Raw genomic sequence first — 144,179 nt, forward strand, 5'->3', positions numbered from 1 at the left:
GACTTAGCTGTTAATTTGTCTGTGTCTCCAGGCTAATGTATCCTATGATTGTAAATTTGTTAATGGTTAACTCTGGTGTTTCAAATTCATTCTCCGAGTTTATCATTTTTAGTCCTGGGCCAGAAGAAAGGCAGTATCAGTCCTCTATTTGAGGGAAAGCATTGTGTATAATTTACTTCCCCTTTCTGTACAGGTTTTGGTTCCAGGTTACTATTTCATTGATACTTTTACTTTCAATTTTAAAACTAGGTTTTTAACAGTTATATTTAGACTTTCATAGCTTGACTAGTTTCAGTGTTCATTGCTGTCCCATTTCTAAAATGTTAGTTTTGCTTAGAGTACCCAAATAATTTTTTTCCAAGAAAAGAATAAAGGAAGTATATTTTCTCAGTTGTTGTAGAAAAATACACACATAAACAGCATCTTAAAGACTAATTTCTTTGCACACAAAATGGTTAAATTATAAATTAATACCAACTGATAATTCTTTAGCCCATCACCATTTTCATGTATTATAATTTTGAATTTTGTGTCTGCTCTATGTTTTTTTTTTCTTGTTTCACTTTAAATCGCATCTTTGTTTTCTATCTTCAAGGAGTTTTGGATTTTTTTTTCATCTAAATCTCTTTGCCCTTTTATCTTAAATTCTAGAAACTGTTTTAAAATTGTCTGTCCACATTACATGCAGTTATCTATTGTCTACAATGTTGAGTTTAACACTGCTACAATACTTTTTTTTAATTGTGAAAATACCGTACACAGGCATTACAATTACATGGGCAAGATAATGAGTACATTTCTTATCAAGCATTGTTGCCTCCTCCTTTGTTTCCCCATCCCATCCCTTCCCATCTCCACCCTCCATCCCCCCTTTTCTCCTCCCCCCCCCAAAGTTGTAAAGTTTGTTTTTTGACATAACGTCTTATACATCTCATTGTTGCAATGGGTTCACCTGTATCCTTATTTAAACAATTTGCTTTTTCCCTTCCTCTCCACAAAGTATACCAACATGAAATACAATGAAAACAGGGGTTATACTGTGGGGGAGGGACATACAAAGCAACAAAGAAATCATCTTATAAATATGTTAGAAACAATCGCAAAAAAGAAAAAAAATTTGAATTCTTATTTTGGGGTTCATTTCGCCTAACATCAACTTATCTGACCGTTTCTGCTTGTCTACTAGTTACTGCGAATAAGGGAAACCATGGGACCTATGTTTCTTTGGGCCTGGCTTACTTCACTTTATATAATTTTTTCCAAGTCTTTCCATTTCCTAAAAATGGGGCAATGCCATTATTTCTGATGGAGGCATAGAATTCCATAGTGTATATATACCACATTTTCTTGATCCATTCATTTACTGAGGGGCATCTGGGTTGGTTCCATATCTTAGCTATGGTAAATAATGCTGCAATAAACATAGTTGTGTTGGTAGCTTTAGTATGGTCTTGTTTGTGATCATTTGGGTAAATGCCCAAAAGTGAGATTGTTGGGTCATAGGGGAGCTCTTTGTGGAGTCTTTTGAGAAACCTCCATACTACTTTCCAAAGTGGTTGAACAAGTTTCCACTTCCACCAACAATGTGGTAAGGTTCCCTTCTGTCCACATCCCCTCCAGCATTTTTTGTTATTAGAGTTCTTAATTATAGCCAATCTAACTGGGGTGAGGTGGTATCTCAAGGTTGTTTTGATTTGCATTTCTTTTATGGCTAGGGAGGTTGAGCATTTCTTCATGTGTCTATTGGCCTTCCTTCTTTGCTCTTCAGAGAAGTTTGTCTTTAAGTCTTTAGCCCACTTATTTATTGGGCAGTTGTTTCTTTGAGGATTTGTTGGGGGATTTAATTTTTTGAGTTCCAGGTATATTTTAGATAAGAGACCCTTGTCTGTTGTATGGCTAGTGAAGATCTTCTCCCAATTTGTGGGCTTTCTATTGATCTTGCTAGCTATGTCCTTTGCCATGCAGAAGCTCTGACTGCTACAATACTTTAACTTTGGGGGCTGGGAAGGTGTCTCAGTGGTAGAGTGCTTGCCTCATATGCATGAGGCCCTGGGTTCAATTCCTCAGCACTACCTAAACAGAAAAAGCTGGAAGTGGTGCTGTGTCTCAAGTGGTAGAGCACTAGCTTTGAGCTGAGGAGCTGAGGGACAGCACCCAGACCGAGAGTTCAAACCCCACAATGGACAAAAAATAAATAAATAAAACTACAATATTTTAACTTTAACTCTACTACAGTATCTTCAATTTCTTTGAAATCTTTTGTATTATTCATCTTCCATTAAATCTTTCTGTTGTCTATTTATCACAATCTTTCCTTAAGGCCTTCTGATTTTGTCTTCAAGTGTTATTATTTTTGGCTTTTTTTTTTTTCTAGAATCTTGACCAGGTTTTGCCATTTTTTCTTCTAAAGTTTGGAGTAGCTTGTTCCTTAAGTTTTCCTCTTTCCAAGTTTCTTATTATTTAGAAGGCATGGCTTTTCTTAGGTAAATTCCCTGTTTTCCCATTTATCTTGTGATGAAATATAAAGAAATTATAACCTGGTGAGTATTTATGTATTACAAAAGTAAGGGTTCACTATCAATGAAGTAAAAGACATTCCTCCTGCTCTTAGTGTATATTTTTAACTACGTTATTAAGTCAGCAAAATAATACTTTCACACTTTTACTCTAGAAATAGCTTTACCTTACTTGGTGTCTCAGGAAGAGAATTTCTGAAAATGATTTGCTCTATTTTGTTACAGAACCTTGCTTTCTAAGAAATAAGCTTTACTAGAATGCTTGCAAACTTAATGAAAAATCGCAAAGATAATATTGAGGCTTGACACATTATTATTATTGGCAAGAGCACCTACTTTATTCCTATTACTTTAACTCTATCTATTTAGTCAAAGTGTCCTTATACTCTCTTTAGCTAAGACAAATCTCTCATGCTTCCCTTTTTTGATATTCTCCTTTGACAATTTTGAATATATTGGATGCACATTCTATAGCATTTTCCTCAGTTGGTGTTGGTCTCATATCTTTCTCATGATAAGATTGGGGTTATGGATTTGGTAGTAGGAAACACCACCATTTCTGTCATATCAGATGTAAGGCTATCAGCAGCAGGCATGACTTATCATGACCAAAATTGGTTTTGATCTCCTGGTTGAGATTGTGATTGTCAGGTTTTTCCATGGTAAAGTTATTTTCTATCTCCTTCCTTTCTTACTGTACTCTCTGGAAACAAGTCGCTCTGTCCAGCCCATGAAGTCTGAGTGTCTATATAAATTATTTAGAGTTTTTCTCTACAGGATATTTGTGCCTTCATACCTGTTCATTTACCCAATAATCCATTGGATAAAAAGTCATCTCTCCTTATCAATTCATAAATATTTATTTTATGTTTTGATGATAAGTGAATGCTACTTAACTTATGTTGTCACAGTGTTGGCCAATGAGAACTTTGTCCATCAGTTCCTTTGATATACCCTCATTATAGCAGACTTATTTTTTATTCATTCCTTATCTTCTGCCCTGAGGTGTTATTCCAGGATCATTTTGTGTATTTTTTGCTCTGGTCCATTGATCTAAGGCGTCCTGATTCCTTTCATTGGATCATGGTACGAGAAAGTAAGATCTCAAGTCAGGCATGGTTGGCTCACACCTGTGATTCTGGCTTCCCAGAAGGCTTAGATCCAAAGGTTTGTGGTGGAAAGCCTGCCCAGACTGGCTTTAAAGTCTGTGAGACTCCATGTCCAAAACTACCAGCGAAAAGCTTGCCTCAAATGTTTGAGTCCCAGCTGAGCAAGGACAAGGTTCTGAGTTCAAACCCTGGTATTGGCAAAAAGTTTTTTTTTTTTAAAAAAAGGAAGATTAAGGAAAGAAATAAAGATTTGGGTGGGAGGGAGTTCAAAAATGCTCCTGGAGTATCGTTACTTCTGTGCACTCCCAGCAGACAGGAAGGGACGTGTTAGATTAACCTATGTATGTTCACACATCCCTACATACTTTTAACATGTATCCACTGTATGTTGACTTAGCTAAATGTGTTCGTATTGATTATCTCCAAATTCAATGCAGGGCCGGCAGATCATTACAGATTTCTCTTATTGCTTCTTTATAGAGAATCTTCTATTTCAGAATCTTATAAATAATGTGCCCCAATTCTATAAATATGTCTATGCTTATAAATGTGTATATTATACGTGTTTGTTGTGGAACATTTGGAAAATTCCACAATGTGGAAGAAAACCCAAATCTTCTAGAGTCAGTAATTGTGAACATGTTTATACACACACACACACACACACACACACATTTGAAAAATGTGGCCAGACTAGACACTGTATTATAATCTGCTTTCTCTGTGCTACAAGATATAATGAGCCTTTCTCTCATATCATTAACTATTTTTCTTAAAGGTCATGGTTTTAATTTCCTTCAGAATATTAGCCTCCAAGTTGCAATGATTTTTTTTGTATTATAAATAAGTTTAAGAAATACTTATAAGCCAAAGATATTATCACAGATTTCATTCTTTTATTTAGACTATTTTGAGGAAGTTACATTACTGGACCCTACATTTCAAACATTTTTGAGTTATATGATAAACAATGCTGAATTTCCTTTTAGAAAAGATAGCAATAATTTAGCCTACCAAAATTGTATTAGATAAATAGTAGGTATTAGGATATTTTGTAAGCAACAGTTTTATTATCCCATGTAAACAGGATCAGATTAAGAAAATGTGGCCACTCTGCTATAGGGAAGCTTTGTAATAACAATAATATGGTCATAAAATAATGCAATGCCAGGCAAATTGATACACCCATATACAGCTTTTGCCCAGAGCTCAGTAACTGTAAAAATAAGAACCTCTGGAATGACATACTGTGGGTTTTCATTTTTAACATTTTTTCTATATAAAGACCAAAAAATCCCAACCATAAAAATAACAGCTGGAGTAATTTTAAAATATAATCAATTGATGAATTAATGTGTCTTCTCCTGTGGTTTTACATTGAATTTCTTTTATTACAAGTGGACTTGAATAGTCTGTTTCCTAATTTTATTGTCTATTTGTATGTCTTTATGACTGTATTGTCTGTTACTGCCTTTCCCTGTTTTTTTTTCCTGGAGTATTTTAAATTTTTATTTGATTTCAAAATAACATTTTCATTTCCAAGTAAGTACATAGCCCATACAGGATACTAAGAAGTGCAGAAAAATTCAAACTAAAAATCATCGCCTGCAACTTCACTTAGATGCCTGCTCCAATCTGACTTCTTGTTCCTCCCAGAATTCATATCTGAAACCTGTCACTTGTGGGAAGAGATTAGAGGCCTGATAAAGAATTCCCAGGTTGCCAGGCATGTTGGTACATACCTGTAATCTGAGCACTTAGGAGGCTGAGGTAAGAGGTTTCTAAATCTGGCTGCTCATGTATAAGACCTACTGGGCATAGAAGAACATATTCCATCACATCACTGACCAATGATCTAGCTTCTTTAACCAATAAAATGCAAGGAAGGAGGAAGAAAAGAGGAAGAAGGGAGGTACTTAAAGGTTAGTAATAAACTGAGTGCTGGTGGTTTACATCTGTCTTCCTATCTACTCAGGAGGCTGAGATCTGAGGATACTGGTCTAAAGCTAGGCCAGGCAGGAAAGTCTGTGAGACTCTTATCTCCAATTAGGAAAGTCTGTGAGACTCTTATCTCCAATTAACCACCAGAAAACCAGAAGTGGCGCTGTGTCTCGTAGTGATAGAGTGCTAGCTTTGAATGAAAAATTTGTGCCCAGGCCCTGAGTTCAAGCCCTACAACCAAAAGAAAGAAAGAGAGAAAAGTAAAAATTTAAAAAATAGACATCAACTGTAATAAGTGTATGTTTATATCCTGATTTACACACTCCAACTATCAAAATGTACTTGAGACAACTGGGGGCTATTTTGGTTATTAACTAAGTGTTAATTTAGGTATTAATTAGGTAATAATGTTAATTTAGGTATGATGGTAGTGTTGAGGTTATATTTAAGAGAATAGGTCTTTGGGCTGGGCATGATGGTACGTGCCTATAATCCCAGCTACTCAGGAGGCAGAGAGAGGAAGATTTGAGGTGCAAAGTCCAGTCCAGGAAAAAGTTATTAAGATCTTATCTTTAAGATAAGATCTGGGATATAGTAGCAAAGGTCTTAATCTGAGCTATTCAGAAGGTGCAAATAGAAGGATGACAGTCCGGAGTTGGCCTGGGAAAAAGCACAACATCATCTCTGAAAACTTAAGCCAAAGGGGCTGGTATTATGGGATCATGTGGTAGAGTGAACCTGAATTCAAACCCAAGTACCACCAAAACACGAAAAAGGAATGGTTCTTCAGTGGAGGTACATATGGACACATTGTCTGGTGATGTGGTGAATATCTGAGTCTTGCTTCAAGATAGTCTAGAGTGTGTGGTGATGGAATGCTGCAGGAGAGATACAGTAAGAAGGTGTTGACCTTGGGGTTCTTGTAGCTGGGTAGTGGGTACAGGTGGGGACACTGTATCTTTCTCTTAACTTTTGCACTAATACCCTTAAGAGCATTCCTTCAGGGTCCCCCTGAAGTTTACACAATTATGTCCACTCTCCCTGGGCTCCTTCAGCTGGGGAGACATTTTGAAGGAGAACATGCACGTTGACCCCCCAAGATGTGCAAACAACAGAAGTCTATTTAGAAGAGAAACAGTTTTAATATAATCTTCAAAGGCACACACAAAGGCCTTTATACATAACAAAGGCAGCCTTGTTGAAGATTCTGTGGGGTTGTGATTCACTGAGATAGGTCTAGGTAACTCTGAGGCTCCTTTGGTCAAAATGATATATCTACTAATGCTAAGATTTTTATTTATTTATTTATTTATTTTGGCCGTTTTACTCACATTTTCTCTGTGAGCAAACAGAGTTTTCTAGAAGCACATGATGGTAGATAACTACCATCACCAGTGAATGGAATATATGTATATTCCTGAACTAAAATTTTCTCAATTTTGTTTCTGATACATTAAATACCACCAGCACATACAACTCATATAAACAAAAGCTCTTTGTTGATCACAGTCATGTGTAAGAATGACACTGGATCCTGAGACCAAAAAGTTGAGAAATTCTGATTGGCTGTTTGGCCATTTGGTTGGGAACATCTTGGTTTCATAGTACTGTCACTGATTTACTATGTATAAACAAAAATTACATCTCAATCTTTCTAGACAAGGGAGCATTTGGTTCCCAGACTCCCTTCAGAGAACTCATGACCAAGAAACTGAAAAGCTGGTATTTGCGTCCTAGCATCCATCCACCCATCTTAGGTCCTGAGGACTTAATCACAGCACCTGTTCTTCATTCCTGCTGGGATTTCTTTCTCTCTCTGACAGAGATAACTTTGCCTAAAGAGCATGGCTGGTAAGAAGCCTTTAATGCAACAAAAGCTCCACCAGGGGGTCATGCACATTTCTTCTTGCATATGTAAAATGGGGTGATGTTTCTTTGTTTGGTTAAATGAGGAAATGATGAACTACCACAGTCTGCCCCAAATGACTGAGTTCCAACTACAGTGCTTAGAAAGAAGGTCAAGTTTATTACCAGAAACTACTGGAGTCCATACGCATTTCCTTATTTCCTCCATTAATTAAGGTCAAAGAGCCTCTTGCACGGATAACTGGGAGGTCTTCCTATTTCGCTCTCCTTCTTGCCTTTCTTGTTCTTTCTACTTGTCCTGATAGCTGTGGTGTTTTCTCCTCCCTGTCCCCCATCCTAATTTCTCCCTCGATCCTTCATGTCCATAACTTTCTGAACAGTAGTCCTGTGTCCATCCTCGTGGGCCAGTAGCTGGTCCGTACAGTGTGCTGGGAGGGAAGGAAGCTGGAAAAGCAGAAGTCACACTCAGAAGACATGTGGCTCAGGGCTGTTGCTCTTAAGTAGTGGCCGCCATTATTTATGGAAGAACCACTTCAAAGATGCCACTCTAACAACCATTGTTCCAGTCCATGGATAGACAATTTTGTTCATACCACCTTCACTCCATCCCAGGTTGTCACATCTGTCCTTATCAAGCTTAGGTTTATTCTATCATTTACAAATCATTTTCTTATCAACACTCTACCATCTGACCCCTCTCTTCTACTGAGTCCATATGGCAAACCCCAAACTTGGTGAAATCCAGTGACCCACGTGCTCCGGCCTGTCTATCCCTGAACAACAGTATGACTGGGACAAATTACAACCATGGTTTGACTGCTTCGACTGTTAGCTTATGACCACAAACCTCCAAGGACCCCGAGTAGCTTCTGCAATGCCGTTGCAGATTCCTAGCTCATCCAATCTTCTGACTTTTTGTGCCTCTCATCTGCCCTCACATATCTAATGCTAGTAAAATCCTTTGCGTACTGTCTAAATCTGGATATCTTTGTGAGCAAAAATTGCTATTGATAGTTCTTGGTGAGGATTGGGGGATGGGTCAGAGGAGGAACAAGAGATGAACAACATCACTCCCAGCAAATCACATTCGCCTTTTCTGATATCCCTACTCCATCCTGCCAATTCTCTTTCTTTATGGTCTATGCTAGGTGCTCTTGGTTTTTCCATGGATGATGTATTAGTTTCCTAAGGCCGCCATAACACATGACTACAAATTCAATGGCTTAGACCAATAAAAATGTGTTCTGTCAGAATTTTGGAAACATAAGGCAGGAAACCGCAGTATAGTCAGGGTCATGGTCCCTCTTCAGGCTCTGGGGAAGAGTTCTTTTTCCTCTTCTAAGCTGCTGGTGGCTGCTGCCAGTCTTCCTTGGCTTGTGGATGCATCATTGCCGTCTCTCTGGTCTTCACATGTGGTTCTATGGTTTTTGTCTCTACTAGTGATTGGATTAGTCCCTCTGCCTCTCTGGTCTCACCTTAACTAATGATATCTGTAAATGAGATTCTGGGAAGATGGAAATATTTGGAAAACACAGTTCTAGCCCAATACTTTTGAATTCCCCGCTTCTAAGTACAGTCCATCTGCTGTGGCCTGTGGCATTCCTTTACTGGATTTATCAGTGCTTCTGCTCCTGTAACTTTCCATTCTCTCTAGTGCCCCGCCATTTCCCCACATTTATTATAACATCTGTAAGACTGTACAATCGCACCGTAATGACGTTTATATTAAAAATCCCTTCCTGTATCCAGTGGCCCTCTCTACCTCCTGACCCACTTTTCTGCTCTTTGCAGCAAAAGGCCTTGAATGAATCACCTGGGCTTGCCATCTGCACTTCCTCTTTGCCAAGCGTCCTTAACTCACTTCAGCCCAGCTTTCAACTTTCCTGTCCCACGCTGGCAAATCCCACAGTCTTCCTACCCAGCCTCCCACTGACATTTAGCCATCAGCCTTGCTAGGCCTTGCTTGGGTAGGAAGCAGCTGGCTCTCTTGGTTCCCACCTGCCTCGCCCACCCCTTCTTCGGCTCTTGCCCTGCTTCCTCTCCCTCTTCCTGACCAGTCATGCTGCAGTGCTCTCCTGCTCCATCTGAGGCTTTCTCCTCCCGTAGGTCTTTCCTCGCCATCAATATGCTGGCCACACCCTTAGATGTGTCCAGCTTGAGTTCACAGCTCACTCAATGAATGCTTCCTGCCCTCCTCTGCGCGGCTGTTTAACATCCATCAGAAGACTAACACACGCTAAAACAAAACTACTGAGCCTGTCTGCCTCCTATAAATGACGTCCCAGTAATCAGTAAATTATATCTCCATTTACCCAGATGCTCAGACTGAGTTGTAGAACTCTTCTTCCTTCACATCCCAGGTTATCATCCTGTGTCTGGTTCAACCACAGCTCTTCACTATGACCGCTGCCTTCTTTGTGCCCAACCTCAGGGATGCACACCTGGACCTTTGTACCCGTGTCCAGCATCGCCCTTGGTCCTCCTCATTCCATTCTGTACCCCAGAGCCAAAGGGTTAGAGCATCCCATTCTCCCTACTCAGTGTTCCTCCTCCACCCCGATGACCTCTCATAGTATCTGGGAGAATCCAAATTCTTCCTTTTTGCCTACAAGATCTTTGGCGAGCTCTCTGACTGTATCTGGACCTTGAACATGTCAAACCCAGTCTCTGGACTCTGCCCTGACATGTTCTGCCTTTTAGCTTGATTCCTGTCCCCTCACTTTGTTTGCCTTTCTACTGAAATGTTACCACCTTAGTGAGGTCTGGTCGACCTTATCTAAACTAGTAAGCCTTAGTCTCTCCACCCCTATCTTGGTTCCTCTATGTCTTTTATCTAGCTCATTCTCTTCCTGGTTCGTATCTCTACTTGAAATAATAGTATACTATGCACCTCAGTTGTATTCTTGGTGGATGGTACATGTTTAGTTTAATAAGAACAATACCTCACATACTGTAGACGCTGAGTAAGTATGACTTTTTCAGTTATTATCCTCATGGAAGTAAAATTTTAAAAAATCTAGCACTGAAAATGAAGTTCAATTAGAAGAGTTTTTCCATGGCTTGAAAACTATTTTATTTGGAGGTTTTACTTGATTTCATGCCTTTCTAAAGGATATTAGGGCACATTTCAAGTAATAGTAGTTGTTACAGCAATTCTACAGGGTATTGTCCAGCTCTTGGCAGTGTCAGGGGCTCTATGAAAATTGTCTCATTTAATTCTCAAAAGGACTCTGGCCTACCTATCACCTCAATTTGTAGGTGTGGTGTGATTTTTTGAAATCTGTCTGTGAATTCTTGCATAGGTCTATCATTAAAAGGTACCTGTTTCTGCCTCTTGAGTGTCCCTTAGCTTAGTGGCACAGTTGGTGGGCACATCAGAGTTGGCACCTATGATCAGCATCTCCAGCAACACCGTGACTTCCTTGCTGCTCTCTCTAGACTCACCTAACATGGCTGAGTTTTCTCATCTTTAAAGCAAGGGCTGTGGATCAGATGACATCTCTCTCCAGCTGCTCTGCCCAGTGCATCAAGTCACCTCTCCATCTGCATCAAGTGGGCTTCTTAGCATGGGTTGCATCATCAGCTTGGTTACAGCTCCGTGCTGAGAAGAGCTAATGTTTTAACGATGTTGGACGGGTATTGTTTTGTAAGGACACTTAAGCAACTACTGGGAGAGACTGTGGTGCTCCAAGCTAAGGCTGCCTGCTAGCAGTCATGTGAAGGATCACCTTGGAGACAAGTTCTCCCTCCCCAGACAAGTCTTTCATGACCATGGTTCCAGTCAGTGGTTCAGCTGCAATCTCATGAGCAAACTTGAGCCAGAACCACCCAAGTAATTGTCCGTAATTTAGACAGGTTTTTGTTGTTGTTGTTGGTGGGGTCATAGGGCTTGAACTCTGGGCCTGGGCACTGTCCCCTAGCTCTTCAGCTCAAGGCAAGTGCTCTGCCACTGGAGCCACAGAGCCACTTCTGGTTTTCTGAGTGGTTTATTGGAGATAAGAGTCTCTGGACTTTCCTGCCCGGACTGGCTTTCAATCATGATCCTCAGATCTCAGCCTCCTGAGTAGCTAGGATGACAAGCATGAGCCACTGACTCCCAGCTTAGACAAGTCTTTTAAACTATTATTTTGGGAATCATTTATGATACCATAATGGAGAACAAATACATTTGGCAATGGAAGGATGGTGAGATTAAGAGTCTATACCAAATCACCCACAGTGAGGACATAAGAATTAAGACTCCAGTCAGTATGATTCTAGAGCATACATGTTCACCCACCACACAATACAACAGGCGAAGATTACATCTCATGCCAGAAAAAGAATATGACTCCATTTGAGCGTATGCAATCTTTACTTGGGTAGTAGACTGGCCAATCTTAAACTATATATGGCCCATTCTATCTTACATTTATTTAATCACATATTGGGCATCTATCTCTCTGGCATCCCTCTGTCATTCCTTTGAGCTTCTGCTCATCCCCAATTCCAATGATGTAATTTTGATAAAACTATCAGTCATCTTTTTCATTCCCTATAGGTAGGCTATGCCTTAAGCTAGGTAGGCTATGCCTTAAGCTGGCCAATCATAGTGTAGTATCTATGATTGGCTACAGTGATTGGGTCAAAATATGAGCATAGGAGGTAGAAGCAGGTGATGTGAGCTGCTAGGCACCATATTCTCAGCTGCATAGAAGAAACCTGTCTTTAACAGGTTAAGATATCAGCATGTAGGAAGAAATAGTGGGATTAGGCCTTCTTATATTGCTTGAGACCTTTAATACAGACAGTCCTGGAAGCAATTCCTTCCCAAGTTATATGAGCCAATGCATTTTCTAAGTTGGGATGCATTGAATTTTCTGTCTCTTGCCCTTGAGCTAGGATGAATCTGAAGAGTCCTCTATGCCAGTTGGTAGAAGATGAATATCTCCCATTGTCCATGAGCAACGTGGGTTCTCTGTCATCTGAGAGACTCGGGGCAGGGCGCCCAATGGCTGATCTCCACAGGCAGTGAAGACTCTCCCTCTCATTCGGCAGGATGCATCTGTCCTTCCTGGAAGCCAGCAGCAGTCTGGGGGTAAACCCAAAATAAAATAGTGTGACGAGTGGTGGGTCTCTCTGTTGCTGCTTCAACCCTTAGTCATCTGTGTATCCTTTCTTTCCTTAGTTGTCGCCCCTCCCCTGTCCTCAATGCACACACATCCTGTTCGTCACCAAGTCCTGCTGGTCTGAATCAAATGCTGCGTGGAAGTAGGTGGAGTGACAAGGATGAAAGCTGGGTTCTTCCTTCTTCATTTTATTGTTACCATTGGGGACATTGCTATTGGTCTCCCTGCCTGAAACCTTATTTAGTCTCCCTCCACCAATAGTTTATTTCTCACATTTCTTCTAGAATTCGCTTTTAAAAGCCTGCTTTTCATTGTCCTGTGCTCTTGATTCATTCAGTTTTTTCCTGCGGACCTGCTAAATCAAAGACTTCTTAGCTTAGCATTCAAGACTCCATGAACTGACCCACATTCACTATCCAAGGTTCTGTGACCTTCAGAGATCCATCTTCCAGCCCTCTCACACCCTTCCACCGCCAGGCACCTGCTACCTACTCTTACTTCTTACTCCAAACTGAAACACGCTCTCTCCTTTTCTATGGGTCTTACCTCTTCCCCCAAGTATTCAGTAAGCACCCCAACTCTCAGTGAACACCCACTTCTCTGACTTCTGGAAACCATTGCTATTTAGACTAGTTTCCCAAATTTCCTTCCCTGATGGCACCCACCCTTGGCCAACACAAGCTTTTGATGTTTTTTTTTTTAAGCTATGAATTCCATATTTAAATTTGGCTGAACAAATTATTTCCAAATCTAGTTTCTTTCTTGTCTTCTGCATTCAAATTATACCCTCATATGATCCTCAGATTGCTTTTTATTTTATTGCCTTTAAGTAGTTGTATGGAGGGGTTTCAATTCAACATTTCAGTTTATAAGTACAGTTCATCTTGAACAATGTCACCCTTTCATCCTTCTCCTCTTCGAATCATTTGTACAAATTAAGGATCACTATTTTTTTTGCTATTTACAGTTAAAGAACTGCATATTATTATTATTTAAAACCATGTCTATTGGGAAAATATCAGTTATAAAGAGAGAAACCAATTGCTATAACAGTTGAGGTGGAATAAGAAAGGATAACAGATGGGGTGAATTGATAAATGTACAACACATGCATGTATGGGCTAGCACAATGAAACCCCTTTGTACAATCGATTAAAGCTAATAAAATTTTTAAAAAAAATCCAGCTAGGCTCTGGTGGCCTTCAGGAGGCTGAGATCTGAAGATCAAGGTTTGAAGCCCAGTTAGGTAGGTATGTCTGTGACTCAACTTCAATTAACCACCCAAAAGCCAGATGTGGAACTGTGGTTTAAATGGTAGAACACTATCCTTGAGCAGAAAGCTAAAGGACAGCATCCAGGTATTGAGTTCAAGCTCCAATGGGCTTGCACGCAGGTGTGTGCACACACATTCACACACACACAAATATAAATAAAAAGTCCCTTGAGCTTCTAATAATAATAAAAAAAAACTTTTGTATTTGTTTCCACATCTTCATGATCCCTTCCCATCTTTACTATGGGGTTTTAGCTAGACATTGGTATAACATATGGCACTAGCACAGTGTGCATATTCACTGTGCATCCACCTCCATCAGCAATGCACATAGGTGTTGGTGATGTGGATAGAATGGACCCCGGCAGAGGTTTCCAGATGGGTTCTGTGTGTAGAGGGAACAGCACGCGCAAATACATGTGTGGGCCACACAGGAAAACTCCGTGGTCTGGAGTACATTATACTGATTTTTCTTTTTACACTGAACAATTGGGCGACTTCTAAGTTTGACCATCTCTGGATTACGCCACTCTTCTGGGCCCCCTGGTCACCCCGTTCTGTAGAAGGGCATTTTGAAGGTCAGGCATGAGCTCCCCGTTCCTGAGGACCACGGGGATGGCCAGGCCACATCAAGCCCCACAGATCCTGCAACCAACTCCTACGTCACCCACGTCCACAGCCCCACGAGCAGCACACGACCCGGGAACATGTGAGTTATGGCCACATCACATCTGGAGAGACACCAGCTGGACATTCGTGGAGGCTGGGAGGACGCCCTTTGGTCCACTTTCAGAACAGCCTGTCCACTCTGGTTGGAAGACAACGAGTCATAACAAGAAGCCTTTAAGCACCAGGGTGGCCATTTGTCCCTGAAGTTAGCAGGGGAGGAGACCACCTGAGAGCCGGTCTGCGTTTGAAGGGAGCGCCTGGGGGGCCCAGCTCTGGCGTCTGGCGCCCATCAGGCCGCCCGCCCCACGCCCCTGGAAGAGCCACGGCCGTGCCCGCAGGCGCCTCTCCCCTCTGGGGTTCGAAGTCCAACGTGGGCAGGGGCCCCGCGGCCTTCCAGAGACGCGGCCTTGGGTGGACTTTGGGAAATGTTTGTGGACTGAGGGATGAGCCGAGGGTCAGGGGCGGGAGAGGGGTCGAGGTCAGGCCGCACCTCGCCCTTCCGGAGGACCGGCTGCCGCCCCGGCTTTCCGGGGCTCCGTGCCCTCCACTCCCTCACCCCCCGGAGGGTCCACGTCTCCCAAGGTGGCGCCCACTGCCTTCCCCAAAAGGGGGCGGCGAGGGGCGGGGATCCCCAGGCCGGCTCCCCGGGACCCTGGACCGCAGCCCTGGGACCTGGCCTCCGCGGCCGCCCCTTCGCGGCCCCGGGCTGGGGCCTCCCGGGCAGCACCTGGCCGGCCACCCCCCGGGGGGCCCCCCGCGGGCAGCTTCGGGGGCGGCGGGGCGGGCCCGACGCGGGGCTCGGCCCCCCACCCCCGGGGCGCGGCCCGCAGCCGCCCCCGCCTCTCCCCACCCCCCGCCCGGGGGCCGGGCCGGGCTCCCGGGGGGCGGGGACTCGCCCAGTGGCAGCAGCGTCCGGGCCGGCGGCGGGCGCGGGTCGGCTTCCTGCAGGCGGCGCCGGGGCGAGCCGTCGCCCGCTGCAGCCACCGCCGCCAGGTCTCCGGGTCGCGGGGGCCCCCCGCGGCGCTCGGGCCGCGTCCGTGTTCCCGGGCGGGCGCGCTGCGCGGCCGTCGCTGCTGCCCGCGCTCGTGCCGCCGCCGCCGCCGCCGCCGCCGCCGCCGGTTACGCCAGCCCCGCCGCCGCCGCCGCCGCCGCCCGCTCTGATTCTGCGCACAGGCGGCCCCCGAGCCTGTCATCCTGCAAAAACACAGTTTACTCAACACCCCGCGCACACACACACGCACACGCGCACACGCGCGCACACACACATACACACACGCCCGCACGCACCCCGCGCGCGCACACCCCCGCGCGCGCACCGCCCCGCGCGCACTGCCCCGCGCGCACACGCACGGAGGGGCGCGAGCGAGCAGACGCGCACACCCGGCGAGCCAAGTTCCGCAGCCTGGCATGGCTTCTGGGGACCTTTACGAGGTACGGGGGGCCGCGGGGGGGCGCGGGCCGGCCCCGGAGCCCCGCGGGAGGCGGCGGGGCCGGGGCGGCGGGGCCCGGGCGGCGCCGGGCCGGGCGCGAGCGGAGTTCCGAGCCCGCGGTGGCGGCGGCGGCGGCGGCGGTGGCGGCCGGAGGGTGGCGGGGGCCGGGCGCGCCTCCGCCTCCCCCGCCGCCCGCCCGCCTCCCGCGGCGCCCGCGCCCGCTCGCTCTTTCTCTCTCGCTCTCGCTCACTCTCTCGCTCACTCCCTCTACTTTGGGGCCTTGGCGGGGGTGAGGGGAGGGAGCCGGGCGGAGCCGGGCCGCGGAGGTAGCGGTCCCGGGGAGGTGCTTCTCCCCGACGAGCCGCCCCGAGTGCAGAAAGTACAGGTAAAAGTCGGCGCCGGACGCGCCGGGAATGCGGGGCCCGGCGTGCGGGGGGCGGCGGCGCGGGCCGTCGTGGCGCAGCCCGGCCCGGGCGAGGCGGGGTCCTGGAGGGCCTGGTGGAGGGGGCGGCGGGCCGGGGTTCCGGAGACGCCCGCCAAGCCGCGCCCCCCCCCGGGGGTCCCCGCCGGACCCTCCCCTCCCCCCACCTGCTGCCCCCGCCACCCGCTCGGGAGCCCTCGGGCCGGGGCGCGGGGGCCGGGGCGGGGGGGGGGGGGGCACCGCGGCCGTCCATGCGGGTGTCGTGCTCGCCGAGGCCGAGAGGGGGCGCTGTGGAGGGCCCCGTGTGGAAGGGCCGAGAATGTCGTCGGAGGGGCGGCATGGAAGCCCTGATCCCGAGCGCCCCCTCCTCCGCCCTCCCCTCCGCCCGCCTGCCGGGCCCGTGGGCAGGTCCACGCTGGGAAGAGCCGGTGCAGGAGGTTTTGAAATGGTTTCCCAAGCCGAGGAAGACTTGGCGTGCACGTGGCATCTCTCGAACAATGGAGGAAGACCCATGGCCCCTGGGGAGAGCTAGGGCCCAGTTTGCCCCTCGACCACAACCGTTCCTGGTCCCCCGCTTTGAACAAGAGGACAAAGGAGAAATAGCCACCATTCCCTGGGGGTGGGGGTGGGGGGATCCCCTCCAAGAGGTGTCGGTCCCCAAGAGAAGAAGGCTCAAGTGAAGAAGCCCAGAGACCCGCCATGTGCATGTGCAGCCAGAGGCCTGCGGATTCTCCCGGAAGCCAGCGCCAGGGGTCTCTGGGTTAACTCCGCTCCCATCCCAGGGCTTGGGGTCAAGATGAGCGCCTAGAAGGGTGGAATTCGTCTTTGGGGTAAGGGACTGCAGAGGTGATTTACCCGCCATGAGCGTTCTTTCCCCCCCCCCCCCCCCCGTCCCCCCGTCTCTTCCTGGACAGCCCAAGCTTTTCACATAGTGGATCTGCTGTTTAGTGTGGGGAGAGGAGGATGGTGAATAGGACACTCAGCACCTTGGCCTCTGCTGTCCTCATGGTCTTCTGGATGATTTAGGGCCGAGTGAGGCCCAGGCAGGGACCACCAGCTGGCAGGAGTGGGTAGGGTAGGTGTGGAGAAGTTCAGAGCCAACAGAGAAGACAAATTGGGATAGAAAACCGGTGAAGAATTTTGGCAGAGGTGGTCAATGCGCCACAAGCTCATTGGTCTCTTTCAAGATGGCAGAGATGTTTCTGAAACCATGTTGAAATACAGCAAAATGGAAAAATTGGGCCTCCTGAAGTATAACCAGCTGCCACCAGGGCATTACCTGAAAGTTGACGACCTTCTGGGATCATGAAGTTTCCTATCCATTGATGTTCACCTTGCCTGGGTGACAAGTGGTATTGGGAGGACATTAAGAGCACATATCAGGAACCACCAGTACTTCGCCATTTCAAGTTTGGAACTTAGGAACCTTTTGGGGATAATTTCTTACTTAATGTTCATATGAAACTGCCCTCCTTAACATTGATAATTATAGAGCCAGCTGGGTGTGAAGACTGGATGTTCCACAATGGCCTTGAACTATCTTAGCACCTCAAGAGTTCTTATTGAAGTTCAATGAGCAGGACAATAATAATAATTACTTTTGCGGTAGTAGGTAATTGCACTAGATGTAAAATGGTTTTTCCTGTGGCTGGTTATTTGCATAGTCATTACTAAAGGGGCTAAATTGCATTATGAGAATATAACCCATGTCAACATTTTCAGAGCCTGTGTCTACATTACATAACATATACAGAGGGATTTAATTTGTGGTTCAAATTTAACTTTAAAAACAAGAAGTGCTAAGTGTACATTAGCACACATATTTCTAACTATAAAATGGTTGTAGGCATTAAAATTGGAATGTTGATTCAAGGAAAATTCTTGGAATACCCAGTGCAAAGATTGACCTTGGAAGAAGAAAAAGCATCTCATTCTACATTATGGTATTATCTTAATTAAATATTATATTCGAGTGTACAGAAAATGGCCTCTCATAGCCTTTCACCAATAAACCACATTTTGAATGGGCTAAGTGGTTGTGTTTGTAATTGATACATTTCACCTGTGTGTGCTGGCTTTCTCAATGACCTTTTCTGATAAAGATGAGATTTACATTGCAGAGATTCTTTTTTCTGTTGGGCCTCTCAGACAATCTTAACTCTTAGGAGTAAGCCTTCCATAACTAGTATTTTTAAGAAGTTGGTGCTGATTTAAAAGACACAAGACAGTGAAAGTTTCATTTCTGCAGTGACACTCTTCAATCATAATAGAGAAAATATGGAGCCAAGCCCAGGTTCCAACAGCCTTTTCTGTTTTGTTTCTGCTATAGCAGAGTTCCTATCCTCTTCCCATGTATTTAGTACCACCCTTATGAAGGTGATCTGAAGCATTTACTAATGTCTTTGAGTAGGTCTCCATCTGGATAGAAAATGAAATTCCACTTGAGATGCTTTGGGCTATATTCTGTTGACCATAGGAATTGTCAGCCTCTGGGCCAGGTGTAGATTGTGCCTGTAAGTGCATGAATGCGTGCAAGTGAGCATGCTTACCCTGCCTCAATGGTAAATAAGGAAATGGATTTGAATAAATCCAAATGGAGCATATAATCTCTAGACGGTCACTATCCCCAGTGGTCCTTGTAGCCTTGCATGCTCTTTCCTTCGTTGTTGACATTACTAATGGGGCTCCAGTAGACATTAGTGCTTGCAACCCATCAATGCTTGTCAATCATTTGTGAAGATATTTGGGTATTAGGAAGATATTGTCAGTAGAATAAGAAACCTGGTTTTCTTGACTTGACCGTCTTCAGGTCCCAAGATCCTAGCCATTACTCATTGAGTGTATCAGTGACAGAAGACTGGTATAAGTACACATAAAGCCCTTTGGGTGACCTTTATTATTTCTTTTTTGGATGCTGGTACTGAGGCTTGAACTCTCACTTAGGGCTAGTATTCTTCCACTTGAGCCATACTTCTACTTCCAGATTTTTGCTGATTGGGGATATGAGTCCGATGGACTTTCCTCTGGGAGCTAGCTTCAAACCATGATCTTGAGATCACAGTAGTGATCCTGAGTAGCTAGGATTACAGGTGTGAGCCACCAGCACTGGCAGCTTTTGTTGGTGTTATGCTCTGTATCATCTCTTTCCTTCTCTAGTTTTGGCTTCTTGGTAGTAAGGGTGGCTCAGTTCTGTCTCTGGAAGGAAGTATGACTGAGTTGCCGAGTTCTTTACCAGAGAAACAGACTGCTCTTCATTAGAAGAATTTTTAGTTTCAACCATGTGGCTTTCCTTGTTGAGTGGTGTTTTACTGCTTCTACCCTGTGATTAACAGACCTTGTGAAGGAGGACTCCACTTTGTCAGCAAAAAATGGTCCAAGAACATGGATGTTTGTAGAGGAAATATGTAGTGGCCAATTTGAAATGGAGATGAGTTGACAGTTCTTTCTTTGTCAACATTGAGTTTACTCATACTTTCCAAAGTATAAAATTGTTTGGGAAGTTCAAGCTTAACAGTGTGAAGTTATTATTTTTTTTTCCTGGTAGTGACAGTGGGGTTTGAACTCACAGCCTTATACTTGCTATGCAAACATTCTACCTCTTGAGCCACTCTTATAGCCCCTGTTTTCATTGGTTATTTTCTAGGTAAGGCCTTGTTTTATGTCCATGCCGACTTGGACCGTGATCTTCCTATTTGTGTTTTCCTGGGATGATAGGTGTGTGCCACCGGCTCAAGCCATTGTGCTTTCACTCCCCTAGCTTGGGATGATAGGTGCATATGCCTAGCTATTAGTTGAGATGGAGTCTCACAAACTTTTATGCTTGGTTTGGCCTTAGAACTTTGATCCCATCATCCTCCTCCCAAGTAGGTAGGATTACAGGCTGCAGCTGCTGTGCCTGGTCTGTAAGTATGAAATAGTTTTAAGTGTGAGGCTTGTCTTTCTTTTGGGATTGATATCTTGTCTCCCTCCATGTAGATGGAGCTCTATAATATAATAATATAATAAAGAGTATAAGTTACTTGATTTTTTTATTCCAAATAAAAATAAGAGGATGATTTTAGGTTTTGGAAAGAAATTTAGTTAAAAATAGGCTCTGACCAGTGATGAACACAGGCACTTTACCACTACATATGTACCTGTGTTCTACAAAGTCACACACTAAAAATAACAGAGCTTAGGGGAAAACAGCATTGACTCAGACTGCTGAAAAGCCAGAAACTAACAAAAACAACTCTAAGAAAGAAATAGAGTCTGGTTAGGTTCCACTGAAGGATGCTTACCCTTCTCAAATCACTTCATCTTTTATAGCATTCACATTGAGCTTGCATTTCCTTCTTTCTGTAGATGATATGAGGCCTTTTTTTCTGATAAAGACCAATTCCATTGGAATTAAATGTGTGACTTTCTTCATTCTGCTGGGAGGGGGGGGGCGGAGAAATGTCTTCCTAGCTTCTTCATCTGTTCTTAGGGTTTCGCCGTGCAGGCTAGCATAGTGGCAGCCTCATTGGATCTTGAAGCCACTACATCATCCACGTCAGCACTCTCCCAGCTTTGTCCTAAGGTATTTGGTTGTCTATGGCTATTGCAAAATACTGACAAGCTGGCAGAAGTCATATCCTAACCAATGCAGTTTCCTTGTTCTCCCTCTTGCTCATTTACCAATCACATCCAAGGAGATTTCTGTCAAAGACGTGTACTGATGGAATAGATGGGGTGATACAACATCTTGAATTTCTGTACCAGTAGTTGGAGGACACACAACTTCCCAGAAGGATCTGCTGAGTTGGGTTGATTGTTGATCATAGTAATCATGTGATGAAGATGGAATGAGTGTGCGATTCTCCCACCTTTGAAAGTTATTTAAAACCACCTCCAGGGTTCGTAATGGCTTATTTTTGAGTAGCCTTTTAGGTTGAGTCACTCGTTTTTTTCGGGGCCTTCAACTTTCCTTGGAAGAAGTTGATGTGGCTCCTTTAAGCAGTTCAAACCTGGTAACTACTAGTGGTCTGAAATGTTGGAGACATGGCATTTCTAGTGGTATGTCTGCCTCTGTTGGATGGAGAAAAGGGGTCTAGGTTGGCTTAATTCATAGCATCATCATTTATTTGTGGCTTTCACATTTACAGGTTACCAAATATATTCCCGGCCATAGGGAAATGATGAGGTCTTTCAACAGCCCGTGGTCAGGGAGATGACTTAAGAAAGTGGGTAGAGCCAGGTACGAGTGGCTCATGCCTATGATACTAGCTACTTAGGAGGTTAAGATCTGGAGGCTCATGGTCCAAAGCCAACCAAGGCAAAGAGTGAGATATCATCTTAAAAATAACCAGGCTGAAAAAAAAAAAAGAAAAAGGAGGAGGCAACAATGCTTGATAAGAAATGTACTCATTACCTTGCTCATGTAATTGTAACCCCTCTGTACCATATTTTCACAATAAAACAAAACTTATAATAAAAAAAATAACCAGGCTGGGCTGGAGGAATATCTCAAGTGGTAGAACCCCAAATGAGCAAATAAGCCAAGCTGGTGCAAAGTCCTCAGTTCAAGCCATGGTACCACCTAAAACAAAACAAAAAAATCAGGTAGTTCTAGTGCGATACGGGCTCTCCAGGAGCAGGTTGAGGGGGGTGTGTGGCCCAACCTGGGGGGATGGGAATGCTTTCTAGAGGAGGTGATGGTTTTTAGTAACTCAGCAAATGAGCATGATCAGGCTTACAGGATTTATTGAGAACGCTTGTTACCTTTTTAGTTTTGGAAAGCACTTAAATTTGTATCTTTACAAATAAAAGCAAAAGAAAAATATTATGATATACCTATGATAACTTGTTATGTGTTTAGCATATCATGGTATTCAATATGTACTACCGTGGTATCTGAATTAATTACAACATCAGCTTTTTTTGGTGTATATTCAAAGCAAGACTGGAATGGTTCTTCTCACACATCTATGTAATTAAGAAACCCAACCTAGCCGGGCGCTGGTGGCTCATGCCTGTAATCCTAGCTACTCAGGAGGCTGAGATCTGAGGATCGCGGTTCAAAGCCAGCCCGGGCAGGAAAGACCGCGAGACTCCTATCTCCAATAAACCACCAGAAAACCGGAAGTGGTGCTGTAGCTCAAGTGGTAGAGCGCTCGCCTTGAGCTGAAGAGCTGAGGGACAGCGCCCAGGCCCAGAGTTCAAGCCCCATGACCGACCAAAAAAAAAAAAAAAGAAACCCAACCTAGGTATATCTTATTTACAACCTGTTTTACTTTCACATAAATTTGCCATGTTCAGGGGATCAGGGGGAAGAACATGTTTCCTCTTACCCTGACATCTTACTCCATGCCGTGGATTGTAATGGCAATTTAACTTTTCCTCGAATTTATAACTTTGTCCTATTCCCTACTAGACATTTAGATTGCTTCCATTTGTAAACCAATATTGCTGTTTAGAGCACCCACAAACATCATTATTTGTATGAATACCTGAATATCTTACTGTTTCCCTCTTGGTAAATTCTAAGAAATTACTAGAATTTTTAACACTATTGAGACACAACCCAGGTTACCTATCTGAAATGAGTGACCAGATTGGAGGAAGATGTAGGAGCAAGGTGACTGGTTAGTCCTGTATGTTGTCTTAGTAATTGAAATGAGATGATGATGGCCTGAACTAGAGAAGTAGAAATAGGAATGGAGAGAAATAGACATAATTGCAAGACTTAAAAACAACCAGCACATTTGGTATATCAGTCAGAATTAAATACACAATAGCAGTGGCTTAAACACATGAAATGAAATTTAGAGTTAAGCAGTCTAAGATTGGTTTGTTGGTCTATGCTGTTCAGAGCACAGGCTATTATGGCCTCTTCAGCTCTGTCTCCTGTCCTCAGGGTCACTTCATGGTTCAAGGTAACCATGAAGTTCTAGTCATCATTTTCAGAAATAGATGGGAGGGTGAGAATAGATAGCTTGTCTGGAAGTTCTATACAGTCCTGCTTTCATCTTGTTGGTCTGACCAGAGTCATGTGGTCATACCTAGCGGCAAAGAAGCCTGAATGGACTGCAGCTTTTAGCCACAGTTGGACCTCTCCCCCTCAAATAAAAGTTGGCAGGCAGGATGTAGGTAGGAACGGGATGAGGGAAGGCAGGAGTTGAGGGATATCTGGGATTCTAGGTTCGTCATTGGGTCGGGGTAGAATGGGGAAGAAGCGTTGTCTGAAGGAGGCCGTGGAAAGGGCAGAGTGTGGAGTGCTGGGGAACACGTGGGCATACGTTCATGGCAGTAGGTAACAGGCGCCTGAAGCCCAGGAGCTGTTGCTAGAATGGAGAAAAGATTTGGGGCTCATTCACGATTGGAAACATGAGGATGGGACAGTGATGTGACCTTGGACGTCTTAGAGATGGAAAGAGAAAGAAGATGAGATTTACAAGGAGTAGCAAAAAAAGTAGGAGAAAAAAAATAAGGGTCTTTTTTTTTTTTTTTTTTTTGGGTCGGCCTTGGGGCTTGAACTCTGGGCCTGGGCGCTGTCCCTCAGCTCTTCAGCTCAAGGTGCGCGCTCTACCACTTGAGCCACAGCGCCACTTCCATAAGGGTCTTTTCTATGGTGTAAGGCAACAAACGAATCACATTTTAAGAAAGAGGGTGTGGTTAAAGTGTCCTTGGATTGAATAACCAAGAAATCATCAGTAACCCCTTGGAATCCATTCCACTGAGTGTGTTGGTGGTGAGGAAGGGCTTGACGACGTGGAGTGCAGGGATAGAGACATCTTGGGTGTGATAGGTCAACGTCTATCCAGGGTAAAGTCTGATGATGGACCTGCCGGCCCCATTTCCCCTTCTACACATGTACACATGTTCTACTGCTTTGGATGACAGAGGTAACAAAAGCTTTTGATGAAGACATTGGATTACTGGACTTCACATTCTCAGATGTGACTTTTCTATGAGTCTTAAACACCTTTCTCTGGTGACCTATGATATCATGTCTGATGTCTTCCATAGACAGCAGGAGAAAGAAAAGTAGAACATGTACAATGCAGTCAACATGGAACCTTTTTAATGTATAAAATTTTCTCAAGGAAAACAATTCTTGGGCACAAATAGATAAAATTCCTCCTCAAGGGCTTTCTGCAGCAGCTTTTGTCTGAGAGAAGCGGGTTGGGCAGAACACACATCACGGTTGGTGAGTCAGTGTGATGATGGCAGCTTACTCGCTATGTTCTTCAGTTATTTGATCAAACATGGCCTAGGTGTTGCTGTGAAGATCTTTGGTAGATGTGATTGCAGTACATCATCAGTGGACTTTAAGGGAGATTGTCAAAGATAATCTAAGGGGTCTGAATCAGTCAGCTAGAAGGCCTTAAGACTAGAACTAGAAATTCTGCCTGAAGATAGCAGGTTGGTCTGTGCTGGAGAGTTTCCAGCCTTTCTTTTTTTTTTTTTTTTTTGTCGGTCGTGGGGCTTGAACTCTGGGCCTGGGCGCTGTCCCTCAGCTCTTCAGCTCAAGGCGAGTGCTCTACCACTTGAGCTACAGCACCACTTCCGGTTTTCTGGTGGTTTATTGGAGATAGGAGTCTCACGGTCTCTCCTGCCCGGGCTGGCTTTGAACCTTGATCCTCAGATCTCAGCTTCCTGAGTAGCTAGGATTACAGGCATGAGCCACCAGTGCCCGGCTAGTTTCCAGCCTTTCTGATGACCTCTTGCCCCTTGGATTTCCTACTTGTCTGGTGAACCCATAGCAGGCAAGCCAGTTCCTTGCAATGACATAGTGTATATATCCCAGTAATGGGCATCGATGTTGGATGAGAGCTCTTGTATTTTTGGAAACTCCCTGATTGAATCAATTACCTCTTCAAATGAATGCCTTGCTGTCAGTGTGTGTGTGTGTGTGTGTGTGTGTGTGTGTGTGTGTGTGTGTGTGTGTGTGTGTGTGTGTGTGTGTGTGTGTGTGTGTGTGTGTCAGAGAGATGAGGGGGGAGGGAGAGGGAGGGAGAGAAAATGCAAATCTGGAGCATAAGTCTGGAGCTCTGGCTACAGACCTGAGCAGGTAATTCCAAGAACCTGCCAGGCTGGGTGCTCTGTCCCACTGGAGTTGCTCTTGGGGTCAGGTGCCCGATGGCACGCCTGTATGTCTGTGTCATAGTGGCACCTGCTTGAGTCAGCTTCTGGCACTGAGAGGTTAGGCAAAGTGGTTAATGGGAGTTCACTTTTCTTGTCCCGATCTAACTCTTACTGTCCCTTCTGCTAGCCCATTGCCATCTCCTATGTTTATCTGTTAGGCTTACCAGTGGGTAGAGTTTGCTTCCTCCAATGGGCATTCCTGTAGGGCAAGACACATCCTCTAGCAGTAGTTTCTCTGTGGAGGATGGTATAACATTCTCTGTTCCAGTTTCTGTTACAAAGGGTATGGGTGCCCACGTTATTCTTTCTTGACTCCACTTGCCCCATCTCTTTGAGAAACTCCCAGTGGTGACCTGTCACCATGTTGCTTTTTAAGTGGTTTAGGGGAGAACCCATCTGTGGGCTAAGATTGTGGGCCTTTCACTGCCATGCAAGGAATTCTTTTACTGAGGAGCCAACACCCAGTTTTCAGATTCTTGACAAGGGAACCTTCTCCATTAATGTTCATTTCTTTGTCTTCTAGTTCAGTGTTTCAGAGACTGTGTCAAGAGTCTTATTAACCAGGGGTGGAACTATGAAATTGGTGGGTTTGGATTTTATTGAAAGTTGTCATTGGTTCAGTAATCTATCACTCAGATATTTATTGTGTGTTAATTCTGTGCCTAGAACTGTGCTAGCTATGTTAGCTGGGTGCAAGGGTTGCAGCACAGTGTCTTTTAAATTCTCTCTTGGAATGCAGTGTGAAAAAGCCAACACTTACAGACAGTTCTGTGCTTTATTTATTTATTTATTTATTTATTTATTTATTTATTTATTTATTTATTTATTTGGGTCCGGTCGTGGGGCCTGAACTCTGGGCCTGGGCGCTGTCCCTCAGCTCTTCAGCTCAAGGCTAGCGCTCTACCACTTGAGCCACAGCGCCATTTCCGGCTTTTTTCTTTTTGCTTATGTGGTGCTGAGGAATCGAATCCAGGGCCTCGAGCATGCAAGGCAAGCGCTCTACCACTGAGCCACCTTCCCAGCCCCCTGTGCTTTGTTTTTTTTAAAAAACACAATAGAGTTTTCTATGTTGACAGGTACACCCAGGTCAACTCTCTTTTTGTGAGCAGGCCTCACAATACAGTTCCTTTTCCTTGTATTTTGGCAAATATTAAAACTTGTGGTTAGTGTACTTTTATGGTGCTATGGGACTTGAACTCAAGGCCTTGTGCTTAGTTAAGCAGGCATTCTATCACTTGAGGTACACTCTTAAGTCCCATTTTCTTCATAGTTCTGTTTTTATAGTTTCAGACAATCTATTTTAACCGTATTCATCCTTTTTCATTCTCCTTGTTAGCATAACCCCATCTCCCTAGTACCTATTTCTTAACAGAGTCTACTTTTCTATCCCCACCCTCCCATCCCCCATCAGCAGCTCTCATTGAGGTTTTTATTGTCAGGCCCTATTTATTTTTTTTTAAGTTATAGCTTTGTATTATTCTTAAATCATTCCTATCCATTTTTCCTCCTGTAAAATTGTACAAAGAAATGCCCTTTTACAGCAAGTCACAATACTCAGATGCCATTCTAGGTTCAGGTTTGGTGGTAAGCAGAATTCTGGCATGGCATAAGAAATGTGTGATAATAATAGGATGTCCAACACTTTGTATCCTTATGTTGTTGGGGTTTATTATGAGTTCTAGGTCCCTCTGCCCTGACCTTCAAATGTGAGAGAAGGAATGGAAGCAGTTGTTAGGTGTTAATGGCTCAATCATGAAACAGACATTTCCATCTCTTTCCTTCTGTCAGAGTTCATGATTGAATGAATAGGATCAGAAACTAGCAAACTAAACCAAACCAAAGTGGGTACCACATCTAATGGCTTCACATAACAATCCTGAGGCTATTTCCCCCCCCCCTCCCCACTCCCACCTTAGGTACAAGCAAGCCAAATGCAGGAAGATAGGGAATATTGAGGTTGTCAATATTCCAAATTTCCTCAACATTCATTAAAAGTTTTGGCTATTAACAAAAATAGAATTCACTTCTCTGATCAGTTAATTCTGTATTAAGAATATCACAAGCTAAGACATTCTCACACATATCCACTTTGACATGTGGCTGAGATTTGCCATTTTCTCTGCCGGACACTCAGTTCTGTGGGACAGAGATCATCTGGGTTAGTCATGGTATTATCCATAGCTGGTGGCCCGCTACTAGGCATGTAGTAACCTTTTAGTGAGCGCACTCATTGAATGATTGAAAATGTTTGGAGCCTCTGCTTCCAGGGCATGTGGGCTTTCCCTTCAGTGGCCTTCCTTTCCTTGTTCCCTGTGTGCCTTAGTCTCCCCCTATTCTGAGAAGAGTTTTCCAGATTTTTTTTTGAAATTTACTTTTCCATTTTTCTCGCCACTGTGACCAATACAGGATTATTAGGTAGCAAAAGTCCCATAAAAATACCCTGGGACCTTCAAGTTCTTGTTCCTCATTGTGTGTGACTACTGGGTAGAGAGCAGCCATTCTGGGTCAGCCCCTTTCCCATGGAGTGTACACAAAGGCTTCCCTATGGTTTGCAGCTGCCTCAGCCCCCCACCCCCAGCTCTGCCTCTACTCTAGCTTCCGTCATTTGGCCAGTTACACAGACACCATCCATTCTAGATTGTAATGGAGCCTTGTGTCCAGAGAGTTTCTTAAGAGAGTTTCTTGTATCTCATGTCCGTGACGATGTGGGGGAGGTGGGATTGGACAGGTGATAAAGAGCTGGCATGCACTGTTACAGCTGAGTCTCCATGGAACCTGGTGGCCACCTTGGGGCTGTGATGGCCCTTCAGAAACATTCGTCTTGGCTTGCTTAGTTCTGCTCATCATCAGGGTTCACAAAAGCTTCCTTGTTGACAAAGCTTCCTTGATTCATCAGAGTTTTCTGCCCCTTCTTTGGACCCCCCTAGAACCCTGTTCTTGCAGGATAGCACTCACTTGTATTGGTTATAGTGTATTTTGACTCTTATGAGCGTAGTGACTCTGTCTGACTTGTTCAGTCCTTAGTGTGTTACAAGACACAAAGACAAATCGGTTTCATGAAAAGCACTTCATTTATGTAAAGTTGAAATTGCCTTAGATATCTCTATAACCTGTTTGGTGATGATACTGAAAGGAGTTCTTAGTCTGTCAGTTTTCCTTAACTCTTGAGTCGGTTTTCTATGTCTTCATTGATCAGTTAATCAGTGGTCATTATTTTTTTTTAATAAGTGAAACTCACTGAAAGCATCTAGCTTTGTGTTTTAAGTGCATAGGACATCTTCAGAGAATTGCAAAATCTTAGAGCTGATGAGAATCATCAGTTTCCTTTGTCACAAACATCTCCCAACAGATGATAACAAAATGAGTGACACTTACAAAAATGTTAGTGTGCTAAAGGAGACATGCTTTGAGATGTGAAAACTGGCTTCTTTGCCATCACTGATACCTGAGTGTGTCATATATAAGGTACAGGCTATGCCTTTCCTGAGTTTTCTTGAAGGTATTGATGCCATTATTGCTTTCTTTTGCAAGATTGTACAAAAGATAAGTGGGTGTAGATGTCTTACACCTGTAATTCTAGCTATTCAGGAGGCTGAGATCTGAGGATTGAGATTGAAATCAGCCTGGGCAAGAAAAGAAAGTTTGTGGACTCTTATCTCCAACCAGCTACCCCCCCCCCCAAAAAAAGGAAGTGAAGCTGTGTCTCAAGTGGTAGAATGCTAGCTTCTAGCAAAAAAAGCTCAGAGATAGCACCAAGGCCCTGAGTTCAAGCCTTCGGATTGGTACATACACATACACACAAAGGATTATACGAAGGAAGCTGCTGAGGGTTAGTATGGCCTTTAGTCTTGATAGACTAGTTTCTCACCTCCTATCTGACAGCACAGGTCTTGACATTATGAGGAATCCTGATATCTAGACTTTTTCAGGAAATCCAAACTTTTGTGTTAACTGTTGGAAGGCAGGCCAAGTAAGGGAATCCAAAACACAATAATATAAAGAGCAAAGTAAAAAAATGGGAGTGTCTTGACATTTACATTTTTCTGCTTTTTTGGTTTCTGTTGAGACCTAATACCACATCTACTTTGAAGAATCTGGTATAAGTGGAGATTTGTGAAACAGGTTTTGTAGTTAATAGATGAAGGGAGCTGTACAGTGGCTGCTTTTAGGATGCAAAACATGTGGGCCTTGTTAAAACTGCAGACCTAACTTTCTCTGAATTGATGCTGGCAGTGGTTGTTTTCTCACATTCCTTCTCAGACATGGTAGAGATGATATGATGTGTGCAGCTCTCCTTTGTGTTTTCCTATGTGTGGTATTGACCTTTTGGTGTCAGCCTCCTTTATTATTGACCTAATAACTTGCTCTATATCCTTTAGAGAATACCAGTCTGTGATCCAAAATGACACTTGTAGCATTTACTGAAATTACTAGAGGTGATCTCTTCCATTTTGGCGTAGTGCTGGCTATTGAGAAATGCTTTGATTGAATGAACTGAAGTCAGCCCTGTGCATTCTCCATTTGTGGAACAGTGAATTAAGTCACTAAGAAACCATTTTTCTCTTCTCTGCTGCCACCCTAGATCAGCTTTTATTATTGAATAATATGATTTCACTCTTCATCTTGCTAGGAAGTTTTCATTTTACTTGTAGTTTTGCGATTTTGAATTATTAAAGGATGTCAAAGATTTTTCTGTGGAGATGATTATGATTTGTTTTCCTTTATCTTGTTAATGTAGTGTGTTACATTTTTAAAAAAGTTTTATTTTCCTGTAAAGATGCTGTACAGAGGCTACAGTTAGTTACATCAGCAAGGTAATGAGTACATTTTGAACCATCCTTGCATTCCTAGGATAAACTGAGTTGCTCATGGTATTTACCCTTTTCCTTTTAATATACTGCTGAATTTGGTTGGCTGGTATTTGTTGAGTATCTGCTATTGTATTCTCAGGGTTGTTGACCTACAGTTTTCTTTTTGTGTGGTCTCTTTGGTTTTGATATCAACACTAGTGCTGTTCTTATAAAGTAAGTTTGAAAATGTAATCTTCTCTTTAATTTTTTTTGAGAGCTTGAGAGTATTGGTGTTAATTCTCTAAATGTTTAGTAGAATTTGCCAGAGAAGACAACTGGTCCTAGGTTTCTCTTATTGGGAGGTTTTGATTCTTCATTCATTACATTTATATGTTATATGTCTGTTCACATTTTCTATTCATTCTTGTCAATTTTGGGCATTTGTGTGTTTCTAGAAATAATTCCATTTTATGTAGAGTATCTAATTTGTTGTAGAGTTATTCATGGTCATATGATTATTTTTATTTCTGCAAAGTCTCTAGCATTTGACCTTTCATTTCTGAGTTCAGCAGTTTGAATCTTCTCTTTTGTTCTTAATAAATCTAGCTAAGAATTTTCAACTTTTGTTTTATCTTTTTCAAAGAAACCATAGTGTCTGATTTTTCAGTTCTGTATTTTGTTTCCATTTTAATCTTTATTGTTTCTTTCCTTGCACTAGTTATATGTTTAGTTTCTTTCTAAGTACTTAAGGTGTACAATTTGTTCATTGATTTGTAACTGACCTAGATTGCTTCCTTGCTTGCTTGCTTCCTTCTTTTTCCCCTGTCCTTTTTTCCCTTCCTCCCTTCATTGCTTTCTTTTTTTCTTTTCCTTTTTGGTATCACTTTTAGCCCAGGTTGGCCTTGAACTCACCGGTATCTTAGGCAGACCTCAAACTCAGAGTCCTCCTGACTCAGACTTCCAAATGTTGGGATTACATGTCCAACTTTTTGTGTGTGTGTGTGTGTGTTGGTCCTGGGGCTTGAACCCAGGGCATGGGCAATGTCCCTGAGCATTTTTTTTTGCTCAAGGATAGCTTGATTACTAGCCTCCAGAAGTGGGAAATGAATTCTTAATGTCTACAACTCCCTCTTGGTGTTCTGTTATAGAAGCCTGAAGATAAAGGTGTGTGAATACCAGTACATGCAGGTAAGAAACACTTGTGGCAAGTAACATTGGTGAGAGGTCAAATTCAAGATTTATTACATAGCCCTGATGGCCACTGCGCAGGGAGAAGGTTGGGAATGAAGGAAATTCCAAGTTTAAGATATTGTCAGGATCTGGAGCATATTTCTCATCTCTCTCATAGGTCACAGCATGACTGACTTAAGTGCAAGAGACATGAGCTGGGAAGTCTATTTTGGGGTCCTGTCCCCAACTCCGTCCCTCATGGACAGTGTGCCTGGGCTTTTAGCTCTTGAGTCCTGATGGTGTCTTGTGTGGACTGCGAAGAGCAGATATGAGACCAATAGGAAGACTAACTGGGTCAGTCATGTTAGGTGCTGGGTTCTTCTGACACCTGTGGGGGGGTGGTACCTGGGACTCTCCAGAGAAGAGTGCCACTTTTTAGTCTTCACAGAGATCAGCGATGCTGCACCTTGCACATGATGCTATTTGGTGACATTCTCAATTGCAGTTCCTCTTCCTAACCTAGGGAAAGATGGAGAATATTCAATGCCTGTCATGTGTGGGGCCCTGGGTATGCACTGGTGGAATGACTTCTCTGGCCCAAGCCAGCATTTCAGGTGTGCTCTCTGGCATTAGTGGCTATACAGACACAGGCTGACACCGAGAGGCTGCTTGTACTTCCTGTGCTGGTCTATTGCGAGCGTTCTTGAAAAGTATTTGGGGTTGCTTTGGGCATGGACACAAAGTTGTTTGTGGGATTATTTCCCATTAGGTGTTTCGCTTTATGCCCATCTGATAGCCTTTCACGTAGACGGTTCTGTTTTCTATAACTGCAGCTGAGGGGAGGTTCTGTATGCAGCAGGAGTCTTAGCCATTCCAGAAAGCATGGCTGCAAGTATTCTCACAATTGCATTAAACAGCTGTTAAAAGTAATAAGTAAAATCATGCTTTTTCCTGTCCTGAGACTTGTAGCTTAATATTTAATGTCTGCAAAAATGCAGATGGACTGGGTGCTGGTGGGTAATACCTGTAATCTTAGCTACTCAGGAAGCTGAGATCTGAGAATTGCAGTTCAAAGCCAGCCCAGGCAAGAAAGTTGGTGAGACTCTTAGCTCTCTAATTAAGTGCCAAAAAGCTGGAAGTCGGGCTGTGGCTCAAGTGGTAGAGCACTAGCCTTGAGCAAAACAAGCCTCAAGGGACAGCATTCAAACCCTGAGTTCAAGCCTCAAGACTGGCACACGCGCGCACGCACGCGCGCACGCACGCGCGCGCGCACACACACACACATGCACACAAAGAATGCAGTGCTGATGTATGTGGAAACATGGAGGAACTTTGAAAACCCTGTAAAGAAGCGACCAGTCACCCAGGAATCACATATTGTTTGATTCCATTTATATAAAGTGACCTGAATAGACAAATCCATAGGTACAAAGGGATAGAAGGTAGATAATTGGTTGCCAGGGAGACGGGGAGGTTGGCAGGACACAGAGCAGCAGCTAATGGGTACAGGGTCTGAGGGAAGGAGATGATGAAAAATGTTCTAAAATGGATTGTGGTGATGGTTGCACAACTATAAATGTGCTCCAAACTTCTGACCTGCTACTTTAAAGGTTATTTATACAGTAGATGAGTCATAGTTAGTTGTACATGGGTAAGGAAGAGAGCATTCACAAAGGGGATAGTCAAGTGGCCAATGAAACAGGAAATTTTAAGCTCTACTACCAAAACTGAAGTAAAAAAATCTATCCTTTACCTAACATTTTTGGAAGACTTTTTAAATAGTAATAATTGATTTTGACTAATGTTCCGTGAAAATGACGTCACCCAAGAACATCTCTCTTCTTTTATTGTTGTCTAATATTCCATTTTGTGTGGAAAGACCACATTTTGCTTCATTGTTCATGAGTTATTGGGCTTGTGTTGACTCTGTGGCTTCTGTGAGCATGCGTGTGCGGGTTTTGGTGTGGACAGACAGGTGTCTTCATTCCCCTGGGTCTGTTGGTAGGAATGGCTGTCTCGGCAGCACCAGACTCCCTGAGGAGCCGCTCCCCGAACCACTCCCCAAACCACTCCCCCGACAGTAATTATGTGGTTGCCCCTTTTCAGTGCTTGTTTCAATTTGATGGGGAAAGTTGTCAGAATGAAGTTGGACCTCAGAGCATCCTGATAACAATGTCACTGGGTGCTAAGGCCACACCAACAGGTTCCTGGGCTTTGCTCTCCCCTCCCTCCAGAGGCCTGCCCATCTGAAGCACTTGGCATGGGCCCTGGCCTGTGACGTAAGAATCTGGGCCAATTTCTTATCTCACTGCTTAAAACCTCATTTAGAAAGCTGAAGTGTAAATAAGATGGGGATGTGGACTCCATTGCTGAGGGATATCAGAGTCATCTCTGGAATGGCAGAATCTCTGCTTCTTTGCACATTTAAACAAAAGCGTATTTACTACCAGACCCTAAAGATGGACAATTGGTTTCTGTTTTTATGTTGTTGTTGGCCGTGGGGCTTGAACTCAGGGCCTGGGTGCTGTCGCTGAGCTTTGGTCGTGGTGGTAGGCTAGTGCTTTACCACTTTGAGCCGTAGCACCACTTTTGTTTTTTTTTGTGAATAATTGGAAATAAGAGACCCACAGACTTTTCTGGGTCTGGCTTCAAACCATGATCCTCAGATCTCAGCTTCCTGAGTAGCCAGGATTATAGATGTGAGCCACCAGTGCCCAGCTGGTTTCTGTTTTTTAAAATTCTATTTCCAAAGGAAAATGACAACAGTGGTCTGTAGACAGTTCTCTGGTATTAGCCCAACACTTTGCCTTTTCCCTACAGTTAGGTAAAAACCAGGAAGATTTTTTTTCTTTAAAGTGTTGGAGACTGGGCCTTGAGCTCAGAACTGACACTTTCTCTCATTGGCCAGTGCCTACCAGCTGAGCCACGCCCATGCCTCCAACCCCTTACATACAGTGGGAGAATTTTAGCAACCATTTATGCAGGACACATGAATTTTTCTTGGAGTCAAGGGTAATCAGTAGGCGTGAATTCAGGTATACAATACGCCACTTTTATTTACCCTAAGCATTTTAGTGTTGATGGTGGTTATCTCTTAATTACTCTTACATGGAAACACTTTATTTCCTACATCCCTGTGGTAGAAGACTTGTATCCTGGGTCTGAGTCTCTCTCTCTTGTATGAGAGAGGGGCTCCATTTTCGCAGTGTGTGTGTGTGTGTGTACAGACAGACATTTCCCAAGGCCATCTGCACATCTACAAAGCCTCTGAAGTATTGATGTGAGGATGGCATGAACTTCGGGGAGTAGGTGAATTAACCAATGCAGAACTGTATGAACAGTGAGTGTGGACAGCAGTTCCAGCTTGTGTCATGGTGGCCTCTTTTCTGTGAGGTCTACGTGGATTACCCTTTGGTCAGAAATGACTCCATAGACATTCACATTTCAGCAGTTTTGAGTTCCTTTTGGGTCCAGTGTTTTTAGGCTTTGTGGAGCTGTACACTGACTGGGCTCCTGGTATTGACCGCCATTCCCAACGCCGCCCCTCCCACCCCCAGTCTGCTCCCGAGTCTTGAAGCTCAGCCTCCCTCCCTGCAGTCTTACTCCTCCTCTGACACAATTTTTTTTCTCCTTGTTGGAGTCCTCACCCTGACATTGGGACGAGTCCTGGGGACTCTTCACAAATGTATGTGTACCACCTTCTCGTACCTCTCAGTATCCTCAGCCTGCTTTTCTGAAGCTGGGACTCTCAAGGCAGAGACGCTTCCCTAAGTACCCCACCTATCCCAAGACCTTCTTACTGACAACTATGTCAAGGGGTAGATGTATTTAAGAACTTCTGATATGAGTCTAGAACAGCGTCTGTTTCATGTTAATATCTAAAAAAAAACCCCGATGTACAGGGGCAGGGAGAGGAGACACGTGTACAGTGAGATATTTCAACACATATTTATAAATGATTGTAAATTAGGAAGCACCTCCCCCAGACCATAGAAGACTTGGGCTCCGTTTCTTTCTTTCATGTTAATATCATGCACATAGCATGCACATCATTCTACTACATAGCTTTAGATTGCCACCGGTCACTGTCACTAATCCTTGTTCTGTGAATCAAGTCTTCATTTAGATTTATGTACCATGTGTGCATTCTTTCTGTTTTTCCTTGTCTTTCATGTTTGACCTTTCAATGGGGGATCATTTTTTTTTTTTCTTCCTGAAGATTTCTCTAGTTCCATGGGTAACATTTGTATGCTGCATGCGGCCTCTGTGAGCTGACTGTCCGTGCTGGCTCTGTAGTGGGTGATAGAACATTAGTAGCTTACAATCAGCCCGGAAAGGAGTATTTACAACACAGAAATCAGCCAGTACTGACTCGGGTTTTCTTTTCCTTGGTTCAACAAGTACCAACACACCTCTGCTTGGTAATAAATTCTGCTATCGTGCATGTGAGTGTCTTTATTTTAGTCCATTTCAGGATAGTTCCATGAAGAGTTTGAACTGACTTATTTTGTTTCAACATCTCTCTTGGTTTTATTGAGATCTGAGCTGTCACTCTTCCTGCCCCTCCCCTTTAAAAATAATGCAATCCTCCCTCCCTTATCTAGCTTTTGAAGATTTCTTTGTAGGTTTTATTCTGCCTGACATCTTTGTGACTTGATGTTCTCTTTATTAGAACTTCTCTTTGGATACAACTCTTCTAACTTCATTATTCCTTTCTTCCTTTCCTGGGACTTCCATCACACATGTATGAATGCTGTGTTCCTCAGACTCTTAGGTTCCTTTTTTTTGTAATTCTACCTTTTTTCCCCCTCCCTGTTTCTGCTTGTATGTTTTTATTGACCCTAACTTTCACATGACTAATTTCCATTGCTGTTTAACTTTTACTGAATTCTTAATTTCAGTAACTAGTTTGGTTTGTTTTTCTTTGTTAGAGTTATCCACTGACTGTCATCTATTTTGAAAGCTGCAGTAATTGTACCTATGGTCTAATGTTTATTTTGACACTTGGTACTAATTCTTGGTATACCTGGTAAGCTTGGACAGAATGCTGGACATGTATTTAAGTTGCAGACTGTGTTCTTTTCCTGTATAAGGAATCCATCCATCCTGTCTCCTGAAGGGATGTACCTTGCCTTCCAACAAATGGAGAAGAGGCAGATCCATTCAACTCAAGACAGGCTTTGTGTGGAGGTCTCCAGGTTATTCTTTCCTCGAGAACTTTTGAGTGCTTGTATTGGGTCGAGGAAGTGTCCCATCTCCATGGATGAGGGTCTGGTTAGGCAGTCATGCTGCCTGGGTTTGAATACTGGCTTGGCTACATGTATCATTTAAAAGAACAGACTCACAAAAACTCTATACTTTAGTTTCCTTATCTTTAAAAAAATCGACATACCAGGGTTTATATTTATTATTTTTTTCATTTTGATAAATAATATTTTATATGATCAGAGGTACATAGACATTGTGCTTTTTTTTTTTTTTTTTGATCCAGTCATGGGGCCTGAACTCTGGGCCTGGGCGCTGTCCTTCAGCTCTTCAGCTCAAGGCTAGCACTCTACCATTTGAGCCACAGTGCCACTTCCAGCTTTTTTTGCTTATGTGGTGCTGAGGAATGGAACCCAGGGCCTCTGGCATGCAAGGCAAGCACTCTACCACTGAGCCACCTTCCCAGCCCCAACATTGTGCTTTTGCGTTCATCTCCTAAGAGTATCCTCCTTTGGTCTCACTGTGTGTGAATGACTAGAGTCCTGTGTAATTTATCATGGACCTGGTATATTTAAGATCTAGCTTCTGCATCTGAGAGAAAACATGTACTGTTAGTCTTTTTCACTTACCTTATTTAACACAATTTGTTCTAGGTCCATCCATTTTCCTGCAAAAGACATGTTGTTATTCTTTCTGATGGTTGTGTAAAATTCTGTTGTGTTTAGGTACTCATTTTTTGGATCCACTCATCTATTGTTTTATACTTGTTTTTGAAGGGTTAAATTACACAAGCTATTTGAAGCATATAGCTGCGTACACAATAAGAAGTAAGTGCATAAAATGTGACAACAGAGTTGAAACTTTGCAGGTAGACTTGGGTAGGGCCCTAGCTATTTTGTGAAAATGGAATCACTAACAGCTATTTCAACTCTGCTTTGGCCACATGTAAATTAGCCCAGTGGTTATACCTTCCCAGCCGTCGCTATGCATGCTTCTTCTGCCTGAGCATTCGCCTGGAGGCCATTACCTGCAGCTTTGCAGATTTTTAGAAAAGCAACAATCGTTGTAGTTTTTTTTTTTTTTTGGGTCCATTGGTGGGCCTGAACTCTGGGCCTGGGCGCTGTCCCTCAGCTCTTCAGCTCAAGGCTAGCGCTCTACCACTTGAGCCACAGCGCCACTTCCAGCTTTTTTCTTTTTGCTTATGTGGTGCTGAGGAATCGAACCCAGGGCCTCAAGCATGCAAGGCAATCGCTCTACCACTGAGCCACCTTCCCAGCCCTGTTGTAGTTTTTCTTACTGTCGAACCTTTATCTTTCATTTGTTCATTGATCATTTCATGTTTGTTTTTCTCCGCATACTTATTTTTGACATTTTTTTTTTTTTGTCGGTTGTGGGCTTGAACTCTGGGCCTGGGCGCTGTCCCTTAGCTCTTCAGCTCAAGGCGAGCGCTCTACCACTTGAGCTACAGCGCCACTTCCTTATTTTTGACATTTAAAGAAAATTTTGTAAAGGTGATATACAGAAGGGTGACAGTTATGTGTTCATGTGTTGCTTGCCAAGCCCAGGATTCATCTCAGCATTTAACTATCTTTTAGTTAGGTTGCAAACTTGTTCTCATATGTTTTCAAATCTTGATTATGCCACTGCTTGATGTCTAGAAATTCAAAATATTTATTGAATAAAAGCTTTTAACTTTCCCCATAGACTTAGGAATCACATCTCTCTCAGGCACATACATCTGTGCATTTATTAATTTTTACATTTAATTCTTGACTTAAACCAGACTCATATTTGTTGATGGTATGAAGTAGAAATTCCATAAGGTTTTCTTTAGTTAATTAGCTATCGAAACCAACTTCACTGGATCTAGAATCTAAAATGATGTTTTTATGATGTATAAATTCTAGCATGTATATATATATATGTATGTATATACACATAGCACATAGTATGTGTGTGTGTGTGTATATATATATATATATATATATATATATTTGCACATTGTGCTTACATAGGTGTGTTCTTGAGCTTGTATGCAATTCCATTTTTGGGCTTCCGCATTACTCTAATGTAAATGGTAGTGTGAGAGCTAAATGCCATTTTTTCTTTTTTTGGTTGTTAAGTTTTTTTGGGGGGGGACATTTCTGATTCTTACTGATTTAAAGTAATTTTTTCAAGTTTTTAAAAAATCCAAGTGGAATTTTGATTGAAATTGTGTGAAGTTTAAAGTTAATGTTGTGAAAATCAACATGTGAGTGTCTCCAGTTGGGGTAACCATCATTTAAAGATGTATCTATCACTACTTCATGGATTTCTTCATTTAATCCTGCACAGCTTTTTTTGAAGATCTTACACCAAATTTTGTTGATAACAACGGATAGAAACAACCTGTCAAAAATAAAACTGACATTCCTTAGAAATCAAGAAAGCATAGATTGTAGTATTTCTTTTATTGTACATTAGGATAGGTTTGCAAAAGAGAAGTTGTAATCTTGAATGTCATTTGTATACATTTCTTTTTAAAAATTATATTTGTATAGTTGAAATGGGGGGGGTTACAGTTATGTGAATCAGGTATAATAAGTACAATTCTTCCTCAACCATGTCTCCCCTTCTGTGGCGCGGTTCCATTCTTTCCCTCCTGTCTCCACCCATAAGGTATCTATCCAGTTCATTTCCACACAATGTCTGGTGACTATCATATCCTCATTCCACCTTTTATGTGCTCTCCCTTTTCTTTCTTTTATTTTTTTGTGCCAGTTCTGGGGAATTGAATTCAGGGCTTGGACACTGTCCCGAAGCTTTTTTGCTTAATAAGGCTAGTACTCTACTGCTTGAACCGCAACTCTACTTCTGGCTTTTTTGGTAGTTAATTGGAGATAAAAGTCTCATTTACTTTTCTGCTTGGGCTGGCCCTGAACCACAATCCTCAGTTCTCAGCCTCCTGATGAGGTAGGATTACGGGCATGAGCCACCAGTGCCTGGCTTCCCACTTCTTGTTACATTTATTTCCAGGCATTTTGTATTTCTGTCGTGCCTTAAATAGTATTCTTTCTGATTATATTTTCTAACTGCTTATTGCTGTTGGCTCTTTATTTGGTAATCAAGTGTGTTTTTTTAAAAAATTTCCTATTCATTCTAAGATCTTTCACTTTATTCTCTTGGGATGCTGAAGTATATGATTATGTATGCAAGTAATAGTGTTTAGATTCTCTCAGATAAGTGACTTTATCTTTTTGTTTTCTGACTTAGAGATTCTAAGACAACATTAAGAATAATGGCCTGAGTTTTTCCTGGTGAAATTTTAGGCCCTGCAGAGTTGTGGGGTGAACTTCTGCATGAGGCCTTTCCAAATGCTTTCCAATTCTCTGGTGTATTCCTCTGTCTGGCTGATTCTGATTCCACTGTCCACTGTGCAGAACTTGGAGATAGGGAACTGGAGTGTAGGACTGTCAGGCCATACTGGGGAACATGCGGCAAGTGCCATCTCCTAGCTACCTTGGCGATTTACTGGACAGGCCCTTCTGAAGGCTGCACCAAGGTCATCGACAGGGGCATTGCACCAAGATCCATGTCCCTGCCCAGTCCATCTGCCTTTTCCTGAGCTGCTCTCTCTTCTGTAATCACTCCTGGTCCAACCTCCCCACCTCCCACCCTCCACAGCCAGGGACCCCCCTGACAGACGATAGAACTGTGGCCTTTCATCCTGAGTCTGGACGTGGCTCAGCCTTGCTGGCTTCTCTGCATGTTTACAGTTACTAGACACAGGGCCTCTGTGGGTGGAGGTCGCACACAGGTGGGAGGAGGTAAGGGCAAGGCGGGGCCTTGGTGCCTGTTCGGGGCAGAACTCTGTGACTCAGTGACTCACTCTGCTTCCACCTCCCACCCCAGGCGCTGAGCTGGCATTTGTTCCAGGGCATGTGTGGGTGGTGGTGTGGCTGGCAGGAAGTGAGGCGGAGGGAGGGGGCGAGGCTAGCACCACCTGGAAGGTGGTACTGGGGCTGTCCTGAGCCTCTGGTTCTGAGCAGTTCTGATGAGCTACCCTGCTGGAGTTTGATCTAGGTCTTTGTCCTGTGGGGCCCTCTCTGTCTCTCTTCCTTGCCATGCTCCTTTGCTCTGGCAGCCCTCTAGTCTTTGTCTTGACAGTTGTGACAAAGTGAACATAGAACTTACCATCTCAACAACTTGTCCCCACCGTCCATCCAAAGCTCCTCGGCTTGCAAGACTAGGACAGTCCCTGCTAAGCACAGTCTCCCCCCGTCCTCAGCCTCTGGCAGCGGCTGCCCTGCTCTCTCTCTGGCTTTGACAGTTGTAGGTATTTTATGTCAGTGGAGTTGTGCAGGATTTTTGTGATCAGTTCATTTCACTCAGTGTAAAATCCTCATGTTCATTCCCGTGTCACCATTTCTTGTCTTTTCAATTCCAAATGACATTGCATTTCCCCCCCCCCACCTCCCATTTTTATTTATTGACTCATCCATTGATAGCAAAACTGGGCAGATTCTTCTTTTTGGTTATTGTGAATACTCTTTCACTCTTGTATAGCAATTATCAATACAGGGAGCAAGATTCCTCCTACTTGTACTTCCTGTGAGGCTGGGATGACAGGTACATGCCACAGTGCCCAGCTTTCTTTTGGTTGAGATGAGGTCTCACACACTGTTTGCATAGGGTGGCCTCAAACTGTGACCCTTCCAGTGTCTACGCCCATGTAACTAGGTAATAGGAATGAGTCACCATGCCCCAACAGCCAGCACTTTCTCTCTAGATTTTCACAAGTATTTAAAATTTGCTACTACTATTTTTGAGATGTGGAAACAGGCTTGGAGAAATTAAATAATTTGTCTTCCGTTTCTGTGTCAGTAAACAGCTTTCTTGATTTGTGATCCACATGCCTGTAATTCATGCACTTAAAAGTATACAAATCCAGTAAACTTGGTGCATATACTTGCCATTTCAGCACTTTGGAGGCTAAGGAAGGAAGAGGAAGCGTTTAAAGCTGGCCTGGGGTACATAGTCAGAACACACACACACACACACACACACACAGTCAGAACACACACACACACACACACACACACACACACACACACACACACACACACACACACACACACACACACACGCTAGGTGTGGTACCTCATGACTGTAATCCCGTCTATGTAGGAGGCTGAACTTGGGAGGAATTGTGATTCAAAGTCAATCCAAGCAAAAGTTCATGAGATCCTAGTTCAGCAGAAAAAGCTGGATGTGGTATAATAGCATGCATGCCTATCATCTTAGCTATCAAAGATACATACATAGGGGATTATGATACAGTATATCCTGGATTAAAAAATAAAAAGACCCTGTTTCCAAAATAACTACAGTAAAAAGGACTGGAGGCATGGCTCAAGTGGTAGAGCATCTGTCTAGCAAGCATAAAGTCTTGAGTTCAAACTCTAATACTGCCATCTCCGCCCCCCCCCAATATGCAGCTATTACCACAGACAATCGTAGAACATTTTTATCATTCAAAAAGGCACTCTTGTACCTTTTAGCCTCTACCTCTCTATTCTTGCAACCCCCCCTCCTTCAGTCCCAGCACTAGGCAGCCCCCCCCCTCAATCCCTCCTCCAGTCCCAGCACTAGGCAGCCCTCATTCTTTCACTGGCTGTCGCTGTAGAGTTGCCTGTCCTGCACTGTCCCCCAGATGGAGTCATCTGCCCTGTGCAGTTTTTGGGGCTGGCTGCTTTCATGTGACATCCGGTTTCTTGGCTTATCCAGACTCTACCATGTGTCGCAGGTTGTTTCTTTTTCGGGCTGAGAGCCGCTTTCTGAACCCAACACAGGGGCCCGATGTTCCGCCACAGTGCCATCTTGCCGCCCTCATTTCACGAATGGAGTGAGCGGTGCCCCTCTGTTCCTCACTGCCGTGTGGTTCTCAATGAGGACTCAAGTCAGTGACACACCACTAACCCAGACACAAGTGCATCCCTGTGGACTGTCGAATGGGCTGCACATGAGGCTCGTGCGGGCCTCGCTTATCTGTTTTTATCTGAGGTCATGGTTGTAAGTCCAGATTTGTCGAGAAATGCAAACAGACAGGTGGGAAAAGGTTGATGAAGGGTCCTGAATTCTAAACGCACTGATGGTGCCAGCAGAACAGACGAGCAAGTGAGCATTCCATAAGACAGGGCTTTCATCCAGGGCCCCCGGGCCGGGCGTCAGCAGTAACAGCTCTAGGTCCCAGGTCGCAGGGTTGTTGGACTTGGCCATAAGGGGTAGGTGGCCCTCGGTGCAGAGGCCGAGTGGACGTAGGTGTGGAGTGGTGACTGACACTCAGGCTGTGATGGAGAAAGGAGAGTAAGGTAAGTCCAGCGGGCCCCAGCCTTGGTGACAGGTCTCAGTCTGTGTGCTCCCTTCCTCCGAGTCCTGTCCCGCCAGCACTGCCTGTTCTGGATGGCTGGCAGAGGTGAAGAGTGTCTCGGCTAAAAGAGCCACCCGCATGTTCGGGGTGATGGTCCAGCTTTGCAGGGAGTGCATGCTCTGGTCACAGGAGGCAGGGCACTTCAGGGACCGGCATGGGGAGCGCAGTGCTCAGGGGTTGCTGGGAACCCCTGAATGGAGGCCTGTCCCTCATATTCTTGTGGCCCAGGAGGACTGCTGCCTGTCAGTGGTTGGATGATGGTGGCTGGAGGCGCCGTCATGACCTCCTTGGTTTAAGTTGAAGAGAGAGTCACATCAAATTGCACAATTGGGAAACTAGCGCTCCAGGGAAAGGTGTGTGTGTGTGTGGCAAGGATCCAGGCTACACCTCTTTTGCCCAGAATGCAAGCAGGTAAGTCTGCTCTTCCTCCCCCAACCCCTAGTCCATCACCGGAGCTTTTGCAACAGTCCTGGAGAATGGAGCGCAAGCTCAGGCCTTGGATTGCCAAAGAGTCAGCCTCCCTAGGGGCGGGGCTGTGCCCCATCCACCCTCCTGAACCTACTTCCCTCTTCTGCCTTTCTGTACCGTGGCTGTCCTCTGGGCCTGTGCGAATTTGGTTTCTGGATCTTGCTTCACCCCATCAGTCCCAGCGCTCAGCATGCTCTTCCCTCTGTGGCTCACCTTTATTCCAGTTCTGTGCTTCTTACACCCTACGGGACAGGCACTAACCCTACTCCTTGTTGCCTTGGCTACCGTAGCTCCATCTTGAACCTCAAACCTCTCTTCATCCCATCCCGATGTACACATTGGTCAAACAAAGTCTTCATGGAGCTCTTCAAACATTGAGCTTTTCAACAGGATGTTCTGGTAGAGCCCGCTAGAAAATTCAGTGCTAGGACTGTCCATCCGGGCACCTAAAAGAACTGAAGGGGTTGGTACTACCTCCTTCACTGATGATGGCTTTTTTATGTGTTGGCTGTTGTATCTGCCACCTTTATTCCTGGTAAAAAGCCAATGGTGCTGTGAGCCCTAGCATGTCCGCCACCTGGACAGACGTAGCCCCCTAGAGCAATCACTGCAGAGCTGTGAGAAGAGGGTTGGGGAGAACGACTTAGAATTTGGAAGACTCAGCCCGTCCGCTGAGTGGGGCTTCTGGAGGAAGGCTGCCCTGCAGAACAGCTGCTGGAGTCACTGCCATAGGTCGAGAGAAAAGTCATCCGAGGTGCCCAGGATTGGAGAGGGAGCTGCTAAGATTCCCAAAGACTGTGAGGCTGCTTTGCTTTGTCGTCAGAGAATCCTGAGGGTGAATTTCCTCCCATGCTGGGAGCTACTTTACCAGAGCTTCCTGGCAGCCCTGGGGAAAAGTGCCTCCAAAGGACTCGTTCCTCCTGTGCAGGTGGCATTTCTGTTTTCTTTCTTTTTTGATACTTTGAATTTGATTAGTCACAATCCTACTTGCTTTTCCTTCTTGAAATATGGTTTTCTTTAGCTTTGTATTTCAATAGTAATTGTTTTGAGGTCTTTTTCTACTAAGTTCAACAGCTAGACCACCTCAAAGATAGTTTCTGTTTACTTTTTGGGGGGGGGTAAGTTTTTTTATTTTTTTGAGACAGGATCTTAGTAAATAGCTGTCTTCAAACTTGCAATCCTCTTGTTCCAGTCTCCTCAGGGATTGGATTACAGGCATGCCTCACCATTCCTGCTTTCTGTTACCTACTTATCCAGTGCATTCATTGTAAGTTTGCCTTTCCTTTCAAGTCTCATATGTTTTGTTCATAGCCGGACATTTTAGGTAATACAGTGTAGCGTATTTGGATAGTGATTCTCTCCCTCCATCTCTATCCAGAGCTTGCCATTTCTGTTTGGTCATTTATTTATTTATTTTTGATGACTATGCTGAGCCAGTTCTATGAAGTCTTATTTGCCCTGCATTGTAAAGCTCCTTAGGTCCTTCCTTGCTCAGCTTTTTAATTTTGTCTTTTAGTTCGGCTTTCCAGGACTCTCCGAATCAACATAAGGTTTTTGTTTTTGTTCTTGATACTGGTCCTGAGGCTTGAACCCAGGCCCTGGATGCTGTCTCTGAGTTTTTCTGGCTCAAGGCTAGCATCCTACCAATGAGCCACAGAGCCACTTCTGGTTTTTTCTGAGTAGTTTATTGGAGATGAGAGTCTCACAGATTTTCCTGCCTGGGCTGGTTTTGAGATGCGATATTCAGATCTCAGCCTCCAGAATAGTTAGGATTACAGGCATGAGCCACTGATACCTGTCCCAACATAAGGTTCTTCCTCGTGAATGATGCACTTAACATCTCTTTAGCTGGTTAGATCTCTACCATTGGACTTGGTGTGCCTTGGAGCATGGTTTATTACTGAGTATCTGGTGGTGCTAATGAAGCCCCATCTTTTGTTGGTGGCTAGTGGTGGGGTGGCGGTGGGGGTCGTGATTCAAATGTGAAATCATGATGCTGTGATTTCCACATCTGGCTCGAGTGAGTGCGTCCTAGTGGGTGCAGCCTGTATTTATAGGTTTCCCTTGGAACTGCTCAGCCACCGAGGGCTCCTTTGTTTTCAACAGTGTCTTCAAGCCCCATCTTCTCTGTGCCCCATCCCAAATACAGTCAGTTCCCAGAGGCATTGCTTTCTGCTTGCCAGACCTTAGGGCCTTTTTGCATTTGGGTAGAACCTAGATTCCACTACACAGAGAGGACAGAGCTCACATCTTCTGGAGTGGCCTCTCTGTCTTGTTTCGGGGGCCTTGGGAGACAGGATGGTAGCTCCTCTGAGCCTGACCCTCTTTGAAATGCCCATCCCACATGCCATATGGGTTGGGGAGGTGGCTAAAGCCCCAGCCTTCTGTACCCCAGTCTGGCCAGCCGTAGAGCCTGGGTTCTACCGCGGGAGCTGAGTTGTGGCCGGGACTCTGTGGCGCAGGGAGCTGTGTGGGAGGAGATGAGAGCCCCTCCCTGTAGAGTGGAGCCAGCCAGGAGGAAGGAGAAGTCCACAATCCTTGTCGGCATCTCCTGTAGTTGCATGCTGTGAAGAGCTGGGCAGGAGCGTGAGGACAAGCCATGGCGGTGACACAGCTCTCCGCACCTACTGCTGACATTGACTAGATAGCACTTAACAAATGCCTCTCACTTTACTGTCTTCTCTGAGGACAATTTTCAGAGACTGTAAATGCTTTTCCTCCCTTCCCTTCCCTTCCCTTCCCTTCCCTTCCCTTCCCTTCCCTTCCCTTCCCTTCCCTTCCCTTCCCTTCCCTTCCCTTCCCTTCCCTTCGCTTCCCTTCCCTTCCCTTCCCTTCCCTTCCCTTCCCTTCCCTTCCCCTCCCCTTTCTCCCTTCCTCCCTTCCTCCCTCCCTCTCTCCCTCTTTTTTGTTGTTGTTCAGGAGAGCATCCTCTTCTTTTTTTTTTTTTATCATGAAAATACCGTACAGAGGGGTTAGTTACATGAGCAAGGTAATGAGTACATTTCTTATCAAGCATTGTTGCCTCCTCCTTTGTTTCCCCTTCCCATCCCTTCCCATTTCCCCCCTGGCAGGGCGCCGCCCCCCCCCCCCCCCCCATGCTCTCTCAAAGAGAGCATCCTCTTCTGAATCCCTCAAGCAGCCAGCCATTCCAGAAGTCCAACCTTTCCTTCTTATGAATCATTCTTTCAACTTACACAGACTTTCATCTTAGAATCGTTTTAGGTTTAGTGACAGAGATAGCACAGAGCATTTCCTGTGCTCTCCCTTCAGTTTTCCCTGTTAGCACCTTGCTGAACTGTGACGCATTTGGCATCACTAAGGATCCATCATCGTCATCAGCACTGTTATTATTACTGTTAGCCGCTAAACTCCACACTTCATTTTAACGTCATTGGGCTTTTCTCTGACATCCTTTTTCAGTTCCAAGATTTTTGGGGTTCGAGGAATTTCAGGTTGGCCAGAGAAAACGATGACCATGAGGTGTGGCTACACTCACAGGCTGGGTGACTGGTAGGCATGCTCAGGAGACACAGCACGTGGAAAGGGCACACAGAAAGTGCAGCATGCGTCGCGAGCCGGGGCGGAAGGGCGGGCCGTCCAGGGACTGAGAGATGGCAGAAGCCTGTGTGTGTGTAGAGGATGCCACCCCACAGCCCAGTGGGGAGTCTCTGGTTCCCAGAGCTCCAAACATAGCAGCAGCTCACTGGGGAACTCCATTAATGACAGTGTTTATCTTGTCGACGACTATGGGATGTTGGGTGAAGTTTCACAGGGAGCACAAAGCAAGCAGGTGGTGAATGGTCACTGCTCTCTTGGGCTCTGTTGAACATGGAATGTATAAAATTGTGTATTTAGTGCCGTGGGGCTTCAAAACCTAGCACAAAGAAATAGCCCAGGGACCAATATTCAGAAAACATGTCTGGCTTGTTGCTAGAACCCCAGCTTCTCTGCAGAGCAGTGTGCTCCATTTCATGTTGCATGCCCTCCTGGGTCTATGGTAAATTGTTCATTTCTGATATGCTTGACAGCTTCAAGGAATATTGGGCAGATATTTTGTAGACTATTGCTCATTCTTTTTAGTGATATTTATCTCATGGCTTGATTGGGCTAGATTGGACTAGATTGGGCTATGGGTCTTAGAGAGAGAGGTTGGAGGACATGCCTCTTTTTTTTTTTTTTGGCCAGTCCTGGGGCTTGAACTCAGGGCCTGGGCACTGTCCTTGAGCTTCTTCTGCTCAAGGCTAGCACTTCACCACTTGAGTCACAGTGTCACTTCCAGCCTTTTCTGAGTAGTTTATTGGAGATGAGAGGGTCGTGGACTTAACTACTGGGACTGGCTTAAAATGGCTGTTTTCACTGGATCCTATCAAGGGAACTTGCTGTCCGCATGGCTTAAGGCTAATGGTGGAGACTGCCTGGCCTAGGCTGTGTTTTGCCCTGGGAGGTTTTCTCCTCCCCGCTCTTCTGTAGTTCACTAAGCACAAACCATGCTGAAGTGCAGAGAGCTTAAGCTCTACCTTCTGGAGGAGGGGGGCATAGCTATATAAATACTTTGGAACACTTTTGTTTGGAAGATTAGTCTCTTCTCCCTCACATAGGTAATTATGTATATGGTTAAGCTGATGGGACAGTTACCTTAATTTAGGTTATAAACTAGTGGCACACTACTTAGTTTTTACTCTCTATACTCTTCCAGCTTTGGCCACTGGGAACTCTTTCAGGTTGGCTTTTAAGGCTCACTCACATCATTTTGGGTTGATTGTGCTACTTCTAAGATGTTCCAGACTCATTTTGTATGTCTACCAGTCACTGGTGAACATACACCTTTTTCTTTCTCTTTTCTTTTCTTTTCTTGTGTTGGTCATGGAGCTTGAACTTAGGGCCTGGGTGTTATCCCTGAGCTCTTTGGCTCAAGGGTAGCACTCTACCACTTTGAACCACAGTGCCACTCCCAGTTGTCTGGGGGTTCATTGGAGGTAAGACTCTCAGATGTTCCTGCCTGGTCTGGCTTTGAACTGGGACCCTCAGATCTCAGCTTCCTGAATAGCTAGTATTACAGGCATGAGCCACCAGTACCCGGCTCAAGCAGCCACTTTTCTGAAGAGCCACTGCTTCTTTTTAAAGAGGAGAATGGGGAGAACCTAAATCTGAACTCAGCTCATCATTAACACTCCCCACCCCCTCTCTCTCACACACACATCTTTCCTTTTAGCATAAGCTAAAGACCAGTTGCAATTCAATAGAGGAAAATGTCTCAGCTGGTGTTCCATTCAGTAAATATAGATTCAGTGCCAGCCTCAGTACCCACATCATGTTTTCAGTTACTTAAAACTTACTCTAATGAGAATTTCAGCTTTTGAAACATAGTAGTTAGAAATCCATTCATAATTTAATGTTATTTTGGTAAGGTGTTATAGTTAAAATTGGAGCATATCGTACAGCTGTTTGTTTTATTAAAATCAATCTCTATTTTACAAACTCCTTTTCACTGATGGTTTAAAAGCAAATACTTTTAGTTGGGAGAAAAACATATGGACGAATATTGGTTTGAATCACTAAATGCTGATCAAATAATTTCTCAGTGTTTATGTGCAATGTTTCAAACATCCATACAAACAGAGAGAATCTTACGTTGCCTTCTGATGAACACATCACCCTCCTTCAGCAGGTGGAACTCCTAGCTAATCTTCTTTCATCTAAACCACATATATATATATATATATATATATATATATATATATATATATATATATATATATTTCTGGATTAGTAAAATCATTTCTGAATTTGAACTGGATGTCTCTGCTTTTTGGTGACTCAAACATACATAATGGGAAGAACTCAAATTTATCCTAAGCAACATTAACAGTTGCTTAAGAGCAACAGTCCTCTTAAGAGCAAGTCAGTGTCTATTTGAAAAGAGGAAAGATACACCAAGGATATTTGTAACAAATGGGGGGATTCAAAAAAATGGGACTCTATCCATTGGTACCATGGAATTCAGATTCCGCCCTTCTTGAAGAGCAGGGTACATGCTTGTCACTAAAGCATGTCCCTCCTACTGGGCTTTCAGGAGCAAAATATGCCAGGTATTTTTCAATTCAGGGTGGGTTAAACTTCTCACAGTGTTACTTACACATCTTGCCAGAATTTCTTGTGGATCTCTGGTTTTTGGCCTATAGATGAGGCTGCAGGGTCTAAGGGTAGTTCTTAGACATAGAAATGAGCACTTGAAATGTGTACAGTGGGGTCTGCAAGCTGTAGGCTGGGCTTCGGCGGCCCAGCCAGCCAATAAAGGTTTCCTGAGTACCTCCTGGAGATCAGGTACTGTGCAGGGGGCACGGTGCAGTGAAGGGGACAGACAGAAACCCTGGTGCATGGGCTTGTAGTCAAGAGTGAAAATGGACGGTGATCACGAACCATGTAAGTGTTCATATTTTGTGATAAGTGTTACAAAGGGATGGAATTGGTAAGACAGAGCATGTGTGTACATGTGCAGACAGGTGTATGACAGTAAAAAATGCCCAGCCACAGGGAGTATTGCTTACAAAGTCTCTACTGTGGGAAAGAGCTGACCATGACGTATGAAGTGTAGAAGGCAGCTGGACTGGAGCAGGTCTAGGGACAAACAGGTCCAGACTGTGAAGTGGGAATATGCCAACGGGTGTGGTGACAGGGTCTTTTTTCCAGGCTCTATAGGTTGCATTGTTTGGAGGTAAGGTGGAAGCAGGAAGACTAAGCACTACTGCCATTGAGGTCTAGCGGAGGGATTTTGTGACTTGGTGATACAGAGAAGTGGGTTGATTTGAAATCTTTTTTATTTTATTTTATTTTATTTTATTTTATTTTATTTGAGAACATACTGTACAGAGGGGCTACAATTACATGGGCAGGATAATGCATACATTTCTTACCAAGCATTGCAGCCTCCTCCTTTGTTTACCCTTCACCTCCCTTCCCCGCCTCCCCCCTCCCCCCACCCAATTATACCCCCCTCCCCCCCCACACCGACATTGTAAAGCTGGTTTTGACATGAGGTCAGATAATGTGATGTTAGGAAAATGAACCCTTAAATATGTATTTTAATGTTTTCGTTTCTTTCATGCATGTGTTTCTAACGCATTTATAAGATTATCTCTTTGTTGCTTTGTATGTCCCTCCCCCACAGTGTAACCCCCGCTTTCACTATATTTGATGTCAGTATAACATGTGGAGGAGATGGGGACAAACAAGTCGTTTAAGGATTCAGGTGGACCTGTTGCAACAATGAGAAGTACAAAATGTCATGAAATCTTATTCATAGACTTAGGGGTGTGGCTTTCGATGTTTTTGTTTTTGTTTTTGACTGGGACCAATGGAAAGGAAGACATTGATTTGCTGGTAGAGTGATAAAATGTAAGATGCGTGCATTTTGAGATGTGTGGGAAATAGAAATAGTAGACTCTGCCGGATGGTGCACCTGCATGGAAGGGGGGGGTTGCCAGCAGCGCGGCCTGGCAAAGGACGCTGGTGCTTGTGTTTCACTCTCAGAACAAGGAAGGACTTGGGCAGTCAGCACTACCTCCTCGAACAATCACGATACGAAAGACCCCGTTGGGTCACAGTGTTCCTGCTCAGACTTGCTTGGGTCCTGGGAGAGAGCTCAGGCTTGTGAGTTCTGTAATGACTGTGAATCTGGACTCAACCTATTCACCACGTGGCTTCTGGAAACCCCCTTCATTGTTCTGAGACTCAGTTTTCTCTCCTGTCAGATGGCCACTGGGGCAGGTGTGGCCACCCAGCACTGTTGTGAAGACGAAATGAGTAACTACTACCTGGAACTGCATGGCTTTGTGCCCAGTACACAACCCTCAGGCAGTCAGTAGTGGCAGTGGTCTTGGTGCCCTTTTGCCCCTGGTGTCTTAGCTCCATTGCTGTTTATTGAACTGCTTGCCATTTGAGCCAGGTACAGAGGACCCTAGAAAGAGGCTTCTTAACTTGCTAGGAAGAGGCATTTTCCTGGAGTCTCAGAAGAAAGGCATCCCTTGTGCTCAGGGTCTCTTCAGGATGAGCACAACGTTTTCTGCCTGTAGTCACTGCCCTGTAATGATCCGATGTGGGTTCTCTTGGCTTATTTTAGTCTGTGCTCTTATTTAGGATGTTACTCCACTTGTGTCTCTAAAGAAAGCCTCTCAGCAACCACACATGCTCAGTTTCTGAAGCGGCTGGGCACTCAGTTTATTTTTAAACCAGCAATGTTACAAGTGGTAGCCAGGCTTTCAGACGGACCCACTGAGGTCTTCAGTCTCTAGTGCTAAGGATGGAGGTAATGATGAGTGTAGATGAAAGTTGCAGCTAGCTGTAGCCTGCTCCTCCCGTGGATGCACGGGAAATATCAGGACATCTTTCCCCAGCAGGAACATCTCTTTCCAAAGGCTGCTATGAAAGAATGGATGTGATAGACACAGGAGCAATACCCTCAGCTTTCTAAAGAGGTATCAGTAGCCAGTGACCATCTTTGTTCTTACAGAAGATGTTGTGTTTATGGGCAGAGCTTTTTCCTTGTGAGATCAGCTGGAAGAGAGGGGCCAGGTTTGTGTAAGGCATCTCTGGGTGGGGATTGATTTTGCTCTGCCTGATTATCAGGCCCGAGGTGAGCACCGGTCATAGTCGCAGCAAATCTAGTGCCCAGTTTTCTTGCCTTCTTGCTTTATTGGTGTTCTGGCATTTGGAGTTCAGGTGTTGCTTGGTGTTTTCCAGGATCTTCCATGGATTCCAGGCATATCCAAAGAGCTGTTTGCTTTGAGAGGAACTGGGAGAGGGCTCCAGGGGCGTGGAGACTGTACCTCCTGGTCTGGCTGCCCTCCAGCCTCAGGATGAGGTTCCTTCTCTTCCCGTCCTGGAGTTCACTTGCCCTTTTCTGTCTCAGCTCTGTTTGCTCCATCATTAGAGGCTGGTAACCTTGTAAGGTCAAAGCATGGGTGAGGAGCCACAGTTAGGGAATATCAAGGCTTTTTAAACCTTTTCCTCATTTGGGTATACAGGTGCTGAATAGGGATGGGGAGAAGCAGAAGGTTATGGAGCAGACCCAGGCAGTGTCTCTTCCCTTTCCTTCCCCCATTGATTCTGTTGCTTCTCTGTTTCCTCTGCATGGACAGACAGTGAGAAAGGTGCTTCTTGGCCCCAGAACTGCACGGACTAGAGCTTGGTGGGGACAGCCTTCTTGTGTCCTGTTGCTGTGTCTGGGTCCATAGGAGTGGTGGCAACACATAGGGGTTCAGAATTGAGATCCAAGGTGGCCTGGATTTCCCCCAGGTAGCCCAGGATACAGACACCCACCTACCTGTTGGGATTGTTGAGTTGCTGGTCAGTCTCCACATTGGAAGAAGGAACTGCCCACAGAACTGCAGTTATAAACTCAGTTCAGAGCTTCTCAAGTCTCAGGGCATGGAGAAAATGAAGACTTGCTTGAAAGGAGGCTCCATTCCTGCAGCTGATGCAGGACATTAAGATGGCGAAGATCACGGTTATCCTGGTGTGGGTCAACTATGCTGAGAACAGTCTTTTCACACAGCAACCATGAGCCACTCCTGTTCCTGGTCCCATTGATTAAGGCAGAAACAGATTTCAAGAAATTGGAAGGCTTGCTCAAGGCCCCGCTCGTAACCTCTTCCATAGCCTGGGGAAAAATCCCAGAAATGTGCAGTTTCATGGGCACCTATAGAGATTCCCAGACTGCAGTTCGAGAAACATTGCCTTGAACTCTTGAGTGTACAATGTGCAGACCGTGCCGTATTGCATCTCTAGAGCTGAGCCTGGGCCAGGTTTGGAACATGTGCTTAATAGGTAGTTGCTGAAGGAATGATGGAGTATTGTTCTCTGCAGAGTTGAGGCCCTTGGGCATCTCAGGAGCCCTTGCCCAGTTCTGTGGGTGCATTAAGTCTTAAGCCTAGAACACATGGTATAGTTCTGACATCTCTGGTCTTGTCGTCAAGAACAACTCCGTCTGACTTTCTGGTTCTGGGCCCAGGATTACCACATTGTTCTGTGGCCACAAGTTCTTGCCTTCTTCGTTGTCTTATTATTTGTCCACAACACAGTCCCTACGCCTGCTTGCTCCAGTTGGTGACTAAGGTTCTTTTTCTAACAAAGGAGTGGCTGCTGGGCCCTTCATACCTAGGCAGGCTTTCCTGATGCTGCATTGTATCCCATGGTTCTAGTTTCTTCCCACCAAGACCCATATATGTGTTGGCTATCACTTGCCTTTTAGTCCAGAGTGTCAGGTTATACTTGTCAGACTGGCCTTCCTGCTCCTTCCTCTATATTCTTTCCCTTCTGTGGCTAGTTCTAGCTCCTAAGCCTGACCACTGTCCCAGTCTGCCTTGTCTTGGGACACTTAGTCAGCACTGCTCTGACATGGTCAGGTGATACAAGCAGTGGATAGGAATGGGTTTGACTCCTGGCCCTTAGGCAAGTACTTTAATTCTCTGAGCCTTGGTTTTGACATCTGTAAAAACAGGTATAATATCCTAGCCTCTCCTTCTGTTGGTTGAGTGAAGAGATAAGCATAAGGAGGCAAAACTTTGATAAGAATTAAGAGGTTTGTGCACGAGAGATGTTTCATGTCATGGCGACCGTGGCAGGCGATAATTTGGCATCTTTAAGATTAAAGCCATGATTTCATTGGCAGACTACCTTGACAATGAATATTCTACAGTGACATTTTAACTTACTCCTTCAATTTTTTGCCAACAGAAAACAAAACGCATCCAATTACTCCCTGTGAGGCCAGGAGTAGCAGAGTAAGCATGGGTTTGGAGGTTGTCTTGGTTTATTTTTCCTGGCTTCGCCGTGTGAATCTTACCTAGTTCCCTGGGTCTCAGTTGCTGTATCTATAAAGTGGGTGATAACCTCCTCTGGGTTTGGGTGATTTAGTAACTGTGCCCACACATGCCAGACAACACATAGATGTTGACCACAGCTCATCACACTCTTGGCCTTTCAAAGGGAGAAACTGATTAGAACCAGACCTGCTCAATGCTCCCTTTATTGCTTCCACAAATCATGTGGGAAACTTGTTCTAAGACCTGTGCCCTATGTTGTATGTGAGGGAATTTTTAGTATAGAGTGGACCTACTCTGCCTGGATGGACTGTGCCTTGCACACTTGTAATTATTTGTTTACTTCCCGTATGTCTTTACCACATCTGGCTATCTTCTCCAAAGGCAGGTGCCTTTTAACTATCCACTTCCCCATTCTATGTGCCTAGCAAGTCTCAAGAATGCTTGCTATCTTCTATACAGTAGCACCAAACAAAGTATCTGGCTCAGTCTCCGGTTTGACACAGGGATTTTTCTGTTTGTGCCACATAAAGACATAAAGAAGCCTCCTCGGATGCTGCCTTGTGGAATGGCTCAGGTTCCTTCTGTCCTCATTGACATTCTTCCCCTGAGGTGATGGATATGTTTAGTGTGGTATTTGGATTGCCTTACTCCACTGCCACAAGTAAATCTAGCCCTACTGATGTCTTTGTAAGAAGGAGCTCATCAAAACAGTGAGTGGGGGGGAGAGAACTGGTGATGCTCAGTATCATCATAGAATGCACAAGGCAATTCAGTACTTAGGGTAGTAGTTCATAGAGGTAAAACTGGTGAGATTAAAGTTAGACAGTGAGTGTTTCATAGCCACCATATTCTATGATACTCTGTCTCTAGCCATTGATCTTCCATCTGTTTGGTCACCCATTTATCCACTCATCTGTCTAACCATCTACTCATCCATCCATCTATTCATCTAGTCCTCTGTCTATCAACACATCTATCCACCCACCTACCTATCCATCCATTCACCACCCACCCACCCACCCACCCATCCATCCATCCATCCATCCATTTATCCATTCACTCAGTCTCCTACCCACCCATCCATCTAGTCATCCATTTACTCATCCATTCATCTGCCGTCTATCCACCTACTGATCCATCCACTCATCTATCCATCCATCATACAGTTATCTATCCAACCACTTACCTATCTATCCACTCATTCATCTATCCATCCGTCCAGTTATTACCAAACCACTCATCCATCTATCCACACAGCATCTATCCATCTACCCATCTATCCATCCACTTATCTTTTTTACCCATGAGTCCATCCATCTATCCACCTAGTCCTCTATCCATCTATCCACTCATTTGTCTACCCACTAATCCATCCATCTAGTTATCCACTCACTCATCTATCTACCCAGTCTATCCATCCACCCACTCATCCATCCACCCACACAGTCATCTATCCATCTACCCACTCTTCTGTCTATCCACTCACTCATCCACCCACCCACCCAAGCATCCATCCATGCATCCAGTTATCTGTCTACCCATTTTATCTATCATCTACTCATCCATCCACTCATTCATCTATCCAGTCATCCATCCATCCCATCATCTATCTATATACTCATCCATTTATGTAGTTACCCATCCACTCAGTCATCCAGTATATCAGAAGGTGTGGCAGTACTGGCATTGGTATAAGTAAAACTAGATAATACCCTGCTCTTGTAACTAGTGGGTGAGACTCATCCATCAGATAGTCCCATTAAGCTATCTGTAATTATGATGCAATAAGTGCTTTGAATGAAAAGGCATTTGTGAGGAAATCGTAGCTACAGAGGAGGCTCTTTTTTGTTGAAGTGCTATTTGAGCTGAGATGAGGAGGAGCTAACAGATACTGACTGAGTGGTTTCTGTGTGCTGGGCCCTGTTCTGATGATTTCACCTGCTTTATGTTTGTCAGCTCTTCATCCTTAGAAGAGGAAGAAGCAGCTGACATCATGAAGCAGGAATAATTTAATCCCCTCTCATGAGGAATGGAGCCAGAGCTATAGACCTCTACCCAAGGGCACCACAAGTCAGTGGCAGAGCTGGATTTTGAGCTCAAGATGTCTGGTATAGAATCCACTTTTTCCATCCAAGGGGTAGGTAAGAGCTAGTTAGAGGAAGAGAGATGAGGAATGAATGTCTCCCAGAGCACCTGGGCTTCTAAAGAGGGTTGAGAAAGAGGAGGAAGTGGCAGGGTGAGAGGATGGATGCCCAAACTGTGAAGGACCTTAAAGGCTAAGTTAAGATTTTAAAGTTTCTTTTGTGAGCAAAAGGGAGCCACTGAAGAGTTTTAATAGATTTTTAGTGGCAGTGTGAGAATGGAGAAAGGGAGGCCAGAGAGGGCAGGATTGCCGTTTGGAGGCCGTGGAAGAGGCCAGTGTCTAGGCCAGTGGCAATAGAGCACAATAAATGTCCTTAAATGTCTAGAAGGCAATTCAGGAGGTGGGATTGTAGGTCTTGGATATGGGCGGTGAGCATTAGAAGTCTCAGATCTCTGTCAAAATAACTACTTCCCCAGTTGGATGGCTGAATTGGGGTGTTGGGTAGTGGCAGTCATCCAAAGCTTTCAGTCACTGCTAATTGTGGTGAGTTCTTAACTTGGGGCTCATCAGGATTCCTGTATCCTCTTTTGTACTCTGTGGTCCTTCTTTCTTCACAGTCTGAGCCAGACATGTTTCTTCGCTCTTCACCCTCTGATCTCTGCAGGCTTAGTTTCATAGACACATGGCTTGGACTGAAGCCCTGGTTATGTTTGTGCACCCCAGGCACCACAAGGCAGTTACACTTGGTAGATTTCATCTCAGTTGCTCCCCCAGGTAAGTAAGACTCATCTTCTCATTTCCACGGACTTAACTGCTCCTTTGGGGTCTATGGATGCTTCAACTTGGTGATTCTGTCTCTGGATGAGTGGCTTCCCAGCTCTTGGCATGGCTACCTCCTGCTTGCCAGAATGGATTGGAACACCACATTGATTCTGTTCTATGAAATCTGCATAAAAAACTACAAAGCTTGATGCTTCCATTTGATCTGTGAAAATGGAATTTTTTATCCAGATGTAATGATGGCTTATTTGGGTGCTAATGGATTTCACTGCGAAGCCCTAGGTGAGCCTTAGGAGTTAGCTGGGTTGACTATGGAATGAAGTGGTATTTCTGCTCAGGGTTTGCAGGTTGGCATCGTTGTAAAAGTGTGCTGGGGTTCGACAGACTGGACCTGTTGCAAAAGCAGAAAGAGTAGGATAGATGATTTATTTCATTGAAATGGCCAGAACTTGTGGCAAATCGGAGGAAGTCTAATCTAATACATGAGATACAGGAACTGGTGTTGGTCACAAGCCAGGTGTGCAGCAACCTCTTGATCTATTTTTATTATTAAGCTAGCATTCTTTAGAACAACAGGCATGTTGTTATTCTTTTAAACCTTCAGCCTTCAGTGCAGCCATTCCAGAACTTGTCCATTTTGGAGAGAAAAAGGAGGCCTGGCCAGGGAAAAGGAATCTGCTGAGGTTTATACAGCAAGTAGCTTGAGTCAAACCCCAGGGCTGTCAGGAGGTTTTGCCTTCCCACTCTGATATCTAGAGGACAAGAAACCTTTTCATCTTGGGAAAAGCCAGCTCTTTTATTGGCTTGAGATGTTGATAAGAGCAGGACTTCCTCTGAATCATTCCAGTAGACCCATCTTTGCCCTTTCCCAGGTGTGCATGCGTCTGTGCCCGCCTACCTCCTGCCCCAGTGTGAGCTGTCACTGTCTTCTGACACAGTGCTTCATGATCTGAGCTTTGCATTTATCACAGCTCCACTGATAGGTTCCCCCTGCCCTCCCATGGGAACATCCACTTCCTGTTGGCCATTGGCTTTGTCCAGAAGGTTGTCTTCCTGTTGGCGTCACTTTGAGACCAGCGCTCTCACCTAGTTTGCCTCCCATTACCACTGTCAGAGTGCTGGCATTGTCCAGTTTGCCAGTCATTTAACCACACCTTGACTTTCCGAGGCTTGTGGTGTGTTGAGTCCTGTGTATTTGCCTGTTGCAGAGAGGAATTGTTTCCGTATTTACAGCAAGCAGCTTTAGAGACAGACTGAAGATAACCAGCTGCGGTGCAGGATTCAGATATGCACTGTAACAAAAATAGGTATTCATGAAACTAAAATTTGAAATTACTTCCTTCACATCTCAAAATGAATAGTGTGCTGGGCATGTGATACGTGGTGCAAAACTATTTCTGATTTTTAGCAAAACCAAAAATTAGCATATTCAAAATTCTTCTTTGGTGACTTGGCTCTTTACAGAATTTAGAACACCACAGTTATGAATGTGTGTGTGTGTGTGTGTGTGTGTGTGTGTGTGTGTGTGTGTGTGTGTGTGTGAAATGCAGGCACATGTACCTATGGGACGTGGTTGAGATGGTTAGAGCTTTCTGCCTTTACCTGTTGTTTCTAGTGGACAAATCATCCACAAGCAAATGCAAAAGCTCAATTATTCCCTAATATATCAATCATGTTGGAACAAATTTGTGTTTTCAAAACAAGTTAATGGTGGGTACTGACTGTACTTTTCTGTTTTTATTTCCTCTTGTTTGATTGGTGCCTTACACTTCTGTTCAACTTGCAGTTAGGAGCTATGTTGCTAGAAGTATGTTTTTATCTTTATATTTAAAACAGGAATGTGGATAGGTAATTGCCTCATTTTGCTTTATAATAAGCATTTTTTTGTATTTTAAAATATTTTCATAAGAATTGCATCTACATTATTTTATAATATTCCTTCACTGCCAGATTCCTGCATGCTCTGTCTTCATACTTTGGAACTGAGAACAAAACAAATTGAACCACAAAATGAGCTTGTAATACTTTTCACTTATAAGTTATAAAAACTCTATGCCTTTTTTTATTTGCTTATTCATCTTAAAGGGAAATCTGACTACCAGGTAATATTTATTGATTGCTTGTTGGGTATCTTTGTACCCAACAAGGCTCTGGGCAGTGGTGAGTGTCATGTTGAGTTTTCCCTTTGATGAAGATACTGAGTCTTGTCCTTATAATGGGATGATGTTGGTACCTTTACAAGGGAGTGGTAGGGCTGTAGCAAAATAAAGGAGATGGCCGCTCCAGTGCCTGTTGGACACGTGTAAAGCTTCTTTCTTTCTTTCTATCCTAATCCTTATTCTTCCCATTAGCTGAATATTTTCTACATCCTACGCCTCCATGGGGTGGAAGGGAGTGAAGAGCACCATCTTTACCCCAGCCCTGAGAATTTGATCCTCTGGGCTCTTCTGTTGGTATAAAAGCATCCTGTCTTGCTTTCTGGATAACCACACGGTGATCTAGTGTTAAGAGAATTGAAGGCTCTCATTGAAATTTGCCCAGTAAATATTGATGAAATATTCTTCTCATTTATGACAGCCCTTCAAAGTGCCAGCCCTTGACCTGTGAAGGGTCCAGGTAAGCTGAGCCCCAGAGCTCTCTGGGGCTGTCTCTGCTTGCTGGATCTAGCCATTTATTTGCAAACAGAAACTTTTCTTGTAAACACCAAGTCTGATAAAAATTAGGAAGAGGTCATGCCTTCAGCATTGGGTCTGCGCACTCAGAATGACTCCATCTCCTGTCTTGATACAATTAGGATGTCTGGAGTTGGGGTGAGCCAACTGGAAGAGGCCTCATCTTCTGGGCCATTTGAGGCTGCTACCTTGCTTTGGGCATCTAGAGTCATATATCTACAATGTTCATTTCAGCACCAGTCACAACAGCAGGCAGAACCTCTGTGGCTATCTCCAGTCTGGCTGAATGGAGTTAGAATGGGGATTTGCTCTGCCTGTCCCCTGGTCCAGTATGACTTCCTGCCATGCCTCCATCAAATCACAGGACCTCCCAGAACCCAGATGAAATCCCTGCTATACTTCATGCAGGGAGACAAGCTGGTAAATGTGCTTTGTCTGGGACTCTTGGCCAGGTCGTCCAGGAGCCAGATCTTCTAACACCTGCCTTTGACTCCCAAGTGGTGGCTTGTAGAACAGGAAGACTGCCTCTCCAGTCCCGTTTCTCCTTCATTGCTCCTTTCTTCCTTTTGTCATTCTGGGTGCCCCCTCACCTCACCTCATTCTCACTATTTTCCTTACAACACAGTGCATTTTCCGTACTCTTGCTCATTACTTATGTGTAGAAGGAGGGATGTTCCCCTCTGGGGTTGCTTCTAGCATCTAGGTGGCTAATTCATTGTTGGTGAATTGTTACCAGGTTCAGTGGTGAATTCTTTCTAAGTGCCATCTCATTTGATCCTGCAATATGCAAAGCCATGGTCATTATTCCTTCTCCAGATGGGAGAACTGGGGCTCAGAGAGACCCAGATGGATGATTATAGTCCTGTTTGTCTCACTAGAGTAGAGTCTAGATCCAGGTTCAGGTTGTCTCGTTTCTAAGCTGCACTCGCTAACACCAGCCTTGAGTAGGGGTAGATCTAGCCTTGCTTTCTTGGTTTGGAGCTCTTGATCTTTTGTGAGAGTAATTCTTTTGATGTTCTTGGGGGAGTTGATAGACTTGCAGCCAAGAGGAAAGTGTTGGACATACTTGGTTTTGCAGGATTTTTGATAGACTTGATGTAGGCTCTTCAACAGTGGTTTGAGTTTATATCTTTTCCCAAGGGAAAGATACAGAGTGGAGAAGACTGACTCTCCTCACTGGATGCCAAGTTTTGTGAGAACTTAGACCATGTCTGTAGTATAAGATCATATCCCTGTAATGCCCCCACAGGATTGAGCATACAGTAGATGCTCAGTATGCTCGACTTTCCCATGATACCTCTGCATCTACCACAGTCCCTAGCATGTGATATGCACTGTTTGTTGAATGAGTAAATGAATGAATGAGTCTTGTCTTTTGTGTTCTGCAACAGCAGCTGTGGCTGCCTAGAGTGGGAAGTTGAAAATAATAATTGTAAAATGTATTGTAAATTCTGTAAATTCCATGCTGAGTGTTTGGGGGCAACATGGGCTGGTGGTGGGCGGATGTTATATTGACTAGTAACCTCGTCCTGGGTGAGAAAAAGGTGAGGAGGAAAAGAAGGGGGTTGGAGAGTATCTGGAAGACAATTAACTCTAATCCTATTCCCTGGAGATACCATTCCTGTTAGCATGCTGGCCTCTGTGTGTGTGTGTGTGTGTGTGTGTGTGTGTGTGTGTGTGTGTGTGTGTGTGTGTGTGTGTGTGTGTGTGTGTGTGTGTGTGTGTGTGTGTGTGTGTGTGTGTGTGTGTGTGTGTGTTCATTTGTTCTACGTAGTAAATACAATTTTACAAATAAAGTCTTCAATTTTTCCTAGGGTGTGCATATTTAATGTGATTGAAATACAAATTCAATAATACAATTTCAATGGTAATATCATAGATACACCTTGATTCAACTTGGTTGCTTAAGACAAGAGCAGGTGATCATCCCTCAGGATTCTGCAGGGGCCTGGGTGGTTCCTCAGTTTGTTTGGTCTGGTCTTACCCTTGCAGCTAGGATGGAAGACCAAGTGGCCCTAGCCAAGTTCCTAGCATGAGATGCTGGTAGCTGGCTGTGGTGTTTCTTATCCTCTCAACTTCCAATGTGCTAGGCTGGTATGTGGTCAGGACAGCAAACCCAGGAGATGGGAGCAGAAGCCACGGGGCCGCTTAAGGCCCGGTCTTTGAAGTTGCAGAGTCACTTCTGTATTCTGTTGCTTAAAGCAAGTCACAGGGGCAGCCTGGATCCTGCGATTGCGAAATACAGTCCACCCCTGATGGCAGGAGAGATGAGGAGGAATTGGTAGGGGGTTGTGGACACTCATGATTCATTGGCGCTGTGGATTCCCTGAGAAAATGGGAAACACAGTTTTTTTTATTTAGTATTTCAGCACTTTCCCGCATTATTAAAACCTGTTTGTTGATCTAATACTTGGAGCATGCATATTTCATTTTAGCCTGTTGGTGAACAATGTCGCATTTAATCTATTTCCATGGAAACCTACAGTAAACATGCACGGTGCTTTGCCAGTTTTTTTTTTTTTTTTTGAAGAGATATTACTCCCTTACTGAGTTAGAGACATGTTAAGGCCCTTGCTACTTAGTGTGAAAATCTACCACAGAAAGTTGATCACTACGAAACAGTGAGTCAGGAGTGCCTTTCCCATCCCTTGCCAGCGCTCCACACTGCTGATTTTCAAAACACCTTTAAATGGGCAAAATCAGAACCTTATTAGTGAATTTATATTCACATTCCTCGTCATAGTTGTGATAAAGTGTTCTCTATATTAGATAACCATTTGTGTGTTTCATTTGTAAACAGCTTAATCATTTATGTATTTATCTCTAATGGTATTACTGAGATCTTCATATCTTTTTTCCTTTTTAATTTACACTGTTAGAGTATTTTAAAAAGCAGATTATTTTTCCTTTTAAGCTTTTGCTTGGTTGTTAAGTCATTTGAGGAGGGGAGAATTAAGCTGTCTTTCCTAAATGGTAGAGAACCAGTTCCTGTTGGTTAAAATCACCGCAGAAGTTGTATGTGTATGTTGGAGGTTACACATATATCTTGGTTCTTTCTAAAGTTTTATGCACTGATTTTAACATCCATTTGTAGGTCATTTCTGTAGCAGTTATTACCACAGTAATCTAATAATGAGTTGTCTGTTTCTCATTATTATTAACAATTTTCTGAACTTCAAATGGTTGTAGGAGGGGGTTAGAGTTGTTTTTTGTTTTTGTTTTTTGTTTGTTTGCTTTTTTTCCCCCTCCGGTCATGGGGCCTGAACTCTGGGCCTGGGTGCCGTCCCTCAGCTCTTCAGCTCAAGGCGAGCGCTCTACCACTTGAGCCACAGCGCTTTTTCTGCTTATGTGGTGCTGAGGAATCGAACCCAGGGCCTCATGCGTGTGAGGCAAGCACTCTACCACTGAGCCACTTCCCAGCCCCACGGGGGTCAGAGTTTAACATGCCCATCTGCGTTTCCTTTGCTCCTGGATGTCTCACCTTCCGTCTTTCTCTCCCATCCCACCTTCTCATTTCCCTCTCCTTTTATCCCAAATGTACATTTCGTATTCCGGCTGTATGCGTCCCTTCTTTTCTTTTCCATCCTTCTACTCCCCCTTACCTGCCCTCCCCACCACATTTTCTGTAATTTTTTCCCCTTTATTATTTGAGATTATTCTGAAAGGAATATGGGTCTCTTCTTTCCCTTTGCTTATTTCTCCCAGGGTCAACAAACTTGATCTGTAATGGGATAATAAATCCCTTTGATTCTGCAGGCAATAGAGATTTTGTCACACTCTACCCTGGAAGTTGAGGATAGATATTGCATAAAGGAAAAGGATGGTCTTGGGTAGATTCTATTAAAACTGTTTCCAAACATAGGCATCGGGCCGACGTCAGCCCCTAATTTGCCAAGCACTGATGAATTCGTTCATTAATTTTATGTTACATAGACCCCTGGGTATTTATTTATTTTGAGGCTTCAGTGCAGCACTGTCATTGTTTTGTTATTGAAATGATCCCAGCTTTGACCCCTGGCAGCTCCTTCGTCTGGCTCCTGTGCCATCCGTATCCTCTCACTGTGGGTTTGTTCATTTGTTTTCTTAGGAGATGTTTTACTTGTTAGCACTGCAAGACCATTTGGCTTCATCTCGTGGATGAGCTATATCCTGTCAGTTCTAAAATCCAATACTTCTCTAGGGATTCTTGTTCCTTTCATTGGAGAATGGTGTTTAGAAACCAAGTTCTACATGTGAGGTGTGTTCATTGCTACTGAGGGAGGCATTCTTTTTGTGGTCTTCTCAGAGGACAGGTGGAGGAGATACTGGTGTGTACACTAACCGATGGTTTATATAGCTGTACTTCTGTATTTATAGGTATGTGTCTGTGCATGCATGGTTAAAATCAGCCAGTTCATACCACTTCTGTGACTCAAATCTTATCCTGGCATTCATTCTAGTCTTCCCTTTAGTTTCTTTACAACTTCTTCATCTTCTTTGAGATCCTGACTCCTCTTGCCAACAATTGGCTTATTGGCTCAAACAATCTATATGTAAGGTCATGTCTTTATTTTTCATACCTCTGTGAAGAACTAATTTACCAACTATAGTGCAGTATTTTTACATAGTTTTATTTATCTGTGGCCTCTGTTGTATCCACTTTAAACATATTTTTTTCCCTTAAGTAAGAGAATGCCTTTTCCCCCATCGCTTCCCTCGGATTGTGTCCACCTTGGTGATACAGTAAAAGTCAGTTGTCACTGGCAGCATCCCATCCTGGGGGTCCCCAGCATCCTGCCTGATATTTTAAAAAATGCATACAGAGAAGGTTAAGTGTTTGTGGTCTGTAGCTCTGTGGGTTTTGTGGATCCACCTCTGCGGTGCCACACACGGCAGCTTTGTCACCAAAAAGTTCCCTTATGCAGTCACTTTGTCATCATTCCCTCCTCTGCTGGCTCCACTCATCTAAGTCATAAAACATAGAGCCTTTGGGTCTGTCTTTTTTTCCTTGGCAAATGAACTTGAGATTCACTCAGCTGCCTTGCAAGTCAGTGTTTCCCCCCTTTTCTTTCTGAGTAGTGATCCAGTGTTATATGGGTGGACTTCGGTTTGTTTATCTGTGAGCTTGTTGGAAGATATCTTTGCTATTTCCTCTCTTGAACAGTTCTGAGCAAAGCAAGCACGAGAATTCACTTGTGGATTTTGTTTTGAGTAAATATTGTACCTGTTCTTATTTCTGCTTTCATAATTTTATTCTTTTTGGCTCTTATTCTCAAATACTCTTTCATTTTTAAGATACCTCTTGCAGTATAGGTCTTATTTCCATCCTCTTGATTGATTTGAAATGTTTATTTTTGTTTCTATACGTTTCATCTGTGTTTTCCACACAATTTTATTAAGGCATTATTTACCTGCACACCAACCTCACAGACTGTTAAGTGTAAAGTTGATTTTTCACAGATGTCTATGGAGACCACAGTGGTCAAATTATGGCGCATTTCTGCCTCCTGGAAAGCTTATTTGTGGCTTTTGTAGTCATTCTCCTTTCTAGCCCCGCACCAGCATCCTGCAGCCACTGATCTTTGATCTTGTGGATATGCTTTGCCTGCAAGGTGCTTTCCTAGGTCGGGCCTCTTTCTTTCAGCTGATGTTTGTGCAGTTTGCTCGAAGTAGATGTTTATCCATTGTCCTTTCTGTCAACAAGCAGCAGATCGTTGCCTGATTATACTGTAATTTATTTAGCTGCACAAATATTTTATTTCTCTGGTTTCTGGCTACTGTGAATAAAAATGCTATGCTCATTTGTATCATTTTTGTATCATTTGTGCCAATGCTAGGACTTGAACTCAGCACCTCACACTTTACCACTTGAGCCACAGCTCTACTTATGACTTTTTGCTAATTAATTGGAGATAAGATGGACTTTTCCTGCTTGAGCTGGCTTTGAACCATGATCCCCATATCTCAATCTTCTATGCAGATAGGATTATATGCATGAGCCACCAGCACCTGCCTAAGAAACTGTTTTTTTAAAAAAATAATATATACATTTTTTCTCATATTTTTGCTTTCTGTTTTCACATTTAAAGTAAATAATCCTTTGAGAACCACTTTGAATCTGCTTCTGATTTTATCATACTCAGTAATGATTTAGGATTAACTGTAGATATTCAGTTGGTCTTATTGTTTAGTGTTAATCCTCACATGTAACCTCCCTGCACTTTCTTAAGTATGAAGTTCAAAGACAGGTTGAAAAATCAGTTTTTGAAATACCCGTTTGAGTCAATATTTTTAATACTTGGTCTTCTAAGACATGAGATGTCTTCCTTCTTCTCAAACGAGGGACCACAGAATCACTTGAACAAATGTAGAATTCTTGAATTAGAAATATTTATTTCCTCCTCACATATTATGGCATATAATAGTCTCTAAAATTGATCTGATTCTTGTTCTTATCATTTTGGATGGCTCCTGATAGTCGTACATTTGTTATTTTGGAATAAAGATGCTTGTGCCCAGCCTGAAAGTTGACATTTTTTTCAGCCTCTCTTTCTGCCATCACTGAGATATTTTCTTGACCTGCAAACTGAGAATATGAGAGATTTTTTTCTGTTATGTCTTTGGTTAGTATTTCTGTTCCATTTTGATTTTTTTCCCTCTGTTGGACTTACATTGGTTGGATCTGTGTAACCTCTCCCAGATATCTATTCTTACTTTCTTCACTATTTTCTTTAAAATGTGTGGCCTTTTCTCTGCCTTCCTGGAGAACTTTTGTGTATGTAGTCTACATCACTGATTTGATTTCTGCATATTGATTCTATCCTTTCCTGGTTCCAATGGGAATTTTCTTCTTTTGCTTGTAGTTTCCTTTTGGTTTCTTTATGTGCTTTCTTATGTAATGAATCTTCTTTCATTTCAGTTTCCTTTTGAACCTGTTGGTTTCACTTCATCATTTTCCCCTTTTAAATACAGAGGCCATATTTTCTATTATCTTGGAAGACATACCACAGTACTATTAAAAAATGTATAGGCCCTGATCAGAGCAAGGCTCCTCTATCTGTGAGATGTCTCAGCTGTGGTCTGGGCATCTGTCTTAGTCACCTTCATCATGTTGCCCGTGTCTATTGGTTGGACCTCACATTGAGGCTAGTTTGATTGACCTGGTCCTGAGACAGATATCTTGGCCAGGGAGCGATTTCCTTGGGATGGCTCTCCAGGCATGAGCAAGAGAAGCCATTGTGCCTCCTATGTTCCTTTGACCAGATCACTAGAAGCAAGCGCTTCTAGTAACCTCAACAGCTCATGGCAAGTTGCTTCTAGAATGTTCTCTATCTTCTTCCTTCTTGAAGGCTATATATACCAAGTTTAATGATGGGGTTCCTGAATCCTTCTACCCACAAAGGAGTTGTTCTGTGAAGCTAAAGGATTCACAAGGCATGGTCCTCATGGATGTGGGGTTTGTGGTTTGGCATCAGGAATGAACTATGTGTCTGCCACATAGCATGGCCACACTGATGCATATATGTGCAGGCTGTAGGGGAGAATGAAGGAAGGAGTGACATTGACCAAGAGACATTAAAAAAGCCTCACAAACTAAAACAAGGTATGTTGCTCAACACCACAGCACCACATTTTCTTGCTCTTTCCTGCCAGAGACTAAGATACAGACCAACAATGCATTTTCTCAGGCCAGCCTCATCAGCTGCAGAGCTGTTCTGTGTTTTTGGGCAACCCTGGTCCACAGCAACTATACTGTATCCAGTGCCCCTGTGTGATGGGAAGCTGGGGTAAGGACTGTGATAGTGACTAGGGAGGAGGCACACACTGCATGCATTGTGTCCACAGGAGACTCGAGCTTGGGAAGTTAGTCCTGAATGATACAAAAGTGCCACAAGTATTCATTGACCCTGCAAGGTATTGAGAGAAGACCACTGTAGACCTCATCAAGTTGAGCCCATTTGATATGGTGTAGCCATTGAAAGTGTGGGGTTCGGAGCCCAGGTGATTGGCACTCTGATTATTTCTCAGAGGTGGGGCCCTGGACAAGGTCCATATCCTCTGAAAGAAGGATCATGCTTATAATCCTAGCTACTTAGAAGGCTGAGATGGGGAGGATCATGGCTCAAGGCTACCTGGGACAGACAGATTAGCAAAGGCCCGTCTCAGTTCATAGCCAAGTGCGGTAGAATGTGTTTCATCCCAAGGCTAGCCTGAGCAGAGAAGTTCATGAAACTCCCTCTCAGAAGAAGCTAGGTGTGGCACAGCACACGTGCCAGGCTAGCTCTGGGGAGAGGTGAAAAATAGGAGTATCATGGTTTAGGTGTGTACCTGAGAAGGAATGAGACCCTGCCTCAGAAATGACCAGTGCAGGAAAAGCATTTAAGACATGATGCATGGCTCAGTGATAGAGTGACTGCCTAGTGAATAATAATGCCCTGAGTTCCAATACCAGTACTGCCAAGAAGGAGAAAATTATGTTCTCACTTTGAAGATTCACTGAGCTAATAGATAGGGATTGTGAACGTCCGTGGCTGGCTCTTGGCGAGTGTTACAGCGAGGTCGGATATTGCGGTTGCTATTTTGTTAGCCTGGCAATGGAAGGTTGAGGAGCTAGATGGCCTTGGATGGTGTCTCACTGCTTCAGCTTCCCTCCGTTTCTGAGCGTCCAGTTTGGCCTCCACTGACTTGTTCTGCTCCGAGGAGCCTCCTTGTCCGGCTCCTTTGAGGCCCTTCCTCTCACCTGTGCTTCTCTTGGCACTCCGCTCTCTTCCCACAGTCCTTTCTGCAGAATATGTTGTGCCTACTCTTTTCACGGCTGTCCCCCACTGGACCACGGGTGCCCTGATGGTCTGTGGGGTTCAAATCTTGGTTAACTACACCGACTGACTCTGTGGAGGGAAGCTACCTACCTTCTTGATGTCTTCATGTCCTATCTGCCCTCTAGAAATCTCAACATCCTTATTCATCCAGTGGTAAGAATTTACACCCAGGTGAAATACTGGGGGCAAAATGAAACCTGACACCTTGTAAGTGATTATCAGAGTTCCTAGAACATGTACCAATCCAGGTGACTGTCATCATTATTATCCTTAATAACACAGCCATCCGTGGGTCCCTGTGGCACAGGTAATAATTGCATCAGAGCTTCCCTGCCTCCCCTCCCCCCTTGCTGTGGAATAGTCTCAAGTCTGGGATCACAAAGAGTAACGGTTAATTAATGATTTAGTTGAACTCCAAGGAATAGTTCTGAGTCTCAGACTGCTCATCTTTGAAGAAAAGAAGCTGGTGGAGGTATAAGCATGCTTGATTTCCTTAGCATCATTCATATACTTTAGCACGTGTAAGTCCAAGAGAAGGGGTCTAATTTGCACTGCTACTGCACATGACCTGTGTGGTGGAGAGGCTGATGAGTCGGGGTCAGAGCTGCCAGGACTGGTGCACATTGCTGAGTTGCCAGCAGGCATGTGCAGTTAGGACACTGAGGAGAATGCTGGGGAGCTTTAGGAGGAGAGAGGACTCCCTATATGAGGAATATTGCGGCATAAGCAAGGTCAGGTTCTAGGTGACTCGGATCTTCATTACCAACAGAGCAAACTGGCATTCAGATGATGTCTGAGACCCGGTGAGAAGAGAGGGAGCAGTGGGAGGTAAAGGAGGGTCTCCACAGCTTCCCTCCTTTTTCTCTGTGGACATTTTGGACTTTGGCAAGAAGCAATTCTTTTTCTGAACCTGAGAATAACACTCACTTGTTTGTTTAAACGCTGCATTAGATGAGATATATAGAAACATTCCCGTCCACTGTTCTGTGTGTAAGAGAGCAACCCCTTTGTTTCCATAGAGTGCTTTGGAGTGCTCCACATTACCATCTCTTCAGTTCTTCTAACAACTGTGTTGGTGGTAGTTGTTACTATAAACTCCTGTTTTTACAGCTGGGGATGCTAAGGTCCAGAGAGGTTGACTAGTGGCTCCTGGTCTTAGGGATAGAAAGTGGCAGAGCCAACAGATTTTCCTTCCAAAGATCAGGCTATCAGAGATGGTCCTGTTAGTAGTATTTATAGTCAAGTGTCCAGTGGCTTTGTGGATGAGATCAGAGGTGAAAGCAGTTATTTTTTTAAGTCCCCCATAAAGCAACTTGTGACTCTGTGATTGAAACCTCAAGTAACATGGACAGAGTGAAGTGAAGTTCTTCCTCTGTGTGACCCCCGCATCCTTGCTACCCCACCAGGCTTCTGGAGCAGCCCCGATCTGCATAGCTGCCTTTCAGACTTAGAAAGGCTCCGTGGAGTGGTTGGTCTCTTTTGCTTCTTTCCAGGGAAGAGCTGGTTGTCCTAAGACGTCTGGTGGCAGCATGGGGAGACATTGTGTCTGCAGATACCACCAAGGTTTGGGTCCTAGGAGGCTGTGTGAGATGAAGTGACCTTTGGAGTTGCATATGAAAATGCATGTTTGTATATTCTCCACAGCTGCCCTGTGAAGCCGCCGTGCTACTTCCTCCTTGCTGTATGAGTCATCCGAGGCCCACAGTGGTTTAGAAACTTGCTTAGGAACATGAGATAAGGCTTGACGGTATTTAAACTAGATGATCTTGCTCCAAAGCCTGTGTTATTGAATATACTATGCTCATTTTTTCCCCTAAGTTCATTTTGTTAAGTGACTGACATCTGTCCATCCACTCATCCATTTAGAGACCAGCTCTCCATCCTTTCATCTACCACCTACCTGTTCATGTGTCTCACCATCCACTTCTCTTTCTGTTATCGATCTGTTCATCCATCTACCTATCCATCCTCTGATTTCGCTGTTCATCATTCAGTGATCAGTCCATCCTTAATCCAGCCATCCACTCACTGTCCATCTTTTCATCAGCCTCCCCTCCCCTCTGCATTCATTATGTTGGCTATCTGTCTAACATGCTCCTTTGCTTCATTTGATATCCTCTCATCTGAGAGCCAAGCATTTTCTGCCTTCCCTTCCCTTACTCTCTCTTCCTTTCCCTCCCTTCTTCTCTCTTCCTTCTCTCCCTCCTTCTCGCCCTCTCCTTTTTGGAGAGCTCAGGGCCTTGCGCTTGCTAGCCAGGTGCTTTACCACTTGGATCACTCTTTTGTTGGTTATTTCAAGATAGGTTCTTTCTGTATGCCTGGGCTTCTCTAGGCTGAGATCCATTTATGTATGCTTCTTTATGTCATTGGCATAACAGGTGTGTGACTCTGTGGCCAAGCATTATGTTCCCCTGTAGCTGGGATGAAGACATGTATCACATTGCTAGCCTTTGGGTAAGATGAAGACTCAGAACTTTTTACTAGTGCTGGCTTTGAACTGCAATCCTTTAGATTTCCACCTTCCAAGTAGCTAAGATTATGGGCTTCAACCACCATGCCCATCAGATTGTGTGTTTTCTAAACCTGAAAACCTCCTGAATACACATTCCCTTGTTCTCAAGGACTTGTGTGGGCTTTTGCCATTCTGATTCCGCGCCCTTGGGAGTGATGCTGTTCTAGGCTGGGTTGGGCTGCTTTGTCACCTTCCTCCCTCTGCAGGCATGCGGAAGGTCTCTCCCTACAAAGGCCTCAAAATGAAGCAAAGCTACAAGCCCATCCACAACTCCTCTGGGCTTTCTGAAGAGCATTGACAAATATTTCACCAGTGTTCCTTGACCTATAGATTGGAAGTTGGATGAGTTGGGCATGAGTTTACTTTTTTACAAACTAGTATAGAGTTTGTGTGGCATATCTGTAAATTATGCAGTAAATTTCAAACAGATGTCCACAGAGCATTTTATAAGGAAAGAAATTTTAATTGGCCTGTTTAAATGGAGATAAATCAATTATGGAAACAATTAAAATTGTCTATGAGAGGCAGTATTGGGAAGAGGAAACATGGCTTAGCTATTTCCATATTTATTAAGTGCAAGGCAATAAAAACTGTTTAATTATTTTGCATAGCCTCTGTTGTGCATAAACCAGTGAGAGACAATCCCTCTTTACAAAAATTCAAACATGTAAACAGAGGCCACTAATGAACCCTGCCTGAATTTCAGTTTAACTTCACCCACTTTACTCTTCCCATATTTCTTCATATGTTTCCACGTTGTAGTCTTGACTTAATTACATCACAATTCCATTCCATACAATTACATGTGCACTCAAATATAATATACTTTTGAATATAATCATTTACGCTTTTTATTGAAACAGCATCTTTGGGGTAGAACACTGGGAATTTTCACTGTGTGTTTTTTTTTTTTGGGGGGGGGTCCAGTCATGGGGCCTGAACTCTGGGCCTGGGTGCTGTCCCTCAGCTCTTCAGCTCAAGGCTAGCGCTCTATCACTTGAGCCACAGTGCCACTTCCGGCTTTTTTCTTTTGGCTTATGTGGTGCTAAGGAATCGAACCCAGGGCCTCATGCATGTAAGGCAAGCGCTCTACCACTGAGCCACCTTCCCAGCCCCATCACTGTGTTTTTTTTTAAATATTAAAAAAAACCTCAAATCTGAATTGTCTGATACCCTTTGCTTAGTTCATCTGCCATTTGCATGAGGACTACTTTTGTTACTTTGAAGACACAGAGACCGTAGCACTTGGCTTGAAACTAGGAGGTAGGTTCAGATCCCACCCTGACATCATCCTGGCCATTTGTTGGAGTCCCCTTCACATTTGGTTTCTTCATCTAAAATTGTGGTGTACCCCATAGGGCTCTGCTAGCCACATGGTGGGCTCCCCCAAAATGTTCTATCTCTTGGCCTTCTAAGTGTGCTCCTATGGTGCACCAGGTTTCCTGCTTGGCTTTGTTCATTATAATCTTTTCTGGTTGAGCTGAAAGAATTGTGCTGCTGAGACAGTGACCTTGTGGTTAAGACTGGTGCCTGATGACAAAATCCCAGCATCCGAACAGAGCACCGAGAAGTCCTCTGAGCTACACTAGTGCATTGCTCTTGCAGAAATGAATGTGTGGTACTTCTGTACATTGTGTGTGTGTGTGTGTGTGTGTGTGTGTGTGTGTGTGTGTGGGGTACTTCTGTACATTTTGTGTGTGTGTGTGGTACTTCTGTACATTGTGTGTGTGTGTGTGTGTGTGGTACTTCTGTACATTTTGTGTGTGTGTGTGGTACTTCTGTACATTGTGTGTGTGTGTGTGTGTGTGTGAGGTACTTCTGTACGTTTTGTATGTGTGGGGGGGTACTTCTGTACATTTTTTTGTGTGTGTGGTACTTCTGTACAGTGTGTGTGTGTGGTACTTCTGTACATTTTGTGTGTGTGTGGGAACTTCTGTACATTTTTTTGTGTGTGGGTACTTCTGTACATTGTGTGTGTGTGCGCATGTGCTCTCATGTGTGCACGCATGTGCACACATGGCACACACAGAGTAGGAGAGTAGGACTGGTGTGAGCATGGTCCTTGTGTAGCTCTGCCCTTCCCACCTGTGGGGCTTGGTTGAGTTCCTTCATCTCTCAGAACCCTAGTTCTCTCTTGGTAAAGTGGGGAAGTACTACCTCACTGGGTTGTTTTCAGGAGCATTTAAGATGGGCTGCAATTAGGATAACGTAGCGTAGTGCTGTGTATAGTATTGCTCAGAATGGAAAACCCACTCTGAATTGGTCTTTGGAAAAAAAAATAAGCCAATTTTGCTGCTATGCAAAGAATGAGTCTCTTGAGAAAGCAAGCCTGCAGTGTGATTTCAGATGCGAGCAAGCATGGCTGGACACATGGCGGCCCCTGGCAGGGGATAGCGGCCGGGCACCGTGGGACGTGACCACCTAGCCGTATGCCTTTGATTTCATTGAGTGATGTCCCTGATGTTCCTGGCAGTGCCAGCTGTCCGAGGCCAGGTTCCGTGTCCTTGCTGCCCAGGACTGACTTTCTCTTTCCTCTCTGTGTCTGACGTTTTCCACCCAGGTTGAAAGGATTGTGGACAAGAGGAAGAACAAGAAAGGGAAGTGGGAGTACCTTATCCGATGGAAGGGCTACGGGAGCACGGAGGACACGTGGGAGCCGGAGCACCACCTCCTGCACTGTGAGGAGTTCATCGACGAGTTCAACGGGCTGCACGTGTCGAAGGACAAGCGGGTCAAGTCAGGGAAGCAGCCGGGCACCTCCAAGCTGCTGCGGGACTCCCGGGGCCCCGCTGTGGAGAAACTTCCCCACAGGTCTTCAGAGCCCGCCAAGAGCAAAGGGACTTCCCACAAGCGAAAGCGCATCAATCCTCTGTCCAAGCCCAAGAAGGGGCATTCAGGCAAGCCCCCCGCAGGTGGCGACAGGGCAGCTAAGACAGTGTCTTACAGGACTACACCCAGCGGCCTGCAGATCATGCCCCTGAAGAAGGCCCAGAACGGCTTGGAAAACGGGGACGCTGGCTCTGAGAAGGATGAGAGTCATTTTGGAAACGAGTCCCACCAGCCGGACTTGGATTTGAATGACCACGACGGAGAGCAGGAGGCCGGCGACAGTGACGGGACCCACTCGGCGCTGGTGGAGAATGGGCTTGGTTGGTGTTTTTCTTTTCCCTTGGGTTTGGTTTTGGTCAGGTGGGTGGGTGGCCTGCAGTCTAGGGAACGGGGAGGATGCTCTCTTCCTGACTCCTAGCTTTCCAGTCATGTTCCCTCTGTTCATCCCCCTTGTCCAGGGCTGTGGGTCTTATTTCCAAATTAGGCCCCGGCTGCTATAACAAAATCTGGAGGCTTGGTAATCTATCAGCAATAGAAATTGGTTTCCCACAGTTCTGGTGGCTGGAAGTTCAAGGTCAAGGTGCCAGCAGTGTCAGTGCCTGGTGGGGGCTGCTCTTCAGAGGGGCATCATGGAACTGTCCTGACATGGTACAGGGTGGGTGTGGGGTGGGAGGCGTGGCCCTTTTCAGGCCGCTAACTCCTCTGGAGCTGAGCCCTCCACCTCTTGATGCTTCTGCATTGGGGGTGAGGTTTCAACCTGGGAATTTCTGGGGAAGGGAGTGTGGGACACTGGTATCCAGACTGTAGCAGGTGCACAGTGTCATCCTGACACCATCCCAGGCTAATTCCCTGAGTTTGCACTCTCTTGCTCCATCCTGGAAGCAACACAGCTTGTGTACACCATGTTCCATCCTGGAATTCCACCCTCCTGCTGAGTCTGTACAGGCAAAGCTAAGGAAAGAGGAGGCAATGGCCCAGGTAATTTGAGCTCCCACACCTGCCGTTTCCTCAGCAGGTAGATTGCTCTGGAACTGAGTCCTAGGGGGCCCTGTGTCTTCCTGGGGAGCTGTCTGTGCCAAGGGATCGGTGTGTGTTCCCTTGTTTCTCAGACACCAACGTGTCTACCAGCGTGTACGTTGTCCTCTTCGCAGATAGCCTTGATCCTTGGCAGGTGGGGGATCCTGTGTGGGCATGGACAACCCATGCCAGGGAGAGCAGGGCCATCTGGCACCTGCAAGAATGCTGAGATGTAAGAGGAGTGATGTGAGAGTGTTGATGGAACTTTGGGGTTCACTGGGGTGAGCTCGCCATTTAAAGGACTCTTACTGGGGGGCTGGGAGCCCTCACTTGGAGGTTCTTTCTTCTCCAGAGTGGAGATTCACCCAAATAGGATTCATTTAGCCATCTCTGCCCCAGCGTGACTCACATTTCCGTCTGGAGATCCCTGGTGCTGGTGGGACTGTGCCTTCTATATATGTAAAAGCTGTTAGTTTTGAACGTGCAGCTCCTGGGGAGAAGTGGGCTGGGTACTGGAGGCTTGGCACAAGCGCCCATGTTTGCTGCTCCTGTAACAGCTGCCGCAGTCACCGGCTCCCTATGGCAGGCAGGGTGACAAGCGGCTCCAGGTGTCTGGGGCTCTGGCTGTGGGTATGGGGAGTAAGCCCAGCACCCTTGGCTGTTGGCACCCTCTGCCCTGCTCAGAACACAGCTGCCCCCAAGGAGGCAGACGTGCAAGGGAGGGTGGTTTTCTGATACTACTAGACCCTGGTGTGAAAGAGGTGGCGTCCCTCATCCTGAATTGCTTTCTAAAGAAGTGCTAACTCTTTGCTGTCTGTCTTTGGCTCTCATTGAGGCCAACCTGGTCTTGGCCTGCTGTCAGGCAGGTTACCTCACAACCGGGAGAAGCAGGTGAGGGCCACGGTTGTCTTGTCAGCTCCACTATGCTTATCTGGACGTCTCCCCCTTCTCATCTCTCTGGTGCTTCCAGTGTGCACAGCTGGGATGGGCAGGAGGAAGTGCCTGCCTCTCTCTGCTTTGCTCTGAGAGGGCCTTACTGCTTCATAGCGTGCCGTAATGGTGCCCATGAGGTCCACGTGGCTAAGCCAGTGCTTCCTGCACTGCATGCGTGTCAGATCAGCCGAAGACGGCGAGAGCTCATCACGTCTGTGCGCCAAGCATGGGGTGGGGCCCCAAGGGTGAGTTGACAGACCCAGGGCCACTCTGCTGCATTTTGACGCATGCTCGAAGGTAGCCTGAAGTAGCAATTAAATTTCACATTAGGCATCTGTGCACTTTGGATTCAATACTAATCTTTTTATCCAGCACTTCCTGGATTACTGCTGGAAGTAGAGTGGTAAAAGACAGGTAAGGGCTTTTCCTTCGGAAACTTACAGTCTACTTTCTGGTGAGTTAGAGCGGTTGCATCTAGCTCCGTGCTGAGAAAGTGTGTGGGGCTGATCACACATGTGTTACAGACAGGCGGTGCCACTGTTCCACCCACATGAATGTCCCAGCCACCGTCAGCTCTGCACATTCTAGCTAGATGGAGCTTTTTATTCAGGTATGCAGGTGACCTGAGGAAGGAAATGGCTGGAAATTATTGCCAGAGATAGCAAGGGCAATGGCCAAGAGAGTTGTTCTAGGTTCTTGAACAGACAAACTCAAGAGAGAAGAGGCTCTGTTGGAGGAGGGCAGCCCTGGTGAGGGAGTAGCCAGGCCTGGGGTGGAGCCCTGGTGTCCTCCTCCTACCCGCTCCCCTATTCTGTCTCCTGTGGTTCAATTCCCAGCACCCACTGCTGTGCCTGCAGACTTGCCATACCAATCACAGGCTTCCCTTTCCCTGGCAGAAAGGGATGGGCTATCCCAGGTGCCGCATACCAATGTGCTTTCCATGGTTTTCACTTCCTTGGGTGAATGAAAGGTCTGCATATGGAGTAGCGACCCGTGTGCTGCTGACTTCCCCAGGTTCTGTTGTGGGAAGACCTGCTAAATCGGGGCTCCGGCGGGTGGTGTTTTGGTTGCAGATTGTTTCCCCCAGCCATGTTTATGAGGTGTATGCTGTGCTCGTGTTGCTCTCAATTCTGATTTTTCTCAGGTCATGACAAATAGCTTTGTGGTTCAGATACCATCTGCCTCAGTACCCCTTAGGGAGCTTGTTAAAACTCACTCCACCCTGATCAAATGGCGGGGCCTCAGGTGGGGGGGCAGGGTCTGCATCTTACCTGTCAACGGAATTCTGAGAGTGGGTGTACACAGGTTGTGAGCAATCAGTCCTGGGTCCCTTGGAGGAGAGGAGGGCCGGAGTGATTGCTTGGATTTTAAGCCTGTATGTAGGAATGTGGACTTCCCAAGTTTTAAAACCTGACGATTTCTGTACCCTTTCCTGAACCCACCCTCTCTCTTTTTACCTAAAGCAGAGTTTTCACCTGAATGGAGAGGCAGTTGGGCTAGTTCGTTCCTCCCATTCTGTCTGGAGCTGCTGGTCATTCTCTTGTTTAGAGGTGTACAGAGCCGCATGTCCATTGACCTGAGGGGACATCGCTCCCTATGCCTCACCCTTCCCCTCTAGCCCGAGAAGGACACGCAGATGCCTGCTGCTCTCCAAAGCCTATGGCCCACGTCCACGTTGCTTTAAGTTTTGAGGGTCCTTTCCTAGTCTGAAGACTGTCCTCCGTCTCCCAACTCTTTTAATCTCAGACGTCGCTTGAGTCTATGTTTTCCCCATTATTCCTGCTGTTGAATGCGGCATCCCACAGATTCTGGCAACCTTTGCTGTCTTCTGTCTTTTGATCTTTTAAGATCATCATAGCCTTTGCTTCTAAGAATATTTGTTTATCGCATCTTACTCTTTCAAGGTGATTATCATTTTTCCTTTATTGGTCAAAAGCAGGAACCGTGTTTGGAAAACAGGGTACGGTGGCATATGCCGGCACTCAGGAGGCTAAAGCAGGGTTGTGAGTTTGAGGCCAGCCTGAGTTACAAAGCTGTTTCATAGAGGAGCACTTTAGTGCTAGTGCCAGTGGAGGAGTGCCCTGTCACTCTCCAGCCTCAGTTTCTCAGAGGTGGAGCCAGAAGTAGGTCTGAAGAGTGGGTAAGAATGCACATGTGCATTTCCATCAAGTTATCTGCTTCTTCTCTCTCCCCACCATGCTTAAGACCATCATCCTGGATTAATGAGCGCTAGGATGGCAAGATGGATATGTAGGGGCTCCTGCATGCTGGTTGTTACAGGGAGAGAGGTAAAGTGTGTCTGTACTCTGGATCTTAAAGTTTGCTTCTAGAAAACTTGGAGAATAGAATGTTTGTGAATTGAAGTTTTGGAGGATAGGAACTTACCCTGAGGTACAGCCTTGAGGTTTGCAAAGTAGCACCAGCAATCATGCAGTTCTAATCAGCAGTACTCTCTGTATGACAGAAGTGGAGGGTGAAGTTACATGAGGGCTCAGGTTGGGGCCAGCAGAGAGACCCAGGCAGGGTGCTCCAGCTCTGGCTGCTGAACTGCTCAACTTGCTTCCAGACAGTAAAAAGTGATCCCAAAGCTCTGATTGTTCAGACGTGGGACAGGAGTGCTGCTGGGACCCGCCTCTGCTTCCCAGCCCCCCTTGCTTCCTGTCCGACCGACATGATGTAAGCCTACAGGACGAGCTCTCCACGGTTCAGTTTGAAAACTTGGATATAATGGTCCGTTTCCTAGAATATTAAAATTTAACTAAATCGAATGTGACATTAGAAATTTCACAGAAGGATCCTGAAAGAAAGAACACAAGGTCTATGTGATTTTACAGGCGCTTTGGAACATTCTAGAGCAGGTAATCTAGGCCCATGGTACACATCATCCCTGCTGGTCCAGATGATTGCAGAAAGCAGAGAAAGAGAGCACGTGGAGTCCAGGAAATCCTAGACTTCAAAGCAGGCAGAGAGAGGAGGAGGAAGACAGTTCATAGGACAGCCTCACTCAGGTGCTGGACAATTCTGAAGAGCCCAGCCCACAGACGCTTTCCCAACGCTTGACCCTTCCAGGAGCTTCTCACTCTGGCCCTCTCGAAGTTGGTTCCAGCGCATGACTGAAGAGCTACGGCTGTTTCTAGAGGCTTCCAGCTTAATCTGGAAGAGCCTTTTCAGGGACAGCTATCTCAGGACAGACCTGAGCGTCCTGGGACAGGGTCCCAACCCATGAGTCCAGGCCAGCGTCCACGTGATGCCTCTTGCCAACCCAGGCGTCCGTTTCCCCAGCACAACGTTCTCTTCACGGGTGCGGAGCCCCAGCTCTCAGGTCTACAAATGCTGACCCATCCTTTGAGTGTTCAGAAGTAGGGGATTCTCCAAACCGGTAACAGCAACAACAGAAGCTATGAAGGTTTTGTGTTTTGCTTCAAAATGTCACAAGTTAGTACTTTGTGCTAATGAATGAACTTAAAATAACCCATTTATGCTTTTATATTATGACCCTGTCCGGCTTGGCCACTCCATCCTTTGGAAGTGCCAAGCTGTGATGGAAAATCTGACTCTCCTACCAGGAGCAACCTGACCCCTGGCAAGTCCAAGGGAGAAATAGACTCCCCATTGGGCTCCTGAGCCTGGGGTTTGGTTTGGCATCTAGAAGGGGCGGATGGGATTCTGATGCTGGCTTTCCCTGCCAGCTCAGAAGCTTTTCGTGATTGGCCACCTAAGAAATGTCTGAGGAACTATTTTCTTGTTGCCAATCATCTGTGTCTAGCCTTGTGGGGGTGAAGTGGGGAGTAGATGCTTCCTTCCTAGTGAAAGCATTGTGTGGAGTAGGTACCGTGTCTCTAGAGGACTCGAAGCAAGAATAAAATTAGTTTACTGGTCACCCACAGTGTGGCAGAATGTTGACCACCATTGACTTTGTTGACCTCCTTTTTATTTTATTTTTATACTTTTTGTTAAAAGATTCTGCACTCCTCTTTTACAATGTCTTTGAAAAAGAGAGAAAAGTACTTACATGACATAGTTTAAGTTCTTGTAGGGTTTTATTATTTTGTTTCCCTTTTATTTCTTTCCTTTTCCTTTTTCTTTCCTCTCCTCTCCTCAATTCTCTGTGTCTCTGTATTCCTCTTAATTTTTAGTTACAAAAGTGATGTATCTGATTGTACAAATTCCTACAACATGGAAAGGATTAGCTTTTGTTTCCCTTTCTTCCCAAATTCTATTTCAAGTGTTCATGTTTCTTATGGGTCTTTCTGGACTATTCTCACTTAGTACCCACTATATATTACATATGTAATAGATATCATATATTACTCAAATATTTGTTGAGGAAGATATGAATATGAGTAATCTCTTTTGTGTATTTATCACCTATCATATCTGTTTATCAACCATATTTATTTGTATCTGCCATATGTCATCTATCTCACCTATCAGTCCTAGCATCTATTTTATCTATCATTACCTATCATTTATTATATATTACTTATCATGTATCATAGTGTTAACTATCATACTTATTATCTGTCTGTCTGTCTGTCTATCTAGTCATCTGTCATCTCCAAGGCCTCCCTGAGGTGACATTTGAGTAAAGTCTGGGGCATTTACAGCCTTTTTCCTGTGACTTGCTTTCTACATTTTAAATCCACCTTGGCTCTGTGTCTGGGTCAGGACATGTGGCTCTGTTCTCCTCTTTTAGCCGCTGAGGATTTTACAGTGTGCAGAGACTTAACTGTTCTCTCTTTGACAAGGCTGAGGCAGCCTGCAGAGACATGTGCTCTTGCCAGCCCTGGCTATCTATTACCAGCCTTTGTAATGCTTTTTCCAAATTCTGTTGATTTAATTTTAGTTTAGCACTGAGGGAGCATCTTCTCATGCCCTGTGTCTGTCCATGGAAACTGGTCAGGTGCAGGCATGTGCTGAACACGGTGTGCTGGGAAGCCATCGTTCATCTTCTGCCTCAGGTAAACGCCTGACCTCTCTGTCCATTTCATTGATGGAATGCAGATAATTCTGCCCCCAGCACTGGGTAAAGTGGCAGCGAATTAATTTATAGAAAGCCCTTAGAATATTATTTTTCACATGGTAGATATTCCTTAGTTATTAGCAGTTATTTCACTTCCCTTGTTCTAACTGTATCTTTGCATTTTCCTATTTGTTTGTTTAAAAAGTTTTTTTTTGTCATGGAGCTTGAACTCAGGGCCTATGTGCTGTCTCTGAGCCTCTTTGTGCTCAGAGCTAGTGCGCTACCACTTGAGTCACAGCACCATTTTCGGATTTTGAGTGGTTAATCAGAGTCTCATGGGCACTTTTCTACCCAATCTGTCTTTGAACCATAATCCTCAGATCTCAGCCTCCTGAGTAGCTAGGATTACAGGCATGAGCTACTGGCTCCCAGCTTTAGAAAGCATTTTACATATTGTGTATATTGATCCCTTGGTCTAGTGTTAAACCAGCCAATACTCATTGAATGACAGCTGTAGGCCAGGAACCATGTAGACAGATAATAGAGCTCGGGCACAAAGGATATACAAGAAAGCCGAGATGGGAGCTAATAGTGGGGGTACCAGAGCCACCCTGGGAGGGGGCCTTCTTGGAGAAAAAGATACATAAATTGGGTCTGATAGGGCCGGCTGAGTGATCGAGAAGAGGCATGGCTGGAGGTGGTGAGAGTGTAACAAGGGCACAGAGTAAAAGACCAGCACAGGGGTACATGTTGCCATGTCACAAAGGATATGGCAGTTCAACCCATCCTAGACCATCCTGGGGGAAGCCAGATCCATGGACCCTACTCTCTGCATTCCACATGTGTGGCTCCTCCTTAGTGTCCCTTCCCTACCACCCCTCACATGCATAGTGGTTGCCATTCATCCTGCATGTCCCCTTTAGTGACCCCTCCCCTGGGAGCCCATCTACCAGGGAATATGGCCTTCTATTTCCATCTGCCCATGTAGAAGTGAGTGTCTTCACTGACAGCATGGACCTCAGTTTGTACGTGTCACAGCCTGTCATTTATGCATTAGTTACTTTGGCATTGTTGTAGTTAAATACCCTAGAAAAGCAACTTAAGGGAAGATTTCTGCTTGTGGTGTCAGATGGTTCATGCACTTGGGCAGAAAATCAGAAGAGTGCTTGCCTGATGGCAGACAGAATGTGGAGAGTACAAGAAAGGCCGCACCCCCAGTGACCTACTTCCCCTATTAGTCTCTGACTCCTAAAGTTTCCTGAACCTCCCAAAACTGCGCCACCGGCTGGAGACCAAGGGTGTAACACTTGAACTTGCTGGACCTCTCCTGTCAAATGCTCCCATTATGCATAATCTTGCCTCCCATACTTAGTCATGATCCCTGAGATGGTAAGGATGGCCTGGAATTTTGCTCATAGCTCTATTGTTGAATTGTGCCAGGGCACTAAGAGGTGGCTAAGAAGCACAGCAGGTGCTGGATGAGGGGTGATCAGGAGGAAGACAAGAAACCTTTCCACTTATGACATGGGTCCAAGGCTAGGTCCATCCGTTGCAAACTTACCTAGCATTAGTCAGAGCCTTGATCCCTGGTCCCCCTCTTACCTTCCTTGAGTTGTTTCAAGTGTTTGCTTGGTTTTCTTGTGGCTTCCTGCTTGTGGTATCATGCTATGAAGAGCAGATAACACTGTCAGGGTTATTAACAGGAGCTAAAGTTCCCCTTTACCTTGTCTTTTTTATGTGCAGGGTTTTTTTTCTAAGACAAAGCCTTCCTTTATAGTCCTAACTGGTCTGGAGCATTATATGTAGCTCAGGCAGGCCTGTGAATCACGAACTTCCTGCCTCAGTCTCCTCAGTGCTGGAATTACAAAGGCATGAACAACCACACCTGGCTCAACAATGGTCTATGTGCTATCAGTCATGGCTGATTCTTCATTAAGTGACCAGGCTCACTCCCCATGTGCCCTTGGTAGCAGAGTATACCTCCTATGGGTTATATTCTTCCTGTTTTGTATAGTTCTTTGCTATAGAAAAGAAGTTATAGGCATGGAAACTGAGGCTGGCGCACATGGACTAACTGGCCTGTGGCCTGCTGGTGGGTTGGTGGTCACCAGGATTTCAGCTCTGCTGATTTAGCGCCACACACACACACTCTGGCTGCTGCTGCCCTCATTTGTCAGAAGCTTAGAGAGGAAAGCCACATTATATTTAAAAAACCTGTTTGTGTTAGTTCGCCTTTTGAGATCATAAACTTTCCTCTACTGTTCAGTTAAAGAGACATTTATTTTATGCCTCTCTATGCTGGCAACTGAAGATACAGAGATGACCAGCCTGGTCTTCTTGAGAATTTGAAGCTAATTAAGTGGATGAAGGAGTCACTTGGTCCCTTAGGACTGCTACAAAGCCATGCATGCTAATTCTGGAAGGACCGGCCCTTGAGTTCCTTGATCAGCCATTCCCAGGCACCTGGGGATGAAGAGGCAGCTTCCAGGAAGACCACTGTTGAGGTGGCTCTGGAGGACTCGATGTGAGAAGGTGGATGGAACCAGCATCCTGGCCAAGAGGCCGTGGAAGCAGTGGTCCAGAGACAGGAAAATGCAGTGCTGAGGCCCTCAAGTAGTCCTGAAAATTTGGGTGTTTCAAGGCAGTAGTCGGAGTTAAGGCTCAAGAGCAGATCCAGACCAGAAGGTTGAGGAGTGTGACTTTGAGTAGAGGAAAAGGGATAAAATGAGTTTTCAGTGGAGTTACTTTATGCACACTAATGCTCTTACATCCTAACACTTTTTAAGTAGCTATGGCCCTTGGACAATCTTTATGCAGGAGTCTAGGTTTGAACTGCAGAAGCAGGATCTCCCTCCCCCAACCCCTTTTTTTTGGCAGTACTGAGAATTGAGCCCAAGTTTCAGGTTTGCCAAGACAGACTTTTTTTCTACCCCTTGAGCCACATTCTTTGCCCTTTTGCCCTTTTGCTTTTAGTTGATTTTTCAGATAGGGTCTTTAGATTTCTCAAGGTCAGCCTGGGACTGGTCTTTCTACTTAGGCTTCCTGAGAAGCTGGGATTACAGGCATGGACCATAACACCTGGTTCTGAAATAGTTTCTTGTAATCAGGTTATTTTGCATTTTGAATTCATGCTTTTCTTGGCTGTTTAAACTGTTTAGATGGCTGACAGTAAACATCACAAGATGTATATAATCATCCCAGCCATTCTAAGTACTCTCACAACCTCAACTTCATTGAAATTCAGAGTGTATGGATTTATCAGGAATTTATCAGGAATAATTATGGCCTGCCACAGGATGGCTAATGTGACTAAGAGGTTGCAAATTTGAGCTCAGCAGGTGCATTCAGCCTTTGAGGTCTGAGTTTCTCTACAGGGGGCCAAGTTGGGAGTTGGGACAGGAATGACCAGTTCTGTTACAGTGGAGCTAGTACAGTGCATAGGAGCACTCTGAACCACACCTGGTTGTGTGTGTGTGTGTGTGTGTGTGTGTGTGTGTGTGTGTGTGTGTGTGTATGTGTGTGTGTGTGCATGCATGCGCACATGTAGTGGGGGGGTGTAAGCCAAGGGATTTCCCAACCCCTTCCCCTCATCATAACCAAGACTGACCTTCCTGCCCACACTTCTTTGAGACATCATTTGGGGCAGACATACACTTACTCTATGGTTCCCAATGACCATCTGTGGCCACCTGGTTATGTTAATAATTCTGTATAATCCACAAATGAAGTTATAAAAATTCAAAATTTCTTGGGAGATGAAAGGTTCACCCTTGGTAATCATTCAACATACAAGGATCTATGTCTGTCTTGTGCTGGGCTCCTGTGGTTTGGAAGACACCAGAATGAGTAGGATAGTCCTGGCCTTGAGGAATCCATCTGGGGGCAGGAGGGAGCCAAATGTTCACGAATAGCCAACCGAAGACAGGGAGGCATGCATGGTAATTACCCTGCCATGTGAATCCTCACTGTTAACAGGAAGCCTTCAGCCTTAGGTGGCCACACTTGAATTTCAGTTAATTAAAATGAAAGAATTTTAAATTTTCAGTGGCCTGTTTTGGCCATTGGCTACTCTTTGGGACCATGCATCCATTGGACATTTTCATGATTAGCAGAGTATTCTGCTGTGCACAGCTGGATGTGCATGGAAGCTGTCCAGGGTAGATCCACATCTGGTCCTGCTGATCAGGCCACCCCAGGGGCCTGCAAATAGAGCCACCCTAGCATCACAGATGCTCACTGAGAACTGCTGAAAGGACTGAGGATTGTACAGTGTGGGCTGTGAAAACAGGACAGACAAACAGGAAAGAGGACATGCTGCTGAGGGAGGATGTCCAGGCATGTCCCACTGGACCCACACTAAGAAGGACAAGGCTGGGCTGGGAAGGTGGCTCAGTGGTAGAGTGCTTGCCTTGCATGCATGAGGCCCTGGGTTCGATTCCTCAGCACCACATAAACAGAAAAAGCCGGATGTGGCGCTGTGGCGCAAGCGGTAGAGAGCTCGCCTTGAGCTGAAGAGCTGAGGGACAGTGCCCAGGCGCAGAGTTCAGATCCACCAGCAAAAAAAAAAAAAAAAAAAAAAAAGAAGGACAAGGCCTTTCATGAGTGTGGGAAGGAGGCTGACATTGGTTCAGGGATGGAGAGTGACCCTGGTCTCCCGACTGCCTTCTGGGTCTGATGGTTGAAGCCCCACAGAATGCCACCATCGGGAAGGAAAGTTCCTGGTACCTGCTCCCAACACCCCTTTGTTCTCTGCTTGGGCTCCATGAAGAGGTGAGATCTCGCTTGGCTGCTGTGAGGCAGAAAGCAAAGGTGTGAAGTGAGTTGTGAGCGAGCGCCTGAACCATGCAGGGCCAACCGCTTGTAGAAAACACAGGTTTTCCTGCATGAGGGGAAGGCAGAGCTTGGGGAACATAGCTCAGGAGGCTGAGGCTTCCTCACCTGTGAATGAGGCAACTGTGGAATGAACCCACCATCTACATAGATGTTCCATTAATGGCATTGTGGTTCATTGGGTGCTCTAGTTGTTTTTCTCTGTCTCCTGGCTTGCTCATTCATGAACTTGTTGAACACTGTGCCGAGCATGTGCTGTCTTCTAGGCACTGCCATGCTGAAGATTCAAAGGTGTATAAGACTCAGGTTTCTCCCCTGAGGAGTCCATGATCTGGTGGTGACAGCAGGCAAGTGTGGGGATGAAGAGAACACAGTGAAATGAGCTCTGTGTGGTGAAAGATGTCACCTAGCACAGGGGCCAGCCACTGGGCTTCTATTTTCTTTTTGGCTTTGTTCAGCAGTAGACTGGGCTCCTGGGAAGAAAAGAAATACTTTTCTTACAGCTCATGTGAATGGCAGGGCTCCCATGCAGCATGAAGGTTTAGAGTCCAGCATCTTGCTGGAAGTAATCATGCCATGCTGGCACTGCTCTGTGGTGTGGCCTTGGGCTTTGGTCAAGGACAGTATGCTACAGTGTGGTCCTGAGAACTACTGATTGTGATAACCCAGGTGGAAGCTGCATTTGGCACTCAGCAGTGCACAGGGATTGAGGGGTGGGACCTATAGCTGGTGGCCGACGTGACACCTGGAGAGTCTCTGCTTTGGGTTGTCCTGGGTAGTGTGGATGGTTTCCAGTCCAGATGCTGTGATCATCAGAGGGCAGGACTAGAGTACAAGGATGTGTGGGATCAGGACAACTACACATCCTTGACTTAGGGACAGCATTGGTGACATCTGCACTTGTCCTTCCTTCCCCCTGTGTAGTGGAGTCTTTGTGCTCCTCTTGCCTAGTGCTTGATGTGCTCTTGTTAGAGAACTTGGCCACAGATTCTGAGCTCTAATAGCACATTGCTGAGAACTGATGCTGCATGAGAGGCACATGCTCTGTGGTTCATTCCTGGTCTGCTCTGTTCTCTGACCTGTGCAAACACCTCAGCCCTCAACCTTCTGTCCTCCTAGACAGCCCATGCATCTATAGTTCTACAGTTCAAGAAGGATAACTTGTCTTGGTGGGGAAATATTGGAAATGCCTATTTACCTGTTCCTTTGAGTGCTATTTTAGCTGGGTATAAAACTGTTGATTGGCAGCTATTTTCTCTTGGCATTGTGATGATAATAATTTTTTTTATTGTTACTGAAAAGGTGATGTACAGAGGGTTACAGTTAGGCAAAGAGTACATTTCTTTTTAGACAGTGTCAACCCTTTCCTCATGCTCACTCAGTTTTGCCCTCCCATTCCCCACCTGTAAGTTGTATAGTTCATTTTCAACATAGTGTCCAGTGAATACTATTGCTGCATTTATTCACCCTTTGACTCTCCATTTCTGTGCATTCTCTTATATAAACAAACAAACAGAACAAAAGAAAAGAAAACAAAAACACCAAAGAATAAACCTCTCATTTTCATTTCTTGGAGTAGATTTAGATAAATATTATTTTGTATGATCAAATGCCATATAGGCATTGTGACTTTCTGTTCCTCTCCTACGAGTATCCTCCTTTGGTCTTACTGTGTGTGAATGCCTAGAGTCATGTATAATTTGTTATTTCCTGGTATTTTAGATCTAGCTTCCACATATGAGAGAAAACATGCACTGTTTGTCTCTCTCAGCTTGGCTTACCTCACTTAACATGATTTGTTCTAGATCCATTAATTTCCCTGCATAATATTATTTTTTCTAATGGCTGTGTAAAATTCCATTGTTTATAGGTACTGTAGTTTTTGGATCCACTCGTCTATTGTAAAGCATCTGGGCTGTTTCCCCAGCTTAGCTATTGTGATTAGTGTAAGTGTCTTTATGATATCCTGGCTTGTGATGTTCTGGGTAGATGCCCAGGAGTGGTATGGCTGGGAGATCCATGTTTAAGTTTTTGAGGAACCTCCAAAATGCTGTGTAGAGTGGTTGTACATTTCCACTAACAGTGCTGTAGGGTTCTTTTCCCCCTACTTCCCTGCCAACATTTATTGTTTGAATTCACAGTGTTGGCAATCTATTTGGGGTGGAATTGATAATAAGTTCCTTATACTTTTTAAATTGCTGTTATCAGTTTGTTGTTCTCTTTATTTTTTATTAATATAAATAAATTTTACAAAGGGTTTTCATGTCATATTTACATTTATGTGTATAATGTTCTCAGATCAAATTTACCCCTTTTTATTAGTCTTTTTAATCTTCTCCTTACCCCTTCTTTCCAATAGGACGGGTGGATGGATGGCTAACTGGATTCATGGATGGATGGATAGATGGGTGGATGAATAGATGGACAGATGAGTGGTTGGATGAGTGGGTGTAAGTATGGATATATGTATATATGCTAGATGATGAGTAAGTGGGTGGATGGATGGAGGATAGAAGAGGCATATGTAATTATTGTTAGGATTTTTAAAAGAGGTAGCGAGTAAGAACAGCACCACGCATGTGGTATTCAGGTAAGGGGTAGGTTTATTCAGTAGACTTTCTGGGACCAGGCAAGGTTGGCACTCCACGCAGCTGGCAAAAGAGTGAGAGCAGAGAGAGAGAGAGAGCAGAGAGAGCTAGAAAAGAACAGAGAGAGTCTGGGCCTGCGCTAGGCCTTATGTAGGGTATGGGCGGAGAAGGGTGTGGCCACATCAAATTCAGATGTGACCTCAGCGGATGCAGATGTGACCTCTTCCAGGTGTCCCAGTTGCCTAGGTAACGCAGGTACTGGGTAGAGACTTTGCTGCGAGGAGGGTGGAGTCTGCTAGCCATCCAGGAGCAGACCTTACAATTATTATACACTGAAAGAAAGCAAACAGCAAAATACTAAAACTGGTGAATTAAAAATAGCCAAATACCAAAACTGGTGAATTTAAAAAGGGGTCCTTCATAATGTTTTCTATAAATTTAAAATTTTTAAAAAGTAAAATTAATTTCAAACATAACTAACCTGCAAATAAAATATAAATTAACTTTTTGTACAAAGGGTACCTCTAAGAAAGGAATATACTCCAAGAAGTAACAGTGGAATATTTTTTTGTGTGTGTTTATGTGGTACTAAGGACTTTAACAGGGCCTTCTGCATGCTAGGCAAGAATTCTACCACTAAGCCACATTCCCAGCCCAGTAGAATTTTTTTTTTTAATTCTCAGTTTGACCAATACTGTCAGTACCAAACAAGATAAAAAGACAAATAATAAAGAAAATGCAGAATATAATGGAGAAAGAATTTAAAGCACAGCATATATAGAAAAAAATCACATGATTAAGAAGGAAGTGACATTATATATAAATATGCACATAAGAATGGCATGTAATGAAACCTAATAAAAACAATGTTACGTTGCCATCTTTCTTACACTAATGACTGCATGCCTTATGTACCTTTCCTTTCTTCATTAGGAAATGTGTTTGTTGACATCACTCTGTATTAGTTTGTAGAATTGATGCTCTTCCTTTTTATGGCTATACAGTATTCCATTGTGTGAGTGTACCTTAGTTATTCCACTTACCTATTTCCTTTGAGGAAATTTCAAATACTTGCAAATAATGAATAATGTTCTAATGAGTAATCTTATGTGTGCATATTTTGTCTTATAGTTATATTTTTGGGATACATTTCTAGGAAGAGGATCAATTTTGTCATATCTCACCAAATTCCCTTCCATAATAATTTCTTTTTACACCTATTTGGACTCGTAAATAGCAGAATATTGTGAAGACGTTGAGTTTTCACTAAATTGAAGGGCAAGATGGTAATTTCAGTGTAGTTTCATTTCTTCTATTATAATATACTTTTGACTGACGTTGAGTTCTTTTCTTATCGTTAAGGGCCATTTTGATTTAATGTTTGTATATTATTTATGTCTTTTGTCTGATTTATTTTTCTGGAGGGTTTTAAAAAAATCTTTCTGATCTTCAGTGTTGAACAGCTCTTCCCAATTTGAGGTTATGAGTTTTTTTCTAAATTGTAGTACACAAATAGTTTTTCCTATTTGTCTTTTGCTTTTTAAATTTAATGTTCATTATTTTGCTTGATGCCCTTGTTTTTTTTTCTTGGTGCTCTGATTTGAGTTTCTTGCTGATTTTAGGTTGGTATTTCCTTTGCATATGCCGCGTTGCACATTTGAAATACTACTATCTTAAAGTCCTCGTCAGATTGTCTCATGGTATTTGTTTGATCTCACTTGTCCGCAGTCCTGTGGGGTGGAGCAGTCTCCGGCCTTGCACAGGGGACAGCAGGTGAGCAGGTAGCCAACAAGAGGAAGGGGAGGTGGCACTGGAATGCAGGCAATCTGGGCTTGGCCTTCAGCCCACTGTGAACTCAGCAGGGTGCTTTGTCCCTCCTGGGCTTCCCATGCCCAGACTTTGAGTTTGGTCAGGAATACGGAAGACTCACCACTGGTTCTGCTGTTTTGAGCCTGTTGTTGTCCCTCAGTCTACACTGGGGCTGTGCCTAGCACGTGCAGGTCACCTTGCTGGCAGTTATTGAATTTGTAGGAGTTGAGGACAGCTGCGGAGTATGGCTCCAATCTGTGGGCTCCCAGGAACAAGATCACCAGCCGGAGCGCACGTGGCTGCTACTCCCATGTCCTCTGCCTGCAGAGCCCCACACTGCCATCCATGTGTGTCCTGTGCCCCACAGGGCTTCCTTCCCAGCTTGGAGCAGTGCTCAGAGTAGAGGGGCATGATGCCTGGAGAGGGGGGACCTGGCTGGGTGACAAGAAGGGAGAGGGGCCCAGGCCCCACTGCCAGGGGACAGATGAGTTCAGATACCTCTGCGCTGTTGTTCATGCTTCCCACAAGTAGAGATCACAGGCGTGAGCCACTGTGCTCAGCTTGGTTGTTGAGTTGAGAGTTGAGGGTCTTGTCAACTTTTTGCACAAGATGGCCTCTAACCACGATTCTCCCGAGCATCAGCTGCAGCTGTATCTCTAGCGGGGGTGACAAGCGCCATACCCCACTGTGCTCCACCCGTCATTAAATTGTGAAGGAAAGAATGAAGACAGAGAGGCAGAGGGAAAGAGAGATCCAGCCGTGCGTTTGCCATTTAAAATCTCTGGCAACTCAAGGGAGCCCAATGGCTGCGAGTGCCTAAGATCTCAGAGCAGAGCTGTGACTCCCCAGGAGACCACAGGCGTTTATCTGACCTGGCCCATACTGGAAAGTGTAGGCCACCAACACTCTTGGTGCCTACGTCTCAGCAGGTGGCTGCCTCTGGTGGGCAGCCCCCATAAAAAGAGCCCTCTGCACACAGACCGCTCTGCACACAGAACCCTTCCATCTTGCCGAGGGTTCAAGGTGAAGCCTAAGAACCAGCTCCCTGGCCACCAGCCTTTCAATGAAGTGCCCATGTCCACGCTCCGGAGTTCATTAAATCCTCCTGCCGTGTGTCACCCGCCACCCCTTGATGGTTGACAAAGCCTGCTCGCTTAGAGACATCGAACGGTACAAAATGAGGCTTCTCAGAAGCTCGGAGACGCCATGGCTCCTCCATGGTGCCCTGTGCCTCCGATAGCACAGCCCCCACTCGTGTGGGCAACCTGCCTCCTAGCACCCCAGCTGCAGGAGAGAGGGCAGAGGGAGGGTCCTGGTCCCCGTCCTTGACATGGTCTAAATCAAGAGTGTGACCTCACCCAGAGGAGGCCTCCGGGGCTTGCAGGTGTCAGACACAGAGCCCGTGGGCTCACAGGTGCCACAGGTGGTATGCTGAGCAGGACCGTGAGGGCCTGCCTCAAAGAGAGGCCACCAGAGAAACAAGGCTCCCGTGGTGTAAATTACCCAAATAATGATGTGAGGATTATAAAGCAGCTCCCAGCTGCTGTTTAACCATTGCTGGAATCTTTGAAGATACATTTGTGTGCGTGCGTGTGTTTGCACGTGCGTGTGCGTGCGTGTGTGCACGTGTGCGTGTGTGCATGCGTGTGTGTGTGTGTGTGTGTGTGTGTGTGTGTGTATTTCTCTGGCAGTCCTGGTGTTTGAACTCAAGGCCTCACAGTTGTTCCCGAAGCTCTCTATCGCTCAAGCTGTTGAGTTAGTTTTTAGGCAGGCTCTCACACTTTTTCCCGGGTTGGCCTGGGACTGCGTTCTCCCACCTCCACTCTGGTCCCCGGAGGCCATCTTCCCTGGGTGGTTTGGGGCCTCATCCTGCAGTCCTCCTACTTGCAGTCAGGCACTGGATCCAGCTCTGGACTCAGATGTACCCTTTGCTGTTGTGATGTGTTGGTTCTGGGCCCTCTCAGCTGTCAGAGTGAGAGTCCACGTGTGTGCACGAACCTGTGTGTGCATGTACATACACGTGTAGACAGTTCTGTATGGAGGCATCTGGTCTGATTAGGCCCAGCCCAAGTGTGCCTACCGAGTCTAACCCTTCAATCACAGGGCCCTTTGGAGCCCGTCCCTTTCCTTCCCTGTCGCTCCCATGCCATGCCGGAGACCTTGATCCTCCCACCTGCCACCTTTCCACGAATTGCTCACTTTTGGCACACAGGGGCAGCTGCAGCAGAACTGTCAGTCTTACCTACCTTCACGGGAATGAGCTGGCTTCCCAGAGTGCATGCATGCGCACACATGCGCGCACATGCACACACACACAGCATGTTGCTCCTTTAATTTTATACACTGTCATTTCTAAAGTTACTTCTGTTGCCACCTTCCCCCAACCTTCCTATTTTACACTCTGACATCCTTCCCTGACACTCTGAAGTCCATCCTGGGATCCCACAACTTTTCACATTTTCTTTTTTTTAGATTTGCATACTTGCAGCTGTGCTCTGCATTCTGAAGCTCTTTGGGTTTTGACACATGCTTAAGTCTTGTATTTTCCATTATAGTATCATAAAGAATCACTTCCCCTGTGGTTCACCTCTCCAGCCCTCCTCTTATTATGAACTCCTGGCATCCATGACCCTTAACTGTTTTTATAGTTTTACTTTTGAAGCTTGTCGTGGAATCAGAATCAGAATGTACTGAATCTTCACAGTAGCTTCATTCACCTAGCGATTTACATCTGACATCCATTCAAATCTTGTGGCTGCACAGCTAATTTCTTTATCACTGAATAATATTCTATTGTATGGTTGTGCTAGTTTGTTGACCCATTCTTACCATAAAAGGAAGTATTAGTTTATTCCAGCTTTTGTTGATTATGGATAAAGCTGCAGGTTTTATTTCATAGTTTTGGGATACAGACAAGTGCTATTCCTACCTGTTTTCCTTTACTTATTTTTGGGGCCCTGCACTTAAAAGAAAGGTGTTATCATTTGAGCCACACCCTTGTCTGCTTCTATGCCTGGCAATGTTCCTTGGATTTTTGGCTCAAGGCCGCTGGCACTCTACCACTTGAGCCACACTGTTACCTTCAGCTTTTTGTTGGTTAATTGGAGACAAGAGTCTCATGGACTTTTCTCTCTGGGCTAGCTTTGAGCCGCAATCCTATCTTTCCAACTTTGTTCTTATTCTTCAGTATTATTCTGGCTACTTTTTGGTCTTTCTCCTAACTAGAGAAACTTTAGAACTGGTTTGACCACATCTACAAAATAGCTTGTTGGAATTTTGATTGGGATTTCATTGAGCTTCTGGGGCACCTTGGGAAGAAGTCACCACTTACAAATGTTAAGTATTCTAATTCATGAACACAGTGTAATTAACTCTCCATTTATTTGCCTCTCTTGTGATTCTTTTTACCATCAGAATCTCTATTTCTCACAATCAGAATCTCCATTAGGTTTGTATTTTTAATGTTTTTATTATGTTTGTATTTAAGTACTTACTTCACATTTTGGGTGCTGTTGTAAATAGTACTCTTTGCTAACTGTCAAGTTCCACTTAATCATTTGGGGTATTGGGAAAGTACCTGACATGCATATTAATTTGCATTTATGACCCTGCTGGGGTTGCTTATTCTTTCTAAGAGTTTGGTGTCCTTTTCCTTGAATTCTTTGGTGCTTTTGACATAAATGATCTTGCCATCTGCAGACCAAAGTAATTTCATTTCTTCCTGCTCAGTGTCTCCTTTTCTTGTCTTTATGCACTAGCCGGGACCACCAAGGTGAAGCTGGCCAAGGGCAGATGTGTAGCAGGAGTGTCTCACTGTTTTGTCCAGTGTATTTTGTGGTGTTCTTTAGCAAGTTGAGGAAAATGCCTTCTGCTCAATTTTGTCACATGTCTTTTGTGCATCAGAATATGACAGGGTTATATAACTTTTCTTCCTTAGCCTACTGATATGTTGAACCAGCTTTCATTCCTCTCATAGCATAAACTCTTTTATGTTGTTGGTGTTGATTTACTATACTTTGTTGAAGAGTTCTGCAGTCTATTCACGAGATACTAGTTATTCCCTTCTTTCTTTTCTCCCTTTCTCTTTTCCTTTTCCTTTCCCTTTCCCTTTTTCCCCTCCTCTCCCCTCCCCTCCCCTCCCCTCCCATTCCTTTCATTTTCCTTTCCCTTCCCCTTGCCCCTTCCCTTCTCTTCCCTTCCTGGTAGTGTGTACTGGGGTTTGACCTCAGGGTAGGCAGATGCTCTGCCACTCGAACAACACCTCCAGCCCTTTTTGCTTTAGACTGTTTTTTTAGATAGGATCTTGTATTTGTTTTGCCCAGGTCAGCCTGGATTGCAGCCCTCCAGCCTCCTGTTTAGCTGCAAGCAGGTGCATGTCACCACACCCAGCCTATGGGCTAAGATGGGGTCTGGCCTTGAAGGGACATCATTCTCATTTCTGCCCTCCACAGAGTTGGGAGTACAGTGTGAGCTGCCACACCCAGCTTTGGTTCGATTTTGTCATGGTGCAGTGCTGGCCTCGTGGAATGAGGAAGTGTTCCTCCCGTTGTGTGTTCTGGAACAGATTGTGGAGAATTGGTTGTATTTCCTCTATTAATGTTTGATGCAGTTCACTTGGACCCAGTGCCTTCTCTGTTAGAAGGTTATTAATTATTGATTCCGTTTATTTCACAGCTATAGGACTGCTCAGATGATGTATTTCCCCATGTACATGTTTTAGAAGTTGGTGTCTTCCAAGGAATTGGCCCATTTCATCTAAGCTGTCAAATAAAAAGGCAGAGAGTTACTCATAGTATTTCTTTATTATCTTTTTAATGCCCACAGGATCAATAGCAATGAGGCTTCTTTTATATCCGATATTGGTCATTTGTATTTTCTTTCTTTTTTTTTATTTGCTGTTTTCTTCACTGGGAAGTGTTCTCAAAACACACATTGGAGCTCCTTTCCAGAGCCTCACTGCTTGGGCATCCAGGGCCCAGGCTTGTGCATGCTTTCTCTAGGACACGCGGGAGCCCCTCATGTATCTCACTGGGAGTCTGGGGATGGTGAAGCATCACGTCTGCAGCATTTTGTTATTCGTTTTCAATTCTGTAGCCATGCACTCTCCAGCCATTTGTGAATGAATGCTTATCTGTGAGGCATGAAAATGCATCACTGTCCAATTGAGTTGGAAAAGGAGAGGAGGGACCAGAGGAGGACCTGCTTGGTCTTCACCAAGACACAGCCTCCTGGAAAGCACTGGGGTCTCAGGTTCCCATCTCAGGTTTTCATCCTGAGTGCTTTAGGATGGGACTCAGCATGCAGTACTGGTTGGATAAAGGCTGGCCACTCCTTTTCTCTGGATGTTGCTCACTGTCTGTCACTCAGAAGTGTCCTGTGGACAGGTCTGTCCCCTCCCCCTCTCCCCTGCTCAGTGTGGCCATTACTGGTAGGAATGCAAGTAGAAGTGAGGCGCTCCCAGGCTGAGATGCTGGAGAGAGGGTCAGACCCATCACTGCCGGGGTCCCGGGTCCTCTTCTGAATTGAACCTGCAGCATTTAAGCCCCAGACTGTACATCAGCCACCCACCCTCTAGAAGGGAGTTTGCACGGCTCTCAGCCCATCTTGAAAATCCAGACACTCTGTGTTTGTGCTTTTGTGGCATGGTGGCCTGGGCCAGTTTCTCACTTTGCTTATCTGATTTCGGAAGGCTCTGCTCTGACCAACGGGGGCCTGAACCTGCAGAGCTCCGTGAAGAGGAAGCTGGAGGCGGAGAAGGACTATGTCTTTGACAAGAGGCTCAGGTACAGCGTCCGCCAGAATGAAAGCAACTGTCGCTTTCGCGACATTGTCGTGAGGAAGGAAGAGGGGTTCACGCACATCCTGCTGTCCAGCCAGACCTCGGATAACAACTCGCTGACGCCCGAGGTAGATGGAGGATGAGGGCTGGAGTTGGGGCGCGAGGGGGGGAATGGCCGTCAACTTCAAATCCTCTTCTGTCCTTGCTTTCTCTTGTCAGTAATAGTCCCATACAGGGAGGGTGAGCCACAAGCCATGGGACACAGCAAAGGGGTGTGGGCTCCAGGGGGGAGGTGCTGTGTCCTTGAGCATTACGATTTACGTAGACGATGGTTCTTTTTCTAGAATTGTGGGTGAGCCAGTCTGGGATGATTGGCAGGTCATGAGGGAGGGGCCATGGCTGATAGTTTGGAAGTCTGGGGAGCTGGGATTTCTTTTGCCCCTCCTTCAAGAGTGACGTTTAGGGGGACCCTGCTCCCCCAGCTTTCTCCAGAGGCTGTCAGGTGGAACGGGGGATTTGGAGGTGCTGAGCATGGTTCTGCACGTGTTCACACACCTGGAAACCATGTTATTTTAAGCTCATCATGACACAGCCACACGAGGCTGATGCGTCTTGGGTTTTTTCCTACTTGACTACTTTTTTTTTTAAAGCATGCTTTTAGCATTTTCCTTCGGTAAACCGAGCGATGGTGACAATGTCTCCTCATTTGTTCTGCCTGTGTGGAGCACTCTGCATGGTAACTGTTATACCTACTCACTCCACGAAGCGGGTGGTTCTCCACTGGTGTGAGGTGTGCACGCTCCCCCCCGTCCCCTACCCCCTTCTCCTGCCAGCTGGGCCATGGTGGATGGGGGATTCAATGGCTGATCAGCCTCAGTCAGCTTCGGGATGGGAGGAAAAGAGAGAGTCATTGATCCAGTAGTCCCAGCTGTGTCAGCCCAAGTGGACTGGCTGTGAGTGAGCTGACTGCCTGGATAGGGGAGCCCCGAGAAAGACGTCCTGTAAGCTGGGTGCCGGTGGCTCACGCCTGTCATCCTAGCTACTCAGGAGGCTGAGATCTGAGGATCGCGGTTCAAAGCCAGCCCGGGCAGGAAAGTCCATGAAACTCTTATCTCCAATAAACCACCAGAAAACCAGAAGTGGCACTGTAGCGCAAGTGTGGTAGAGTGCTTGCCTTGAGCTGAAGAGCTGAGGGACAGTGCCTAGGCCAAGCCCCATGACCGACCAAAAAAAAAAAAAAAAAAGTCCTGTAAATCAACAGACGGTGTTAAACTGCAGATGCAGATTCTGGAGCCTAGCAGACTTGGGTTTGGATCCCGCCCTCACCATCTCTGCCATTTCTGTTACCCTGGAAAGTTACTTTCCCTTCTCAGCGTCCTCAGGAAAACAGCTTGGCGTTGCCTCTGCGATTAGAGTCCAGCACGCAGAGCTGCCAGAGAGGCCGGCACATAGGAGGTAATCAATAAGTGCTCCTGAGATCGCGCCGTGGGGCCCGCCTGCCTTGTTAATGGAGGAGAGGGAAGGGAACTCTTCCTGACTGAATTTCTCTTCCTACTCATACGTGTGACATTGGTTGGATTGGCTGCACAAGCAGAATTCAGACATTAGTGGATGAATTAAACTAGATTCTGAGGCCAGTGGATATGTTGCGATAATTTCTCTTGTCTGGGGTATGGCTGAGAACTGGGAAATTAACAAAAACGTCCCTAAGGAAAGAGCCAGCAAATAGCAGGGGTATCAAATATGATTAAAAGCTTGTCTTCTTTGCCAGGAGAGGACCCTGAGCAGTGCCCCAGCTCCTGGCTCCTCCAGGGCCTTCAACCTCAGTTAATGTCATTATCGCACCCCTAGGGGCAGCCCAGCCATGTGAGGCCCCCATCTACCTTTAATTATATCCTCTCATCCAAGCCCGCAAAGCATGTTAACTTTCTTTCTCTCTTCCTCCCCTCCGCTTCTGTTCCCTCCCTCCCTCCCTCCCTCCTTTTCTCTCTCCCTTCCTCCTTGTTTTTGGTACTGGGATTGAACTCAGAGTCTCAAGCTTACTAGACATGAGCTCTACCACTTGATCCATGCCTTAGACCTTTTATTTATTTTTCAAATTATATTTTTATTATCTTTTATGTAGTTGTACTAAAAGGTTGCCATTCAACAAATGAGTTTCTAAGTTCAATGCATGTTCTTCAGTGTTACCCTGTCATCATTGTCCACAGCCCTTTCAACCCAAGGCCTTTAGCACTTTGTTTCTTTCCCAGATAGTGTCTTTGTCTAACTTTATCCCAGCCAGTTTTGAACCATGATCCTCCAAGGTAGACCTTCGCTTCCGAAGTAGCAAAGCGTGTACCATCATGCTTAGCGTCCTCCTCTCTGCTATATTTACTTCCATTTTTATAAGAAGCACTGAAATCCATTTTATCCTGGGCCATTGTAGTAACGTGCTGATAACTCTGCCTGCCTTAACACTTCAAGTTCTCTACTCAGTTCTTCACTAGGTAGTGAGAATGATGAGCTGGAAACAAGCTTTTTCAAGTTGCCCCTTTACACACACCGACACACACACACACACACCAACACACACACACCCCGACACACACACACACACACACACACACCGACACACACACACACCGACACACACACACACCGACACACACACACACACACCGACACACACACACACACACACACACACACACACACACACGGATAATTTCTGATTCTGATTGCTCAGAACCCTCCTCTGGCCTGTGAGACCAGCGCAGTTTGACCTCATTGTGGTATCTCACATCCCTCTGTACTGCTGTCATTCTGGCTTTCCTTCGTGCTCACCTGGCACAAGACCATTGCATGTGCCCACACAACTAACCCCACCAGCTTCCCTCTCTTCTTGCATCATTCATTGATGCTCTTTCTTCAGGTCTCAGCTTGCCCATCACTCCAGGATGAAGTCTTCCCTTCCATCTCTCTCATACAAGCATCTTCCCTATGGAAACTCATAGTTACTCGTGTACATGTATTTTTGTGATACTTTATTCAAAATCTGATTACTCCCCCATCAGATGACATAGCCTGGCGGGGATAAAGACTACACATTCTCTCAGTTCTGTAGTCATGAGTTATACTCCACCACATGGAGAGTTCTGAACCAGCTACTAGAAGGGATTTATAGGAGAGAAAAGTGCTATTTGAGCTTTTAAGGGATTATATTGGTTATCCTTTGCTGTGTAACAAATTGCCCTAGACTGAGCATATTCAAACATGTTCAAACAACAGGCATTGATTATTTTAGTCTCTGTGGGTTAGGAATAGGGGTGGGGCTTGGCTGGATACTCCCTGTTCAGAGTTTCCCACAGTAGAGCTGCTGGCTGGCCCCAGTCTCGGTGGGGGCTTTGCTGAGGGGGTGGGGTGGGTTCTACTTCCAGGCTCACTAGTGTGGTGTTGGCAGGCCTCAGTCCTCACTGGCTGTAGAATCACTTTCTAGCACATGGGCCCCAGGGCTACTTATGCCCTGCCGCCAGCGTCCTCCAGAGCAACATCTCCACAAAAGAGATGGCTAAGATAGCGCTGGATCTCAGAAGTAACATCCCAGCCTGGCACAGTTACTCACACCTGTAACCCCAGCTACTCAAGAGGCAGAGATGGGTAGATATGGCTTGAGAGGGGCCCTTTGAGCCTCAGTGTGGCTGAGAGGATTTGGGGCTTAGGAGAGGAGTGTGCAGCTAGGCGGGGACTTGAGGGAGTTCCTCAGGAAAGCGATTGCTCTTGAGATGGGCCTGGCTGTCAGCCAGTTCAGATGAAGGCAGAGAGGACTGGCCAGGTTCCTTTCACACTGGGTTACCTAGGCCAAACTCGCTGCAGATTGGAACCTGGAAGATGTTCAGGGAGAGTCTCCCTGGCAGACGGTAACAGCAGGTGCAGCAGCAGCCGGGAAGTCTCTAACAAGGGCAATAAATGTAAAGGACACATTTAGGACTTGAAAATGCACAGCGATCTGTGGCCATTTGTTACTGTCACATGGAAGAGGCCTCTAAGGCAGAGGAGCTGTTGTAGGCCAGCAGGCAACAGTGGAGCACTAGGTCTCATGTGCCAGAATATTCTAGAACAAATGTGAAAGAGGGAAAGAGCGTGTAGTGGTTTCAGAACATTTCACCTTTAACACCTTACATTTGGGGTTCTTCAAGAAGATGGAACATCAGCTATTTTTTCAGATTTAAAAAGCAAAGGGAAGGTGTATAATTTTTTTCTTTCTTGATCCTTCTAATTGATTAATCAGTTAATTTTTGGAACAGTTGTGGGGTTTGAACACAGGTCTGTGCTTGTGAGGCAGGAGCTCTACCACTTGAGCCATGCCCCCAGCCCTTTTTGCTTTTGTGAACTTTTTCAGAAAAGGTCTCACTGTTGCTCAGAGTGCTGAACTTCAGCTCTAGGGATTGCAGGTATACACCACCACGCCAAGTTTGTTGGTCTCGCTTTTTGCTCGGGCTGGTTTTGAACCTCGGTCCTCCCCACCTCTCATGTAGTTGGGATTATAGGCATGGGGGTCTCATACCTGGTCCTAGGTATAAATCTTTTTTTTTTTAATTTAAAATTTTATTTTATTTTATTTGAGAGCATACTGTACAGAGGGGTTACAATTACATGGGCAGGATAATGCATACATTTCTTACCAAGCATTGCAGCCTCCTCCTTTGTTTACCCTTCACCTCCCTTCCCAGTCACCCCCCCCAGGTATAAATCTTAAATACAAAAAAATGTAATCTGTGCTTTAGTTATATCAATAAAACACAAATTTAGTTTTAATTCACGAAGGAGGTGGCTGTCTTGTCTGGCGATGTTTGTACTAAATGGCCAACCCTGGCCTTGGTTAGGGGCTCCTCTCCAAGTCAGGCAGGGAATCACAGCTCATCTCTTTGTGGCTGGCTTTTCTTTATTTGCCTCTCAGAGCAACAGAGTTCATATATAGGTGAAAGTGTGTCTATTTCTGGAGGCAGATGGATTAAAGCATCCACAAGACAGTGGCCTGTTTGCTGTTTCTCGGTTGGGAATGTACTCTGTGCTTTGGACCCTGTCAGTGAGGAGTGTGCATCTTCTGCCACCCAGCAGAGCTCAGGCCTGGAGAGTCTCCAGATGAAGCACACCTGGCCCGCCTTCTCCACGGAAACACGCCCATTGCTCTAAGTCCTCCTGCAGGACAAAATGGTAGAAGGTGAAGGGCTGTGGGCCTGGATTTGGAGCTGTTGGCTCCTCACTTGGTCACCAGTGCATCACTTGTAAGATTAGGGTCCTGCTGTGTACCTTGAAGGATCTTGCTTGGGATTTAAGGTGAGGAGCCAGTTACCTGCTGCAATCCTGGTATTCATTTAAAGTACTTCATAAGTGGGATTCTCTGAAAAGAATAATTCTCAGAATGTCTCCTCCAGCGCCCTACTGAATCATGAATAACAACCCTTGAAAGACTGTCTGCATACTGCCTCTCCTCGTAGACTCTAAGCTCTGCCCAGGTAGGCATTGTTTACTTTCTCCTTCCTTGGCTTCTGTTGGATCTTACGGTGGAGATTTATTTCATCTTCTCATTCATCGTCATTAATGTGTTTTTAATTTGTGTTCACATAGCAAAATGTAAATGCAATCATCCCATCTACACCAGTCCAACGTAGATAACCTTTGTGTGCTCTTCTCTAAAGTCACCCCCCCCCCATCTTTCACAACACTGTCATGGATTTTATAGTTCCACCTTGCATAAAGCCCCTCCTTCAAAGCAGTCAGTGCCAGCTTCTTGATTGTATTAGTTGGTGGAGGCTTGTTTTGTCTAGTGATTTCAAAGGTTCTAGTCCCTGATCACTTAGCTCCATGTTCTTGGGGGAACATCTTAGCAAGTAGTGTATGGTGGCATAGAGCTGCTTCATCTCATGGTGGCCAGGAAGCTGGGGTGGGGAGGGGAAAAAGATGGGGAAGCTGGAGCAAGGAGGGGAAAAAGATGGGTGTGTGGAGAGGGAAGGGGTAGAGAAGGGGAAGGACTAGGATTCCATGACCCCTTCAAGGGCTTAACTTCCTCCCTTTAAAAGGCCTACCTCTTAAAGGTTCCCCCGTTTCCCAGTAGTGCCACAGACCAGCAACCAAGTCTTTTATTTAGCATATGAGCGTTTGGTGTACAATTCAAATCCAGATTATATTTTGGATATATTGCAGTTTGGATATTATATATTCAATGATTATTTATAGTCAGATCTCACACTGATTTAACACCACAGTTTTCAGTTTCTTTGCTGAAGTCTGTTATTCCTTATATATCAGTTTTTTTCTTCTTCTTGAAGCACATCCTTTTCAGTTATTTTTGTGAAAGGGGTAAATTTTATTGTGCTGAAAATGCCAATTTTTACCCTCACCTTTGAGTTGTTATTTAGCCAGGTGAAGAATTTGACAGATACTTGAAATTTATTATCTATTGTCTATTTCTGGCATTTATTTCTGCAGTTTTAGAACTATGGCTTCCAGGCAAATGTTTGTCCTTTCTGTAAGCTTTCTTTTGCCCAAGAAAAAACAAATATTTTTGGCAGGGGGGGTCCGGTCTTGGGGCCTGAACTCTGGGCCTGGGCACTGACCCTCAGCTCCTCAGCTCAAGGCTAGCGCTCTACCACTTGAGCCATAGTACCACTTCCGGCTTTTTTCTTTTTGCTTATTGGTGCTGAGGAATCAAACCCAGGGCCTTGAGCATGCAAGACAAGCACTCGACCACTGAGCCACCTTCCCAGCCCCCCAAGAATATATTTAAAGTCTTGTTTTGTCTTTGCCATTGTGAAATTTTAAAGCGGTATATGCTGGCATTCATTTATTGCCATTTCTTCCACTTAGCTTTTTGTGGTAGCTCTGGAGTTTCAGGTCTGTGTAATGTAGACCGATATCCCTTCTCCAAAGACCTCCATATCTGAATCCCCACAGGCTATGCATGTGTTAGCTTCCATGCCAGGAGGAATTAAGCTCATCCATGACCGTAAGATGAGGGGATAATTCTGCATCATCTACATGGTGTTGTCAGGGGTTCCTTAACAATAGAGCAGAGTGGAAGAGTCAGTGTTAGAGTGAAACAAAGTGTAAAGAGGTAATGACTCAGCTGACCACTGCTGGCTGTGAAGGTGGAGCCAGGAGCTAAGGAATGTAGGTATCTGTAGGAGCTCTAGAGGAAATAGCATTTCCCTTAAGGTCTCAGGATAGGAATGAAGCCCTGCTAGACTATTCTCTCCCTTTATCTCTTTAGCCATTGCCTTTTTGCCACTGTTTGTGGCCTCCAGAGAAGGTTCAGCACCTGTTTTAAACCTTCTTGACTTTGGCCTGTCTCTGCCCTCTCACTCATAGCTCCCATCTCTATTTCTCTGTTGTAGATTCAGGGCAGTTGCTTCAGACTTTTCAGTTCTCTTACTTTCCCTTTATCTCCACGTAATCTCAGCAGGTACCCAAAACCTTATCTTCTATTGTGAGAAGTCTTTCCCTCTTAAAATCTATTTCTCCCTTTCACTCTCATTCTTTCTTTATCGTACACACGTGTCCTTTCTTCTCTTTGATTATTTGAATTTTTTATGGTATCATCTTTCTTAGATCAACATTACAATGATTAAAACCTCCACTAATTGAGTGTGCTGATTTATATTTCCTCAAGTGCTTGTGATTTTCAATTGTGAGCTCATCTGCAGCAGAGATTGTTTTCCCATGCAATTCTCATGCAGTCTAGGTTTCTGTTTCTCTCCAGAGTACTTTTCCATTCGTTTCAGGGAAATACCTCAGGGATATCACTAGCCCATGTCCAATTTCCATGTTAATTTTTTTTTTAACTTGGGGATTTCTCTCCTGTCTGGTATGATAACTTAGAACTTCAACTCCATGGAGAGAGCAGTTTGAAGTTCTCATGGGAAATTTTTCCTACAAGAAATTTGTCTGAGCAGCTCGTTTTGACTGTGGCATAGGTGGCAGGAGGATCGGAGGGGCTATGCCGGTTAATCATCCAGTGGATTCCAATACAAGCTTTCTGAGTCTGCTTTTGCAGGCTCACCTTATTGCCATGTGTCACCCTGAATGTCCAAGTTCCCAAGAAATTGTGTAGACAGCAGGGACAGTGTCTGCTGCAAGGCTGCCATTGGGAGTCCGGGAGTGGAAGGGCTGTAAGGGGCCAGTTCACACTGTGTCCAGCCTTTGAGGTCCCGCAAAGTGCTTTGGCCTCTGCACTCTGTGTGTGTGTGTGGGTGAGAGGGCGGGCAGCCGAGTCCCTGATTCTATCATGACCTCCGAAGTCTTGGGAAGACTCTGCTTTTCCCTATGCACTACAGAGCTCATGCCCTGCTGCTCCTGTAGCTAGATTGTACTGTTCCGCTGAGAACCTTAGATCAAAGGCCAAGTGGCTTTGGGGCAGCAGCCTGGCCTGCACTGAAGCAGCCTGGCTAGTTCTCTTCTGAGATTGGGAAAAGACTTTCAGGAGTTAGTATACAATGAAATGAGCTGTTATTGAGTGTTCACTGGATACCAGACACTGTGTCAGGCTCTAAGAACAGAGGGAGGGATCAGAGAAGCATCTTTCTTGTCATTATTTGCATCACAGACCAGCGCTGGTACAATGTCTCCTGTAGCCACATTAAGAAGAACAAGATGGCCTTTATCCAGAACTCACTGTACCTCCCAAGAATGTGAACTTGCCAAAGGCCATAAGCCATAGTGTGTCTTATGTCCTTGCATTTATTCTTTATGGTGATGTCGCTGTGGGTGATTTGGCTCCCCACTAAACAGTGGCCGGTGTGTCTCAGGCTCCATGGCCAGTACACGACAGAGCCACAGTTCAGGCAGATGCTTCTCAATACAGCAGGACCTTAGCCCTGGCTCTGCTGCAATGCCAAGCCTACCTCTATGGGCCACATGCAAGCCACGCAGACGTCTCAGAGTGAGCAGTGGGAGAATTAAGCCGAGAAAGGACTGGCCAGTCTCATCTGGGCTGGGCACAGCACGGTTTCCCCACACCTTGGAAAAGGCTCAGCCAGCAAATGGTGGGAGAGGGTTTGCAGAGATTGACAGGGCTAGGACTACTCCCAGACCTCAGCAACTACAGTTCTTCAGCCTGCATTGGGGATGGAGTGAGGAGGCTCTGGTTTTGATAAGGTTTCTTTCTCTGTTCTAGACATGTGCTTGTTGCATTCAGGAGGCTCCCTACACAGGCAGAAACAGAGTAGCCCTCTCCCTCTCTTGCTCTTCGGGGATCAGGCCTCAAGCTAACTTTCAGGATAGACACTAAAATCCCTGCAAATGCATTTCTCCCTGCAGATCATGAAGGAGGTGCGGCGAGCACTGTGCAATGCAGCCACGGACGACAGCAAGCTGCTGCTCCTGAGCGCGGTGGGCAGCGTGTTCTGCAGCGGCCTGGACTATTCCTACCTGATCGGCCGGCTGTCCAGTGACCGGCGGAAGGAGAGCACTCGCATTGCAGAAGCCATCAGGTGAGCTTTGCGGTTCTGTCTGGGCTCACCAGAATTAGGAAATAAAAATACAAGCTGTCGAATTAAGCATGAATTTCAGACTTGGCACAGAGGTGATGCCAGGCTGTTTTGCGTGTGGAATACTGAGTCCCTTTCTACGGTGAAGCCCCGCTCCAAAGTATTCACCTGCTTCCCACTGCAGAATTCTTTCCAGAAGGTGCATGAGAAGCTTGGGTGCAGTTAAACCCCACCCCTTGCCTTCCCTCCCAAAGGTATTGGGAGCCTGTAATGATGACCTTATTTCATAATAAAGGTCTTTTCAAATGTAATGAAGTTAGTAATTTGAAATGAGATCATCCTGGATTATAGTGAACACCAAACCTGGAGAGAACTGCCCTATGAGAGCAGAAGAGAAGGACCTTGCATGTAATCCTAGCCTCTCGGGGGGAAGAGGTAGAGCTTGAGAGTCTGGTTGATGCTACAAGACCCTCCCCAGGTATATTTATGTATTTATGGGGCTGAGAAATCTCTTGTGAAAGAAGTTTGTTCTTAATCCAACAGAACTGGGTGGACGTAGTATGTCCTTGATCTCACATAGCCTATGGATGCCTCTTGCTCTCTTAAGAGCTCTTCAGGGATGAGCACCTGGCCTGGTGCTCCTGCCCAGTCTTTGTCATTGCTTAAAGAAGGCACACACAGGACTGGGCCCTGACTCCCTCTGCACATGCTGGATGAGTAGATGGGGTGGGGGGTAGAGGGGCACAGATGACTCATCCACCAGCAGCCTCCTGGACGCAGGACTGTTGTGAGGGGAAGAGAGATGTGCACACTTGCCCTCAGCACAGTGCCATGATGGCTGGTTCAGGAAGGCGGGGAGGGCTAGCTGCACCTGAGCTCAGCGGCCACCTGAGCTCAACACCCACCTCCATGCTCATTCGTGGTGCAGCTCCGAGCTTATCATCTTGTCAAGCCTATTGCATTTTCCAGAAAACAAAAGCCATCAAAATTATAGGCCTGGCCTCCCTGGTGGATTGCTAGGATAAAGAGCAGCCAGATACCCATCCTAGCCTATTTCTGGCACACGCTAAGCACTTACAATAGGTGTAAAGAATGATTACCGTTACTGTGACAGCTGTTACTTCCAGCGCCAGAGTTGTAGTTAAGCTCAGTCTGACTATGGTGTGGCCTCCTGGAGACTCCTCGGGGGCCCTGGGGTGATGATCACAGTGTGCACTTGGTGCTCGCAGGCTGCTGTGTGGCTGTGAGAGTTGGCCCGGGAGGACTTTCTTCTACAGCTCTGGTTCAGTGGAACAATTGCCCTAGGTGACATGGGACATCAGCACCATCAGAGACTTGCTCTGCATCTTCAGGAGCCTCTGTGAATGATCACAGACCACCATGACATACATGTGTACAACCCACAGTGATGGCAGTCCAATTGCTACTCCCTGGACATCAGGAACTGTGCTGGTGGCCTGTGTGGATAGTGTCATGGACAGTATCACATGGTTTTACGCAGCCCCGTGAGGAGTGGCATGAGCATTTCCATGTTACAGAGGGAGAAAATGAGGTTCTAGAGGTGGGGCAGCTTATCCAAGGTCTGACCCCAAATCTGTCAGATTCTCCAGTTCCTTTCTGCTGGCAGCAGCATCTTGGTCAGGCAGGAGCCATAGAGGGCTTAGGTTGTATGGAAGAAACTGTGAAAGCCAGTGTCCCCCTGATGGCCTTGGGTGCTGGGGAAGGTTGGCGTACAGTCTCGTCCTCCCCCTTCCCCCGCCAGACAGTGCTCTCAGATCAGGTATCTGAGCCACAGGTCTGTAATGCAATATCCTGTTTGCTGTTTGGCTCCAACGTCCATGGGGCCTTGTGATACAGATCTGCTGCCTGAGGTGAGAGAGAAAGGCTTGCGCGGGTGTGGGGGGGCGGTGTTCATATCACATTTTTATATGAAGGAAATGAAATGAGGAGCAGGTTGGAATGAAACAGGAGCGGCTGGGGATGGGGGTGGCGCTCTGCATGCTTGAGCCACGCTGCTCTTCTAGGGTTCTTGTTGTCCTTATATAGCGTTTATTTAGTTTGGAAACCAGAGTGAAAGCTCTGAGGTCCTGAAGAAGGTGAGGCCTGCAGTTGATTCTGGAAAAACAGGAGGCCCACCCGAGACCTCCAATGGCAAGGCTGATGGAGAAACTAGGGGCTTGGTACTGGAGAGGTGACAAAGGCAGGCGATCCATTCTCAGTCTGGCATGGAGGAATTCTGTACCAAGTGGAAGATTTAGCTTGATCAGTCTGTCTTTCCCAAGCCCGAAGTCTTAAGATTCTGAAATTACATGAGGGCACTCAGAAAGGGATCTCTGATGAAAATCACCCAAAGCTCGGGGTTTCAAGGACTTACCAATAAGCCCCATGTCCCCTACAGATTCCAGATTGCATTTGTTAAAAATAAAATGTAAGCCAGTGATCATCACACATCCTAAATCCTAAGGAGAAAGCCACTAAAGCCAGGAGAAAGCTACTAAAAACCAGGAGTGATGGCCATGGTACCAAGACTTGCATTTTGTGTTTTTCTGTTTTGTTTTTTGGTCTTTTGCGGCGGGGGGGGGGGGGGGGATAGTGAGGCCAGCCATAACCAAAGTGCTTCTACCTTCTCAAGCAGCATGATGTTGCAAGCCTACGTCAAAGCCGCATACTTTCATGATGACTTTATAGGGAGTGCAGAAGAATGTAAAGCAGTCTTTTCATAGCTGTCTCAGGTCCTACCAAATCATGATGGTACCTGTATCTTTTCAAAATGGTTAGAAGGAGGAGCACTGTCAACTGATATTTGTATTAGTTAAGTATTAGCTGCTTTAACAAATCCCAAATAATATGGAATGGCTCAACTGTGATAATAATTTACTACTTGCATATAGAAATCTAAAGCAGATCTCACCAGTCAGCTCCTGGCTCTCCTCCAAACCATGATTTATGAACCCATGCCTTTCTATCCTATGGCTCCACCAAGGTCTTCCAAGACTTCTGTGTTCATCTACGTGACTTACCTTGGAGGACTTCGTGTTGGGAGGCTGTGTGTACATGTAAAAACTGCACATGGCTCCTGCTCCCACTCTGCTGGCTAGCATCTGGTGACTTGACCACAGCCACCTGAAGAAAGGCTAGGAAATGTGGTCCTCCAGTAACCTCAATAATAAGAAGGGAGGGAGGGAAAACAGCTTTGGCGAAGTGCTGGTCTATACTTGCTCCAACAAACTCTCCTTCAGGGACATGTGTATTTCTTTAGTAGCTGCTTACTGAGTGCCAATTTCAATATCGGTGGAAGCCAAACAATGCCTCATGTAGATCTGTGGTTGTCCCTAAGGTGTTAAAGGACTCAAAGATAAGGACGTAAGAAAATCATTAAGCAGGGTAATTTCAAACCATGGTATTGATTGTAAGACCTCTCAGAAGCCTTCTTGGCCATGTTCAGTGAGCAGCAGGATCAAGAATGACACGAGCCAAGGAAGATCAGGGTCATGAGCATTTGGATTTTATCCTTGTCAGTGCTTGGTAGCTGTCAACCTTCCATCGGAGAATAATGAAGAATTCTGGCTTTACTACATACCTTGAATCTTTTCTCCACCTCCAGATGAATATTAAAATTTTATAGATGTTATCTAGCAACTAAGAGAAAGGCAAATGAGATTGTGGCAGGTGGCTCTGCTTTGTAAGTGCAGATGCATGCTGTAAGCTTGCTCGGTGCAGACAGGCAGGGCTAGGAAAGGCTGATCCAGCCATGACGGCAGAAGTCAAATGCCATTGGAAACCAAGCATCCTTCCTCAGTTTTAGACAAAGCCATTCTAATACTACACCCTCCATGACTCAGTATCCCTGTGGATTATTCAGAATCAGATCATTCCTGATTGAAGGAAATCATAGATGTCCTCAAGTTCCAACTCCTGTCTAGTCAGCATCGCCAAATGTGATCATGAATCCCAAAGTACAACTCCTGCAATGAGCAATTTCTGCCTGGAAAAGCTATCTCATTCCTTGGGCCAGTGGTGGTAGAACATTCTTTGTCTCTTGGAGTTGCAATTTGCCTTTTTGGAATACCTTCCTCTGGTTGTGCCCCCAAACCATAACATTCTGGTCATCTTCCTTCAATGTGTACAACTTTGTCAGTATCTGGGGTGTCCACGTAATTCACTGTTCTAGTCATGGCTCTCAAGAGTGGGAGCAGGTGATGGAAACTGAGAGTAGCTCGGAGATATCAGGCATGAACTGGCTGACAGGGATGCATATCCACCCTTGTCAGTCCCCTGTGAGAAATCACGCAGCCTGGTGGCTCTGTGTCTGGGTGAGTAAGGCCCTTGCCTGTCCCTGCTCACCTCTGATGACCAGAACGTGCATCGTAGTGCGTGGGAGAATTATGGGGCTCTGGGGGCTTGATGACCGCAGGCATCTGTTAAAGAGGGACTTCTCTCTCGTCCAGGGACTTCGTGAAGGCCTTTATCCAGTTTAAGAAGCCCATTGTGGTAGCCATCAATGGGCCAGCACTGGGCCTGGGAGCCTCCATCCTGCCCCTCTGTGACATCGTGTGGGCCAGTGAGAAGGCCTGGTTCCAGACACCCTATGCCACCATCCGCCTCACGCCAGCCGGCTGCTCCTCCTACACCTTCCCCCAGATCCTGGGCGTGGCACTGGTAAGCATCCTCTTTCCCTAGCAGCCTCCCTCCGCAGGGTGTGTGCACTTGGCTCCTTATAGGATCCTTCTTCCATTGTGGCTTCTTATTGATGAAATGCAGGTTCCTGTCCACCTACAGAATCTTCAGCTTCTTCTGCCACTCCAGAAGAGCCAGAACTGAGGTTGGTCTGGTCTTGGGGCCTCCAAGGTATCTGCCTATGGGAACAGCAGAACTGGGAGGAGGATGATGAGGTCCACTCACTGCGCACCTACTCTGTGCCACAAAACTGTACATGTATTACCTTATTCCTCACAGTAACTCAGTAGGACTGTGTACGATAACCCAAAACACACAGTCCTTCTGTCTAAATGGTTGCTGTCTCACCCCTGCGCCCCTGTCTGCACCCCTAGCAGAGGAAGAAGACAGAGAGATCTTACCCAGGAGATCTTCGTAGGTTGGGCCTGCAGGGGACATCTTCTTTTCCATCACTGGCCATGACATCATCGTGTGGCCGCTCCAGTTGGTAGGGGAGGTGGGAAGCATGGTTTAGCTGCACACCTGGCAAGAGAAGGGAAAGGACTGTGCTGATCACACAGCAGACTCCATGCTGCAGATTCTTCCATTAAGATTGCCACGCCATGTCACTGGGTGGGTCAGTGGGGCTGGTGTCCAATCACAGCACTAGGGTCAGGAACTGCTGTCACAGTGGAGAGCACTCACTGTGTGCCGGGGCTGGGCATGGCCCGGGAGGAAGGCAGTTGGATAGACATGGAAAAGGAGTCAGATTGAGCAGAGGGTGAGCTGGGCAGGGCTTGGAATGAAGGTCGGTGAGCATTCAGTGAGAATGGATGAGAGGGAGCCAGGCATGAGGCACAAAGCTAGGCAGGCAGTCCCCCAGGAGCGGTCTGCCCGGGGACTGACCTGCCACCCTCCAGCAGTCACCCGAGCTCATCAGAGACCCCCTCAAAGCTGCCAAAGCTCAGCCGAGACAACAGGCCCGAAGGCCATACTGACTCCACAGCCCCGGAGAGTGACGTCCGCCCTTCCACGGTGGCATATGTCTGTTGTGAATTTTTCTTTCTTTGGAAAGGACTCCAGGGTTTCTGACGACTTCTCCACCCTACTGAAAGGACATGGTGCCTCTACCCTGATTCCTGATTGGCTGTCAGCAGCCACCCATTTCGTAACCATGACGACTCCCATCCATCTAGGTGCTCTGAACTCTCTGTAGGGAGGGCTTTATAGTTCTAATTTCTTCCTTCTGTCCTTTTACATTTCTGCCTGTCATTGGGTTCATCTTCCTTCATCACGTCAATACCCTGGACCCAGACCATGGTGTGGACCATGAGTCTGCCTCCAGATGTGGGAGAGGTACCGGGCCTAGGCACACAAGGCTATAGGAAATACCTGGCTCCTTTGAGAATTTAACACGTGCCGTCACACATGTCCACGTGCAGTTCACCCAGCATACTAACCTTATGTTGTAAGACAGCTCCTCACAGGAGTCTCCGTCTTCCCTGAGGAGCTCAGCCCACCCCTGCCTTTGCTCTTTCAGGCCAACGAGATGTTGTTCTGTGGGCGGAAGCTCACAGCCCAGGAGGCCTGCAGCAGAGGCCTGGTGTCCCAGGTCTTCTGGCCCACCACCTTCAGCCAGGAGGTCATGCTGCGGGTCAAGGAGATGGCCTCCTGCAGTGCCGTGGTGAGTTCCTGCCCCCTGTATGCCCATTCCCTTTATAGATGAAGAAGCCACCAGGCGCGAGGGACCGACGTTCCAGATGCCATAGACAAGGAGGTGAGAGATTAAGTCAGCAGGCGTTGCTCAGCATTGTTCCAGATTCTCTGTGCCCCGTCAAAGAGATTCCATAATCTGGGGTAGTATGTGTTGCTTTAAGAGAAAGCCCTGCACCCCCTCCCAAAGCACCAAACACTTCAGCTTTCAGAGAGAGGAGAAACCCCTGAATTTTACAGGACAGGGTGTGGGACAGCTCACAGTGACTAGCCCAGAACACAGTGACACCACACTTCGTCTCTTCTGTCCGCCGAGTGCCTGGCATGTCTAAACTCCACCGTTTGACGCTGAAGAAGCATTGAAGAACAGAGAAATAGCACCTCTGCAGAGGCGCCAGTTACTAATTAAGTGTTGATTTTATCTCACGACAGAAACCGAGTATAGGAGGGGACGATTCTTGCTGTAGCTGGTGTGTTACAGGCCACTATGCTCAGCTGAGAATGAACATCCTGTTGAAAAAAGGCATCTCAGGAACTCTTCTGCCTGTGCTGGCTGGAACCATGACTCTGTCTCCATGTCCCAAGTAGCTAGGGTTGTAGACATGAGCCACTGGTGCCCAGCTATTACTGAGAATATTACTCATTCTATGATTATTACATTGTTATACTGTAGATGCAGCACTGTGATCACTCAGTACTGTGATGATTACTACCTTACTAATACTCAGTACTATAGTGAGTACTACAATGATCCCTCACCTATCTCGGGAGCTATGCTCCAGAGACCCTTGTGATAGGTGAAAATCCCCCAAGTAGCAGCATTATATAGTCGCCCCTCATCATATTGCGGTTCACTTATTGCTACTTCACAGATTTTCACCTGTCATGGGGGATCTCTAGAACGTAGCTCCCACAATAGGTGAGGGATCACTGTTTCTGTATTTCTTTTTAAAAACCTGTGATACAGCAAAGGCACACTAAGTGAACTGCGATACAGCAAGGGACGGTGGTACCATTATTACCACTCATTGCTACAATTCCTACTCTATTATGATCATTGCTGTGATTGCTGTGGTATCATTCATTCCTCTGATTAGTACTGTGCTGCCATGATTATTACTGATCGATGCAACTTTTGTGTATTCTGGCAATTATGATGATGATAATTGCTACAGTTATTATCACTCATTAGTACAATGATTACTACTGCTCTTACTACTAAAAGGGCCATTGCTGTCGGGGTGGGTTATGTGGATGCTTTGACAACCATGAGTTCGTTTCATCACCTCACCCTGGGTTCCCAGTGACCCTGAGTTAGATGCCATTGTCCCTGACACATTGTGAAAATGTCTTAAACTCTCCTAGCGTCCACAGCAAATGGCACTATGGTGATGTCACTCTTGGGTAAAAGGCGACACTCTTGTGGCCTATGGTACCATCATTTCCCCACCTTCCCTTCAGTCATCCTGGGGATGGAGGGCTCACTCTCTTGACCACTGGAAGCCATTTAACCACTGCTGGAACCCAGAACCAGCTAGCCCAGGCCATGGTTGGTGAACCTCTCCATCTGAGGCAGACCAAGGTCTCACAGGCCAGCACATAGTCCCAGGGCCAGCTAACCAAGCTTCTCGGTTCCCTTGCAGGTGTTAGAGGAGTCCAAATGCCTGGTCCGGAGCTTCTTGAAGTCAGTACTGGAAGATGTGAATGAGAAGGAGTGCCTCATGCTCAAGCAGCTCTGGAGCTCCTCTAAAGGCCTGGATTCCCTGTTCAGCTACCTGCAGGACAAAATCTACGAGGTCTGAAGAGCCCTCGCTCACCTGCCCCCGCGTTCATGGGCGCCTGACTTCCAGCTTGGCCCTGTGTTCTGGCCATTGGAGCCCAGGATCTGCCCCTGCCAAGAGTTCATCAGGGTGTCTCTTTACACCTAGGGTTGTGTCCATTCCTGTGTTTGGTTGTTCCTCATTGGTTTGCTTTCGTTTTACAAGGAAGCGCAGCACACCTGACCTCCCCACACGCTGCCCCAATTTGCCACAGAGCTGTCGAGGGCTACATCTTCCCAAAGCTCTGTTGGGTTCTGCTGTCCTTTCCCTATTTGCTGGAATGCACCGCCATGGTCCACGAGGGGAAGACCACTCTCCCTTGTCCTGACTCAGGCTGTGTCTACACAGTGCCTCTGATTTAGAGGCCACCATAGTTCTCTGGTTCAGTGCAGATTTGTGGCCAGGGGTTGACTGTCTTAGGGAATTCTCAGACCAGTGAGCAAGCCACTGTGTAGACCCGGCCTCAGTCTCCTCTCCAATGCAATTCTGTGTGACTATTAGGGCTTTGGTCTTAAAACCGAACTGAGCGATTCACAAACCCAGATATTGTACATTTAGAAATGTTTTGTTAAATATATATTTTTAAAACAATGTACGTGGAAATTCTGATAATTTATGTGTATTATATGTAAAGCTAGTTTTGCAAAATGTGAACTACTAGGAAATTTTTTTCTCTTTATTTGGGCTTATTTATTTATTTTTGTTTATATATTATGATGTCTGATGTTCACACAGATCTTATTTTCATATTGCCCTGGACCAAATACCATTCAAAGTTCATGTCATTTGGTGTACTCTAGCAATGAACCACATAGAAAGATAATTCAGACAGATGAAAACAGAAGGATTTCTGCATCAGGCCCTCTTGTGTAGCTGTAATGTCCTAATACCAGTTCTGCAGTTTGTTCTTAGGAGAAATCCTGCTGGAGTCTTCTTCTCACTTGCTGTCTTTAAGGAGGCAAAGGTTTCTGCCAGCCTGCGTGGTCCCGGAGCACACCCAGTCCCTAACTATGTGCCATGGGGAGGAGGAGGGGAGACCCTGCTGGGGATGGTGTATTTCCCAGAATGTGATGCTGACTGAACTTGGGTTGTAGAGACCGTCTCCCTTCTGCAGAAATTCAGTGATTTCTGGTTTTTGCCTTCCAGGGAGGTGGGAAAGAAATTGATACCTCTTTGTTTCTAGCTGTTCACTTACTTAAAAGAGCAGCAGCCAGGAGGAGGTACCTTTGCCCCAGTGCCCGTGGGCAGCAAGAGGTCTCCAGCATCTGCACGCGGACCATCCGCCTATAGTCTCTGGATCTGCGGCAAGAGGGAGGCGCTCATTTGAGGTTTGTTTTTGGTTTGCGGTTTGGGTCAGTGAAGAGTGGTATGAGCACTGAGGCTGGAGCAGCTCTGCACCAGTCGAAAATTCTTAGGGAGATGGGATTTTTCATTTTTAGTCACAACCTCAAGTATTTCTTTGTTCTCTCTCCTTCTTTTCCTCTGAGTTGCCAGCCTTTGCTTGGCTCTTTCTTGGAACCCTGAGTGCGGCAGAAAGAGTTGGGCACAGCTGGCAGAGAGGAAGCTGGTTGGCTACAAAGAGGAAGAGCCAGGGGGAGCCTTCTCTGCCTCCTGTGGTCCTTTGGTCTTTTTCCTTTTCCTACAAGTGGCTGGGTGCTCCGGGCAGCATAGGTAGAGGGGTTGCATTGTCCCGGGCTTTGAGTTCACAGCTGAATGTCTACCCTAGAGCAAGAGAAACGGCCCTTGAAACAGTGGCTCTCACGGATATCAAGCCTCCTGGCTCTTAAGATGACCTTTTCTTCACCAGAAAACCTTTTCAGTCCAGGGAAGAGGAAGTTCCCTGCCATTCTCCTCCAGCCTCTGCCATTTTGAGGGCCGAAAGAGACAACCTCCTTGGCTATGTTTAGCCAGAGGAAGTTGGGATTGAAGTCATGCCTAGCTCCCTTGTAGGATCCCATAGGAGCCGAGTACCTGGAGCATAGGAACGAGCACTGGGAAATGCTTGCTTCTGCCCTGGTGCCTGAGTGAGTCTCATGATTGCTGCCCCCCAAGCCCTTAGGTAAACGTCATTCTTGTGTGTGTGGCAGAGACTCATCGCTGTTGCTGCATCTCCGCTGTTTAGCGTCTGATGAGGGTGGTGCTTGTGTTTGATGTCTACAGAATCCCACTGAAAATGGAAAGGGAATGTTTTGAATTTTCTTTATCAGTCTGTACCTTTGTTTTCTGCTGAAAGAAGCGGAAGTGTTTAAGCGTTGGGCATATCATTATTTCCAAGTATATGAACACGCCAGGGATTTATAATGTCTATGGTAGCTGTGTGAACCCCTCTTTAAGGTAGAATTCATGCTGGTCATTTTTAGGTTCTGGGTGCAATTGGATTTTTATTTTAAAGACTCTGCATTTTGGTTGTTTGTACAAAGTCAATTCAATAGGAGAGTTCTACCAACAGAGAAAAAGTTAGTAAATGTGATTGCTCCAGGTTAGACGAGACCGTTATAATTTTTATTTTTCAAATAGTTGTTTGGGCAACATATACCAGATCTATGGTTGTGTCAAAGGATAGCTTTCTCATGATAGGACTCAGACTTGTTTTTAATCTTACACCCCAGTGTCTTTTCTCCACCCCTAGAGTGCTTTCTCCCTTTCTTTCCTTTCCCCTGCTCCCTCTACCCTTGCTGGGGCTTGGAAGGATCTTTGAGGAATTGTGGTTGGATTTAGCAATCCCATCCCAGAATTCCTTGTGGAATTCCTAAGTAAACAGCTATGGTGGGAAGTTGGGAGGACCTCTGTTTACCAAGGACCCCAGCAAACCACCATCTCCATTTCTTTGCCGCCCTTGGAACTTTCCTTCCTGCTCTGTCTCAGCGCTCATGATCTCTCTCATAATTTTGCCATGGAGCCATTGGAGTGAAAGCCTTGTTCCAGACTTTTTTCTTTTGCATAGTTTTTGTCGAGATGATCAGACATTCTCATCAATTGGAAGCCAGAGCCTAATGTGGAGGTCATATTCGCGTGTCCCTTCCTGCTTAGAAATAATGTCTGTGCATAAAAACCAAGTTGTTGGTTTTTGTTGTTTTTTTTTGCTAAGAATGAAATTGGATAACTATGAGAAAGAAGGAAGTAGAGAACTAATGTAAACGTTGTCTTGTTGTTTGGTGTAGATTAAACTAGGAAATGTTCTCTCCAAAGCATGAAAATACATTTTCCCCACGTGAAGTTTAGTATGAAGATGGGAAAGTAGTAATCACAATAGACTTTGAACAATGCAACCCTATCTCTGAATAGCCACATTTAAAAATAGCCTTGACCGAATGCTGAATTGCATTTCCCATTATTAACTGTTGGTTTTAAAACTAAAAAAAAAGACACTTTTTAAAAGTTTGTAAACTTTTTTTAATTTGGAATTTAGTCACATTCATGCAGTTTTTCAATCTAGTTTCTGTAGAAAATTTTTTTAACAAAGAGAAACAAATAGAAACATCTGCAGATCTTCCTAAGTAAATAGTTAAGATGCAGAATTGCGTCTCTAATGTGTTTCTGTATTTAGATATTTAGATCTGTTGTATATATTAGTCAAGATACTCTCGCTAATATACACAGTATTTAAGACTCAAAATGAGATTTCTTAAGTATTTTATTTTATTCTCTGTAAATGGTTTTGTAAAATCTTTAAAAAAATCTACACTTTGCCTTTGTAGATACATCTTTGGGGTTTGTCTTGCATGTCTACTTTTGTTGTAGATAAGTGTTATTTAGTTCTTTCTGCAAATTTGGGTTAAAATGCTTACAGACTTTAATACAGTATATATTTTCAGAATATAAACTTTTATATTTCCGTGGTAAGTTAAGATATGCGTTTTAGGCAATCTTTTCCATTAATATCATTTGTTCTTTTTAAAAATAGCATACTGGTTTGGTGCCAATGTGTTTTTTTTTTTTAAACATAATGCTCTTATATTGTTAGAGAGCAGAGGTTAATTTTCTTTTTTTTTTAAAGAAATTATTGGGTTTGAAGTATCATTTGAAAATGTACTGAATTTGTGAATAAGCCTTACCATTAGGATCAGTTAAACTTTCCAACTTTTGCAACTACGTGTAGAGTTTAAGGTCGTCTCATAAGTTCTCATTGTGTGGCTATTGAAGGAGTTTGGGAACAGAGCCTTAAGCTTGTTGCAAATATATAGATATATATATTAACAAATAGGGTAATACGGGTTGTTTCCTCCATGTAACCATGTTAATGGGCTCAGTGCAGTCTGTAATTCATGGCTAATCTGAAGAGTGTGGTTTAATTGATGGTGGCAGGGACCAGGTAGATTCCTTAGTGATGGTCTTTAGCCCTCCAATTGGACCAGGGACAGGTTTTCTAGAGCCACTTACTTACTATTCGCATAGTTCAGACACGGTCATGAGGAGGAATGCTGGTTCATCATTTGTTTTGAACAAATGGTATTTCCTGCTTCTGACCCAGGTGGTGGACCACAGGTTCCTTGTGGATGACCTGGAAATGTCCATTTTGGCTGAGCTCAGCACTCCTTGAGAGATGTTAACAAAGTTTACATATGAGTCTTACTGTGTAGACAATCTGAAGTCAATTTTCGTTCCACAATCAGCATTCCACGTGTCCTCTGTGTCTCTGTGTGTCAAGCCATACGAAGGTGGAATGGAGCAGGATGAAGGCAGACTAGATGCAGAACAGGAACACCAGCTGTGTCAGTCTCTTCAGGCTGAGACAGTACAGTCATGAAATTTATCAGCGACGTGTTCTCTGTGTCTGGGATCTCATAAAACCAATTAAGATTCCCATTTATTTTTATTTAAATATGATTCCTTTTGGTTGGCCATACTCCAGTAGTCATCCATTGAATATTCTCACCAACACTTTAAGTAGGAGCTTTAGTCCAGGGCTATAGTGTAGCTGAAGCCATATGGTCCACCTCTAGTAAGTTTTCATTGTCACTTGATCACCCATTTGCATGAAGATTTGCTGATTTGCTTCCCATTTCTTCAGTGTGTGTGTTTGTGTGTGTATGTGTGTGTGTGTGTGTGTGTGTGTGAGAGAGAGAGAGAGAGAGAGAGAGAGAGAGAAAGAACCAAAGTCTGATGTTAAACTTCTTCTCTGATGTCTCTCTGGTTTGACCTCAACTTGGTGGCCCAATGCCTCTCTTGATCCTGGACCTCATTATGTTGATTTTGGATAGTTTAGAGATACAGGCTTTTCCACCTAGTATTTATTTTGTCCCTGTGCCATTAGTCCCAACTTGAAGTCATTTGCCAATGTCTGTGTTGACAGGATTGTGAAAATAATTGCCTTTCATAAAACCAAGGACCAAAGAATTCCATTATTCCAACAAAACTTAAGTTATCGTAGATGATAGGCACATCTGGACAGATGTGTGAGCTTGATGGCACAGAGAAACCACTCAGTTTCCCCCAATCTCCTGCTTTCCCCTGGCTGGCCATACTGAGAGGATTGTTGTCACATGGAGAAGGCTCTGAAAGAGGAGTTTCTAAGATTGGAACTCAGTATCTCAGGTGGATGTTTTCTGCTGTGTAGTCCTCTGTCTTTATTCATATCATAAGTAGTGGAGGTCTGGCATTTCCCCGGGTTGTGTGACCAGTGTAGACTCATCCATTTGCATCTGAGCCTCCAGCAGGAGCTCTGCAGATGTGTCTCCCCGAGCAATGGGATCCTGCAACTGCCAGACGTCCACCTCTTTTGTTCCACATGGACCCATTCCAGTTCCTGTTTGGCAGAGGAGAGCTTTTTCTCAGTTCTCACACCAGGTGTTACTCCATTCTCATTCATGATGAAATCATTGATCCATTAACCAATTGAGAAATGAAGGATGCTGATGAAGTGCTATTCTATTGGTAAGGCTTATTACCAAACTTCTGATAATGAAGCAGGCTACCAAAAACATAATCCAGCCCACTCTCAGAATGTTTGGGTTTGATCATGGATGTAGCACACACACCCAAATCCACGGAGACCTTTGCAAATTAGGCTACTTGTTTTTATTTTGCCAGATTATCATGAGAAAGTCTTTTAACTAGTTCTGAATACTTGTAAGTATGAGTACTTCATAGAGTTACAAAGCAGGTACAGCTGGCTCATTCTCACCACGTTGTAAATACTTCCCTGAACTGGGTGCAGTACTGAGGATAATAATCAGATTTATCAACTGCTGACTGTCTAGAGCAAATTGTACACTCTCTTTGTGAATGGTCCTGTAACGTGTATGAACACATTTCTGGGTGCCTTAGAAGTTGTATTTTTCATGTGTGCTAATACGCAGTATTTATACATTGTGAGAAGCTGCTTTGAATAAAAAGGTTGAAACTTCGCCTCCATTTGCTGTGTTCCCACTTTGGCAGTCTGTACTGAAAGCTCACAAACAAGCTCTGTGGTTTCTGAGTAGAGAAGTCTCTGGTTTTATGTCTGGATTCTTGCAAGCCCGGGGCCCCTGGCCTCCCTACCCAGCTCTTACCTGAAGCTCTAGGTATTCAGGGAGATAGCTGTAGGGGAAGTGAGGGGACCCTAGAAATGGAGAGAACACATGGGGCTCACACATTTATCTATTCCCTAACTCACTCGAAGCATTTCTCACACGGGTCCCCCTCTTCAGTGTGGACAGCCTTCCGTAGAGCTTGATTTCGTACAACCCAAGCTGCTACATTTGACCAACAATATTTGTCACTGTGGATGATGTCCTTTCATGGCATGATCTCATTGCTTTGTTTGTACAACATGGCTCTGAGGAGAGATCTGGCTTCCAGGGCTAAATTCAAACACATGGGACTGCAGGGACGAGAAAGAGGAAGGCATGAGGAAGGCATTCCGGATGTTGAGATAATGGATACTGCAAAAGGGATTTACATAAGATTACCCGTGTGTCTGTCTGCCCACTCACCTATCCATCTTTCTGTCCACCTGTCTGTCCATTCAGTCTCCCATCTGGCAGCAATCATTGTTGACCACCCCATCCACTGTGAATCAACCTGTATGGGTGCTGGGATGCAGATTCCTCAGACAGCTCTTGTATAAATGACCTTAGATCTCGTCGTGTATGAAAGGTGATTCTCAAGATGTCCACATCCCAGGACTGCAGAGGGCATGTTCTCAGAAATCATTACCTTTGAAGTTGAGAAGATAGTGTGTCACTCATGGTCCATATTCTCTTGAGTCACTTAGTTTGTGTGCTGCATTTCTGCTCCTTTTTCCTTGGTGCCCTCATCATTATCTTCATGGTTGTGATTATGAGTACCTCTTCCTCTTCAAGGTCCTGATTCCATCCTAGGTAGGTGGTCCAAGTCAAGCCTGAAAGTCCTTTGCGTCTCCATTGTCATGCGGTCCTCCTGCAGGTTGGAGGAGTGTTTTGAACGTTGGTTGTAACATCTGTAAACACAAAAAAACTCGCTGTCTATACTGTCACTCAAAGGCTTCTTTGATGTGATATTTTGCTCAACGAGCCCCTTCCTCAATAGGAGAGAGGAAAATGAGTGATGGAACTGAAACTCCCTGCTTGGCCGGAAATACCAACAATTAGATGATAGTAGTACATTGGAGATTCAGTAATGGAGTATAAGCACAAAAGCAACTTTCTGTTACCTCTCAAGGTCCCTTTAGGTCTGCCTGATTTAGGGTAAGGTGACAGGGTAGTCCTTCTGTGATCAGAATGAAGCCCTAATGTACTTCTGGACCTTTCTGCTATCATAGATTCTAGGAGTCACAAACAGACTCAACTCATTCACAATTACCATGTTGAGTTTAGAAGTCCTTTCAGCTATATTCAAGAGTACAGCTTTGCTGACACACGCTTGCCTTTACTGGCTGGATGCAGACAGTAGGAAAGATGTTGCACGAATGGTGATGTCAGATGGGGTTTTGTTCTGTGGGCCTCAAAGATGTTCATTCTCGACTCTCAGAATTTCATGGGTTTCTTGGTAACTCCCTAAGTGTACAGTGGGCAGTCCCTGTAGTTGAATCAATTAATTCTATGTAATACTCATCCCCCTTTCACCTCAACAGTCCCAAGGAGTCTGGGAAGAATATTCCTCACACACCCTTCTGGATGCACAGAGGCACAGATTACAGGTAGACATCAGTCAGGTTCTAACAGTGATGTCAATGTGTGGGCGAGTCTCCTAAGAGAGGCAGGCTGTAGGGCTTTGGGGGTTGTAATGAGAGCAGGACTGGGGGGGGGCCCTGGAGGGTGCAGGGGGAGTGGCCCTGGCTGACTTAGCTTTCACAGATTTGTTCCAGGACAGCAGAGGAGACCAGGGAGGGCAGAAGCAAAGTCACCAGCAGGAGACTTGGGATTGCACCTTGACTCGGGCTTGAACCAGGGATGAGGCAGGCAGCTAGGCAGTGGTGAGGAGTGAAATCCCGTCTATGGTGATGACAGATCAAGATTTGCAGGTGGGTTCGTTGGCAAGTTGGGGAGTCAGTCAGGTGGACCTGAGCTTGAGCTCAAGGGTCTGGCAGAGGAAACTTCCCCTAACTGATGCAGGGATGGAGCTGGGACTAAAGAATGTCGCTGTGAGTGAAATTGCCAGAGGCTGGGCTGAGACCTGGCTTCTCAGGCAGCAGGTAGCAGGTATGCAGCCTTGCTCAGCCTGAGGATGGTGGCCTGGGCCTCTGGCGAGGTTTTGAATGATGAAAGGAAGTTTACACATACACGTGCATATGTATGGGTGTGTCTGTGCCTGTGTGTAATTTCATACATTTGAGATGTATTGAAGTCTGGAAATAACATTGATTGTATATATGAACCTCCTGTGGGCAGGGAGTCATTTTTAATGGACATATGATTCATATAAAATACGTCATTGTGTATAATTTTTATGTTATGAACACAGTCGTTATACAATGACTTAATAAGATACACATATGTGTATATGTGAGCTTTTATGTACGTGAGATTTACGCACACATAAAGGTTTATTTAAGTGAGACGTACATACTTGCAATTTTTCTATATATAAAACTGTCTAGAACTGTTGGTTGTTGGCAAGTGATCAGTAATTAAATGAGGTTTACATATATGCATACAATTATGTATTAGATTGACTGAAAATACCAATAGTAGTCAGATATATCGAAACGCCCACAGCTTCAGGACACTTGTTGGCACAGTATATTGGCACCATGTAATAGCAGTAGCTATACTAGGACTTCACTGCAGGATACCTTGGCTAGAGCTGGGCTGTTGCTCCTCCTCTCTTCTGTACTTAGACCTCCCAGTGCCTCTGTCAGGGAGTCTTGAGGATGCAGGGTGTGTGTGTGTGTCCCTGAGATTCCATAGAGGTGCTCTGGTGACTCCTGCATGCTGAGGCTTCTAGAGAAGACACGGAGGCAGTGGTATTGAGGCAGGGATGCACCAAGATCGTTCCTAAACAACCTGGAGTCAAGTCTAAACTCAGGATTAGGAGACTTGAACAGAGCATCAGTCTGGGAAAAGCCAGGGCCCAGAGTGGCAGAGGGACAAGAGCCACTGTGAGGCTGTGTGACGTGGACAGGTGTGGGGCAGAACACGGGCACTTGGATGGGGCTGTGGCCATCAGGCCTGTGGACCGGGAGCTGGCTCTAGGAACCAGGTGGACAGGAAGTGCCACTGTGTGTGTGAATCAAGGCTGACTGGTCCTGCCAGCCATCAGCTGGAACAACTGTGCAGAGATCTGACTCCGCCAAGTGTGTAGACAGCAAGAGCATAGTTGGGAGCAGAACAACCTTGTCATTAAGCTCTCCAATTAGTTTTCTTCTTGATTGTGTCACACACCTTTCCTCATCTGGACAACGGGCAGTAATACCCACTATAGTTATTACAAAGCTCATTCAGGCTAACTGGAGGACGCCCAGAAGAGGAACTGCCTCATAGCAAGCATCCTCTGAGCACATTCATCTTCTCTTTACCAAAAAAGCGACAGAAACCTGGCTGGAGGGCGGGGGAAAGAGTGCAGGGAGCAAATCGGGAGACAGCGCGCCTCAGCAAGGTGCCATCAGGGACTGACACCCAAGCCAAAGTAGTTGAAGGGTGTCAGGAGACCGCCCCCGCTCCCCCCCCCCGGGGGAAAGCCCCCTGCCAGATGGTACCTTGTGGGATGTAACTTAATAACATCCTAGATTAAAGGACTTAAAAATGATCTGTGGCTGCAGAATGGTTGGCGTCCGTAGGTTTAGCTCTATGTGCAGAGAAACATTCGGGTGCCAGCATCCCTGTGGCACTTGGCGATGTGCACCTGGGAGACTGCAGGAACCGCTGATCCTGGCCACCGTGGAACACAGAGTCTTTGTCTCTGTGAGTGCACGGTGCCCAGGTGACAGGATACCTGGTGGGTCTAACTTCATGCGTGCATGGTGTCCCAGGATGCCACCTATAACATTGTTAACCCTCTCCTTAACAGAGAGACACATGAGCTGCTGTTCCAGCAATTGGGTGGCAACAAAGAGGGGAAAATTCAGATGTTGTAGGTTAATGCCTGGTTGACGATTTTTTTTAAAGAATCTCATGGTCTGGGCTAGGAGGTTGGCTCAGTGGTAGAGTGCTTGCCTCGCATGCATGAGGCCCTGGGTTCAATTCCTCAGCTCCACATAAGCAAAAAAACCTGGAAGTGATGCTGTGGCTCAAGTGGTAGGGTGCTAGCCTTGAACTAAAGAGATGAGGGACAATGCCCAGAGTTCAAGCCCCACGACTGACAAAAAAAAAGAATCTCACGGTCATGTCTTTAAGGTGGGATCTCTCCTCAGCTACACTTTTTGTTTGATTATGAAGCTTTTCTCTACCCCCTGCAAGCCCTTGCATGCTTCCCCATACTATTAGCATAACTAAGAAGGTGATCTACCACTTGAACCACACCTCAGCCATTCTTTCCTCTTATGTATTTTTCAGGTAGAGTCTTGCATTTGTCTAGGGCCAGGCTCAGACTGCCATCCTTCTGCCTATGGTCCCTCACGTAGCTGGAATCATGGGTGCTTACCACCACGCCGGGCTTGTTGATAACATTTAGTCCCAACTCCAGTCCTTCTGAACTCTTGCTTCCTGAGTAGCTGGAATTACAGGTATGAACCACAGCACCTAGCTATACATAACATTTTTCATGAAAAATCATTGTATCCTGTCAGATAAGAAAAGAGTGAGGGAGCTGGGAAGGTGGCTCAGTGGTAGAGTGCTTGCCTTGCATGCCTGAGGCCCTGGATTCGATTCCTCAGCACCACATAAGAAAAAAGCCAGAAGTGGCACTGTGGCTCAAGTGGTAGAGAAGAGCTGAGGGACAGCGCCCAGGCCCAGAGTTCAGACCCCACGACCGGACCAAAAAAAAAAAGAGTGAGAAGAGTGGTATTCTTTTGCAATTTTTCAAATCTCTTTAACGTCAGGCTGGATAGATTTTTATATCAGTTTCTACATTCAATCTGTTCTGGTATCTTAGGTTATGTAATGTCTAGAATATACTATCAGACACATGAGAAGATGACTGTTTACAATAGCATGCTATTATTATTAATATGACAATACTACCATGATGTAGGTCCCCAGGAAGAGCCTTAGGGACAACCTCCCTCTGTCCCTACAGAGTACCTAGACCACACTTTGAGAGCTGCAGTTCTACACCACAGGTCATGAAAGAAAAGAGAAGATGAGTTTGAACACACTTCTTTGGGAGTTGCATTGGATAGTCCCTCAGTTCTTGGTTGACAGGTAACACTCATGAGGTGTCTAGAACTTTGACTCAAAGGAAAGCAGCTCATTAGTCTGGCTGTTCTAGGTCCCAGAAGTTTTCATAACAGGAAAGAGGATGTGATAACTGGAGGAGTGCTGATGATGAGAGTCAAAGTGTGTCTCAAAATGATGCTGATGGGGCTGGAAAGGAGTGCTTGCCTCTCATGCATGAGACCCTGGGTTCGAATTCTCAGCACCACATACACTGAAAAACCTGGAAGTGGCACTGTGGCTCAAGTAGTAGAGTTCTAGCCTTGAGATGAAGAGCTGAAGGTTAGCAGAGTTCAGGCCCCATGACCAACACACACACACACACACACACACACACACACACACACACACACACACACACACACACACACACACACACACACACACACACACACACACACACACACACACACACACACACACACACACACGATGATTACGATGATTACTATTAGGGTGTGCCTATAAATCTACAAGTACATCGGATAGATTGTGAAAGACAAATAATTACACCTGGCCATGATTAATTAAACCACACAGTGTGAACAAAGAAGGATAGATATTCTTAGGAGAGAATCACAAGGGTTCAGTAGCTATGTGCATATGATCATATAAAATGCTTAGTGAACTGAACTCCCAAGAAATGGAAACAAAGGTTTTCTATTGTACTGTTTGCAGTTATTTCCCTCTCCCTTTGGTTTACTCCCTTTTGCCACTGTTTTTGATTTCTGTAGTTTTTGTCTTGTATATAAGTTTATTTGATTTGGGGAGGAGAAGGGGAAGCAAAGATACGGTGGGAGAAAGGGTAGACCCATTCAGCAGTGATACTAGTAGACACTATGTTAGAAATGAACCCTACAACTTGGAAGGGAGGAGGGAAGTCAGGAGGGGAAAAACTGGGAGAAAACAAGGGAGGGGTGACACTGCTCAAAAAGAAATGTACTCATTACTTATGTAACTCTAACCCCTTTGTACATCACCTTAACAATAAAATTTAAGTAAAAAAAGAAGAAAACTGATGATCATGACTAAAACATATTGAGTAATCGCTAAATGCTCTACTAATCAAATTTGCCCCATCGTTTAATATGAGAAACAACTAGAGAGAGATCTTGCCATCTCACACCTGGCAGATGGCAGAGCTGAGCATGAAAGTAGGAGAGGGAAACTTTATTTTTTAATTTTAATTTTTTTTTAACCTAAGTATAGCTTGGCTTCATGCCTTCAGGGCCTCTGGTCTGGTCTTTTGTTGTTTGTTTCTTTGCTTTCTTTTGTTATTTTTAGCTTTAGTTTTTACTTAGTCTAGTCTTTCTTGGGGTGAATGCTCCAACCACAAGATGAATGTGCAAGTTGTAGCTTTTCGAGCTGTGGTTTTTAGCAAAGTCTAGCTTAGGGACTTTTCTGTGGTATTCCTTCTAGACAATTTTGAAAAAAAAAATACCCAATTGTCAGCTCCCTACCCAGAAAAGAAATGCCAAAAACAAATCTGATTAAGACCAAAACTCCTAATGTCACCAACTTTCCAAGCACGTGCCCTCCGGAGGTGGTGCGTGGCAGGCTGTAGCTAGGGGAGCTGACTCATCTGACTAGGAGCCTGGTAGCTTTGGCTATTGCCCACAAGAGCATTTCACCTGCCCACTGCCCTCTTGGCACTGTGGATCTGCCCTTCTCCAAGCCACACTGTTCTCACTAAGTGCAAGGCTGGCCCTCAGGAAGGGTCAGTCATTATGTAAACACAGCAGAGCCCAAGCATACTTGGTCTTGGAGTTCCTGATGGACAATTCAGAGCCTCGTCCTCCTTTCGGTGGGGTTGGAGGGCTGAGGTCATGAAGTTGCCTTCTTGTTGCTTGATTTTTAATCTTCCACGTGGAGTCCCTCAGCCTGTCAGGAACTAAGTCTTTGCCAGGGTTCTCGTGTTTCTCCACATCTTGTTTCCTCTGTGATGTCCTCCTCTGTGATCCTCTACCCTCTGGACCTCACCAGCATTTCCCATCTTCTTCCTTTGGATTTGGGGCCATATTTTTGCCCATCTGCACTATTCGATTCTCCCAGCTCTATTATGTGAATTTTCATATCGCACAATGTAATGTGTACATGTGTACATGTACACGTGTAATTTTTGAAACTTAGAGCTATATCTCACTCTTCACATTGTCCCTCGCAGCCCTCACAGGTCATCCCTGGGTGTGCAGAGTAGAGTATTTTGTAAATGTGTGACTGCATGAATAAAGTGTCACCCAAATCATGGAGCATTTATTGAACAATCACAACAAACAGAAAGACGCTTGTAAGGTTTACAGTGTACAGTGACAAAAAAGCAAAGAGGCTATGCATGAGTCTTTACAAAACCAGTCCAGCACTAGGAAAACAACTGGACATTTGAAGCTTCCACTTGCTGGTCAGCAGGTTGTTCTGAATGGAAGTTGTGGCTTGGGGACATGATTTGTTGAATTTGCTTGGAGTTGGGGAAAGTCTAGAGGACAGTAGATGGCATCATGAAGGTTTCTAGCTAGAATCTTCTTGGAAAAGAGCATTCGTAGGGAAGAAGTTTGATCTCTGATAGGAGTCAGATGCAGGTACCCACTGATATTCCCCCTGGCAAAGCAGGTATAGTGGGGCCTGAACAACAACAACAAAAATTAGAGAGCAGCTTCACATCAAAACTGGGTAAAGCATTGAGAGCACAAGGCTGCGATGGTTTTGTAACTGGGGAAACTGCGTCAGGAGTGGGGCCTGGTACGTCCCCAGCTGGAGTGGCCTCCTTCATGGCTCCATGGAGCACCCAAGAGGAGTTTTCAAGGCCTCTGTGAACTCAACTAAACTGATGAGGAGAGTGATCAGGGCTGATGGGAGGCATGTCAGAAAATAAAAGTATTGGTATTGGCATCACAACTTTGTACTTTTTATTGTTGGTGCAAGTCAGAAAGAGACATACTTGATCCCAGTGCACCAAAGATGTTACTAGAAAGTTTACAGCAGTTAAATCAGCCAAGAGAATCTGACAAGAGAATTCAGCAAGACCTGAAAGTAAGTAATGATGACAGAAAAGTTTGTTAGAGGAGAAATATGCCAAAGAAAGAGAGCACATGGCCTAGACATGCCATAGAGAGACAGCACTTCAGGCATCCCTGCCAGCTGGAGCCATCTTCCTCATTATAGAGCTAGGCCTTGGGTTAAACAGTGAGAACTGGGTGGCTTTCTGATTGATGGGTCTCTTCTGTTTTCTGTGAAGTTGTTATGGTAAAGATTTACTCTCATATCTGTATTTCCTTATTCTCTTGTCCTTCTTACTTCCTCATTCTTTTGCAGCCCCCTGAACCCATTTCCTTGTCAGGCTGGTTTTGGTTTACCAGTTTATCCTGCCATCTGCAAGTTCTAAACGCCACAATCCCCTGATTGGCTGCTTCTCTACCAACGCATATCAGTTGAATCAAGTAAACTCTAGTCCTGAGCTATATAGCTATTGATAGCTGAATGGAATTATACGATAATTCATGTCTCTACATAGTGCTCCACATCTCTTATCTAATAATACTATCTTTTAAAATAATTATTAACAAAGCTAATGGTACCATCAATGGCAGAGGGAGTTTAAAAATAGACTAGGAGTTTCCAAACAGAAAGTTCATGGACTCAATGACGCCCATCTCAGGATAGGTATATTAGCCAGTTCTTACTACTATGACAAAACACTATAAACTTCGTAACCTATAAACAACTGGAATCTGTCCTCACAGTTCTGGAGTCTAAGAAGTTCAAAGTCATGGAAGATAGATTCAGTGTAGGATGAAGGACCATCTTCTGTGAGACAGACAGCCCCTTTTGGTATGTTCACATGGTGGAACTGGAAAAGTTGTTCTCTGGATCTCTTTTTTAAGGACATGAATCTCATTGATGAGCGATCTGCCTTCATAAACTAATCTCTCCAAAGCCTTACCCTGGGGGTTAGGTTTGTAGGCATGAGTTTTGGGGGAGATCTGCCTTCATAAACTAATCTCTCCAAAGCCTTACCCTGGGGGTTAGGTTTGTAGGCATGAGTTTTGGGGGAGCACATGCATCCAGACCATAGCAATCAAGTCAGAGATAGAGAAATATCTTTTGGTCATAATTACTATGGCCTCAGTTTCTATCCCTGGGTTAGTAGTAATAGGGCTTGGTAATATTGAAATAAGTGTGCTGAACTCAGGGAAAGAGAAAGGTGCAGAATAGGGACTTTCACATTCCTGGTCCCATCTCAATTCTGCCCACATAGATTGATTGGGTGCTTGATCTAGGTCTTTGGATTTGGCCTTCTTGATCAATGTATTTGAGTTCACTGGCATTTTTCTTATGTGTGTTTTCCCCTCAGGAAAGACAGGGAAACGGGCTCAGGGACAGGAAGCTCCCTGGCTAAGTCTTGTTCTTCCCTTTTAAGACTTGCTGGAATAAAGTCTCCCTCAGGTAAAGCCACTTGCCCATGGTTCTGCTCACTGACAGGTGAAGGAAACCAGAGGAAGGAAACCTCAGACACTGCGAATCTAGACTAGTTAGAGCCGGCAGACAGCAGCAACATTTGAACTTCAGACGTCTTTCACCCCACAGTACTGTCTCACACGTGAGAGAGGCCCTTGGATGGGAGGAGAACAACAACGGAGACCAAGTAAGTTTGGATCTGGGCTCCATCTGTGTCCCTGGTTCTTAGGAGGACATCCTGGTCCAGCCCAGGGGGAGACGCCTGCTGGGTGAGCCAGAGAACTGGTTTGGCTGAATGTTCTAAATTTAGAAGGACATTTGGACTCTCCCTCCCTGGCTTTTGACTGAAGTCCAAAGCTGAGCACATTGGGCTTTTCTCTTGGTCTCCCCGCCGGGCAGGGAAGCTGTTGCCCTCTTCGATTCCTGAGGGCTCAGACGCTGGTGCCAAGTTTATAAATACCTCCTCCGGCTCCCACCCCAGCTGAGCACCAGTAACTTCAGATGTTTTCTGTGGAGCATCTGCATGCAGATTCACCGGGTGCTAATCGAGGCTGGCGGGTCCCCTCTACCTGGGCTGACTCTGCAGCACAAGAGTGGCATGAGCCCGCGAGCCCTGCTGCTGGGAGCTCCCCATGGGGGGCCACGAGGGACATTGAGGTGTCCAGTGGGGCAATGGCATGCTTCTCGGCCTCACCCATGTAAAGGAGGTGGAGGTTAGCGCTCATGAGGCAGAGAACTCTTGGGTGGGCAGGGGGTGCATGCGATGAGTACTGACTGTTTGCCAGGCCTGTGCCAAGTGATTCGATGTTAGCATACGTTGTGGGTGATGGTGAGCATTTGCTCTGGGCCAGAACAATGGGCAATTTTACATGGACTCTTATTTACTGACTCTGGTGATTCTATGTCATTGATTCCAGGGACTGACATGATCGTTTATGGAGAGACATGGGAGGCTCTGAAAAGCATAGTGACTTATTCAAATTGCACAGTAGGCACCAACGTGTTCCTTCTTTCCTCCAGGCCGCAGCAAGTGTGCTAATCTCTAGCTCTAATTGCACACTGGCAATTAAGAAGCAACCTGCAGCTAGCAAGGTGACAGGGGTTCAAGTCACAGCCCTACCCTGGTTCTTGGAACAGAGCCAAAGTGTTTAAACTGAGTCAAACCTCAGTTTCCTTGTTTGTCCAATAAGAATGAGAGCAAGATTGCACAGGCCATTTATTTGGGAAATAGTATGCCCCGGCTGAATAGCAGTGAAAGATTATAAATAAAAACTAACATGTGTTATGTGCATTGTGTGTTTTATTGAATATTTTAAGCCATCTTAGGAGATTGCTCTTAATTAGCTTTGGCTTCTAAAGGAAAAGTCTTACATCCAAAGAGGCTAAGAAACTTGTTCACAGTCCCACAGTAAGTAGTGAAATGTGGATTTGAATCCAGAGATAGTGAGTCCAAATCTCTGTTCTTATATCCGTTATGCTTCTTTGTCATCATGACTACCACTAATAATGTCTTCATATCACCAGCACCATCATCATCACTGCCACCACCACCTCTACCACCATCAACATCACTACCACCATCATCATTACCACCACCACCTCCACTATTCATTATCACTACCATCATAATCACTACCACCACCGTTATAACCATCACCACCACCGTCATCAATACCACCATTATCATGATTAGATCACCACTATCATTATCATCATCACCACCATTATCAATACCACTGTCATTATCACTACCATCACCACCACCATCACTGTCTTCACTACTACCATCATCACCACCACCACCACCACCACCATCATTATTATATTACCACCATCATCTCTACTACCACCATCAACACCACCACTATCATCACTATAATCATCATCCCCATCATCAATATCACTACCACCATCACTACCACCATTACCATCATCAACCAATGTCATTATCACATCACCATCACCACCGCTGTCACCATCACCACCTCTGTCATCGACATATCACCACCATCATCATCAACATCACATCAACACCATAATCATCATCATCACCGTCACCACCATCATCATTATCATCAGCACTGTCACCATCGTCACCAGATGTGAAACGGGTAAAATTAATAAAACCAAAAAAAAAAAAAAATTAATAAAACCTCTCTGGGCCTCAGTTGTGAGATGGGTGCACTATGTCCGTAAGTGGTATGTGGGAGAACTGGAAGAGCTGTATCACAAGCATCACAAGGTGATAAGGATGTATTAACTCTCTTCCCCTTCTGTGATGCGTGTGCCTCTGTGTGTGTGTGTATGCATGCACACGTGTGGGCTACCATGCGCCCAGCCTCTTCTGAACCCTTTCACAGCCCAAAGCCAAAGCAGCCTGGCAGCTCCCGTCCTCTTTCCCACACCAACCCAGACCTGTAGACTCACCTTAGTCCTGCCGAGAATTTTTTCAGATTCTGTTGTTTTGTTGTGTTTTTTTAACAAAAATTTCTTTCTTCCTTTTTTTTTAAAGAAGGCAGAAGATCATGGGTCTTCACTATCAACAAAATTCAACCTTTCCTGAAATTGGAGAGAATAAAGGGATATCGGGACTCAAAGGTTCTGTCTGGCTCAGAGGTGAGCTGCCTCCCCCTCCTCTTCTCCCTTTCCCCTTCCCTCCTTCACCCCCAGCTTCCTCCTAGCCCTCCAGTCCTCCACATCCCTGAATTTCAGTCAGGAGTAGCCATAGGAAGCCAAAGGCTGTGTTTTCTTTAAATTTCACACTTCCTTTAGCGCCAATGATGATATATTGGCTTTATAACTGTAGGTGACAGTCGAGCTTGGGCGAAAGCTCAGGCTTGAGCTCGTGGTAGGATGTTGGGCAAGTTGCTTAAAATCTTTCTAAACAATTGATTCAGGCCTGTGTTTCCCTATTTGTAAAACCAGGGTGGTAATTAGACCTCTTGGCAAGATTGTGGGGACTCGGCGATGGGTTCGTGTCTGCCCAGGGCTGGCTCCACAGAGGTGGTCCCTAGTGCCTGCACCTTCTGCCTTCACCTGGGGTGTCTCACCACCGCCCAGCCGATGTTTGAGCTGGAACTTTCTTTGAGGTGGGGGCTGTCCTGGGCATTGCAGGATGTTTAAAACCTCCTCTTCCCCTACCCAGCCTGAAGCACTGAACATGTCTGGAGACATTGCCGGATGTCCCGTGTGTGTGTGTGTGTGTGTGTGTGTGTGTGTGTGTGTGTGTGTGTGTGTGTGTGTGTGTGTGTGTGTGTGTGAGTGTGTGATCTGCCCCTTGGGAGCGCATCACAGATGTGCCGGGAATGGCACACAGGCTGTCCTTCCCCAAGCAGCGCGGGCCGGGGGGCTGCGCGATCTGCCGGGGTGGCCAGACCTGGCTCCTGGTGCAGCTTGGCACCCAGCTCGCTGTTTTGGTGTCAATTATCTGAACAGAAGCGCCCTAATTGCCTGTGGATCGGGTTTCCTCTGGGGGTCATTTCTTTCAGGGCTCCTGTTGCAGTTTATTTATACTCATCCCAATAAAAAGCATGTGCTCAGCTGCCTGGAGTATTAATGATGGGAGGGTCGCTCCAGATGGCGCCCAGGGAGCCGCCCGCAGAGGCCCCGCATCCGCCCCTGGGACCCGGGCTGACGTGTGTGTTTGTGCACGTGCACGCTGAGAAGTGGGCGCTTGTTGCCTCTCTGTTTGCACTTGAAATAACTCAAGCAGCTTGTCCAGGACGTTCTGCCCTGGTCTGTGTCCACCACAGCAGGCTCCATCAGCCCAGACTTCCCTCGCGCACCCCAGGCCTCTGTGGCTGTCAACCTATTGGTGAGGGGTGCTGAGACCCACCGTGATCCTAGCCGGCTCCGCCCTTTGGGGAGTGAGTGAAGTTAACGAGGAAGCAGAATGGCAGTGTTGACGACTGTGCCTCCTTCACTGCGCTCTTGCCAGTGTGGGCAGCGTTCAATAAACAGCTATTGTTGAGCCCGACTGGGTGCCAACCGGGATGCTCATTCATTTGCTTATTTGTCAGTCATTCATTTAGACACTCGAACTTGGGGAAGCGGCGTGCTGCTGGGGACAAGCCGTCGCCCTGTGCTAGAAGACTGAGAAGCAGCAAGAAGCTCCCAAAGACAGGACAGTTTTGCAGACGCTGCCATCCACACACTCAGAAGAGAAGCATTCCCAATGAGCTCCCTTCAGTTGCTGATAAAAACCAGGAAGAAAACACAGGAGGCAGTTAGGGCAAGATGTGCCGAGGACAACTTCCTGAACATGGCATGCATCAGAGGGGACCCCTGATGAGACCGGAAGGGCCAAAGATGGGTGACAGTGCTCCTGCAAAGGAGTAAATGTCCACAGGTGGCAAAGAGCTTGGGCAACTCCAGGAGCAGAAAGCTTCTTAGATTCCCAGAGCTGAGAGGCAAAGAGGCCCATGCGGGGTCCCCAGGGGCAAGGGGGAGGGTGTGCTCAGAGGTCTGCAGGCACCAGGCCACCAAGGGCTTTTCAGACCCTGACGAAGAACTGAAATGACGTTCTAAGGATGATGGGTGACATTGGCAGGTTTCACGGACCAAAGTGATAGGATCTGTGAATGGACCTTAATTGGCCCACGTTGTCTGCAGGGCAGGAGATGGACAAGAAGGGGTCAGCAGGAACCTGGGGAGACCAGGAATAAGTAGAAGGCAATGAGGAGGTGGCCAAGGACTAACAAACTTGCCACTGACTTTTGAATCATGCATGTGCGGCCTCTGAGTTTGCAGATCGAGTCTAAAATGGGCCCCACAGTGCTCAGATCAAGGCAGGGCTGAGTTCTGTCTGCAGGCTCCTGGGGATGGGGCGGGGTCCATTCCCTGCCTTTCCCAGCCTCTAGTGCCACCTGCATTCATTAACCTGTAGCCACTTGCTTATCTTGTTTTCCTCTCTCTCTCTCTCTCTCTCTCTCTCTCTCTCTCTCTCTCTCTCTCTCTCTCTCTCGGTGTGTGTCTCTCTCTCTGTGGGTGCTTCTTCACCCTCCTCATCTTATCTAGACTCTCTTGGTGACCCCCCCAAGCACTTCTCCACCCCAAAGTCCTTTCCTTTATCATATCTTAAGCATCCTCTCTGTGAAGTGAGCTCACTTCACAGGTCATCATCCGTCTCTGATCAGGGCAACTGAGGCACAAGGGAAGCTGGCTGGCACTGGTGGGATGACGAGCAGCAGGTGGACTAGGGATTTGTTCTGAGGTGAATGGGGGGGGTCTGGGAGGGAAAGTCAGTGATTGAGGGGGAGCCCTCACTGAGGTGGGGAGAGCAAGCGTGAGGACAGGAGGCTGAGGGAAGGTGGAGGAGGCCACACCCATTTTGAGATGCCCACTGGACAGCCTAGGGGAAACGTCCACCAGGCATTTAAAGGGATAGTTCTAGAAATGAGGACAGAAGCCAGGGCTGGTGATAAGAATGGGTGAGTGAGTGGGAATAGTCTATGGAGAAAACTGAGTCACAAGACCAGGTGGACCATGCTAAAGACAGGGTGAGATGGAGAATGTAGAGGAGGAGGAGCCAGCAATGTAATTCTTCTAAAGCACAGCTCTGACCACGTGGCCCAGGGCGCACCGTCCCCTCGGTCAGTCTCAGCACCGGCATGGGGGGATGGAGATGGTGCCAGGCCAGCAGCTGTTGAGTACTGTGCCCACGGTCAATGCTTTGGGCTCTCTCGTCCCCTGGAGCTGCACACAGAGCATACTCAGAACTGAGCAGTGCCTCCTGGGGGAGGCTTGACACCTACCCCTTTCCTATTGCCACCAGGGCAGCGGTGGCATCTGGCCTGCTGCCACGTTAAAATAATCTGAGGAGCTTCTGGAATGTGTAAGTGGAAAAGCAACTGAATGGAAATTCAGAGAAGGGAGGCCAAAGGAGCCAGGCTTCTGTCTCTTGAAATGTTGCTAGTTGATCCTGATGCTTGGTGGGTTGAGAAGCCTGAGTGTAGGGGCCTAGGAGGTTGAACCCCATAACCGGGGCTAGAGCGAAGTAGATTCCAGAGGGGATATAGGACAGGACTGTGGATTTGACTTAGCTAGGGATGTCTGGGATGGCTTCCCAGAGGAAATGACCTTTGAGTTGAGATCAGAAGGACAAAGAAGGAAACAAAAAGATGGACAGAAAGAAGCACGTGCAAGGGCCCTGTGGCTGAGGATTAGGGCAAAGCTCTCAGAAGGAACTGCTGCGGCTGGAGCCAGGAGAGCTGGTTGGGGATGCTGGTGCGCAGGGAGTTGGAGGGGAGCAGGAGAGGAGTCAGACTCCTCAGGCTTTGTTATTTTTGCCAGCTAAAATAGAACCTTTCTGTTCCTGAGATGAAAGAGAAAGTAAAGGGTGCTGAGCATGGGCTGGCATGCCCACACTTACACGCACACCGCAGGCTGCAGGTGGAAGCGTGCACTGAGTTCCTGGTGCACTTCAGAGAGGCCAGTCGGGAGGCCATGTTGTGGTCCAGAAGGGAGGTGAGAACCTGGGATTGTGGGATTGGCGGTTAAAAAGGTGGCCTGATGCCAGGGCTTAAGTCATTTGGCTAGGATCATATGCCAACAAGTCAACCCTAGTCCAATTGTCATACAAAGCTCACGTGTCAAGCCACCGCAGTCCTAAATAGAGTGTTTGCTCATGCAATCAGGCCACCATTTTGTGGATCACAACCAACTAGAATTTGCAAAGGAAAGCAAAGCAAAAGAAATGGAAAGAAGGAAGAAAGGGAGGAAGGAAGGGAGGGAAGGAAGGAGTGAAGGTGGGAGGGAAGAAAGAGAAGGGAGGGAAGGAAGATAAGTAGAAAGGGAGGAAAGGAGAGAAAGAAAGAGGGAAGATAAGGAAGGTAGGAGGCAAGGTAAAGAGAAAGGGAAAAGGAAGGATAGAGGAAAAAGGTAGGAATAATGGATAGATGGAGGGAAGATAAGGGAAGGGAGAACAGAAGAAGAAAGGGATGAAAGAAGGGAGGAAGAAAGAATGGAGGGAGAAGAAGAAGGAGTCAGGTAGAATGAAACCCATTTCTTGCAAAGATCTGAGGGTCGCTTCCTGGGTCCAAGCTTGTTTGGTGGGCACAGCCATAGCGGCATGCCCTGGGTGTGATACAGATGGTTTATGGGGCTGGTCAAAGCCCTCTTAGAGACTCTTTTATCATCTTCCACCCCCTCTCACTGGCTGACTCTGGGCCCTGTGTAATGAGTCACAGAGAGTCATTTCCCTCCATTCTGCTATGAACATCACGGCTTCTGACAATGCAGTTGGGGAAGGCTGGTAGAGGGTCCCAGGCTGCAAACTGGGCTGCCATGGTGGGCTGTCCCCAGGGTGGGGAAGGCAATGTGGGTCCTCAGTGATGCAGAGTCCTTCCTAGCCCAGCCCCACGGTAACGTATAAGCCGCCTTGGAGTATTGCCATATTACTTATTCACAGCTACAACCCCCAGCCATGAGTCAGAGCACCCGTGACCAGATTCGCCCCCATCCCTGGCTGTGGCTGCAAGGCAGGAATGGAGCTATGGAGCCGAGAGGGCTTTAATTTGCCATCAGATGGAGTGAGTTGCCGATGACGCCTGCTCCCGAGAAAGACAGCACATAGCTCTCACAGGAAGGAGCTGGAGAGAAGAAGACAAAATGGAGACAGGCTACTCCCCTCCCCTTCATGTCCCCCCCCCTTCTCTGGGCCCTGAGAACCCATGATCTGGTCTAATGGGATGGGTGAGCATTAGTCAGGTTTCTGTCTCTGTGAAAAATAATCTAAGAAAATCAACTTATACAGAGGAAGAGTTTATTTTGGCTCATAGTTCCAAAGGTTCAAGTCCAGGTTCCTTGCTTGGTTCCATTGTTTGGGGCCTGTAGTAAGGCCATGCAATACAGTGAAGCACGTCTGGTAGAGCAAAGCTGATCATCTCATGGTGGCCAGGAAGCAGAGGGACAGAGAGACAGACAGAGGCAGAGAGAGACCGAGAGAGAAACAGGGACAGAGACACAAAGAAACAGAGACAGATTCAATAAGACAAAGGCAGAGAGAGACAGAGACAAAGACAGAGACAGAGAGGAAGGGTGTGGGGGTCCCAACACCCTCCTCAAGGCACACCCCCAATGACCTAACTACCTTCCACTAGGCTCCACCTCCTAAAGATTCTACCACCTCCCAATAGTGTTATAGGCCAGTGACAAAACCTTTAATACATGACCTTTGAGATCCAGATGATGTGGAGAAAATATACAGACCAGGGCTGCTGAGTATCTTGGAGTCAGTGTTGAGCCCCAGATGTGCAACGAAAGGCTTGAGTCACCCCTGTGAGTATCAGTCTCCTCATTTGTACAGTCCCATCACTGGAAACATGGTTATGCTTTCATTGACATGCACAGTGATTGATTTTCTTCCAGTTAGATCCTGAAGTGGAAAAGAATGGCAAGGAAGAAAGGCTGGCTCCAGTCACCTGTTTATTAACCCCTCTCCTTTGCTTCCCTCTGCTTATATTTCTAGAATCCTCTGTAGCCAGTCCTGCTTAGTAAAAGGTTGTCAGAGGTTCTTCCCCCCTCCTTCTCCTCCTCTTCTTCCTCTTCCTCTTCTTTTTCTTCCTTCTCCTCCTGCTCTTCATTTTCCTCTCTCCCCTCTCTTCTCTCTCTCTCCTGGAATCATACTTGCTAAGCAGGCACTCTACCTCTTGAGCTATGCCCTCACCCTGGAAGGCTTCTTTGTTCAACTGAACCACCTCCCTCTTCGACATGGTTATGATGTCTGGACATAGAGCAGCCATTTTGAGACCATAAGGATGCATGATAAAGATAAAAGAGCAGAATTACAGTCGTGTGTTTTATGATGCTGTGTGGCATAGACTTTGAACTGTGTACCTTCAGAATTCATATTTATTTAAGCAGTGAGATTAGTTCTTTTACTTATAGGCAGGTGTACTTGACTTACATAATGATCTATTTATGTTTAGCTTTATTCTTAAATTTATTCAATAAACACCGATGCACTTATCTGTTATGTGGTAGACAGTGCAACTGCAGAGTTTAATCACATTTGGGTCCTTGCCTGTAAAAGCTTAATGTCTAATGTGTGAGGCAGGAATACAAAACCTTCTTTACAACAAGGTCTATCTGCTCTTTGAGTTCCATTTCTGAACAGGTACTCCTGTGAATTCCAAGGTGGTTTTATAAACTCAAGTTCACATTTAGCTCTGGCTTGTTTTTGCTTCTTTTGGGATGTTCTCATATCTAAATTTAATCTTCATTCCTTGTTACTTCCAGCACAGATCCAAACAGGAAACGTGTCTTCTTTTATCAACCAATAAACCACCTCTTGCTATTCAGAAAAATAATCAAACAGAAACACTTATCCAATGCCATAATGCCATACCCAATCTCATTGTATCACTTGGTAAGGAAGGACTCCTTTTTCTCCTGTAAACTGGAGAAGTACGAATCCACTCTGACTGTTATCCTTCTTTTCTTAAATTGATAGGCACTTCATACAACATCAAATTCACCCTCTTAAAATGGGTGCAACTCAATGTGGTTAAGTCTATTCACAGAGCTGTGTAGTCATTATGACTCATTCCTGAACATTTTCACCATGTTAAAAAGAAGCCTTGTGCTGTTTGTTAGCTACCAACCCTCTTTCCCATGTCTGGTGCTCCCTAATCCATATCCATATTCTTGAAACTGTGGAGAGTTCTGGAATCAATGCCTCCAGTCTGTGGGCTGTGAACTCCCTTTTATACAGCTTTCGTCCTATACTCTGCTACTTCTCTGACAACTGTTTGTCTTGGTTGCCCTACAGGTGAATCTCCTGTGCATGTTTGTGGAACCCTTGAGTGTCCAAGTTCCTGTAGGAAGCAGTAGTCATCTGTCCCCATTAAAGTTAAATCAGCTAGAGATAGGGTTTCCCAGACTCCCTTGCAGCTAGTCCTCTGATGTATCAACTAGATTCAAGTTTAACCAATGACTTTGAATTGAAATCCATGGCCTGAAAGGCCAGAGACATTGGAGAATTTTGTCTGGAGTTGTGGTTGCAAGCTGAGTAGTATCAATGGTCTATAGGAGGTCATGGTAGGATGAGGAGCCCATGTTCAGTGGCACTGAAGTCTGTATTGGGTTATTCTGATTCTTACTGCAGCCTGGCCATCTCTTAATGTACCTTTGTTCCTGGGCACTTTTTAATCTGACTAATATGTGATCTAGACCCCATCTTTCAAATAGATTTATTTCCTGCTGAAGTTATGTAGAATTTGTTTCCGTTCTTTCAACCAAGATTTGTATCAGCAAGTAGCATTTTGTGAACAGTGTTTCAACAGGAGCAGGTATATGTACCTGCTTCAGGGTTTGACCCTGAAGTATTATAGTTTGGAGGATGCACATTAGGACATGATCTCCCCTCTCCCATACCCTTCCTTCTTGTTGCCCTACAGTGGAGAGCTAGCCTTGTCTTTTATCATTGCCCCTTTCATAGCAGGTAAAACAAGATGGAGATGCCAACTTGGATCAAGGATATTGGGTGCCCATCCTGGAGTTGCTCTGTGGGAGTAGTAGCCAAGACCTTCCTCATCTCTCTTAATCTCCTTGTTCAGAAATGTAGTTTCTGGCTACCTGAGATATGTTATAGTTCCTTCCAAAGATATCTTAAGTCCTAACACCCAGTACCTAAGGATATGGTTTTATTTAGAAATAAGGTGACTTCAGATATAAGATGAGGTCATTCAGAAGTTCCGTGGGCCTTTAAATCAGTCTAAGTGCTGTCCTAAGGAGAGGATAGAGGATGACACGAGGACACACACACCAGGAGGAGGCCATGTGCTGGCAGAGGCCGACACTGGAAAGAACCAGCTGCCAGCCAAGGCAGGCCAGAGATGCCAGTCACTGCCCCAGGGCAGGGGATGAAGGAAGGATTTTATCCTCCAGAACTGCCAGTGAGTAATTCCTGTTATTTTACACCCTCCCAATGCAGTAAAAGTGGAGGAAACGACCACATCCATCATACCTAGATTCCTGGCAATGGCTCCGCTTAAGAAAACAGCATTAGAAACAGACAACTGAGCTTGAGTCTTAGCTCCATTACTGTCATCTGCATGGGTGATGGGAGCTGTTTACCTTCCTGGAATCTCCAGTTCCTCACCTGTAAATTCCTGGTGCATATGCTTGGGATTTAGAGCGGTGCCCGGCACACAAATGGCCGCCATTAATATCAGACAAGTGTATCTTAATAGTAATAATAATCTGTCCCTGTCAGTCCTTTCCTATGATCCCTTTTTAGGGGTATGTCTAAACTCATAGGGTCCTGATCGATGCTATGTGTTATTCAAAAGCAGTGAATTTCTTTTCCAAAAACTCCAAAAAACAAAAACCCTGATAACTTCATGTCAGCCATGCTACCACCCCCTACTGATTTAATATTTTTCTGCATCCTTAATTTGGGGTGTAGGAAGATAAGTGAGAGTTAACTTGTTCACGCAGGGTTGCCTGTCATTGCCCAAGCCTGCAGCCCACCTTCCTCCTAGCCTGGGCAAGAGTGGAAGGGTGCAAACGCTGCACAAAACTGTCAGGAATCTGGCCACTGATCTAGGGAAGCGCAGGGCAACTGTGCCTTTAATATCCGCTCTCCCCCGCTTCATCTCCACTAAAGATGGCTATGCTGATTGTAAGGCAATAAAGCTGGAGTTATGGGTATGTGTGTGGTGGTGGTGGGGGGTCTGCTGTTCCTGGTTATTTCATTTAGAAGCCACTGAGATGCTCTTCAGGGAGAGATAGGAGCAAGCAGGTAATTCAGGACTCTAGGAGTCCAGGATGTTGATGATTGCTTCTGACCCTGGGGATTTTATGATGCGCAGCATGTGAGTGCACAAGTCTAGCATACTGCTCACACAGGGAGACATTTAACAGGTGTGAGAACCAACCTACCTGTGTCAAGTGATTTATACACAACTGTCTACAGATTCCTTACCTACACCTTTAGGCCGCAGGAGACTGACCAGGTGCCTTGGATGTAGATCACGTAAGGGAAGGATTTCTGTGCAAGTGACTTAGTAAGCAAGACTCTCCAATAGGAAACAGGCAAAGGAAGGAAGGGGAAGGGGGAGGAGAAGTAGAAGAAGTCCAGTGAGAGTGTGATTTCAGGCCAAGACCCATGCAGGGCCTAATGTGGCTTCCCGAGCTATCATGCATGTGGCTGCCCCTTCCCTCCTCTTTGCATTTCTAATGCCCTTCATACAGAGTTTTCTTGCTGTTGACTCACTATTGAAGATGTAGGCTTTTGTACATGCCCATCCTCATGGTCACACCAGGAGCTCTTTTGGACAGGGATGATACTATTTGTTCCTAGGCACAGAGCATGCCTGGCATGAAGAAAGTTCTAGTTAAATGCTTGCAGAATGAGGGGGCACCTGTTTCATGGGCACCTGATTACAAAGCACATCTCCTTTCCTTTGACTCCTCAGATGGAGGCGATACACCTTTTTATTAATTCAAAATTTCATAAAAGGCTAATAATGCATGTTTGCCTCTCACGGAAATTGCCAGGCCTGTCAAGGGCAGGTAAACGTGTTCAGCTAACATCTCCCTCTCTCATCTGATAGTCTTGGGCTTTTTTTTGTTGTGTTTTGTTTTTCTCCTGGAGATGCTAGATGATTACTCTTCTCTATTTTCCCCAAGCTTTGATGAAATCCCCAAACAAAAAGGTTCAGAGGTGGCCAGCAGCTTAAAGTTCATGCCAGATGTGGTTGGCAGCCCTGTTTGGGAAATTGCAGTCCACAGATGCTGGCATGAGCCCATTCCCCAGAGGTCTGGGACTTGCTGATACAGGCCTGCCGTGCACACTCTGCAGAGGGTGCAGCTGGGAACGCTGGATCCACTTCTGAGGTGTTGCTCCCTCCCCCACTGGATACCTCTTTGGGAATAGCCAGGAAGCAGAAAGGTTGTAGAGGCGCAGGCACAGGCGCAGGAGGAGGCCTGGGAATCAGTGGCCTCTCTTGATTTCTTTCTGTTTTGATTGATTGATTGATTTTCCTATAGGAATTGAGAACTTTCAAGTATGAAAGCATTCATAGGTCAGAATCTTGTCTTTGCGATTTACCTAACTGGGCCAATTTCAAAAATGGTCATTAACTTGTTGGACCCCTTTGCAGTCAATCTCAAGAGCCAGGGAACAGTGCAAATGGAGCCTGGGAGGGGATGGAGACCTTGGCTGTTCACCTTTCAGACCCTGAGCCCTCCTAATTCCATAAGCTCTGTCAGGCCGGAGAAGACAGTGCTTATGTCCTCAAGCCTCATGTGCTGTCCAGTGCACAGCATAGATCAGCTCCTCTTGACTGGATTGTTGAGTCAATGAAGCCAGTCAGCACAGGCCTGAAAATCAGTTTGATGGGTCAGACTGCCCATAATTCAGACGAAACAGAAAAGACTGGCTATATAGGTAGGCGGTGTAGAGACAGGAAGAAGGGATCATTTGAACTGGTGACAAGTATAAACATGATAGAAGGGAAGAAAGCATAGTACAAAGTCTTTTTATGTATAGGGCAGAGATGTATGGGTGTATTCTGGCTCAGGCTTAATCCAATGAGCTGTTCATGGGACATGGTATATGAAGGGAATGGTAGCCAACAACCTGTTGACTGGATGGATAGTTTGATTGCCAGGATTTGAGACACTCAGAGGAAAAGTTGGAGTAACTACTGTATTGGGTGATTCCCCCCCCCCCCCCGCAGGGAATATCATCAAATACTAAAATCTGACATCAGTCTTATTCATGGTGATAACATACTGGCTGCTAAGGCCATGTCTCACTATTTATTGGTATTCCAGGTAGTAGCAAACATGGTAGTAATGCTGGTAGCAACTACCAATTGTATAACATCTACAAAGTGTCAGTAGTGATTTATATAATTTATTCTGGTCTCTCAATGACCTAGCATAAGGGGATTATGCCTATAATTCATAGGCAAGGATTCTGAGTCTCAAAGAGGGTAATTTCCTTGCCATGTATCTGGTGAATAGGCAACATAGAAATGCTTAAGTAAATGTGTGCCAGGATCAAGTATCAGGGCTCAGAATGCCTCTTCTTACACCCCCCCCGACAAACCCCCAACCTCAATAGACTTTGGGTTACCTACAAAGCTTTATTAAAGTCTTGGTGTTTTCATCTGTACAGTGTGGCGGGAATCCAATGTGGCATTCTATAAGTGACCAATTAGTCTTAACTGTGTTTGCTGCTATTCTTTTTGTTGTTGTTGTTGGTCATGGGGCTTGAAGGCTGGGCCTGGGTACTGTCCCTCAGTTCTTCAGTTCAAGGCTAGCACTCTACCACTTGAGCCACAGTGCCACTTCTGGCTTTTTCTGTTTATGTGGTGCTGAGGAATCGAATCCAGGGCCTCATGCATGTGAGGCAAGCACTCTACCACTGAGCCATCACTATTCTTTTTCTTGTTTCCTTTTTATTTCTATTATTGCTAGCAGGGCTGGAAGACTAAGATGGCTCTGTCTG

The 144,179-nt window shown here is 45.5% G+C and overlaps 1 protein-coding gene across 2 annotated transcripts; it reads left to right on the plus strand.

The window, feature by feature from the left end:
- Positions 1 to 15,645: 15,645 nt before the first annotated feature.
- Positions 15,646 to 119,909, plus strand: Cdyl2 (chromodomain Y like 2). Of its 2 annotated transcripts, none has more exons than XM_070016965.1 (7): positions 15,646 to 15,913; positions 73,712 to 74,300; positions 95,810 to 96,027; positions 105,197 to 105,369; positions 109,815 to 110,025; positions 111,563 to 111,706; positions 113,379 to 119,909. In XM_070016965.1, the coding sequence occupies exons 1-7, from the start codon at positions 15,890 to 15,892 to the stop codon at positions 113,535 to 113,537; spliced, it is 1,518 nt and encodes a 505-aa protein (XP_069873066.1). In that variant the 5' UTR covers positions 15,646 to 15,889; the 3' UTR covers positions 113,538 to 119,909. The 2 variants fall into 2 exon arrangements, with proteins under 2 accessions (XP_069873066.1, XP_069873065.1); XM_070016964.1 differs by lacking the exon at positions 15,646 to 15,913 and adding an exon at positions 56,373 to 56,443.
- Positions 119,910 to 144,179: the final 24,270 nt, after the last annotated feature.

This window comes from Dipodomys merriami, unplaced genomic scaffold (genome assembly GCF_024711535.1).
Source record: "Dipodomys merriami isolate MVZ:Mamm:240054 unplaced genomic scaffold, mDipMer1.0.p SCAF_120, whole genome shotgun sequence".
In the NCBI taxonomy this organism is placed as follows: domain Eukaryota; kingdom Metazoa; phylum Chordata; class Mammalia; order Rodentia; family Heteromyidae; genus Dipodomys; species Dipodomys merriami.

What these genes read in the sequence shown, in the direction of transcription:
- Cdyl2 (XM_070016964.1), top strand. Translation starts at nt 56,408, where the DNA reads ATGTCTGGTATAGAATCCACTTTTTCCATCCAAGGG. An exon ending in GCTGGTGGAGAATGGGCTTG is followed by an intron (nt 74,301 to 95,809) that starts GTTGGTGTTTTT and finishes TGATTTCGGAAG; the next exon opens with GCTCTGCTCTGACCAACGGG. An exon ending in AGATCCTGGGCGTGGCACTG is followed by an intron (nt 110,026 to 111,562) that starts GTAAGCATCCTC and finishes TTGCTCTTTCAG; the next exon opens with GCCAACGAGATGTTGTTCTG.